Source organism: Cupressus sempervirens, chromosome 8 (assembly GCF_028749045.1).
Source record: "Cupressus sempervirens isolate cs-2001-9-10 chromosome 8, ASM2874904v1, whole genome shotgun sequence".
NCBI lineage: Eukaryota > Viridiplantae > Streptophyta > Pinopsida > Cupressales > Cupressaceae > Cupressus > Cupressus sempervirens.
In genome coordinates this window covers 229,768,325-229,912,503 of record NC_143125.1, presented here as the reverse complement: position 1 = coordinate 229,912,503, position 144,179 = coordinate 229,768,325, and the positions used below count along the sequence as shown (strand labels likewise).

Here is a 144,179-nt window from a genome sequence, read left to right as displayed (position 1 = left end):
GTGGCTCTCGTAATACCCAAAAATTGGCACATTGCCATATTAACCAACTTTGGTTTATTCAGTTATTCCTAAGTCCTATTTTACTAGGCAATTCTAATTATGATAATTGCTACTTGACCTAGGTGTCAAATGTAGAAAACCCTAATCTGCATTAATCACATTATTTATTTAATCCCTAAGTATTGACTCAAATTAACTACATAAACCCATTAATTTAATTATAAGTGCTCTACTTTAATTAAATTAAAATTACCTCTTTAGCTAAAGTACAAAGGAATTAAATACATTTAATTTAATAAGATATCTCCTCTTTTCAATTATTGAATTTAATTATTCAATTAATTAAAGTTATCTATTGATGAGGTCATATTCTATTTTATTAAACTAAATATTCTTGAAAAGGGATTAACTCCTTTTATCATTCAAAAGGCAACCAATTAATTCCTTTTGTCACTCAAGGGCTACCATTCAACTCTCTTTTCATGAGGAATTTTCCTTTATGACTAGGTCTCATCTTCAATCTTGATCGTCCATTCTGATTAATCTCGATCATTGATCACCTCATGGATTCCATTTAATAAGCTCTCCATTCCTCATTATAGAGGAAGAAAATTGGAATTTGTGTCAAACTTATGCTGAAATATCTACTCAATTTACTCTTGCATTCTTATCTTAATTCTTGGATATCAATTTAATATTAGCTTGATATGCATCTACTTTAGCATAATACGTTTCTTCATTAACAATGCATTCTCATCTAGATTAATCTTTCATATCTCATTTAAGCTTAAAATCCTTTGTTCTAGAGGTCTGGTAGCCTGCTTCTCATTCTGAAAGCAAAGGAAAAATCCTTCTAGTTATAAGGCAATAGGTTGATTTGTCAAACTATTTCAGATAAATAATCTGATTTCCCTTTTGGGATGGTTTCACATGTAAAGACTATGTTGAAGGGTGTGTGAGGATCTCAGGCTTGCATTTCATGTACACAGCTCTCAAATTTGGATACTCCAGGATTTGTTCTAATATTATTCCATAATTATAGACAATTATTTTTTTGTTTGAAGCATTTGTGCAAACTATTTCTTCTAATTATTATTGGAAGGGCCAAAACATATAAATAACATTTATCTCTTATAGTAAACTCGATGATTTCATATCCAATGTAGAGAGTAGAGTTATGCCAGGAGGATTTTGTTAACAATTTTCTTGCAATGAGTAAAGTAGAATTTACTATGAATAAAATTATGGATCAGTAGCTTTCTACTTAAAATGAGTTGGGGGTCATCCCCAGAATACTGCCATATTTTATATAAAATTATTATGAAGCTAGGAAACTACTAACTACTTATGATAGCTACAATGTTATTAGCTACAATTGGGATTAGATCTAAAGAATAAGCTTGTCTATTTGCTATAATCTTTAGAAACATGTACATAGACTAACAAATATAAGGTGATGTTCTAGGTGTATAGAATAGAGTGTGCTTCTTGTGTAGTGGCAACCGATAGAGATTCTTGGAATTAAGGATTTTACTTGATTTTTGGAGGTATGACATATTATTTTGTTCTACTTGATTTTTCTTTACTATTCATATTTCAAGTGATACACAAAAATTTCAGCTTCAGTTGAACCATTTTTTCTTGTACTTAAGAGTCACATAGCTTTACATGTTTCTTTTTCTATAGTGAAGGAAATTTAATAGAGAAACATCACATTAACTTATGTTGAATAACTACTATTTGTTTTGTCATAAAAAAAGAGAAACCAAATTCTTGTAAAATATATCTTTCATACATTAGTTTTGTCATGGTCAACCTCTTAGTATTGTAGTTTGAGAACTATCGCAATGTTTAGGTGCCTAAGTGAAACATATATATGAATATATGTTCTATTTGTGGTCTAAATTTGAATCACAGTAGGGTCTAGAGTAGGGTTTGGTGTAGTCCACTTGCCAACCATTGCACAATATTGGCTAAAGACCTCATTTTTTTCTGCATTTTCTCTCACATTCTTAAAGGTCACCCCATGCTTCAAATTTTTCCCCAGGCAGTTTGGCAATAATGGTTGGTTTAAATACATCAAATATCTATTTACATCATTATTTCATTACAACCATATACTCACATTTTAAATTTGGTATATACATTTTAGTGTTCCACTCAACTTTTCATTACAAGTTTTCATAGAACTTATTAAATGTAGTAATCAATCCTAACATAAATAATGAAATATCAATTTCTTTCTACTCTTTCCATTGTATATTCTAGTAATGTTGTTTCTGATTGAAAATGTGTCTATTGAGGCTATTTCAATTTCCAAAGCATCTTTTCAGCCCTAGGCAGTTTTCTACCATGACAATATTTATTGTTAATGAGGTTTCAAGTCTAGTTGTGTTTTCTCAGGATTGAAGAGATATAAATAAAAATTACATATAAATATAACTAATATTAGAAATACATTAAGCACATAGAAGAGAACATGAAACACAAAGATTTAACATGGCTCACCTAATCCTTGGGTTATGTCCACCAAAGAGCGAGTCTGATATTCTTATTATCAAGTGATTCAAGTGATTACAATCTATAATCCCTTATGGATACAAGAAGCTACTATCTAATAATACATTAATAAAATCTCTAGCTCTAAACCATTTTATACAAGTTTTTTGTTGCTTATAAAATCAAAATACTCAATTTCACTATTGAAGCTAACCCCTAGTTCTATCTAGATTGGATTGTCTAAATAGAACTATGCTCTCTTCATCTTTCAAGGGTGTTGTAGAGTGGCTTATTGCCTCTTGAGATTGAGGACTTGGAGATTGAAAGGCGTAAAATAAGAGCTCAAGTAGGGATTGTTTCTATTTTGTTATGCAATGTGAGTGTAGCTCAAAATAGTTGACTTTGCAAGCAAGCCTATTTTGTAACATACATAAGAGTGCCATTGCATTATGGGATGGATCCCCCATGCTTAGATTCATGCCCCAAGTTGTTCTTTTGATGTTTCTCTATATGAGCAACTTTTGTCAACAAATTTGTTAGTCAAGATTCATCATAAAAGAGCTGACATATAAAGAAATATGAAAATGTTTGAATATTGTACTTTTTAGTACATTATATACATTAAATTTTCTTCATCCATTCATTTGAACTTCAAACTTTAAACTTTACCTGCTTGAACTCTGTAAAATATTGATGCTATAGAGCTTTCATGCAATTAAATCAAAACTACAACAACAACCACATGAATTGTGAAAATCTAATAACATCAATTTATCTACCTCTTAAATTTTTTATGTTCCAGTTGTGTAGATATAGCTAAAATCTTTGCATCTCTTATTCTCTTTGCATTGCTCTAAGAAAAACTTGAAATGAAACTAGATCATTCTAGAAACCATATTTTCTTGAATCTCTAGTTTCCACATAATTTTCACAATTGAAGTCATGTTGATCTAAACCTTTTTGTTTTTTTACTTGAAGTCATCTAGTTTTACATGTTCCTTTTTAAAATTTGTTCTCTAGGTAAATGTAACTGTGGTCAAAATGTAAAATTGAATTCTTTTAAAAGACGTATAACTTTCATACATTAGTCTTGTAAAGTTAAATACCTTAGTTGAGCATTAGAAAGTCTTGAGATCTGGGCTAGTCCACTTGCCAATCTCGAGTAGTCAACCCAGTATTTGATGTTCATGAAATTTCATGCCTAGTTTTATTTTCCTCTTCTCTTGTTGTACAACCCTTTTTCATGATAGTTTCTATGCTTAGATAGCAATAAATGACATATTAAATGATAATTTCTATGCTTAGATAGCAATAGACAACATGTTTCTTTAAATGAAAACTTCAATTTTTTTAAAAATAAATTAAAGATAGAAATGACAACTATATAATATATATATATATATTTTTTTTTTATGTCTAAGTTATCTTTTGAAGTTTTATTTAATATAATTTTTTAAATTTTAATAATATTGCTTCTCAAGATTTTAATATGTATTAATAGTTTTTAATTTACAAAGGCTTTTATGTTTTTCCATGATTGACCACAATTCTAGAGTACTCTTAAATAATTCAAATTTCTTATTTTGGATAATTTAGTGATTTATAGTGCCCATAAATAGGCTTAAGGGTGGGAGAACATGACATTTCTTGTGAGTCACTTAAAATTATTATTTCATGGTTATAAGTAATTACAAAATATTTCTTTTATAAGAAGAGGTTGGAATACCCTTCCATAAACTCTTTAAAAGACCACAAACAACTTTTAAGAGTTGTTTCTTGTTTTTTATACCATTTTCCCTTTTATCACTTTACAATCTTAAAATTTATGTTAATCACATTAATCTTTTAAAATTTAATTAATTATTTGTTGTTAATTAAAGGTATAAATATTTAGGTATGATTAGTGAAAATATTTAGCAAGGAATGTGTAATTTAGTTCCTCTATTATTTACTAATTACTCATTTTTATTTTTTATGGCATTTATTTGAATATAATATATATATAAATATGGAATGTGTAATCAGTAAATATAGCTTGAAAAAATGAGTAATTAGTAAATAACAGAGGAGCTATATTATATATTATGCATATATTTAATACTTGGTTATCTTGTGGAGCTAAATTGTATATTATGTATATTTAATAGTTGGCATTCTTGTGGATTAGAACTAATTATATTGATTTTAAGGCTTATGTATGTAAATTATTCTTATGGTGTTCAATGATAATGGTTGAGTGACCAACTCCTAGCATGTGATAATTCTAATTGGACATGGCATATTTGTGTGTACATTAGGGTTGAATTACTTAGTTTTATGCTATGAGTTGCATGGCTTTTGAGTGAAGTGTGTCAGAAGTAATGTGCATCAAACTCCTTACTATGCTTGAATGGGTAACATGTGCTTAGTGAAGTGTACGGATTTTTTTTTTAGTTCTAATAATACATATGTCACTGAGGTTAGTTGTTTGGGTTTGTTTGGATGTTGCATCAAACTTTTGTTCTATTCTAAGTGCAATTGTTTATTCATTATGGCTGAGTGACATTTACTCCCATACATGATAATAATATGAATTTGCCAACAAGGTTATAATGCCACATGTCATTGAGTTCTATGGGTTCTATTTAAAGGTTTTGGTTGCATATATCTCATCAACTTGAATAATTGTTACTTGAAGTGTATTTGTGCATGCACCATAGTTTAGTGATATTGAATGTTAAGTATGATTAGTGTATGATTTTTTTATGATGGCTCTAATGACGTATTTCGTTAACTTTAAGAGATTTTGTTTTAAAGTTGAATCAAATTCCTATAGTGTTCTTACTTTTCTTGTTCATGCACCATGGTTGAATGATGTGTGAAATTAATATGCATGTCAGTTTTGTTTTTAGACTGAATCAAATTCCTATAGTGTACAAGAATGCTATAATCATTTTTTGTAAATTAGCTAAATACCATTATTGGTGTGCTTATTTGTGAACCATGGCTAGTGATATTCACTAATTTTTTACTATTACTATATAGTTTTTTTTAATGGCTATACTAATTTTATAAGTTCAATGGAATCTCATATAATATGCTTATTGTGTTTATGAATGGTGACTACATATGAAGGATTTGAATCCTATCAACTTTGTATGAAATTTGTGTAACTAATCTATTTATAACCATTATAGAGTGTTTAGTGTTTATATGTATTAAGGTTGATGATGCTAACTAATAGTGACAAATTATATAGGTCCAAGGACATGCATTTCATTAAGATTTACAATGAATTTTGGTGTGCATGTTTAATAAGGTTTAAAGGATTTTGATTAAATCATTGCATGATGCTTAATGCGTATGTTTATGACTCATGGTTGAGTGACACCAACTCTTATGTTTGATGATTCTAATAGAATATATGCATGATGTGCATCATGGTAGAAAAATATATATGAAATAGCATAGTACAATTTAGTTCTATTCTATGAGTTGCATGGCTTTTGAGTGAAGTGCATAAGAAGTAGTGTACATCAAACTTTTGTTCTATTCTTAGTGCAATTGTTGATTCATTATGGTTGAGTGACATTTACTCTTATACATGATAATAATATGAATGTGTCAACAAGGTTGTAATGCCACATGCCATTGAGTTCTATGGGTTCTATTTAAAGGTTTTGATGGCATATATCTCATCAACTTAAATAATTATTACTTGAAGTGTATTTGTGCATGCACCGTACTTGAGTGATATTGAATGTTAGGTATGATTAGTGTATGATTTTTCCATGATGGGTCTAATGACATATTTCATTAACATTAAGAGGTTTTGTTTAAAGGTTGAATCAAATTCCTATAGTGTTCTTACTTTTCTTGTTCATGCTCCATGGTTGAATGATGTGTGATAATCATATGCATGCCACTTTTTTTTTATAGATTGAATCAAATTCCTATAGTGTAAAAGAACATTAAACACTCTATAGTCATTTGTTGTAGATTAAAGGGAACAATGAGCTTGAGAGAAGATGAGAAAATAGCCGAAAGAATTAAATGACCAGCTAGAGGAAGAGATCTAACTTGCATCAAAAATTTCTAGCTAATGGAAACCCTGATCATGTTGTCTATGGATCTAAGCAAGCAATTCCATGTGTCAGGTTTTACTATTCCTCATAAAGCCATAGTTCAGACTTTAGAGGCATGATATAGACAAATGTTAGTATCCATGAAGACACCCACCCTAGAAAAATTTAGATGCAATGGGGGAAAATGCAGAGAGGAGGGGACCTAGCTCACATTTATAGAAAAATAGTAGAGTCAGGAAGGATCTAGAAAAATTTGGGTGATGATACAATCATAATATAACTGGGTAATTATTCATACAACTTAGAATCATAATAAAAGAAATGCCAAAGATCACAAGATCTTAGAATTATGTAACCACATTAGCTGAAAAAAGTGAGTTGAATTTGCACCAATTGGGATAATCATGGGACTTTGTGCCATGGGGGATTTCAATAGAGAACTAAAAGTCATGATTACCATTGCTAACTAAATATGATTAATCAATTGAATATTTTATCCATTAGATCCTTTATTTGTTAATAGACCTACTTTTATGTTACCTTCTTTGAATATATGTGTAAACCGTACTTTTTCAAACTTATCCAAAAGTCTGATAGTTTTTTCTAGTCTACAATTTTTGTATCTAGTTAGGAGTCCTTCCTTTTCTAAGCACATTAAGGATGATCTATGAATCTCCTTTGACTATAATTTTCTTGATTTTTAAGCTTATGCTCTATTTTAGACCTTCATGTACTGCTTCTAATTCTTCAATATTTTTAGAGACTATTCTCAAGGGCTTAGCTTGTTTCATGAGCCAATTTCCATATTCCTCCCTAATTATACACCTTATTCCTACTACTCCTAGATTACCTCTAGAGGCTCCATCAAAATTAAGTTTCTTCCATCCTTTAGATGGGGGTTCCCATTTGCATTCTTTTCTAGCGGTGTTATTTTTAATTTTGTAGATGAGGGGTGGATTAATTAGATGTTTCTAATTGTTTTTAATTTCAACATCCCAATCTAAGAAGAAATCTTCTTCTTTTGATATTTTCCTGATGTCGCAATCTATGACTTCTATAGTACTAACTTCAATCTTTTTGAGGAGAGATGTTAGATTGAGTTCTTCATTACTATGTTTCTTTCCTTTTATATCTCCCATGCTAGGATTGCTAGAGTGATATTCTAGAGGTTTTTGTATACTTTATTATTTAATTTTTTTGGGCACCCTAAAAGGTGATCTTGCCATTTTTTCGAGAGGGGGGCTATCTAGTTTAATTTGAATTTTAGCCATTCCCAGCATTACTTAACATATCTACATTGGCATAGGAGATGCTCTATAGTTTTTTATTCTTCTTTTCAAAAAATGCATCTTGATGGGCCTTTAAATCCCATTTTCTTGATTCTATCTTCTATTAGGATTCAATTTTGGGAGGTTGCCCAAAGAAAGATACCTAGTTTGGGTAGACCTACTAGATCCCAACAAATATTTACAGGAATATTTATTGCTTCCCATCTTTGTAAATCTATAGTTTGATTGTATCCCTCCTTTACTTTGTAAATTCCATCTTTAGTAGTAGCCTAGATAAGCTTATCCTAGCTATTGTAATAGTTGATTGGATGCTCTCTAAGAATAGTTTCTAAGATCTCCTAGTCTATTGGGTTGAGACCTCTATTTTCTAAGAATTTCCATTTCCAAGGGGTTTTCTAATTAGATGGATCAAGTTGGATATAATCTTCTACCTCGGTTCCCCATATTCTTCTTAATCAAATTTTTACATTGTTGGTTATGTCAGATTGATCAAGAGGGGGAATACATGTTCCAAGAATCTTCCTAGAATAGGGCTTTATCTCCTCTACCTATATCCCATGTAGTATATTTTGTAATTAAGGAGTGACATCCTAGCATAAAATTCCATCCTGCAGAGCCTTTGGAAGGGGTTCCTAGTTCTTAATAATGATGTTCTATTTGATGTACTTAGATATTTATTATACAAAATTCTAGCCTGTTTGTTGTCTTTATCTTGATACATTCTCCAGACTTGTTTTGTGCCTAATGCTTCATTCTGCCAATCTCAATTTTTTATTCCTAGTCCCCCTTCTTCTTTAGGCCTACCAATTTTTTCCCATCTTATTAGAGTTTCCTTCTTCTTATCCTTTATACCTTTCCAAAAGAAATTTCTTAATTTCTTTTCTATTTTCTGGTTGGCATTCTTTGGTAATTCTGAACATGTTAGTTGATAAGTAGGTATAGCTGATAAGATTACTTTGATTTTTGTTGCTTCCCAGTTTTGGTTAACCATTTTCCTTTCCATGCTTCTCTCTGATTATCTATTCTTTTCAATATTTTCTCCCAACATTGATTCTTTTTAGCCCCTTTATCCAGCTCTATTCCTAAATATTTACAAGGCAAACGTATCTGTTCTTATATCCTAATTCATTATAGATGTATTCTTCTCTATCTAATGTTGTATTAAAGAAAAAGGTTTTATATTTTTTTGCATTAATTTTTTGTCCTGATGCTTTTTTGTAGTTGTTTAAGATCATTTTAATGTAGTTAGTTTCTCTTTTAGTGTTGGCTATAGCTAGTATTGTGTCAGCAACAAATTTTTAATGTGTGGTATTAGCCACATTTTCAATGACCTTAATTCCTTTAATTTTGTTTTGAGTTTGTTCTATCTTAATTGATCTTCCAAAGGTTTCATCCATTATATGAATAGTAAGGGAGAGATAGGGTCACCTTGTCGGACCCCGTAGATATACTGAAGAATCCTTCTGGAGTTCCATTTATAAGGAGCAAGATTTTTGGGGTAGATATACATAAAAAAATGATGTTGACCCATTAATGTGAAAATCTAAATGCTTTGAATGTTTTACATAGGAATCTCCAGTCTACTTTATCATATGCTTTTTGTATATCTAGTTTTAGCAACATGCATGCTTCTTTATTCTTTTTTGTTGAATGTATTGTTTCTAGAATGATTGAGATGCCATCTAGAATAGATCTCCTAGGTACAAAGCTTTTATGTTCTTCTAATATTAATTTAGGGAGATATTCTTTTAGTCAATTTGCTAAGGCTTTTGAGAAAATTTTTATAGATAGTATTGCAGAGCATGATAGGTATAAAGTCTCCTAGTTCTTTAGCCTTACTTTTATTTGGAATTAGAGTTAGGAAAGTGTGATTAATTTTTGGTAGAAGATCCCCCCCATTTCTTGATGCTTCTGTTGCTTTCCACAAATCTACTCTTATGATTTCCCAACATTTTTGGAAGAAGAAAGCTTGGAATCCATCTAGTCCTAGTGATTTATCCAGATTTATTTTAAAGAGAGTTGTTTTAATCTCTTGTAGTGTGAAAGGTTTATTGAGGGATTTATTATCTTTTTTTGTGATAACCTTAGGAATTTCTTTCAACATTTCTTCTTGTTCTACTCGATTAGAAGTTTCATAATTATTAAAGATAGCTTTGAAGTAATCAACAAAATTTCCTACTATTTCAGTTGGGTTTTCTATTGAATTATCTTGTGAATCTTTTATTTTTAATATATTATTAGAAGCTCTATGTTGTAGGGTACTTGTGTGGAAGTATTTAGTATTGTGATCTCCTTCCACCAGCCATTTCTCTCTAGACTTTTGTTTCCAAAACACCTCTTCTTTAGCTAAAATTTCTTCTTGTTTTAATAGGAATTCTTTTTCTTGCAAATAAGTTTTGTTATTCATTCCCTTTTTGATACCTTCATTATTTAATTTTTCCAATTTTTCTTCTATATCTAATTTTTCTTTAAACATATTTTTGAATTTTACTTTATTTCATTTTAGAATTTTTTCCTTTATCATATTTAGTTTAGATACAAAGTAGAACATTTTTGAGCCATGTACTTGTCCTTGCCACAAATTTTTTATATTATTCACAAAGTTTTTGTCAATAAACCACATTTTTTCACATTTAAATGGGTTTCTAGTAGGTTTGGTTGGTTCCTTGATTTCTATTTTTACAAGAAAATGATCTAAACCTACCATTAGTAGGATTTGTGCCATGATTTCTCTTTCTAGGTTGCTTAAGTCTCCTTTAAAAAAGAATCTATCTAACCTTTCTGATACGTAGCTAAAAATTTTTCTTCTATTAGTCCATGTATATATTCCATTTCTTGTTGGAATATCTATGAATGAATTATTTTCTACCCATTATCTAAAATCCTCTATTGCTCATGGGATTGTCTAAATCCCCCCATATTTTTCTTCCCTTTTTAATATTGTGTATCACCTCCAATGATAATATTCTCATTCTGTAGATTATTTAAGAATGTGTTGATCTCATTCCATACTACTAATTTTTCTATTGTTAGGGTAGGCCCATAGACATTTATAACTATGATTTGGAGATTATTTTTTGTACTTGAAATTCTGCATCCCATCCAATTAGGATTAGTAGTTATTATTTCTAGATTGATTTTTTGATGATTCCATACTATTCCCAATCTACCTGAAGCTCCATATGATTCTTTGAATTCAGATTTCCAAATTCCTAACTTCTATCCTACATTTGTTCCTTCTTCTTTTTTTAATTTTGTTTCTTGAATTAATAGAATGTAAGGTTACACTTCAGCAAGTGTTACTTGCTAGGGGAATTTAGACCCCTAGCATTCCATGTTGTTATTTTCATTTAACCTTGGGAAGGTTCTTCCTCTTCCTACCTTGTAATCTTTCTCTTATGTTAGTTTGTTCTTTTACTTGCCTTGATGCCTTCCTAAGCTCTTTAAGTGATTTATGTCCTTGTTTTAGTTTTTTTTTTCCACAAATAGGTTTTTTCAACCCTTCCTGATTAAAGGATATTCCTAGATTTTCCAAATTTAATTAATTTTTGACCTTTGCTCCAGTTTCTGATTCTTTTGCTTCATGTTCATCCTTTTATAAAATTTCTTTAATAAATTGATCATTTAATGGGTTTTCTTCTACTTTTATAGCCCTACCCTCCCCCTCGATTCTACATTTTTCTAGTCCTTCCCTGAGGGTTTTTTCAGCCAAGAGTCCAAATTCTTTCTAGGGTGAATTGTCTTCTTTTTGGTATTCCTATTCTTCTCATGATTTTCATATTTGACTACTACTCTATTCTGCTTCTTTAATTATAGTTTCTATCTCCATTGGTATCAATAGCTCTGTCTCTCTCTTATCCTTTGTCTTGTTTATCTCTTCCTTATCCAGATCAAACATATCCATCCTACTATTAGGTGTCTGCCATAACTTATAACATTTTTTCTTTGATTTTTTCCCTAATGGTAACATTACTCCATTGTGTTGATTTATTTGGCAGGATGCAAGGGCTCTAATATTCTTTTTCCATTGATACTTCTCCCTTTTTTGTAGGGCTCTATTCTTGATTAATATTTTCCTCAATTCCCATTTTTATGTTGTTATCTATTGTTGTCTCTCTATTGCTATCCATTGCATTCTAATTAGTATTTGTCTCTTCTTCTAATAATTTTGTCTTTGTATTGCTTTCTCTTTCTATATTCTTTTCTGCTTCATACCTCATGACTGCCTTCCCTTTATGTTCTATGTGGTTACTATCTACTATGGTAAATTGATGTTCTAGATCACTATGTAGGAGCAACACCTCATGGGAAAGCATGTTCAATTTTTTCATATTAAGCTCTATTTCTTTTAATGTTTCCTTTTTCATTATGTAGCATTTGCAGTTTCTATATTTGTCCATTGAAATTTGATAATCCATGTTTTTCTTCCTTCTATACTCTGTATCTTCTACATTTCTTATGTTTTCCCTTTGACCTTCTTTCTTTACCTCTTTTTCCTTTAGATCTTGATTTTTTATGTTCTCTTTATCCTCTAATTTTCCTTTTTCCTTGATTTCTTGTGTTTTTTTCCCCTTTTTCTTATTATCCTTAATGCTTCCTTCAGATTATTCTTTATGTTTATATTTTTAAAGTTTACTCCAATAATTTCATTTATTTCTCCTACATTTTTAGTAAAGGTTAATTTATATATTGATCTGTTCATTATGATTTTTTTACTTATAGATTCACTTTGTTGCATTTTTATTGAGACTAAGAATCTTATCTTACTTATTTTATAATAATTTACTTTGAATCCTATTAGATATCTTAAAGATTTCCTTATTCTTTCTATTATGTTAATGTCATTTAGTTATAATGGAGTATTTTCACATTCCAACCATTTAATTATCTGTATCTTCTGATTATTGTTTTCATTAAATTTGGGTTGCCATGTTTTAAATTTAATAGGATGCCCTTTGTAAAAATAGCTTGATATTTCTATTAGTTTGTTCCTATTTTTACAATCCTCACATTGCAAATACCAATAGTAATTATCATGAAGAGTTATGTTACTTACCTTTGCTCCATAGATTTTTATTAGGTTCCATTCCAGATTAGCTCTGCATTTTGCTAGGCCATTCCATATCGCATAGATTCCTAGATCAGAGCATTCATGTCATTTTGATTCACTGTGTTTGTTTCTAACGATAATAGTTTCAATGTTTTCAACATTGTTTGTTTTTCTTTGAGAAGGGTTTGCAAATTCAATCTACTTGTTTGCTTCAAGCTGCTTTTTCTTATGTCAGGAATACAAACAGATGATTGGGGTGTCTTTATTGTATTCTTAGTTGATCTATCTATAGGATTTTTTGGTAAGGATGGAAGAGTTGTTTGCTTCTTTGCTAGGGCTTTAGAATGGGTTAGATAGAGTTTAGTGGTTCATATAGGTATATTATTAGGTTATGAAATCTTTATGGGTCAAGATAACATATAAGTGCTCAAATTATTAAAACTAGGGGAAGAGGTTTCTTGTTTACCTCTGTTGTTGATATATTTGGTTTTCTTGAAAAAGGCTTCTTGGTTCTTCAGTCATAGATCCAAGATGTATATACTAGTGCTAGGTTTTGAGACTAGCTTTTCATAGCCATGCTTTATTTATTTTCAATTTTTAACTAGCTTCCAGCCATCTTCTTTGTTTCTCTTCTAGTTTTTTATAATAACTACACTCTGATTTGCATGAAGCCTAATTAGGGTTTCAAAACCATTAATCCTTTTAGATGTTTTGCAACTTTTTTGTTCTTCTTGGATAGCAGAGAGAACATCAAAATGATTTTTAATTGGTAGAGAGCTCCCCCCCCACTATCTAATGTTGATTTGATGAGTTTTTTTGGAAGAATCCCGAGTCTAGAAATATTCAATAGTGCACTTTTTGTTTTTCTTTATATCAATGAAATTTATCGGTTGTCCTACTTTTTTCGATGCTTTCATCATTTTCGTTGGGCAAAGACAACTAATGTTGTTATTATCATGTATATGTATAATTCCTATTTACAAGATTATATTCTAATATTTAGGAGTTTTATTCTAATAATAAACTCTAAATAAATGTATTTTTTTGATCGGTAAGTGATTGGAGCCAAGTTGTGATTAATTATTATTATTTATTAAGTGTGAGTAGATTCAAACTCAAGACCTCTTTGATAATAGGTTCAAGGTTTACCCTTGTGTTGTAGGTTCTTTCCTAACACTAAATAATATTATTAGTTAAATTAATAAATATTATATTAAATGTGTCTCATGATTTAATTACAAAGAAAGAAAAATATTTAATAAAGATATTTTTTAGTTAAATTGCATAAAGTTGGTGCATGAAAACTAAAATATAATATTAGTTAAAGATCAATGAGTCTTCTCATGTGATTACACAATTGAAGCCCTAAATTTAAGGGAGAACTCTTTATCAAAGATCTACAACTCATTTTGCAATTACCAAGATTTGGAAGAGCCAATTTTTGAGAGGAGGGTCTTTTGAAAGGAAGGAAATTCTTGCATGTTTTGTGCATTCATTTTTTAGCATTAGATCTCGATAGGATCTTGTGGGTTTGTGCAATAGTTGCTCATTCTTGATTTCTCTATCTTCTCTATGTTTGTGAACCTATTTTCAAAATTGAATGAAATTTGAATCCCTTGTACGTGATTTTATCATTCTTTGTTTGAGAAACCTCTATATATGGAAAGGAAACCCTTGTTTGAGGAAATTGATTTATGTTATAGAATTATCCATGGTTAAATATGAAACCTCATTGTGAATTCATTGTTCTTTGTTTTGAAAACATCTATGAATCGTTATAGTTTTGGAACCTTTGATTGTTTTCTTCGGAATTAGGAATTGGGGGTTTGGAAAAGCAAGTTAGGATTTTATTATATGAAATCACTTAGTTGTATTTATCTTCCCTATTGATCTATGCTCAAAAGGTTATAAATAAAATAAGTAAACATGTTAATAAAAATTAACATAGTAAGTAATTACTATGATAATTTTTATCATAAAACATAAATGTATGATGACAGTAAATCAAAATTTGCATATGATATGAGAGGGGATACTAGTTTTTATTTTAATTTTGGCTGCTATTCTTATTTAAAAATATATATATTATCTTCATTTTGAATGAGAGGGGGGTATGGTTGTGTTTTCTTTTTTACATATTAAAACAAAATATATATAATAAATTGAGAGAGGAGTGGTAAACTCCCCCCCCCCCCCCCCCCCCCCAAGCTGCGATGGTAGATCGCTGCTATAACAACAGACACTGCCAAGGCAGTAAGCGTTACTAAGGCAATGGATGTTGCTAGGGTAGTGGGTTGCCAAAGCAATCAGCCTTTAAAAGGTCTCCCCATAGTTGGGGTCAGCAATATTATATTGCTCTTCAAAAAAAAAAATAGTTTTCTTTTAATGTTATTAAATTTTTTTATTAAAATTTATTAATAAATTTTAATTTATGTTGAGTTAAATTTATGTTATTTAAATATACTAAATGTTATTTAATATTAAAAATTACTAATATTAATATTATTAATAAGATTGTTATTATTATTATATTAATATTATTATAATTGTTAATTTAATAATAAGAAAAATAATTATATTAATAATTATTATAATTATTAATTTAATAATTATTATTATTAATAAATAATATATTATTTTATTATTAATAAAATAATTATTAGTATTAATAATTTAACAATAGTTAATACAATTATAATAATAATATGTAATTATGAAGTTGCTATAAGTATATTTGGAAAGTAATTTTGAAAATGGTAATTGGTGAAATGATTATTTTAAGTAAATTTAGACTAATAGGACACTTAAGGAAAAAAAAACTAAAACCCTTCTTGCATATCGAATTCTTATGTCTTGAACATGAAAATGAAAACTGAAACCTTGTAGTGTAATCGAAAACTTATCAAACTATATTACTTGGAAATGGATACTGAAAACCTAATTGCATATTGAATATTGTATTTTCTTTCAAAAATAAATCAACCTATGAAACAATGTTCAAACAAATATATATGAATTTTGAACCGTCTGAGATTCTAGTGAACTTGGAAACCTTAGTGAATCTAGCAACTAGAGAAATGACAACTGAAACCCCGATTGAGATCGGAAACATTATCAACTATAACATTTGGAAACAAAAACAAAAATGAAAACTTGAGAACCTATAAGTGAAAATTAAACTTTTCTATTTCCAAAACCTAATGAATTATGAAACTTACCATTCAATGTACTTTATTTAATGTGTGGTTTATTGTTATGGGTTTCAAGGTTGACTTAGCTTTGACTAAATCAGGTTGTATTACTAGAGGCTTAGGAGTTTGTTTCTGTGATGTCATTATGATGTTTTGATTTAGATCTTTTATACCCAACCATGGTGATGTGTCATGTGTGTGCTATGATAAGTTTGATCAAATATTTTGATGTGCTTTCCAATTCTTGTGTATAAATGAGGTGGATGATGTGTCTTTCCTGATACAACCTTTGAGTCTTCTATCAATTATCCTTGATTGCTTCCTAGTTGCTTGTGTAGGACTAAGGTGATTTAAAAATGATTTATTTTTTGTGATGTCATGTCATGACATGGATTTGATTTATATCTACTTGATTTTGGATCAATCCTATTAGGATAATTGTAGTAGTGGAATCTTTGATTATGATCAGTAATGTTTTAGTATGTTCCAATTGCTTGTTAAGAACTGATGTATGGTTTATGGTTGTTTGTGATCTTTTACTTTTTCTAAACTTAGGGTAGGTTATCTATATGTCATGTTGGGAAGTGGCTTGCAGTAGGGATCGAGGCCCTAAAAAGGTTGGTAGGTAACCCATTGTAGGTTATTTTAATAAGTGATAACATTTCATTAAATGGTTTTAAAATAAATTAATAAGGTATTGGTACCACAAAAAGTCACTAGGGGGTCTAGAGTATTAAAAGACTACTAGAGTAACCTTAGAGTTGACTTGTTAGTATGCCTTATCTGTACGAAAGGATATTGATGTTGCATAGAGACACTAGGGGGTCTAGAGTCCATAGTGTCTACTAGGGTAACCTTAGAGTTGGCTTATGCAATGATACTTACTCACTTGCACAGTAGATTCCCTATGTGTCAGTGTTGGCTCTAGGATTAGTTGACATGTGTGTCTTGGTACCCTTGAATTAGATTTCTTTTAGGTTTTCCTTGACCTAGATGTTGATTTTCACTTTTGGGATTTTCATCCTATTTGCGACTTGAGACTATCTACTTAGCATGGTGGGAGTGGACCCTCTTTGGGTTACCACAAGGTCGGGCGGTAGTGCTTTTCTTACTTTTACCATTGAGATCTGATAGTTTGATGTCGTGGTTAGAGTTCCCTACTCTGCATTTCCTTTCATTTTATTCCTGTGTACTATGATGGATGATTATACCTATTATATATATATTTTTTTCATGGATCTTAAAAGATGATGTGATCTATTTTATGATGTATATTCTTTCAGCCTTTCATACCCTATGACCTGTACAATAGATGGTTGTGCATTTTGATTATTGCCAAGTGGCATTTGGGATAATTATATATTATTTAAATGGATTTGTTCTTGTAGTTATTCTTTAATGTGGATGAGTTATATTTTGGTTTTAGTATTAATTAAACTTAAATGTGATTCAACATCATGGGATCCTTAAGAATTATTATATGTTTTATGGTATGTGCTTATGTGTATGTTATTGCTTCTACTATATTTATATCTATTGTTGTTAAGTTTATTATCTTAAAAAAAAAGTTTGACAAACTTAGTGAAACTTTAGGTTAATTTATTTTGGGTTCCCTGGCAGGAAGTTACATCTATCATTGCACTTTCTATAGAAGCTGGAGATCCATAGTTTTTAAAGAGAAAAAAAATCTTGATTTTGCATATTTCAAGATAATTTGATGCTCTTCATCTTATATCGTATCATAAACCTATTTCCATATTTTGATTAGGTTGATTGTGTACATATTTCTTGAAGATCTATCTACCTTTGTTGTTCAATCAATTGGTTCAATTTACATTCACATCACACATCTTAAAGTTAATTAACATTACCTGAAAGAGGACATCATTGCATATTTTCTTGGTATAATTTGAGTTTAATATTGGCATCCCTTAATCTAACTTGGGTTATATTGAGAGTTATGTTTGAAATTCTCTCTTTCTTTTGTATTGAATGGCTTAGTGCAAAATTGTGTTATTAAATAATTTATCTCATATAGTTTACATTGTTAAATTCACTGATTTCATTTTCCCCCTAAAATATTTCTCATAAAATGATCTTTTAAATATTGAATAAATGAAAGTAAAGTGTTTTTATCAATAAATATTATGCAACCATACATAAAGTTTGGAAAAAATAAGATCCACTATGAATCAGTTAATATATTTTTTCATGTATATAACCTAATACATACAATTATAATCATGGAAGTAAGAAATATGAGGTTTCTTAATGCATAAAATGTAACACAAATCAGATTTAGACATAAATTAGAATAATAATTTAGGGTCATTGTGCTCACCAAAATGTGATGGTTTAAATTAGATGAGATGTGCATTCACTAGGATGGATGATCAAACTAGGAAGCTCACACCCAAAAAAATTCACACATTTGAAGGAAAGTTGATCCACTAAGCTCAAGGAAGCCCAATCTCTAAGAGAATGTAAACATTACTTCATGCTAGAGCTAAAAGTGACTATGTAAAAGAAAGATACAATAATATATAAAAAGAATGGGAAAGTGAAGTATACAAACAAGTCAAAAAATGAAAACCCAGTTTTGGTACCAAATTTAGAAATATGAAATATAAATTTTCTTATTATCTAAATTTCAATTCAAAATGGAAGGAATGGGAAAGAATGGAAGGTATAGGTAAAGTAGTTTGATTAAGGCTTTAGGAGGTGCCCATAACCTAGAAAAAATTGATGAAATTTATGTTAACTATAACTCTTTGTTAAAACTACATGTAGCTTAATTTGCAACAATTCTACTTTCATGAAAAATGATGGCACTCACATTTGCTCCCACTTCTATTTTTGTTCCTATTTCTGGTGCCATTTCAACTTTTGCTCTAGCTGCTTCCTTTGGCAAAGAGGTTGTTGGAGGTTTTCGTAGGCCTTCTCCTACCCTTTCTTGGGTGGATTTTGGGGCAGGGTTTCACCCTTTGCCCTTGGCGGGGGATGGCCCTTTTGTCACATTTTGGGCTATGGCTTCTCCTATGGTCTCTAGTGTGCTAGCTATTTATTCCCTAGGTGTTGTGGGTGGTTCTACCATTTCCTATGCTAATGTTGCATCCTACAAGTCTGGTCTTGGTGGTTAGGCTATGCTTCCAGGGCTCTATGCTGCTAAGCCTGTTGTTGTAAGTAACCCCATTATGATCAATCTAGATTCTAATATTTTCAATGAGATTTCTATTTATGTGGAGGACTTCTCCTCTATAGATGCCATTTTCCATTTTAAGGGTTTTTGGCCCTCTTTATCAGAACTGCATGCTTGGATTTCCAAATTTTTGGAGTCTATCATTTCATATTTAGTCAAGATTTTCCTTGTGGCAAAAGGCTTTTGGTGAAATTTTTCACTACTAATGATTGAAATGCCATCCTTCAGTGTGGTTTCTCTTGGAAGGAGAGGTTCCCCTTGATGGCCAAACCTTGGTATGTGGATTTTGATCTACTAATTGAATCCTTTAACAAGATTCCTCTATTGGTAAGGTTTCCTAATCTTCCCCTTCACTTATGGCTAGATTATGTCCTAGAGGTTGTGGGGGAGGCCCTTGGGGATTTTTTACTGATCGATACAACATCTTGCAATGTGTTTTGGATGACATATTCTCACATTCTTATGGAGATAGACATCTCTAAGGGGCTCCCAAAAATGATTATGTTGGCCTCTCCTAATGGCTCTTGGATCTAGCTTCTTGATTATGAGGGTATCCCCTTCAAATGTAGGAAATTCCATAAGACCGGCAACCTCACTATGCATTACTCCTTTGGAAAGGTTAGATCAAATAATTTACCTTCTTGGTGGATGGGGGCTTCAAATGATCACTACACTATGTTGAAAGCTCCCTTTGTTGGGGATGGGTTGGTTGATTCTTCTTAGGATTCTTTGGTCGCAGATTCTGTTGTTGTTCCCCATGATTTAAATGTTTCCCCTATGATGGTGATCAATTCAAATGTCCCTCCTTCAAATGTTGAAATTTTTGATTCAATTGTTTCCCTCATGTGGCTCTATCTCTAGAGGGATTTATTGCCCCTCTTTCATGTGGTGGTGGTATTTCTTCTTCGGCTAAGAGGGTTTTGTGGGTTTTTTTGTTGTGTGGATGGCAGTGCTTGGAAAAGGCTATTGGGAATAGTAAAAGGAGAAAAAGATCAAGCCCTCCAATCCATCTTTTGATATGTCTTTAAATTCTCAAAAAATGGGACCGAAATGTAAATCTTGAGGCTTAAATTTCTTATCCTACTACATGCCTGGTCTTTTTGAGGTTGTCCCATTTTGTTTTGGCTCTCTTGGTCTTTTTGGCCTATTGTCTTGTAGTTTGACATGGTTATGGTTTAAATCTCTTCTTTTGCAACCATGGGGTTTTAGGATCCTATATAAAACTTTTTTAGATGGTAGTCGAGCACTGTGTTATCTATGAGGCCACCATGGTCACCTTGTTTTGGTGGGTGGCCTATTTCACCTTAGGATTGTTATTTTTATGTTTGGACTTCATTGAAAATTATTTGATCTATAAAGAGTTTTGGGCACCCTTCAAAATCTGTTTTCCTTAATAAAAAACAATTCTACCAATCATGTACACACACAAAATAGAAAATATTGGGAGAAATAGATTTTCTTGGCCAACCCCCTATTTAGTAATTAAACTTAAATCACATGAAACGGAAAAGTATTTTGTTTGTAGTAGAGGATTGATAATAAAGTATACCTTCATCAATATTGAAATATTCATGAAAATGATGCAAGAGTTATAAATGTTGTCTTCACATTGGATCTAGGATATGGAGATCATGGATGTCTTCACTAGTGCTTTGATCTAGATCTTTATTTTTCCACATTGGATGCTTGAATGAATATTAATTTAATATATTTCCTAGATGTCTTGATTGATAACTTGAGCACTTGAGTTCTTGGATATGATTCTCATTTTGAATTATTAAATGACAAAATGAAAGAGATGATATTACCTTTATACATTTATGTGGAACAAGGTGCCTCCTAAGGGATGAGGTGATCTATCTCATTGTATAACTTACAAGGTTATATTTTCTAGTAATTTGGGACTAAAATATAGATCAAAAATCAATTAGAGTATGTGTATACCAAAAATATTCACAAAATCAAGGTAGATTTGAAAAATTAAAGGCCATCCATAATGAAATAGACCTTATGTATGAAATAGGTGATAGATAAATAAAATAATTAAAGGGAGCACCTAGAATTAAGGGGTCTCGTGTAAATTAATAAACAATAGAGAATAAATTTTTATATATTTATTAAATTAATATGCAAGAAAAATTCCAATAGTGCACAATAGTCTTTGACTTTAAAATGGGCCCTTAGTAAGGACCTGAATTGCACTACTTACAATATAGGATGCTAGGACATTACACTAAATAAGAGTTGAACATTGTAATGGTTTTGAGCCTAAAGATTTTAGGGGATTTGATAAAAGGTCTTTATTGATCCTCCTCTCTCACCCAAGAAATGCCAAATAATTGAGTTGATGGGTTTATTATTCAAATAACCTAAGACCATCTACACAACATAAGACAAAATAAAGTGTTGCCAACCTCCATGTGCAATGAGACACATTTTCTCCAAGATTACACATTTCCTTTGAGTATGTCTAATACCTCCTCAATTTCTACACTTGAGATAAAATTCATCCAAAAATCTACATCTTCTCTAAGTGTGGCTAACACCTCCTATAGTTCTATAGAAACAATCTATCTTGTGCAACACAAATCACCAATCAAATATTTTCACATGAAACATTTTTACTTCAAAATTCCCCAACTCCTCTGAGTGTATCTTATATCTCCTCAATTGTTCAACAAATCACCAACTAAACATTAATACACTAAGGTGCACCCACAAGAAATTGTGCCCCCTTTCTCTTTGAAGGGGCACATAATATGCCAAGCCCCCTCTTTTTCTCAAGGACACAAATGGGGTGCTTCTCATGCAATAAAGAATCCCTAAGTGACAAGTTGGCTTGGGATGATAAAAATCCCCTACCTTCATTGCCTCAAACCTCTAGTATATTGTCTTGTGTACACTCTAAAGAATAACTATTTCATCATTTTTTGCATTGTGAGGTGAGTTTTCAAGATTGGGTGAATGATTGAAATGTACCACAAAACTACAAAATTGTGTTTCACCTTTAGTCATAATGAAAATATTATTTTTTCTTCAACTCTATTGGCATATCAGTCAAGTTTTTTATTAGTGACACACACTTATTTAGATTGTGTATAGCTTACAGTGTTTTCCAAGCATTTCAGTTGTTACCAAGTTCTATAGTTGCTACTATATCCTTTGGACAAATTCCAGTGGGTACCAAGTAGATTCAGTCAATGTGAAGACCAGTAGTATAAACTAAGCATTTTAGTGTATGTCAAGTTTATCAGTGGTTACCGAGCATTGCTATACTTATCGAGTTCATAGTTCATGTGATGTGAACCCAGTGTTAACCGAGCTACTCTATGCTAACCAAGTGATTCAGTTTACAATGAGCTCGTAAAGAAAGCTTTGATTGATTCACTCTATATGAATCAAGTGATTCAGTTTATATGCCAAGTTGTACAATATCTACTAAGTCACCAGTGCAAATTGAGTTCTAGACTACTTGAAAGTTATTAGTATGGACCGAGCTTCTACTTCTATTGAGTGCATGATGATGTCAAGCATTGACAGTGGATGTCATGTATTAGAAACTCACCAAGTCAATCTTCAAAACCTGAGTGTCTTCATATGGACTGACTTTGTAATATTTGTGTTAACTTGTATCATGGCCAACTTTGTAATTATGTAATTTGGATTGATATATATATATGTAATGTATTGTACCATATTAAGGAGTATGTATATGTATATGTATGTGAAAGTGAATGTGCAAGTTATGAATGCAATTTGAATATAGCAAAAGAAGGGTGAATTGTAAAGGTCATAAAAGCATTAAGGAGCAATAGAGACATATCTACCATAGAAAGGTGATCAATACACAAGGAATCTCATTCAACAAATCAAGTTGCAAAGATTAGAGATCTACTACTGCTTCAGCCTAACAGGTGATTCAGTCAAAATCCTCTAATAAGGTAGACCTAATAGTCTTTCACAAATCTCTTTATCGAGTGCATAATTCATTGTATTTTTTGTAAATCCTCTCACAAGGTGGACCTAGCCATCCTAATTGCTCCTAGTAGGGAAGATCATCAAAAGTGATCAAATAAACCTTAACATGCCAACTTTATGCTATAGTACTAAAGTTTGTGGGTATCATCCCCACCCCATTTTTACTTTCTATTTGGAAGGTTTTTGGGTCACCAAATCTTTGTGTTAATGTGTTATGGATAATTTCATAGTTTTAGTTTCTCAAGCATGCAATTAGATCATATATGATAATTGGATTATTGGATTAAGAATTGAAATTGTTAAAGTTTTAGAAGTTATTGATTCACCCCTCCCCTCTTAGTAACTTAGCATAGTCTTGAATGTTTCCAATAATTAGTATTAGAGCTTTGTGGTTCTCAAGAGAAAGTTTAACAGCTTGAGCAAAGATCAAGGATATGGAGATATTCAGACTTGACAAAGCTATTGGAAATAAAAAGTTGGATTTGGAATGGCCATTGCCCAACTCAAGAAAGAAAAAAAGAAACTCTCCCAATACCTAAAAAGAAGAAAGAAACTTGCAAATCAAATGAATGATCATTAGTACATTGAAGAAAGAATTGAAGACTTTCATCCTTCAAGTAGCTCAAATGAAGCAAATGATACAATCAAAAAACTCCTAGAGAAGAATGGTTCCCTACAAGAAGAAGTGAGAAAACTAAGAAGAGAACAATAAATCCACTCAATGATGCTATGTGAAATCATGGAAGAGAAAAAAAAAACAAAACCATAAATGGAAAGAAAAGATAATGAGATTCAACATCTATCCCTCCAGCAGACTGACTTCATCAATTAGCTCACCAGTGCAAATGAAGAAATCATGAACCTGAGATCAGAGAATCAAAGATTGTAGAATGATCTAAATTCTAAATGGAAACTCAATGAAAGGGTGATGAAATCCCAAGCAGACATGAATTAATTGAATGAGCAGAATCTCTTTAGATAAAAAGGGAAAGTAGGAATTGGATACTAAGAAGAAGGTGAAATTTCCAAACAAGGTGCTCAAAAGAATCAAAAACCTAATTGCAATCATTGTGGTAAGATAGGTCATACATCAAATAAATGGTGGAAAAATGGGAAAGCAAAATTTAATGGAAAATGCTATAATTGCAATCAACATGGTCATAGGGCTAATGAAAGCAAAGAGAAACCAAGATTTGAAGGCAATTGTCACAAATGTAAGAAACATGAACAAAAGGCATCAGAATGCAAAACCAAGTCATTCAATCTAGTAGAACAAATTATGAAAGAAATATTTGGTTGGGATTACAATACCTAGTGTAGATGTCATTACTGTGAAGAATTTGGACACATTGGTATGAACTGTGTTAAACATAATACGAGGAAAAGAGATACCACCAAAAGATGTTTCATTTATATAGAACTTGGTCATCCTGCCAAGAATTGCATGAATACTGGTAGAATTGAAGATGAAAAGAAGGCAAAGGCTAATAACATTTGAAAGTAGATGAGACAATAATGGATTCCTAAGTCTACCAAGGATACTAGTCCAGGAAATGATGTTCAAGTCACTCAAGAATTGGGTGACTCTACCATTTCAAATTAAGTTCTCAAGGGAGATCTAGAACCAAACTATCAAAGAAGACATCTAAATTAGTTCTAGTTGAAAGGTGACAAGATCCAAATCTATATACAAGATATAAAGGGATCATAGAGTGATACAAGTACTAATGTCTACTAAGTTACCTTCTCTACCAAGTAAGGATGGGTCATAGATTTTATGGAGCAAGTTTGGAAGTAATAAAGACACCTATTATTACCGAATCAGGAAGAATTTGCTGAGTGATCAATACAGAGTAGTGGTTGATAGTCTGCCAAGCATGATGTCAACTCATCTACCTTCATACTAAGCATTAATGGAAAAATTTTATCAAAAGGCATGGAATCAAATTCATTTCTTACTGTGAATTTTCAAGTGCTATTGCGAAGAGTGATTTTCCATGTGATCAAAGCGATTTGAGAAAATTTCCAATGAAAGTCTTTCGAAGTTCTCTCAAACTACTAAGAAAAAATGGCATCTAGTAGTAGCAAGGTTAAGTGAGGGTCTGACATATTGATTCATGGAGTCAAATGGAAAGTCCCAGATTTCAAACTCACTTTTGCAATTGTTGAAAACCTAGATCCAAGTAGAGATCAATCCCAAATTCCTCCTAAGGTACTTCTTGTTAATGATATTTTTCTCATTTCAAATGTGTTATTCAAGAAATTGGTACTCTAGAAATGGATGATGCCCTAGGTCATTTATGTGTGAATGGAGCCTTAAAACCTGAACATCAACATTTGGAAACCAAAAGGTTGACACATATCCCTCATATGCCCTGAGAATTACAAATCAAATGGATTAGGTTTATCCTCGTCTAGGTGCATAATGGGCAGCTATGGCTAGAACAACCAATTTTAATATAAAAAAAAAGATGATTCATCAAATCACTAGCCTCCCTATGCTAGCCAAAGCCAAAATGACAAAAACCCTAGTTTGGGTAGAGTTGAAAAAGAAAACCCTAGCTGAATGGGATGACAAAGGAATGAAAATCAGTAGTGTCACTATTGTAGAACTAAAGTTTGGAATTCATGTTATTGCCCACAAGATATACAGTTCAAGCTAACTAAATAGTGTGTCATGTGAAGCCATGGATTTGGCATACAAGGTGGTTAAGAACAACTTATCATATGATCTTACTGGCATATTGTTGAAACAATTCAACAAAAACATGGAAAGCATAAGAACATCAAAGAACAACCTGTGCAAGTTTGGTTCATTGTTAACCTACCTATTCTTTTATGTACATAAGTTTTTCCCTTCTAAAGACACTATAGTCTTGAGAAAAGATGTTCCAGTACTCTACCAAATAAATTAGTATATTGCCAAAGTGGGTGAAAACTACAACATCATGGACAACTACTTCGATGCATTCAAGGAGAAAATGAACAATAGGTTTAGAATTATGAAGAATTTAGTTGAGTACTATAAGGATGATGCATGTTTCATGGTGGATAGTGACAAGGTATATATTGAGGCAATTAGGCCTTGAATTGCATGGGTGAAACCTCTTGCTTATGAGGTTAACATCAATGAGACAAAGGACATCATTAAAGCCCTTGTTAATGAGCCAGTTGATCCTAAAGCCACTTACTTTGGAATGTATGATGAAGCCAAGGCTAGGATTGAACTTGAGATAAAGCTCCCATAGGCAGTTAGCAAAGGAAAAAGAAGGATAGAAAAGCTGAAATCAAGTTCATCTCTCTTGTTAACCAAAGGAAAAGGTGAGGACATGGAGGAAGTAGAGGATGAGGAAGAATCTAAGAAAGAAGAAGCTTTGAAGAATAAGGGCAAGGTGATCATCACCAAGCTAGCAAAGACATCTACTATAGTCTTCACAAGGAGGTCAAGGAAGAAGGTTGACAAAGAAGGAGGAGATATCATATTCAATAGACCCACCTCCTAGGACATGATGAAGGAATTCAAAGATGGATTCAGTATAACAAACTTCAAGGCATTGAAATATGAGACTAGGACTGAGGCAAAGTAGAAACAAATAGAAGATTTGGTCATGGATAAAGTGGGATGATGGAAGTACTCCCTTGACCAACTAGCTTCTCAAATTCCTAGTTCTTATTGGACAAAATCAGGCCAAGATGGGGACATGGCAATCAAATAGTCAAAGACATATATGCACAAACCTTGAGGTGGTTATTACCAAGCACATCAGATGCTAAGATAAAAGAGTCACTAGAGAAAAATGAAGATAAGATGACTCTCAAATTTAATACTTGTTTGATTTTAGTGAAAGATATTGAGTATGTTGTGAAGAATGCAACCAACACTTGGAAATATATTTATCATCTTCAAAAACCAAGTGAATTTCCCATTCAAGTAAAGGATGATGATGATATGACAAAGAAAAGGATGAAGAGGATGATGAAGGATCAACTCATTTTATTATAGTTGACTATGAAGAATACAAAGAGCAAGAAGCTACCGGGGAAGAAAAGCAAGATGATGAGGAGACTAACCCTATCAAGATAGCTGCAATAGTCATTGCCTCTCTTCCTCACTCTCTAAGAAAATCATTGACTACATCAAGTATGGAGACAACTTCAGCAAGTTTGATTGTGACCATTAGTGATACATCAAATGTCCAATCACTCTTTGCCCCCACTCATCTTAGCACATTATTGATAGAAGTAACCTCTACTTCATCTACTGAGCTATAGACTCCTTCTTCATCAATCGAGTTGGTATCATCAACTATGGATACATTGGCTACTTTAGTTTTCGGTACATCAGTGGTAAGAAATCCAATTTTGACTACTTTAGTTTTGGGCACTACAATTTTGACTTCATCAATTTTGGATTCTTCAAATGTTTCTGTAAGTATTCCATTAGTTAGTATAGTATTAATTGTTATTGCAAGTCCAAGTATGTCTACCATTGTTTCCATTCCAGACATAAAAGCAATATGTGTAAGGATAGTTGAGCCTCAGGTTCGACCGAGCACAAAATTTTTGGGAAAATGAAAAGAGATAGAGGAAGACATAAAAGCAAGTATAGTATTCCATTAGTTAGTATAGTATTAATTGTTAATGCAAGTCCAAGTATGTCTACCATTGTTTCCATTCCAGACATAAAAGCAATATGTGTAAGGATAGTTGAGCCTAAGGTTCGACCGAGCACAAAATTTTTGGGAAAATGAAAAGAGATAGAGGAAATAGTAATCCCCAATTGGGATATTTACAAGCTTTCTCCAAACCAAATGCAGAAATTTGATGAGCTCCTCTAGAAAAAGGCTAAACAACAAAGACTAAGAGAGGAGAGAGATAAAGAGTATAAGATAATTGAAGATGCCAAAAACATTTTGACAGAGGCAATAGGAATTGAGATTGATTCTTCTCAACCTATTTTGTATCAACTAGTAGAAGCAGTCCAAAAATTCAATGAAGACACTGATGGAAAAGATAAGCTGGTTGAAAAGGCTGAAAAGAAATTTGATAATAAAGTGTTGGAGCACATTTCTCAACAAATAGCCATTCATCAAGTAGAGATTTTTACAATTTTTGATAATTTAGAAACATCCTATTCAAATGTGTCATCACTTTTTGGGAAATTATGTGATGTCTCTGAGTTTACAAAAGAAATAAAGGACAAATTGTCCAAAATAGATATAGATCTAAAGGCTAGTGCTCAGCAGTTGCAACTTGACCCTAGTTCAAGCTCTGTACATTTAAAGAAAATCATATTTTTGTTAGACATGCAGGCTGAATTGCTAAGAGAAGAAGCAAGGATCAGATCAACATTGATTGACATATAGAATATGATCCTTCCAAACATGGATGCAATTCAAAAACATATTGTATATCCAAAAACTCTAATCCATGATAATAAATTCTCTATTGCAGACCATATGATAGAACTATCTGCAGAGGTTCAAATTACACTTCATAGAAAATTGGGATAAAACCTTAGCAATCACTCTCAAGATACATTCTAAATTCTTATCCCATTTTAGTGTTTCTATGTAATTAAGTTACAATAAATATTTGGCATTACTGTCAACAAGGGGGAGAAACACATAATATGAGGAGAAAGATAGAACACAGTATAGGGTAGAAATATGCTATGGTGGAGAACTTGCAGACATGTTATGTATAGAAAAAGATATATAGTATACTATATATACCCTACAAAATCAATTTCAAAAAATCTCAAAATAAGTATACTCTACTAAGCCAGCATCATGAGGTAATGGATATAAGGTATTCAGTTTTGGTTGATAAGTGTTTTTTTCACTAATGCCAAAGGGGGAGATTGTTGACATATTAGTCAAGTTTGTTATTAGTGACACACACATATTTAGACTGTGTATAGCTATCGAGCTTATTATACAACTTTTTGTGTTTTCCAAGCATTTCAGTTGTTACTGAGTCCTTTGGACAAATTCCAATGGTTACCAAGAAAATTCAATTAGTGTGAAGACTAGTAGTATAAATCAAGCATTTTAGTGTATGCCAAGTTTATTAGTGGTTACAAAGCATTGTTATGCTTACCAATTTCATAGTTCATGTGATGCAAAACCAGTGTCACCTGAGCTACTCTATGCTAACCAAGTGATTTAGTTTATATTGGGCTCGTAAAGAAAGCTAAGAAAGCTTTGAAGTTTATAAGCCTAGCTACACAATATCTACTAAGTCACTAGTGCAGACCAAGTTCCATACTACTTAAAAGTGATCAGTATGGATCAAGCTTCTATGTCTACCAAGTGCATGATGATGCCAAGCATTGACAGTGGATGTTGTGTATCAAAATGATGGGGACACAACCCAAGAATAGAATGGACACAACAGAAAAGGGAAATTGTATTAACTGAGAAAATAAGCTAGTACAAACAGTACAGAGAAAATAAACTTCAAAACATGCCCTAAGGGCTTACAATAGCATAAATCTGGAGATAATTTCTCCTTTCAGTACCTCCTCTCAAACTCCACTCCAAACTGCCTTTTACAATGCCATAAATCTCCTTAAATAGACCCCGGAGGGTTAAGGACTAGGAGTACATTCTAGAAAGTGCTAGTAGGCATCCACCGACTAAATAGAAGGTTCCAGAAGCTGCGTTAGAAGTCGGTGCAAATCTAGAAGAATCCAGAAATGGTAATCAAACTTTCGAGAGGCATAACTTTTGAACTGTAGCTCCGATTGATGAACCGTTTACATTTTTGGAAAGCTCTCGAAGTGCTCTATAGCCCTATGGACTAGCTTAGATCATCCCCCATTTTTTGGCCCTTTTCAAGGTCATTTAATGCCCCTAACTTGACTTTGAAGCATTCTTAGGATGTCTCCAAAACTCGAAAAATTGCATTAACTTTCAAACCATGGGGCCTTTTGACCTGATTCTTTTTCTGGAATGCTCTAAATTACAATTACATTCATCTAGCCAATTTACACCTCCTAGTTCACCAAAATGATGGCCAAATTGCATGCTCCTATTTTTTCAAGATTTTCTAGCACACTGATAGTTGAACTGTGAGAGTTGGAACCTTTATTTGACCCAAATGGGTGTCCAAAAATGAAAACACATGAAACAGAAACTAAGTCTAAGTACATTTTTTTGGGTGACACCCAGGGTAGATTGAAAAGTGACCTTGTCACTTTATGAATGGTAGAGGAAATTCCAAATGGGAAACCCCAGCTGCTGAAATCCAAGTTGAGTCCTCGATCGATCATCCTTTCCATTTGACCAAATACTCTTCATACTGCCTGTTTCTGGTACTCCTACCCACACGATGATCTAGAATGTCTTCTATCTCCTCCTTCTTAGAAGCAGGAATTGGACATGGCTCTAACACCAGCTCCTCATCTGTACCATCATCATGATACTCTATTAAATCTGCAATGTTGAAAATGGGAGAAATGTGAATATCGTCTGGTAGCTCCACTTCATATGCATTTCCTGAATCATATTTCTTCAAAATTTTGCAGGGGCCAAATTTCTTCATTTTCAGCTTGTTGTAAGTACCAGCTGGAAATCTTTCTTTTTGTAAGTGTACCATGACTAGATCCCCTACTTGGAATTCCTTGTGTCTTCTCCTTTGATTAGCCCTAGCTTTATACTCTTGATTCATCTTGGTAATGTGTGCTTGAACCTCCTCATGTAGACACTTGATATGTTCAGCAAATTCCTTAGCTTCAGCACTTGTCCTCTCCCCTTGTTCTATCTTCCTCAATTCTGGTGCAATCCTTGGGCTATTCCCATATACAATTTTAAATGGTGATTTTCTAGTACTCCTATTTATAGAGTTATTGTAAGAAAACTCTTCTTGTGGTAGAATCAAATCCCATCCCTTGGGCTTATCCCCAACTAAACATCTTAGCAAATTGCCCAGACTTCTATTTACCACTTCTGTTTGGCCGTTCGTTTGTGGGTGATGCGTGGAACTGAATTTCAAGTCTGTTCTCAACTTTTTCCACAATGTCCTCCAGAAATACCCCACAAATTTAGTATCTCTATCAGAAACTATACTCCTTGGAAGACCATGTAGTCTTACCACCTCTTTGGAAAAAAAGTCTGCAATATGCACAGCATCATGAGTTTTGTGGCATGGAATGAAATGTGCCATTTTGGAGAACCTATCAACCACCACAAATACTGAGTCATTACCCCTTTGTGTCCTCGGAAATCCAAGAACAAAATCCATACTTATGTCCTCCCATGGCCTTGATGGAAAAGGAAATGGCTAATATAGGCCAGTATTGTGACTAAACCCCTTGGTAACTTGACAAACTTGGCAACTCTATACAAACTTCTTCACATCTTGTGAAATTTGAGGCCAAAAATAATGTTCTCTAAGAATGGGAATGGTCTTATCTCAACCAAAATGTCCTGCCATCCCTCCACTGTGTTTCTCCTTAATTAGATTTTCCCTCATGGAACTCCTTGGAATGCACAATCAACTACCTTTGAACAACATACCATCCTAAATCATATAGTCTAACCACTTGGTTCTATCTATAGCAACAGGTTCTTTACAAGCTTTCCATGCTTCAGCAAAATTAGGATCCTCGGGGTACAAATTCTTGAGTTCATCAAACCCAACTACTTCAACCTACATTACTGTAAGCAATGACTATCTCCTACTTAGTGCATCTACAACCCTATTAGATTTTCCACTTCTATGCTTCAACACAAATGCATAACTCTGCAAGAACTCTACCCACTTCATATGCCTCTGATTCAATTTACCTTGGCTATTTAGGTACTGTAATGCCTAATGATCAGTATACAAAAAAAATTCCTTTGGCAATAAATAATTCCTCCATTTCTTTAAGGCCTGAACTATTGCATAGAACTCTTGATCATAAACAAAATACTTCTTCTTTGCATCATTCAATTTTTCACTAAAATATGCAATAGGCTTACCTTCTTGGCTTAATACAGCCCCAATAGTGCTACCACTAGCATCACAATCCACCTAGAAAAATTTTCTAAAATCTGGAAGTGCCAACACAAGTTGTTCTGTTACCTTCTTCTTCAGCAATTCAAAACTTCTTGCAGCTGTTGCAGTCCATTTGAACTCTTTTCTATCCCCTCTTATTGTATCAGTTAGGGGTGCACATATGCCACTCAAATTCCTAATAAACTTCCTGTAAAAACTAACCAGACCATGAAATGATCTTACCTTAGTAGCAAACCTTGGAGTAGGCCATTCCAAGATGGCTTTTACCTTCTCCGGATCCATTTTGAGATGTTCAGGTGATATAACAAACCCCAAATAGACTAACTCCCTTTTTGCAAAGTTACACTTCTTCAGATTAATTAATAGTTTCTCTTCCCTTAGCCTTTCAAGGACACTACGAATATGCAATAAATTTTCTTCCAAAGTCTTGCTGAAAATTAAAATATCATCCAAATAAACAATAACAAATTTTCCCAAGAACTTCTTAAGTACCTCATTCATGAGCTGCATGAAGGTGCTTGGGGCGTTCGTCAATCCAAAGGGCATGACTAACCACTCATAAAGACCCTCCTTGGTCTTGAAGGTTATTTTCCACTCATCTCCTTCTCGAATCCATATCTAGTGATAACCACTCTTCAGATCTATCTTTGTGAAGTACTAAACTCCACTCAAGCAGTCCATAATATCATCCATCCTTGGCAAAGGAAACTGGTACTTGATGGTGATCCTATTTATAGCTCAAGAATCTGTACACATCCTCCACTCTTCATTCTTCTTTGGTGTGAGTACTGTATATACTGCACATGGACTCAAGCTCTCTCGAATCAAGCCCTTCCTTAACAACTCCTGAACCTGTCTATTTAGCTCCTCTGTTTTAGTAGGAGTCATCTTGTGAGTAGCCTTGTTAGGCAAACTAGCTCCTGGAATCAGATCTATCTGATGACTTATTTGCCTTACTGGTGGCAATCCATCTGGAACATTATCAAAGATAATATCTCCAAACTCCCCTAGTAAATCTGAAACTTAAACTGGTATTTCACTACTACCTTCTTTATCTTTCCTAGGAATCAAAGCATAGCACATATGCTGATGTTTCATGCTATCTAAAAACTTCCTTTCATCAACAAGACAAATTCTAGCACTGCTACATACCTTTTCACCTTCCTTTTTCATGTGCTTCAATTTGTGGTGAACTCCATCCTTTGTCAGAGAGTATGTGTTTGCATATCCATCATGTACTGCATGTCTATCAAACTGCCATGGTCTACCCAACAATAGATGGCAAACATCCATCGAAATAACATCACAGACAACTTCATCATGGTAACTCCCAATTTTGAATTTTACTAAACATTGTTCACTTACCAGGACCTTATGATCATCTTTTACCCAAGCAATCTGATAGGGCTGGGGATGTTTCTCCCTCTTGAGCTTCAGTTTAGATACCATCTCTTATGATACCAAGTTATCAGTGCTACCACCATCAATGATCACATCACAACATTTATCCTCACACTTGCATTTGGTACAGAATAGACTCCTCCATTGTCTTGGTTCAATCTCACCACTTAGTAGGTCTCTTTCATTTACCAAGGTCTCTCCTCTTTCTGCATCCTCTGAATGTGATGATTGTGCATCCTCATCCACGTGAGAAACCCTAGCTTGGCCCTCAGCTCTCCTATCTATCCTTCCTTGTCATTGAGGGCATTCAAAGGCACGATGACCTTCTTCATTGCAATGGAAACAGGTACCATGGAAGCCTCCTCTTCCTTGTCCACGTCCTCTACCTCTTCCTCTTTGATTTCCAAAGTCTTGATCATGGGAGCAGTTGAAACCCTCATTCCTCTAGTTCCTGCTAGTACCCACATCTTCATTTTTCTTTTGGGTTTCATTACGGCCTCTAGATGATCTACCGCTTCCCCTTCCTCCTTGACTGCACCCTCTTTGTCTTCCTTCAAACCTTTTATTGAGCTTCTCTTCAACTCGTAGGGAAAACTGGTATGCCTCTTCAATGCTGGTCATTCTTACCAGACTTAATTCCTCCTGGATGCTAGGTCGCAACCCACTGATATAACGAACAACCTTCTCCTTATTTTCTTCTACATGTCCCACTCTAATCAAGAGTCGGTAAAATTCCTCTGTATATTCTTGGACTGATCTTCCTACTTGCTTTAACCCATGCATCTTCTTAAACAAATCAAGCTCATAGTCCACAGGAATGAATTGCTTCTTCAATTTGTCCACCATGTGATCCCATCTTGTGATCTTCTCCTTTCCTCTTCTGTTTCTTTCCAATTGGACCTCTTGCCACCAGATTTTGGCATGGCCTTTTAGTTTGGCCTTTGCAAACTTAACCCTATCTGGGTCCCTGATATCGTCATACTCAAAGTATTCTTCCAGTTCATTGATCCAATCGATCAACTCATTTGGTTTCAGATTTCCTGAAAATACACCCACTTCAATTATGGGTCTTTTCCCAAACTTAGTAATGGCCCTAAAAAGCCTTTCCTCTGCATGATTTAGAACTTCCCCATAAAATTCCCCTTTTGGTCCCATTACTTCTTCTTCATTTTCATCCTCACTATCGTCACCTGCGGCAACATTTTCTCCTCTACGAAGCTCCTCTTGCAATTTCTGCACCTGCCTTTGGAGGGCTCTAACCTCCTTAGGATTAATAGCTCTGGCCCTTCCACCATGCTCTCTTCATGGAGGCATCTTCTAACTCGATCCCACAACCACACAGTTGGCGCTCTATCTACACACTTAGGAAAACCAGCTCTGATACCACTTGATGGGGACACAACCCAAGAACAGAATGGACACAACAAAAAAGGGAAATTGTATTAACTAAGAAAATAAGCTAGTACATATAGTACAGATAAAATAAACTTCAAAACATGCCCTAAGGGCTTACAATAGCATAAATCTAGAGATAATTTCTCCTTTCAGTACCTCCTCTCAAACTCCACTCCGAACTGCTTTTTACAATGTCATAAATCTCCTTAAATAGACCCTGGAGGGTTAAGGACTAGGAGTAAATTCTAGAAAGTGCTAGTGGGCATCCACCGACCAAATAGAAGGTTCCAGAAGCTGCATTAGAAGTCAGTGCAAATCTAAAAGAATTTAGAAATGGTAACCGAACTTCCGAGAGGCATAACTTTTGAACCATAGCTCTGATTGATGAACCATTTACATTTTTGGAAAGCTCTCGAAGCGCTCTATAGCCCTATGGACCAGCTTAGCTTGTCTCCCATTTTTTGGCCCTTTTCAAGGTCATTTAATGCCCCTAACCTAACTTTGAAGCATTCTTAGGAGGTCTCCAAAACTCGAAAAACTGCAATAACTTTCAAACCGTGGGGCCTTTTGACCTAATTCTTTTTTTGGAATGCTCTAAATTACAATTACATTCATCTAGCTAATTTACGCCCCCTAGTTCACCAAAATGATGGCCAAATTACATGCTCCTATTTTTTCGGGATTTTATAGCACACTGATAGTTGAACTGTGAGAGTTGGAACCTTTATTTGACCCAAATGGGTGTCCAAAAATGAAAACACATGAAACGGAAACTAAGTCTAAGTACTTTTTTTGGGTGACATAGGATTGCCCTTATACCTTTGGATGCTCCTGCATCACAAAACCTCACCAAGTCAATCTTCAGAACTCGAGTGTCTTCATGTGGGCCGACTTTGTAATACTTGTGTTAACATGTATCATGGCCAATTTTGTAACTATGTAATTTGGATTGGTATATATGTAATGTATTATACCATATCAAGGAGTATGTATATGTATATGTATGTGAAAGTGAATGTGCAAGTTATGAATGCAATTTGAATATAGTAGTATAAGAGTGAATTCTAAAGGCCATAACAACATTAAGGAGAAATAAAGACATATCTATCACAGAAAGGTGATCAATAAACAATGAATCTCATTTAGCAAATCAAGTTGCAAATATCAAAGATCTTCTACTGCTTCATCCTAATAGGTGATCCAGTCAAAATCCTCTAACAAGGTCGACCTAATAGTCTTTCATAAATCTCTTTACCGAGTGCATACTTCATTGTATGTTTTGTAAATCCTCTCATAAGGTGGACCTAGCCATCCTGATTGCTCCTAATAGGGCAGATCATCATAAGTGATCAATGTAAGCCTTAACAAGCCAACTTTATGTTGTAGTACTAAAGTTTGTGGGTATCACCCCCACCCTAGTTTTACTTTATATTTGGAAGGTTTCTAGGTCACCAAATCTTTGTGTCAATGTGTTATGGATGATTTCATGTTTTTAGTTTCTCATGCATGCAATTAGATCAAATATGATAATTGGATTATTGGATTAAGTATTGAAATTGTTAAAGTTTTAGAAGTTACCGATTCACCCCTCCCCTCTTAGTAACTTAGCATAGTCTTGAATATTTCCAACAAAATCATCATTGATGAGTTATTTATCCTATTTAATATAATTAATTGATACATATCCATTTTTTTTCTAAAAAGAAGTGATTTTCCATAAAACACATGCATTATAGAAGGTGACAATATTGGTTGATTTGAAGAGTCTCATAAGTTTATCTATAACATATTATTAAATTTTTTTTGTCATTTTTTATGTAGCCCATTTAGGTTATGATTATGAATGGATTCTTAACTAGTTGTTTATATTGTTAAACTCATAAAATGGTCTACATCTAATATTATGTGTTTACTATCCTAATAGTTTGAGTAGACAATACATTGGAAGTCCCATTGTATTGAACTCAAAGAAAGATAAAGGTATGAATTAAAACTCCTAAGACTTTTTTTCATCCCTCCATTTTATGGAATAGAGACTTGAGAAGGTAGCACCATTTCTTGGTTAGTATATACATCCCTACATAAACAAATGTTTTCCCAAAGCTAGATATTGGGTCAAATACAAGTAGGTAGTTGAAGGTACCAAAACTTCCCTTCAACAACTATTCATCCTAGATTTCCATAGGAAGCTCTTATAACCTAACCATTCTGAGTGTTTTATTGATATTTCTTGCATTGAGTTGAACTAGTTTTTCATATTTTAAGAGATGGAGAATATTTTTATAGTAACTAAGGACCCCTTGAAAGAACATTAATTAGATCTTATTTGAAAGAGAATTAGAAAGAAAGAGAACTTTTGAGATAGCTACAACATCCAGCTTCCATTTAGCATACCACTTGTTAGAGATTCAAAATCAAACTATCTTAGTTTTTGGAGAATGTCAAATAAATTATTCAATCATATATATTTCTATTTTAGAGGCCAATTTGTAGATGATATTTTTAGGAACATTAATGGAGAGATCACCTCAATTTTATCCAAGAACAATTATTACAAGATAATATCCCAATATTTTTTTCTCTCTAAGGCGGCTCCTCACAAGTGTTAATCTATATGCCTATGTGGTATCATGTCAAAGTTGGTCCTTGAAAATTAATCTTGTTGTTTATCTTTGTCTAGATTAGTTGTTACTCACTCTACTAAACCAATCTAATTACTATTTCAATAATTCCATTGCAAAACACAAACTACTCCATAGGACCACACCAATTATCAAGTTCCTTAGTTCTCTACCTATCCACCTTTGAAGAATGTAAACCCACACTCTTATGTAGTACTTCTTCAAGTGATATATTCATCAATATTCTCCCTATACTCAAAAGGTTCAAACTCACACATCCCATGTATAGAAATAACTTCCAAATCTTCACCTTTGCACCCTTTTTTTTTCACACCTATTATTTATATAATATGATATTTTTGGTTACTTCAAACTTGATGTAAAAGATTACTATTTAGAGAATCCATCTTAATAAAACATTATTAAAACATTTGGTTTCTTTGATATTCATTCAATATTACTTGCGATATGAACACTATTAGTTAACTTTAACACAAAATTTAATAGACAAATAGGTAGCTCGTGGCTTAATTTATTTAACATTGAGATAGAGAGAAATGTTGATTGGTGGTTGCTTGCATTTCATTTGAAGTGGTTTATTGATACTTTTGTTGGTTATTTATATACAACATTTTACTTTATCAAGTTAAGTTTTTAATCTAATTTTTCAAACTTAATATGAATTACAATTTAATATGACTAAAGGAAAATGAAGAATTATAACCAATTTTCTTTGTATGCAATTACAATTTGTATGCACTTACTAATTTATCTTATAGTGATTTTTTCTTCTTTTGAGAGGGATGGCATCCCATTTGGAGGATAATTGTATTTTGAATTTAGAGGTATTTCACTCTCATGTTACTTGCAATACATGGTCTCACTCATTGTTTGGCTATGAATTAGCATTTTGTGGTGTATGTAAGATAATAATAAAGATGGTCACTTATAAAAAACTATATAATGCATAAGAGCATAGAAAAATGGAGATATAATATAATATTGACCAATGTTATGATAGATTTGAACACTTTTCATGGATTATCTTTGAGTAGATTGGATGAGGACAAATTAGGGTTTCAAATGTTATGTGGTCAAATATGATGGTTTATAACAATATGCAATAAATATTGTTTTTGATAATTGAAGGATTTGAGCAATACAAATCCACAAAACCTGAAGATCACCTCCATGCAAAAACCTAAACAAAGAAGAAAAGAAAAAGAAGAGGAAAGGGTTTGAATCTGAAAAAATGGAAAATATAGTATCAGACTGAAAGAATGAATAAAATTACAATTGATTAATCCTTATAGAAGGAGATTGTAAAACCTAAAAGTGAAACCCTAAGAGGTAAATGAAATTTAATAATTAATATTTAATTATTAAATGGAAATGCATGTGTGTTAGAATTCTTTAGAATAACTGAGAGGAGGGGTGAATCAGTTATACAAGGTTTAAATGCCCTAATAATACTTTTTCTCAAATTATAGTGAGCCCATAAAATTTTCATCCATCCAAACTTAAATCAATCATCTTAGCAAATTACAGTAAATCAAAATGCAGGGATAAAACATGCAAGATCAACACATGACACAGTGATTTTACATGGAAACCCAATTTGGGAAAAACCACCAATAACATGCTACTTAATTCTCACTCTTCTAAAGTGATGCCTTGTTAAAAGCTTTCCCTGTTAAAGGCTTACAACACACTGTTAAATGTGACCTTGTTAGAGGATTTCATGATACTATTAGGAATGGGCCTGGTCAAAGGACTTTAGAACATTCACTTGGAATGTCACCCTATTAAAGGATTTATAACATGGCTATTAAACCAACCTAAGTCCATAGGATTTAAACTATCTATTACAATTGCTAGAGAGTAACAATAATGGCTTTTTGATCTGATACAACTTACAACATATTTTGCAGATTTCATATCACACTTCAGTTTAGTCCTTTTGTTTGGCTTTAATCACAGCTTTGACAGCTTGTCATCTCAAGCTTCATCTCCTTGAGTCTTCTTACTCATCATACCAATGCAACCATATTTTTGGTCATTTGTTGAAGTAGAGTAACTATTCTCTCTTACTCCTTAGCACCTCCTTCAACACTTTATACTTTCATGCTTGACCTCCTCTCACTTTTTTGCTTCGTGACCTTATGACTCCTTAAATATAAATTTGGAGTCCCTTTCCCGCTCGATTCTTCCTCTCCAATTTTAGGGTTTCAGGTAGATTAGGTAGGGTACAATGTATCTACCCCATATCTTGCTCTTATCTAGAAACTTTGTCTAAAGTCCAATTGTTTTCTCCAAAAACATTTTACATGATGTTCTGTGCCACTAGCTCATCACTCTTATCTTCTATTTAATTCACAAAATTCTAGATAACAACCTTTTCGGCTCAGATCTGGCAAATCTTTGGTCTTTGAAATAATGCAGCAACTCGAAATTATTGGTTTACTGATGCTTGGCACCTCTGTGTTACTCAACACTTGTATCCTATGCGGCACCTACATCTGCTCGGCACCTATATCTGCTTGGCACTTTTTTCTTGACTCAGTACTTGTATGTTCTCGGTACTTGAAGATCACTTGACACTTAAAGATCACTCGACACTTACTGATGTTGAACTTGCTTGACTTCAACTAAGAATCTATTTGGCACTGACTAGCTTGCTCGACTCCTTCTCTAATAGACTTAGTTAGGCTTTACAAATGACTTAGCTAAAACTTTACATCTTTGATATGTTTCAGTGTGCCCATTCTCTATGTCTTAGAGTATGTCATCAATACAATTTTTCATCAATGGCTTAGCTGATCCTTGTACTTCATTACAACATCATAACTTCAACCTTTCTCTAGGTGCTCTAGTTACATCTTATTGATTGCCTCCTCCTTGTCAATCAACCAATTGATAGTATTTGGATCACTAAAGCAATTTTCATTCCTCCAAGTAGCAAGTTTGACATCAATAAAAAAATAATGATTGACAACATTCTTTACTATTTCCATTACTTTTTATGTATGATCTTTTCAATCATTTTCAACAATCTCCCTCTTTGGCATTGATGGCAAACCAAACTGATCAATTGATCAACTTTGTTACCACCAAAATTATATACGTTTTCTACTTCTTTCTATGTCTTCCTCTTGACTGTTGCATCCTTACTACTAATCTCATATATCTCCCTCTTTCATATATATCTCCCTCTTGCTTTGTATTGATTAGTTTTCTGCATATTTCTCCCTCTTGGATATAAATGCCAAAGATGTAGCATCTTTAACATGCACAATATAAGCTTTGGCTCTGATGTCTTCTCCCTCTGTCACCATGCTTGTGACTAATTTGGAGTTTCTACTCTTGCTATCATCCTCTGCATCATTCTTCAGATATTTCAATGATTTATTCCTATTGATGCAGAGCAGCTTCCTTGTTGCTTTACACTACTTGAGTTAGGGGCATTACCCCCAACTTGCCTCTAAGATATTTATAAGCATCCTTGGGAAATGGTTTGGTGAAGATATCTATAGTTTGTTCCTTTGTGTGAATGTACTCCAACTCACTTGTTTTTCTTCTACCAATTCTCTGACATAGTGATACTTGATTGCAATATGCTTGGTTTTTGCATGCATTACTGGATTTTTGGATATGTTTATAGCACTTGTATTATCACAATACAATATCATAGGTTTGGTTACCTCTTCTTTCATCCCTTTCAATAGATGTGTGAGCCACACAATGTTTGTGCAATTGACTGCTGTTGCCACATATTCTGATTCTACAGTGGACTAGGATGTGCATGTTTGTTTCTTGCTAGTCCAAGTAACTAGCCTTTTACCTAAAAATAATGCACCTCCACTTGTGCTTTTTCTATCATCAATGTTGCCTCCCCAATCTACATCTGTATATGCATTGAGCTCAAACTTCTCATTCTTTTTGTAATATAGACCAAAGTTATCAGTTCCTTTGAGATACCTCATTATTCTTTTTACTGCTATGAGATGTTTTTCTTTGGGATTAGCAAAGAATCTAGCCACTATTCCAACTGCTAATGCTATGTCTGGTCTACTATGTACAACATACTATAGTTTTCCAATCATGGATATGGACATTGTTTGATTGACTTCAGCTGATACATCATTTTTGGATAGCTTATTTCCTATTGCCATTGGTGTGCTGACTGGTTTGGATTCTTCCAATCCAAACATTTTAAGTATCTCTTTGATATACTTTGATTGTGTCACAAATATACCATTTTTTAGTTGATGTACTTGCAATCCAACAAAAAATTTGATTTCTCCAAACATAGACATCTCAAAACCATGTTTCATTTTGTCAGCAAAGCCTTTGCAAAGCATTTCCTTTCCTCTAGAAACTATATCATCCACAAAGATTTCAGATATAATAATATCCTTACCTTCTTCTAATTTGATGTACATGTTGCTATTATCATCAGTTCTTTCAAATCCTATTTGCACTAGATAATTGTGAAGTCTCTCATACCATGCTCTGGGTACTTGTTTCAGACCATAGAGTGCTTTATGTAATTTACAAACCATATCCCTATTGTTCTCATCAAAAAATCCCTCTGGTTGTTCAATATAGACTTCCTCTTCCAATATACTATTTAAAAAAATAGACTTTACATCCATCTGATAGACTTTAAAACCTTTATATGCAACATATGCAACTAAAGTTCTTACTCCTTTCATTCTAGCAATAGGGGTGAATGTTTCCCCATAGTCTAATCCTTCTTCTTGAGACTAGCCCTTGCATACTAGTCTAGCTTTGTTTCTATTAATCTCTCCATTCTCATCTAACTTGTTTCTGAATACCCACTTGGTGCCAATCACATTCTTGTCAACTGATTTGGGAACCAAACTCCAAGTTTTGTTCTTCTTTATTTGATCAATCTCTTCTTCCATAGCTTTATACTAGTCATCATCTTGTAATGCACCATATACTATCTTAGGTTCAAGTTTGTTGATTAGACACGATTCATGTCTTAGTATATTCCTTGTTATTGGTCTTGCATCTTTGTCACCAATTATCTGTTCAGTAGGGTGATGTCTTTTTACATATTTGGATAATCTTGGTTTGGTCCTTGCTTCCATGTTTGATCTTTCAGATTTAGGGTCGCTATGCACTGAGTTGTCAGGTTGTTCTTCATCTCTTTCATTTGTACTATTTTTAGGATCAGATTGTGCATTTCTTTCATTTTTCAACTTGGCTTTTGAATGTAACTCGGCATTCACTGGTTGTGACAGGCTGAAACTAAAATTTGTTGTTGAATCCCAATTTGATTGATAGCATCCTCGTCAACAGGAATTCCTTCATAAGAATATACAAAGGTTCTGTATTCGTCCATTCTCTTTGGTTCTTTAGCTTGGACTTCTGTATGCTCATCAAAGTTTACATTTGCACTTTTCACAATTTTGTTAGTGTTAGTATCCAAACACTTATATGCCTTACTTCTAGTGGAGTAACCAAGGAATATGCCTTCACTTTTTGCATCAAATTTTCCATTCCTAGCATCTTTAAGGATAAAGCATTTGCAACCAAATATTTTGAAATATTTTACATTGGGTGAGTGACCATACCATAATTCAAAAGGTGTTGTAGTTGTACCTTTCTTGACTTGTACATGATTCAGTGTATGAACAGCTACACTTACGGCTTCTCTCCAGTATTTTAGAGCAACAGTCTTTTCCATCATTAATGTTCTGGCACAGTCAATCATAGATCTATTTCTTCTCTCAGCAATTCCATTTTGTGGGGGAGTTCTAGGAGCTGATATTTGTCTTTTGATTCCTTTTTCATTACAAAATATCTCGAATTCATTTGATGTGAATTCACCACCTCTGTCTAATCTCGGGCATTTCAAACTCTTTCCTATTTCCTTTTCAACTCTAGCCACATACCACTTAAACATTTGAAAAGCATCAAATTTTTTCTTTTAAGAACATAATAGTCACCAACAAACAACATTATGTATTTATCTCCTTTATAGCTTTGTACTTCTATTGGACCACATAAGTCAGTATGGACTAATCAAGTACTTCTTTAGATGTATAGTTTTTACTTTTGAAACTTGACTTTGTCATATTTCCTAGTTGACATTGTTTGCACATGATATTATTAGGCTTTTTCAATTTAGGTAAACTTCTGACTTTCTTCATTTTACTGATATTGACCAAATTGTCAAAGTTGACATGAAATAGCCTTCTATGCCATAACCATTCATCATCAAATTTTGCAACAAAACAAGAAACATCATCCATATCAAGGTAAAATAGATTACTTCTTGTTTGATCTCCTTTTCCTATCAATTTATCATCAGTACCATAGATTTTTGCAATTTTGTTTCCAAATTCTACCTTGCATCCTACATTGCCTAATTGTAAGACACTCAGCAAATTGTACTTTAATCCTTCAACATAGTATGCATTATCACATGAAATTTGTTCTATAAGCTTAATGGAGCCTTTTCTTTTTATTTGACATGGAGCATCATTACCAAATCTAACACTATTTCCATCATACTGAGTAAAGTTAACAAACTTACTTTTGTCTCCTATCATGTGATGTGAGCATCCATTGTCTATGATCCATCTATCATTTTTGTTCATACATGTTACTAGTGCTATAGGTTCTTCTTCATCAGATTGGTCCTTCATGGCTACATAAACAACTTCATCATCATGATCATCAGAATTCTCTTCAACAATATAACACTTCTTGCCTTTGTCTTTGTAATCTCTCTTATCATCTTCTCTTCTATATTTATACTTGTTGCCTTCCTTATAATCCTTTTTCTATGTACACCTTGCACCAATATGTCCTACTTCATTGCAATTGAAACAAATGATAGGCATCTTACCTTTGAATTTTCCTTTGCCTCTGTGAAATCTTCTAGTGAGCAATGATTCCAATTGTTCCACATCTTCCTCATCAGTGCTACTATCACTGGATACATATTTCATTTTTCTTCATTTCTTTGATTTCACTTGTTCAGCATCTTTCAGTGATAGCTTGGCCTTGAAAGAAAATTCAACATTCTCAGGTCTGTAGTTGTCAAAGTTAGATAACTCAAATGCAGTGAATCTACCTACTATTCCTTCAAAACTTAGATTGTTTCTTGGTACACATCTTAGTTCTTGTATTGCTGATACTCTAATAGCATAGATAGGGAGCAAGGTTCTTAAGAACTTACTATTAATAGTATCTTCATCCAATTGACCACTCAAACATCTTATTGCACTTACCACTTCTTTTATTCTAACACCATACTGAGCAACATTCTCACTTTCCTCCATTTTCATATCATCAAACTTTCCTCTAAGGCTTTTTGTTTTTGCTCTTTGGACATTCTGATCTCCTCCATAGATGTCTGATAGGGCTTTCCACATTTTGAATGTAGTTTCACATCCTTTGATATCATTGAATTTAACATAGTTGAGTGCTGAAGCAATCTCCAGCATTGTCTGATTGTGTTCCTGTTTGTTTTTCAAATCTTCTACAGTAAGAGTACCAGTTGGATCAACATGTTCAATAACAATTGAATTTTGGGCATAATCTCCTATGGATCTAAGATGTAGCTTCATAAAACTTTGACATGAAACAAAGTTGTCTTTGTTGAGCTTGGAGACTTCTCTCTTAGGCATTTTGATCTTTTCTCCTTCTAGTCCCTTTAAACTAAATCAGCAGTTTGGCTCTGATACCAATTGTTAGAATTCTTTAGAATAACTAAGAGGGGGGGTGAATCAGTTATTCAAGGTCTAAATGCCCTAATAATACTTTTTCTCAAATTATAGTGAGCCCATAAACTTTTCATTCATCCAAACTTAAATCAATCATCTTATCAAATTATAGTAAATCAATATGCAGGGATAAAACATGCAAGATCAACACATGACATAGTGATTTATGTGGAAACCCAATTTGGGAAAAACCACCAATAACATGCTACTTAATTCTCACTCTTCTAAAGTGATGTCTTGTTAAAAGCTTTCCTTGTTAAAGGCTTACAACACATTTTTAAATGTGACCTTGTTAGAGGATTTCACCATACTGTTAGGAATGGGCCTGGTCAAAGGACTTTAGAACATTCACTTGGAATGCCACCCTGTTAAAGGATTTATAACATGGCTATTAAACCAACCTAAGTCCATAGGATTTAAACTATTTGTTACAATTGCTAGAGAGTAACAATAATGGCTTTTTGATCTGATACGACTTACAACATATTTTGCAGATTTTAGATCACACTTTAGTTCAATCCTTTTGCTTGGCTTTAATCACAGCTTTGATAGCTTGTCATCTCAAGCTTCATCTCCTTGAGTCTTCTTACTCATCATACCAATGCAACCATATCTGTGGTCATTTGTTGAAGCAAAGTAACTATGCTCTCTTACTCCTTAACATCTCCTTCAACACTTTATGCTTTCATGCTTGACCTCCTCTCACTTTTTTGCTTCATGACCTTATGACTCCTTAAATAGAAATCTAGAGTCCCTTTCCCGCTCAATTCTTCCTCTCCAATTTTAGAGTTTCAGGTAGATTAGGTAGGGTATAATGTATCTACCCCATATCTTGCTCTTATCTAGAAACTTCATCTAAAGTCCAGTTGTATTCTCCAAAAAGAAAATTACATGATGTTCTGTGCCACCAGCTCATCACTCTTATCTTCTATTTAATTCACAAAATTCTAGATAACAACCTTGTCGGCTCAGATCTGGTGAATCTTCAATCTTTGAAATAATGCAGCAACTTGGCATTATTGGTTTACTAATGCTCGGCACCTCTGTGTTACTTAGCACTTGTATCCTACTCGGCACCTATATCTGTTCGACACCTGTATCTACTCGGCACTTGAAGATCACTCAGCACTTAAAGATCACTTGGCACTTACTAAAGTTGAACTTGCTTGGCTTCAACTAGGAATCTATTCGGCACTGACTAGCTTGCTTGGCTCCCTCTCTAATAGACTTAGTTAGGCTTTACAAATGACTTAGCTAAAACCTTACATCTTTGATATGTTTCAGTGTGCCCATTCTTTGTGTCTTAGAGTATGTCATCAATACACTTTTTCATCAATGGCTTAGCTAATCCTTGTACTTCATTACAACATCATAACTTCAACCTTTCTCTAGGTGTTCTAGTTACATCTTATTGATTGCCTCCTCCTTGTCAATCAACCAATTGATAGTATTTGGATCACTAAAGCAATTGTCATTTTTGCAAGTAGCAAGTTTGACATCAATGACAAAACAATGATTGAGAACATTCTTTACTATTTCCATTACTTTTTTATGTATGATCTTTTCAATCATTTCCAACAATCTCCCTCATGATCTTTTCAATCATTTCCAACAATCTCATGATCTTTTCAATCATTTCCAACAATGTGCATAAAGTAAAATCTTGAGAAGGGAGTAAAGGTAATTTAATAAATTAAATTAAATTAAATTAACCATTTACTCTAGCACCCCTCCTTAAAATGAGAAACAATGCAGTTACAAAGAATATATGAAAAGAATGGAAACTACAATGCTAAAAGAAAACTTGGGTCCTGATAACAAGGTCTAATGAGGTACCCAATTAGAACCAAATCTCTTTGAAATGGAGAAATAGGGGGAACCATGTAGGAAAAAATCTACTCCAAAAAGAGATAGAAGAAGCTAAAAAGAAAGAAAAGAAGGATGGAAGGACTTATCACTGAGACCCCCAAAGGACAACTTCCTTCACCCCAACTAGGGAAGACAACTGAAGATACCATGGGGATGGAAAAGGTTAAGTGAAGATGTCTACAACTTTCAAAAGTAGGAATTATTCCAAGCTAAGGGAGCCATCCTTAATCAGATGCTTGATGAAGTACATGTGAAGCCCAATGTGCTTGGTCCTCTGATGCTCAACTGGGTTGCTAAAAATGTGTATAACACTCTAATTGTCACACCAAAGAAAGGTGGAACTATCAGAATGAAATTCAAATTCAGTCATTAATTATCAAATCCTAAAACCTCCTGACTAGTTAGCACATATACCCTCTATTCTTCCTTTATAGATGAAAATGCATTCACATGCTGCTTCTTACAAGACCATGTGATAGGAATAGAACCAAGATAGAAAAAATAAATCTAGAAGTAGACTTGTGATTGTTAGTATCACCAACCCAATCTAAGTCTGTATAACCAACAATGTGAGGATCCCCTAATGTGTAGTGAATTCCATAACATATAGTACCCTGGATATACCTCAAGATACATTTGGAAGCTTCTTAATGACTCAAATGCGGATCAAGTGAGAATCTAGAGACAAATCCAACTATAAACAAAATATAAGGATGTGTGTGTCAGGTACAACAAACTACCCACAAGTTCTCTGTATAAAGTGGAATCCACTGTAGGAGTAGTGCAAGTGATAGATAAAACTACACCGAACTAAAAAGGTGTGGGAGAAGGCTTTCAATCAAGCATTTTGAATCTCTTAAGAATGTCAAGAGCATACTTTTTTTGTAGTATGGTTATCACATTCAAAGACTGAACAACCTATGGGCCCAAAAAATAGTGTAGAAGTCCAAGGTATGTCATCTCAAACTATACTCTCAAATCTTGTTGAACACTCTAAATCATGGAGGATGAGCTAGTTGTAATGATGAGATCATCTACATAAAGCACAAGTATTAATAAGTTAGCCCAATGACACTAAATATATATTGTAGGATTGGAATGACACAGAGTGAACTATGAAGGAAGAAAGAAGGAACCATCTTCTCATACCAAGCCTGAGGGACTTGTCTAAGACCATTTAAAGACATCTAAATCCTTCATACCAAAGAAGATTCCTACACAAAACTATGTGGCTGCTCCATATAGATCTCCTCATGTAGGTCTCCTTGCAAAAAGGCACTCTTTACTTCCATCTGAAAAACTTTTCATCCCTGAGAAGTTGCAAGAGAGAGTACATAGCGAATAGAATTCAACTTGGAAATAGGAGAAAAGGTCTTGGAGTAGTCAATACCCTCAACATGCAATTATCCCTTTGCAACATGATGTGCCTTGTACTTGTCAATAGAACCATCTACAACATACTTGGTACAATATACCCACTGACACCAAACCAACTATCTTCCTTTCAGAAGAGAACAAAGATCTCATGTGTGGCTCTTCATCAAAGAAGAGTACTCCTCATCCATAGCCCTATCCCACTCTAAGTGTCTTGTAACCTATGAAAAACTCTTTGGATCATTTGAAATGGCATGACTCAATAGTCCAATACTAAAAGTCTAAGCATGAGTACAATGATAATTTGAAGGATCACCTACCATAGGTCCTGCTGCATCAACAATATCATAGTTCACTTGGGCACTCCTCAAAAAAATGGTGGGGGTGGTCAAGGGGGTTAAACATCAAGATCTTACTCAAAGGATACATAATCCTATGGAGTAGAGGATGTACTAGGTAGAGGGAGAAGCTAGTAATGTAGGCTCCATTTGAGGATAACACTCATCAAACTAGACATCTCACCAAAACCAAATATCTTTGGAATTAGTCCTCAAACAACCTTTATCCCTTGACTTCCTCATAGTAGCCAAAAAAGATGAGCGGTCAACTCTTCCTCTCGATGGCTTCTCATTGAGTATCTGGAATAAATGCCCAAGCCTCACTACCAAAAATGTGATATGTAGAAAGATTGGGCTTGACATTTTTCAAAGCCTCCTTAGGAGTCAAATTTCACAATTTCTTTTGAGGCATTTGATTATGAATATAGTTGGCACAATTGATAGTCTAAACCCAAAATGAAGAACTCATAGCTTAAGATTATATCATACAATTGGTCATCTCCTGTAATGTCTTATTCTTTCTCTCTAAAACCCCATCCTACTAAGGGGTATGGGGAGCTATGAACTGATGTCAGAAGTCATGCTCAGTGAAAAAATCTTTGAAAGACTAATTCACATATTCCTTGCCATTGTCAATGCATATACATCTGATAGAAAGACTAGACTACTTCTGCCAAAATGTATTAAATATTTGAAATGAATCAAAGACATTAGACTTGTACTTCAAAAAGTACACCCATGTGCATCTAAAGAATTCATCTATGAAGGTAAGAAAACATCAAGCACCTGAAAAGGATGGAGTGGGGAATTACATAAGATCATTGTCTATCAACTCCAATGGTGCCTTAGCAAGTGTGGATCTACCTGCTAGAAATGGATCCCTATGATGTTTTCCAAGATCACAACCTTGAAAAACACCATTAGTACAAGAGATCTAAGGTAGTCCAATCACTAGCTCATATGTACTCATCTATTGTAGATGTTTGTCGTTGACATGGCCAAAATTCTCATGCTAAAGCTTGCTCACTATGTCTGCATGAGAAATAAGAGAAACACTTGTAGAATCAGAGCTCTCAAAGCCATCAAACTAATAGAAGTGAGATTGAAGATCAAAAATCCTAGTAGAAACAATCAAGTTAGGATTATAAAGGTCTAAAATAACCACATCATGTGGTGAGAACTCAACTTTCTTATTAGAGCCAAAATGACCAATCTAAAAGATAGATAGGAGGTTCGTAGAAATGGTCAAAAGCAAAAGAAGATCCTCTAGTGAACCATCCTTGAAAGAGATAGTACCTAAACCTAAAACTAAAAGCTATTTGGAGTCACCAACTACAATCTATGTAGTAACACTCTGAGCAAGTGCGGTAACCAGATCAAGTGAGTGTGTCACATGGTAGGAAGCACCTAAATCAAGAATCCAAGTAGTTATAGAGGATAATGCTCATGTAGAAAAAGAATGTCCTTTCCCTAAAGGAGGAGATGGTGGCTTCAGACAAGTAGTATATGTTGTTGCATGACCTCCCCTAAAGCCTCAAGACATTTCCAACACCTAGAAACTAGATGCCCTTCCTTTCCACAAAAACTACATGGATTACCTATAAACTTCTTCGTCTTATAGGAAGACTCACTAGACTTAGAATATTTTCCCTTTAGAGTGGATTTCCAAGTGTCTAATATAGGAGTAGGCTTGGAGGAACTCTCATTGTCTATTGAATCTGACTTGGGCTTTAGTTTCTACTTTGGCTTCCCTATAGATGCCTAAGAAACCAATGCCTGGGCCTTTGATCCTATGAGGGTATCCAACTGTATAAGCTTAGACTACTCTCTAGTTAATTAGTCATAGAAAAAATCAAAAGTGGGCATGGTAAATCTAAGACCCAAAGCATCCATAGTGGAATGGAAGGTAGAAGAGAAAATCTGAAAGTTTCCTTGAAGCTTTGACAAAATCATATAGATGCACTCCTTAGCTGTCTTCGCTTTCCTACACCTGTGTAACAAAGTTGTCTAATGTTTGAACCTCATCAAAAAGTCCTCAATAGAGGATAAAGTATCCAATACCAGTGAAGTAAGCTTTGCCTCAATTTGGAGTGCTCTGAACTCGTTGATGGTACCAACCAAGTACTTGAAATTGTCCCACATTTTTTAAGGAGTGGTACACTCATCAAGATGAAATTGTAAGTTGTTTGAAACACTGAAAGAAATAAAACCCATGGCTTTGTCCATCTTATTCCTATGTTGTAAAGTCTGATATTAATTCTAAAAATTTAGCTATAGTGTATCCTAACAAGACCAAAAACCCTTTGAATGGAGAATTCATTTCATAGTAAATGTCCATGTGTGATAGTTATGTGGGTTCAGAAGAACTAGACAAGAAGAGGTCTCGGCCATTGTTTTAAGAAAGTCTTTTATTTTATTTTTTTTACTGATATTGTAATAGAAAATAATGGAGAAAACACTCCCCATAATGCAAAAAACTAAACCCTAGCTACTAGAAGGAATGTGAATACAAGAAAAGAGAAAAAAAATATTTAGTCGAGTATCACAAATACCTAGTAAAAAATACTAGTCAAATAATAGAGAATCTGGAAAGTGCTCAAGAAGAGATTTTTGACCCTTTTTTTGGATTAGAAAATAGAGCTAAAATGAGCAAGTCATGCCCCTTGGAAGATAGAAAGCATCATTTCACTTTGAGCAAAAAAATAGGTACAAAACTAGAAAAAAAAATCCAAAACATACCTTCACCATCATATATGTCTCAGAATCAGCTTTCCAATGATATTTTGTTTTCTACAAAAATGCCTCTGTATTCTCAAGCTAGAGCCCAAAAATTGACATGGCCTCTAGAAGCGCAATCAAAAAATTTGAAACCCACCAAAAATTGAAGGGGCTTAATTTTTTTTGGCTCTTGGTCTCCTATGTGACCATAGGTTGGGCGATCTAGTGGGCCAACAGTTGTGCACTAGTGGAGCTAAGTGGTGGTGGTTGGCTAGTTGTGCTCAAGAAGAGGTGGCAATTCGGTCAAGTGGTCAGTGGAGGGCGGCAAATGGTGGAGGGTGGTGGTTTGAAAATCATCGATAGGTTTGAACTAATCATAAGCAATTAGGTTAACCACTGCAGTGGTAGTTTAATCGACACACAATTTTAATAATCTTTGCAATATAAAATACCATTTTTTAATTTTTATTTTAAAAATGTATGCTCCTCATAATGTGTGCCAGTGGTCGTATGACATTGGTAGGGAAAAAAATTGCCTCAGAATGAAAAGTTCGCTAAAATAGATGTATTTTATATGGAACAAGGGGTTTTGATGTCCTTTAAATCTAATTGTGAGGTCTATTTGGCCTCAAAGTGCTCTAAAATTTAGAGATCCCCCTATTTTCACAAAAAATACCTGAAAATAGCTAGATTTGTTTTGTCAAACCATTCTTCTTTCTCTCCAAATAAGAACAAGCTATAGTATATCTAACTCTAATACCATGAAGGATTTGAGAAATACAAATCCACAAAACCCAAAGAACACCTACATGCAAGAATCGGTCATAGAGAAGAAAAGACAAAGAAGAGGCTAGGGTTTGGCTCTAAAATAAATGGAAACATATATTATCAGATTGGAAGAATGAATGAAGTTTGCAATTGTCGATCCTTATAGAAGGAGATCGTAAAACCTAAAAGGTAAACCCTAAGAGTTAAATGACATTTAATATTTAATTATTAAATCAAAATTCATGTGCATAAAGTGAGATCTTAAGAAGGGAGTAAAGATAATTTAATAAATTAAATTAAATTAACCATTTACTCTAAAAATAATTAAGAAACCAATAAGGGGGTTGGCCCTTTACAACAAGAATCCAGCAAAGCCATATTAAACATGACTAGGAGAAAAATCCAAATCTTTGTACTTCTGAACCTTGAACAACCTTGAGGAGAGAAAAGGCCTTCGATGGTAAAAGAAAACATCTCCAAAGATATTTGCCTCCTAGATGCACAACCCCTTTCCACCTCAATAAAAAATATGCCCACCTCAATAGGAATATTAAGAATGTACACCAAAGGAAGAAGATGAGACACTAGACTCCCTTCCTAGCCATCTGAGCACTAGGATTAACCAAAAGGTTAGGAAAAACCCCAAAACTAGCTGCCCATATTTCCCAAAAAGTTCAATCTAGAACAAGCCCTTGAAAACTAGAAAAAATTGTTTGGAATCCAGCAAAAATAAAACAACTCTCTCATATAAGAATAAGGGAGAGGCCACTCAACATGAAAGTTAGAGATGAGCCTTTCAACCACACTTGCACTCTAGAAAGGAGAGTCATCACCTTCTAACAACACATTACAGTAACATGGGTAGAACCACAATATCTTACATCCAAGTAGCATTAGCCCCATAGAGTCGCTTCTAGATCCATCCAAAATGGTTCACATCAACAACAAAAGGGAAAAAAAATATTTTTTTGGAAATTGCCTACTTTTCCCACAAATAGGGTAACAACCATATGAAGAGGCAATGACCCATTGAATAACATGGTGTTGAACTGACCCCACAAGTGTACAACTAAATAACACATTTTGAGCAACTAACATTGGGGAACCGAAACAAAAGCCCCAAATATTTCCTCTAGGAACAATGCTTGGACAACTAATAACCATCCATTCAACCAAAATGGTCTTCAACAAGTAGATAGTACCCCAAGCTATCTCTAAGACTCGATAAAAAATATGGGTCAAAACCCCATCACATTCACTAAGTGTAATGTTTGTCATCCTACACTAGAGAAAGTTGTAAAACCAAGCCTGAGACCTGGAAAACTCCACATAACTAGACTACTTATCCTAATATAGAAAGTCCATAAAATTTTGGTTCCTCCAAGTCCCTATAGTAGCTCGAATCATTACAGCAACAACACCACACTATTGCCACCAACTCCTTGGAAGAAAGTGAAACCCAAAACAATTCACCTCAACAATAGAGGGAGAAAACCCTTTGGCAGGAAAGCCTTGCGCAAAGAGTGAAGTGACCTTCCATAGAACAAGAAACTATTGAAGTTGATGAAAGATCAACCCCATAGCTCCCAAGAATCACCTGTATGCAAACACCTGTCATAGAAAGAGAGAAGCAAACACTATGGAGGCTAGAATTCCTAGATCCACAGATGAGACATTCCTGTTGTGTAAAAATGAAATTGCAATTATCAAAAGTGAATGAATGTTTACAATGAGAGATCATCCTTATAAATGAGATTGAAACCCTAATAGGTAACTAACTTATGTTGCATGATAATAATTAATAAAAGAATTAATTTTTATAAGCCCAAAGTTTAGCTTAAGTAAACTAGAGATAATAAGTGACTTAATAATTATATCAAAATGATTTAATTAATAAGGAAATATTGTATTACACTATCACCCCCCGCCCCCCAAAAGATAAACTTAGGGAGTAGCTAAAAACCTAGAAAACACTAGTAAAAGTAAATTTTGGTCTTTGTAACAAGGCCTAATGAGGTACCCAAGCATAACCAAATCTCTGAAAAGAGGAGAAATATAGAAAACCACATGGGAAAAACCCTACTCCAAAAAGAGATAGAAATAATGTTGAAAAGGACTAGTGAAGGACTGAAGAAGCTTCCAAACTAGGGAATGTACCAAAAGATAGAAAAAAAGATGATCATGAAGAACACCACTACAACATGAAGCTGAAAAAACTACTAAATTGTTGATCTGAAACCTCCACTATATAGAACATGACTAGGTAGGGAAGACTAAGTCTGAAGAGATGATCAATCGAAGATGGAAGGTATCTTCATGGTCTCCAAAAATAGGAATGAAAGAATGTCTATATGGTAAATGACCCATCTCACTGAAATGCATAGGTATCTAGCCACTGTAATTTCCTAGTACATAGGAGCAAATATTGAATACATAGCTCACTCCATCAAACCAATAAATTAATAGAACTAACATAACCCCCCTATAATGCTGAGAGGTAAGAAATGAACACTAAAACTGAATGTAATATCTCTTGCAGAAAGAAGAACCAGGAACATCAACAATGCAAAAGAAGTACAAACACCTATAATGGCACCTATCATCGACACATCGTGAGGCTAATGTCATGGAAGGAACACTCACTTGAAAAAGGAAGATGGTGAATATGGCCAACATGAAACTCCTCAAGGCACTTTATAATGTAGTGCGATTACAACAAAGCACAAATATGAGCAAGATCTTGAAATGCAATAGAGTGACACTTTATCTCAGTGTGTTTGCAAAAATACTACAAAAGGATGTGAACAAAGAGCAAAAGAGACATCAGGCCAGTACAATAGATAGTACAAGCCATGATGAATCATCTGAAGCAATGAAATCAATCCTTAGACCTCAAACAACCAAGATATCCACCAAAATGCAAAAATGCAAAAGACTGAATAGAATGTGTTTGGAGTAGTATCTAGAAAAAAAACCAACATCACTAGAAAGATCCTAGAATGGTCGTTTCAACACTATAAATAACTCCCAAATTGGAGATCAGATGTTTAAGATATGTCTCCTAGAGTGCAAAATTGTACCCCTGACTTTGACAGCAGAAAAAAACTATCAAAAAATCATCAAAATTGAAAAATACCTACATCACTGTGATAGGCTCAAAATCAACTTCTCGATGATATCTTATTTGCAAACAATGGAGTCCATATGAGAAAATTATGACTGAAAAACCACATGTAGGTCAAAAGGGCCAAAAATGCATTGAAGAACATGAAATGATCACATCATCAATTTTGGATGCCTAAATTTGACAACTGTACTGACATCACAGGCACAACCAAATGACCTAGTGATGTGTCACCAACATGGCATGTTGACCCCCTACTCACTATACATGATGATATGTCACTAATGTAACTATTGACTAGGTGTATTGACTGAGCGTGTTGACTGGGCACAACTAGCAGGGCACAATAATGTGATAAGGGTGTTGATGTCGAGGTTTATAGGCACTAACATGTGTGGCCTACATGTCGGGGCGTCGTCTATGGTGCAACATATATGCACCATTGTTTAAGAAAAATATAAAATACTTTTACTATTTAACATTGGCTACATGTGCATATAAGTTACCTCGTAGCCACTAGCGCATGTTAGACCTGCATGCATGTACTTCCAAGGTCAATGTTTTAACTTTAGTACTTTAAATGGAGCACTTTTTACCAAAAAATACTTTTAAAACATTACTTTTTTTCCAAAAAAAAATCATGCATTTTTAACTAAAAAGTCATTTCCTTTTTTTTGAATAAAGTGTTACTTTTTAATAAAATTTTTGGAATTTAATTTTTTGAAAAAAGAAAAAAAAATCATCACCTCAGGATTTGTGCCCAGGTTGTATGGCATGTGCCAAAAAAAATTTCCACTGATTCCAACAACATTCAAATTGGATGTATTTTATATGGAAATGGGGGATTTTGGGCACTACGAATCCAACAGTGATGCCCATTTTGGCTCAAAGTGCACCAAAAAGTGACCCCCAAACCCCACCTCCACTAAATACAAAAAACCTTGAAAAATAATAGACCTGAAAAACTAAAACTAACCCTCTCATGAAGGGAACAAGGGCATGAAGATCTGAAGCTCTAATGCCATGTTGAAGTTGATGAAAGATCAACCCCACGACTCCCAAGAATTGCCTACATGCAAACACCTATCACATAAATAAAGAAGCAAAAGCTATGGACATTGGAATTCCTAGATCCACAAATGAGACATTCTTGATGTGCAAAAAGAAATTGCAATTATAAAAAGTGAATGAATGTTTACAATGAGAGACCTAACAAGTAACCAACCTAGGTTGCATGATAATAATCAATAAAAGAATTAATTATTATATGCCCAAAGTTCAGCTTAAGTAAACTAGAGATAATAAGTGACTTAATAATTAAATCAAAATGATTTAATAAATAAGGCAATATCTTATTACTTCAACAGAAACCACCCAATTCCAAATAGAAAATAGTCAAACATCATAGCTTGAGCACTGATCATTGGGGTGCTTAAGTCTAAGACCTCAAATTTCCACCCAACATAGCCACTAAGCAACTGAGCATAACACTCTTGATAACTCATTGTAAATAAACACTACCCCAGGGCCAAAAATAGCCATAGGTAATATTCTACAACAAATCCCTAACACACAACAAGAGAAGAAATCATTGACAATGAACCACTACAGAAAATGTGATAGTAATAATCATTGATAGCATCCATAGGGAACGAGTAAGCACCAACAAAGGTCGTGAGCACATAAAAACTGTGCACACCCCCCAATAAAAGCACTCCACAATAGCCACAACTACAAGGGAGGACAATAGTTAGCATCACTTGTGAGAACTTGCACACTATAGTATCAAAATAGATCAAGGTCATGGCAATAGGAGAACGAGAGATGCCTCTAAAACCCTCATCATGAACCTTGCATGTTGCTTGCCATGATCCCACCAAATAGATTTGTTGAAATCGTATGTGGGAAGTAGAAAAACCCACTTCAATGGGACCCCAACCACTAAAAATCCCAACCGTATGTGGGGAGTAGAAAAACCCACTTCAATGGGACCCCAACCACTGAAAATCCCAAGGAGCCACCAATGACTTGATGCTCCCATTATATCATCGAAAGGAGGCATAATAAAGGTACCAAACCCTTCTAAAAGAAAGTCTGGGCACTTGGAAGAAGTCTCTATATGGGTCCAAATAGAAGGAGAACCCATAATGAAGGGCACACAACTAGAGAACTCTACCAAGACAAGAGACCAAGCATTTAGACAAGGATGAAAGTACCCCAAAAATGCCAGAAGATCAATGATCCACCCCCAGGAAGCCTTAGCAGCCAAAAGGACCTCAAAAACAAAAACTACACTTGAAACCTCCAAATGCAACAAAGAAGGGGTAGAACAAGTCCCCCATTGCACAAAATCCTTCCCAAATAATCATCTACATATTCCTCATAAAAGAGCTTAGAATTTGAAAACCCACCCTCGCTCCTCTTCCCACTCATAGCCATTTTCTTCCTGATTGATTATGTAAGAAAGATTGTTCAAAATAAGTAAGGATTTAACTATTGAATATGTCTTAAGTGAAGATTTGAATGCTTGTAACCAATTGTTTCTATAGCAAAAAAATATTATGATAGGTTTGAACACTTTTCATATACCACTTTTGAGTTGGTTGGACGAGGATAAATTAAGGTTGGAGAATTTGAGTGGTCAAATATTATAGTTTATGACAATGTATAGGAAATAATGCTAAAAATAATTGGGACCTAAGTGAAGATTTGAAGGATTATAACCAATTTTGTCCATTACAAAAAATAATTAAAATAATATATAATTTAAATATAGATTACAAACATGGATTAGTTTTTTCCTAATTACAAAGATAATTGATGACTTATTAATTATAGCTCAAAAGGATTCTACACATGTAAGAGAAGTTATTCAACAAATGATGCTTGAGTCTTGGGTAAGTTTGAATATGAGGTCATGCACTTGCATTGTGGGTGTGCTCATGCATCTCTGAACAAATAGTTTTGCCCAATTGGGTTGTTGGACACAATACCCTTACATCACTAAAAAAAATTCATTACTGCATATAAAAGAAGAATAGTATATGAAATCCTTCTCCATTAAAAAAAAGTTTTTTTCATTACCCATATGGAAGAATAATATGAAACCCTTGCCCATTTTTTAAAAAATCAAAATGTTTTAACCCAATTTAACAAATCATGATCTAATTGAGGGGAGCGCGCCCCGACGGCGTATTTTAAATTGTTTGGAAAAATAGATCTCAATTTAGAAAAAGGAGAGGTCAATTTGAAAAGGCAGAATTCTAATTTGAGCGTTGGAAAAAAGCAGACTTCAAATTTCAAAAAGTAGAATCCAGATTTGACCGTTGGAAAAAAGAGATCAAATTTTACCTCTTCTATATATGAACAGTTTGATTGAGAAGCCAGCAGACACTTCGCTGTTTTCATTTTGATTTTGTTTCCCTTTGACATGGCCATGCCTCCTTTTTTTCCTTTTCCCTTCGTCTGAGTTTTAGATTATAAATTTTTGTCATCTGTTTTTCTTTGTGTTCTTATTTTTATTTTATTTGTTCCTGCTTGTGGATTTTTTATTTCAGTTTTTATAGTACTGTGCATGTTTTGTGTGTGGATGGTAACATTGAGGAAGGCAGCGTTAAGGAGAATTATACAGCCTAGCGAGTGACTGAATGAAGATGTAGCAAGGAAAATACTGTAAGTACATCATTATTCTCCACTTGATTTCAAATTATAATAAGTCTTCTGAATCTAATTTTGAGCAATCTATAACCTAATTATTTTGGGCACAATGTTTAGATCATAGAAATTTCTTGCATAATTTACATAGGTGGTTAAAAATTAATGGTATTTTAAAGATTGCAGTGCGTCTCCATTCTTAGCAGTGTACATAAGAGGTCTTGGTTTGTTTCTTGGTTTATTCAAGTTGTGCATCCTTCCTTGCATGGTTTGTGTCCTCAATATCGATAATAAAGAATATTGGAAGGTATTTTATACTTTAATTCAATTTTCTTTCCATGCATTTTTTTTATAACAAGGGCATTCACGGGTCCCTTCTTGAGTTTACTCTGTGCACTGGTGCTTAATGCTGCTGTTTGTATGTTCGTGGTCTGTTAATGAATGCTCTTTTTCCTTAAAGAATTCCATGTTCATTCCTGTTTGTATGTTCGTGATCACATTATGATTTCATTTATTGGTCTATTAATGGATGCTCTTTTTCCTTGAAGAATTCCTTTTTCATTGGTGTCTTAATTTAGAGCGTGGGTTCACACTATAAGTTGGTTTGACATGTACTCTGTACCCATATATTCAAGTAGAGCCTCCCACAAGAAAACGATCATATGCTTCTTTATTGACTGTTGCTTTTAAATTGTGTCAATCATTAAGACTGTTGCAAGTATGCTGCAAATTTGAAAGGATCCAATGACATTGTTTTGAAATTATGTAAACTACACTGTATGACTTTCCAGTTAAAAATTGTTTTTATGTCATTTTTTCTGGTTAGTAAATACTGTTTGTTGCATGTGGGATGGATCCACCATTTGGGCCAATTTTTGCAACCAGAAGGTGATCCAGGGTTTTCTTCGAAGCATTTGCCAAACCTCTTTCCTCTAATTTTAATTGGATGTATTTGGATGTATGCACAAATAACCTCAATTATGGTTGTTATTGCTTGACTGCAAATTATTGATTGTTGCCCTGCTTATAACTCCACCATAAATTCTAAACTATTAAGTTCTTATTACTCATTTAATAGAAATTGGACTCTTACTATGTGATAAGGCAATCCGGTGTTTCTTTTCTGTCTAACAGTAAACCAGATGTATATAAAGATTATCAACCGGCTAAAAGATTTACACTCTGAGTTGTGGAATTTCATAACATTTAGTTTGGAATTCACAGAAAAATTAATTACGTAAGAACAAGCATGGATGGATTATGCATATATTGCATCAATGAAAAGTCTGTATAGTTCAGAATTCAGATTTATCATAGAGAGAGTCTATATAATTGCATCACCCTTTGATGGATGAGTCCTTCACAGCCTGCATGTTTATAATATGGTAGATCTAGTGCAGAAATATACTACATAACAGAACGAGTCAATATTACCTTCACTAGATTGAATTCTTCTAGACATATCTCAAACAGGTATGTTGCTAGAAAGTCTTGTATTGAAGATTTACCATAAATCCAGAATGGAAGAAATTATGATTCTCAGTTTATCAATTAGATTAGAACCATTAGAAATGAAAACTCAAAATCTATTGTTCCTTGATTACCAATTTATGCTTGCATGCTTTTCTCTTTCAAAAGCTTCTTTCGTGTTCTTTAAAGATTACTCGATTGCTTGCATTGACCTTGGTATGAACCGTCTCTTTGGTCATGCAACCTCCAGCAATAGATTATGAAATTGTTTATAGCCATAGGAGAAGACACTGCAAAGATTCAGAAAGTAGATTTTAAAAGAAACTGAATGAGATAAGGAACATAAAATGGAAACAAAATTTTCCTTTCTCCCCATCACTTAAAACCATTGTCTCATATGCTTAGCAAAGCAAATGCAGATACAATATGCTGACCAAAGCCACAGAAGCCTTTAATGTTGGATCTTGAAAATGTTGTCTTTTGGAGCCTCAGGTTTGACATCAGCCATTCCTCTAATGCCTAGGCACCATGAACATTGTTCTATATTGACAGGGCTACCACGAATATTGAAGCTTTTCATGTTGTCTATTTCTTTGTCTTTGACATGAGTTTTCTGTCATGAAGAAAACCCCTTGATAGACATATAAGATTATAGTTGACTTTTAAGATTATTCTAAGATTGATGCTTTTTTTACTATGCTACTGAAATACACTGCATGAGAGAAAAATTCAATTGATAAAAATGGAAGATGCAGATAAATAGATGTATAGAAAAGTAAAAGTCAACCTGGGGTTATGGGAATAAGTATTCCAGATGCTTAGGCATCTTTCTACTTCATTGGCAACTTCTTCATACTAATACGAAGCCAAAACAGTTTGAAGATTTGGTTGTGCTGAATATGAATCCAATGGGAAACCCACTTTTACTTTTATTTCTTTGTGCCAATACACCACACTACTGAGGTTCTCCATCCTTTCATGCTATTCATTATAATAAACTATAAAACTTTTAGATAGTAAAAGGCTATTCCTGCTATTCCTTCATTATTTTAAAAGGCATAACAGTATTGGAGGCACTAGAATCAATCATACAGTTCTTTAATGTTTTACCATTCACTAGGATACTCAAAAAAAATGGCTCAACACTTCCTAAACATTCATTCACAGAGCTATCCAAAAACATTTGAGAGATTTGAGACACAACTACTTTAGCTTCTTTGTCTTTTACTTTTTCTTTGTCCTCTTCCTTGGGATCATGAATTTCATTGCAATCTTGTCTTACCCTTACATCAGTATTTCCCAACCATGCTATGGCTTATTTTAGATGTTCAGGGATCCTTAATAATTCAGACAAAGGAACCTTAATAATGATCTGAGATAAAACAACAAGCATATATATAGAAGAATCAGATGGGCTATCAATAACAATGCTCCTTTTGTCATGATGTTTATCTAGCATGTTTACAACACCTTGGTGATTTTTGTCACTTATAGTGATTGCTTTTGGTATCTTCTCATCTAACTTCTTTGGAGCATTATTTGGGGACTCACAAACCTTGGGATTATCCACCTTCTTTGGTTCCCATTTTTTATTGGTAATTTTAACCTTCTTAGCAGGGATTTCTTTAAGCTTCATAGCTTCCCCTTTTTTAAGATTAACTCCCTTTATAAACATACTAGCCACCTTGTCACTACCCTCTTTTTTAGCCATGTTTCTAGTCTACACTTGAGCTATCATGTTAGCAGTAATTTGATCAATCTATTCCCTAGAGGGCTTCCTCAATGTCACCTCTTCTTGGGCATTTGCCATATTACACACATCATCTTTACCATCACTCTCATCAAAGAAGACTTGTTGTTGCATGCCATTTTGAAACTGTCTTTTCTCATTGACATCTCTTTCATAATCATCACAATTAGAATAATCACAGTATGACTCAAACATATTACATCCTACATCATCATTTTTTTCTTCATGTTCTTGACTTTTTCTACTATAGTCTAATTTCTAGGGAAGGAAAAGGCTACTACACAAGATTCAAGGGCATGGGGTAATTGACACACAAAGCACCATGTAGGTTCAACAGTGAATTTAGGATCATCCACTAAATTTACAAAGTTTTTGGATAAGGGATCAAGGGTGACCTTGTTGTTGGTATTCTTGGGGGAAGGTACATTAGGCTGACCATCTTTCCAGGAGGTATTATAAGGAAAATTTTGCAACCTATTCTGTCTATTGAAATTTGATTGGTAAGGGACCCTATTCTCAATGGGATTCCTATCATTTTTGACCTGAGGGATATTTAGATTCTTTATGGCATTTAGAACTTGACTTATCTCACTAGGCTCTTGCTTTTTCCACCTCCAGTTTCATGATCTTCCTTTCTATTTCCCTCATTCCTAAACAACCTAGGATCATCTCTTTTACTTTCCAATCTCCCTAAAACTCTCAAGTTATTCTATATATTTATAGCGATTTTGAAAGCATCTCTTAAAGTCCTAGGTTCCTTATCCCTAAACTAGTATGCCATTTTACCATCAAAAGCATTCAAATAAGTAATTAGGCATACCTTTTCATCTACTCACATGGCCTACATTAGCTTGTACATTCTTTTCTAAAATTTAATGTTAATTTTGGTGATAGACTCATTAGGTAACCTCTTAATGTTATTGAATTCACTCAAAATGTAGCTATGATTTTGCTTGTCACCATATTGGTCTTTGAAACAATACTCAATATCTTTCCAATCAAAAATACATAGTTCAAGAAGTCTTTTGAACCATTCTCTAGCATCTTCAATCAATGACTAAAAAAACAACTTCATAATAACATCTTCAACTTCAACCTCATAATCACTCATCATATCCAGAAAACTCCTTAAATGGTCCTCACAAGAGATAGTGTTGTTCCGAGAAAATTTAGGCAATCTTTTTCTCATTTATTGTGGAATAGGATTAGGGTAACTAGGGATTCCATCAAAACATATTTTCCTATAACCCTCTAACTGGATAGGTCTTCGTTGTAAATCAATCTTATAATGATGAGCATTGTTTCTCTTAGTATTATCCATAGTATTACTAGTGCTAGCATCACCAACAGATTTGTTAAGATCTACTTTATGTGAAAATGAAGATAAGAAAGAAACAGGTGCCTTAGTAGTATTTTGATTTGCATCATTAGATTCATCATCATCTTTACAAATAACTACAAACTATCTCCTAGCATTTTCCAAGAACTCAATCTTGTTGTTTATCTCAGCTATAACTGCTTCATTTTTTGCAATTTCCAACCTCTTAACCAAAGCATCCTTTTCTTTTCGTTTCTTCTCCAACTTGACCTATAATCTTTGGTTGCCATGCATTGGCTACTATTTCATTTTTCTTCTTTAGGGAAGCAGTTCTCCTAAGTGATGTCTACTTTTTTTTGAAAGCTTTCATAATCTTTTCTTCCCTCTCCTTTTGAAATTTTTTATTTATGGCTTCTTGCTCAGCAAGTTGCATTCTCAAGACCTCAATCTCATCAGGATTAGGGATAGTAAACTCAGAACTAGCAATTTTTTCATCATTAAAACTCTCGGGATCTAGATGTTTTGGTATTACTTCTTCTTGAGAATAATTAGATAGGAAAGGGTTCGTAATTGATTGAAAAAGATTATTTCTATTTATTTTTTCTCAACTGGGTGTATTGTGCAGCCCTATAATTTCTTGACATATCACTTTGGGTGTGCTAAAAAAGTCATCACCAGATAATCTAGGATGGGACCTAGAACTTTGGCAAGATGATTTCCTTTCCACAGCAGAAAAATGAACATTCTCTCCCCTTATTACTTGCTCTTGGAGATGGTCTTCTCTATGCATCTAAGATCTTTTCATGGCCCAATTCTATCTTCCCCTAGGAGGGAGATCAATTTATAATTTGATTCCTAGGTTTTTCTTCACATTTTCTCGTGTGTTCTTTTTGTTCTCCATGATTTGAGACAACAAACTTCTAAGTATTGACACTGGTTAAAACATTTTGAGTCACCACCCACCCTATCAAAATGGGAAAATTTCTAAATAGATCACAATTACTTCACTAATGATCATAGACAAAATGAGAATAACCCTCAAAACCATAGAAAAGTTCATGTGAAAATGCCTACCTCAGACTCTACCCAAGGCAAACATAGATCTTAAATGATAGACTAGTTTTTGACACATAAATTGTTATTTCCCTAGTAGAGTCGCCATTTGTTGGTGTTTGAAACTATTGAACAAAAAAATGTCCAATACTAGAGTGATAATACCCAAATAATCTAAGGATTAGCTATGTCCCATTGACAATTACATGTGCAAACCACTTTGGCCCAACTTCAACAAAACAAAGGATGGTTTTCTACTCTTTAGGTCCTATAAAACCAAGGTGGGTATAACTAGGGGATGATTCACAAGGATATTGTTGTATGAGACTTAATTTAGTTTCATTCTGATTCTTATCCTCTATCTCAGACATATGCACAATTTATCCATTTCTTGATATTCTCTGATTCATACACATCCCTCATAAGCATATTTGGTCACAATTCTCCTTGAGTTTACAATTATTCCTAGAAATAACAGCCACCTAAGACTCAAAAATAAAATATAAATGAGTGCTGACCAGCATTATAACCTTGAACAAAATAGAATGAAAATGACTTTGAATTTATAATTGTTTTGATATGTAGAAGCAGAATTTACTCTCAACCATTTCTGATTTATGTGACCAGGGCCTTATCCATGGGAGAAAAGTGTCAACTATTTCCAGGAGATCTTGTTCAATTAACTTGTAATTGAATTTATTAACTGTAATCACCTATTTCTATTCTTATGAAATATCCTTTTCATAAACTCATGAATTCTACTGATTTACTGAAGCATTTACATAATCCATTGAATTAAAAGCAACAATATAACCAATATAAAACCCATCCAAACTACATTCAATCAATTGAACCTTATTTAAATGATCTCAAAATTAACAAACTCATGAAATGGAGACAGAAATTGGTGACATAAATCTAGTGTAAATACCCTTTTGCATTATCTTGTTTGATGACTAATACAATAAGCAATAGAAACTTAATGAAAAGCCCAAAATATCTTGCTGACTCTATCACTTCTTTTTATCATTAGAGAGTACATAATTGGAAGCAAACTCAAAAAAAAACTAGTACACATGACTGGACCAACTGAACTTTCCTTGAAAAATTAAAAATATACAAGCATTTAGACCATCACAATGCCTTGAAAACTCATTTATATAAGCATGAGTTGCAACAAGCAAAGGGAAAATGTGATGGATAGGTGTCCTTTTACAACAAGAAATATAAAAAGCTTTTTCAAAATATCGATGACACCTTAATTCAAAAAGAAACAACAAAAATAGTTGTAGATGATAGCTAGGGCATCAAATCTTTAATTTTGTCTTTTTCTCTAACTGCCCCCTATTGGTAAAGCCTTTATTTCTGTGATTGCTTCCCATAAAATGACTTCTCTTTTGGTGGGCCACTCACATGTTTTTGTTGTTGCTAATTCTCCAATAGACTTCTGCAATTTGGCATCTATAATCACTTTCCCCTCTGTGATAAACCTATTCATCTCAGTTTCAATTTTGAATAGAGTATCAACAAGTTCATAAAAAGCAATTTCATCATTATCACCCTCAAAATAGATGCCACCTATGGCAAGTCTACAATATGGTCAAAAGAATTAGACCATTCATTTTAATCCTTTACTTGGTTGTTAGAATCTAGGATAGAAATAATTAAAGAATAAAAACCACTTGTAAGCACTTTCATCTTGTTTTGAATTGATACCAATTTTCCTATGAAGAACTATAGTAGATCCTTTACTTTTTCCATGCCCTCTTTAACAGCAATAACCTTATCATGAAGGTCTGGCTTCTTAGCTAGCAATGGTATTATCCTATCAAAGAATTGCATGTAGGGTCCCCATTGTTGAAAAATTGGATGAAGCCATCCAACTGCTTCTTTGCACATTAGTTCTGTAGATTGTAAATTAATGAATGCATTATATACATCTTGAGAGATTCTCTTCAAGATGCTTATCCTATGACTTAGCACATTCATCATAACACTCTTCTTTGTTGTATTTTTAGATTAAGGAACCTCTTCTTTCACATTAACCACAGGCACTAGCACTATCACCCCTATATGTATATCTTCGATTTGGGCTTCTACTTCCATAGTGTGCCTTTCCTCTTCGACTTGTCTAGGTGTATGTTTTGCCTCCACTACAATATTGAGTTGGTCTCTCAGGGATGCCAACTCTGCTTCTAGGATCTAAATTCTCTCTTCCAACTCCTCTATCCTTTGCTTTTGCACATAGCTCATCTTGAGTTCCTCCTCATACAACTTTCTAACATCTAGAAATTCAGTGTATGCAGTAGCTAACTTATCCTCAATTTGATCTACCTTTGCCACATTCATGAGTGCAAAGTGTTTGACTAGGCTAGATATCTCCTTTCTACCTTGTTTAGTCTCCTGTATGTCCATCATTTTAGGCTTTTTGGTGTCACGGGCAACACTCCACACTGCTAGGGTCTTTGTGTTTATATTGAATCATGACCCCCTCTTTAGTCCTTCATTACTACTGGCTTCATAGCTAATTTCTTTCTCTTGTCTCTTCATTTGATCAAGAACAAAAGCTCTCTCAATATCCCAATTTGTTATCAAAATCATACCACTCATGTGCACTAACTCCCTGGCTTCTACAGGGGTCATTGTTTCAATATTTGGATCACAAGCCAGTAATTTATCAATCGATTCTTTATTTTTCTCAGGATCCTCTCTTGGCATGAGGATCAATGTGAGCTCATTTTGCTTTATTTTATATAAAAAAAACTTTTAAATTTTGATGATTTAATGAAATCATCATCCTCCATGAATTTTTCAAATTGGATGAATTTATCATCCAATCTAGAAGTTGTGATTTGTAGATCACGGGAGGCTTTTCCTTCCTGTATTGCCCTTTGATGCAAGTAATTTTGCCTAATGTTAGAAAAATATTCATCACTTCTAGGCATTACTCGCAAGGCCCTACTAACCACCCTCTCTAGGATGTGCATTATTTTTTGCCTCTTGTTTCCTTTTGGCACCCAAGTTGAAGATGATGGTTGCTTCTCCTCAATATCAACCTCCAATTACACATCTGGCTCAAGGGATTCTCTGTTCACAGTGGCCTCCTCTCCCTCTAGCTCATTTGGCATTTGAGACATGATATAATCAAATTTTTCTACCATCTTTCTCAGGTTAACAGGGTATGCAATTTATGTATAGAAACCTTTGAAATTAGGGTTGGTCCTTTTTAAGGCCTTCTCCACCTTCCTTATTTCCCCATATTTTTCTAATAGCTCATCAGCTTCCCCTATTGCTACTATGTTAACAATTAAATCTTCTATAGGGATTAGTTTGCTAGGAGGTAGAATGTAACCCCTAATGGATTTAACCTTATTTGTGATGTAGTTCTCTTGGTCATACATCCTATAAGGCCTAGCAGCAAACTTGTATTGACCTAGGTACTCACTTAGCTCTTCATATGCATTTTTCCCAATTTCAAAATCTTCTACCTTGAAACTTCTACAAACAAATGTGGGTTTGTGCAAAGAGGGAGGAATCATCTCTTTGTTCATTAATAGAAATTTCCAAAAGAATTCAATAATAGCTATCCTAGGGGGTAAATATTTAGGCAATATGTGAGGAGTCTATGGGAATGCATACACTCTCATAAATGTGAACTCCTTAAACAAAAATATCCCCCCTCAATTATGATCCAATTTAGTTTTCTCATCCAAAAAGGAGGGTCTAAGAAAAAATTTCAAAACATTTGGGGCCCTAAAGAAAGTATGGTCCAATTGCCTCATTATCATAGAACTAAAAAAATTAAAGAACACAGGTGCATTTGAATAATGGAAATTTATATCCAAGATACAAGTCCATAGTTGCACAGGTAACTCACCAAATTCATCATAAGTTTGATCGATGAAGTCTTGGCTGATGTAACCAATGTTGTAATACAAGATCGGGTGCATTAGTAATGAGTAATGATGGAACTTGAAATCCTTCAATTCTCCTTTCTTTGCATTAACAATTGGATGGTGCATGCTCTACATGATGAATCCCACATAGTCATATTTTCTATTATGGAAAGGTTTCTGTATGTCACGTGCCATTAAAAACAAGGACCCATATACATAGTCCTCTACACCATCACTTCCCAAAACTTTGTGCAATCCATAAACAATATTTTTGAAGTAATTCTTAAACCTACTCAAGGGAAAATGATCTTCTACCTTCTTTGGTATCTACCCTACTTTTTTGACATTGTAAGGAATATGGGGCAGCATCACATTATTCAAATAATGGGTCTTATTCCTCCCAAATTTCCCTTGTAAATGTTCAATGTCAATAGGCACATCCATTTTTCCTTCTAATCCAAAAGCTTCTATGAAAGAAGTTCTATCCAGTGTGTACAAAAAGCTTTTTTTATGCCTTTGGAATGTCTTGGTGACTAGATTGTAAGAATTTATCAGTGCCTTTAACAAGTCCACATCAACAAATACCTCTGGGAAGATTAATTTTTCCATGTTCCTATTCCATGGGTTGTAGACTCATATGTTTTCAATTCTGTTCTGGTAGAAATACAAAAATAGATTAAAACCATCAATCCTAGGGCATTTTGCATCTCTGACCATGAAGTAAGGGTCTTTTAAAATATGGTCATTTTCCAAAATGGCGTTGGATGACCCTTGAAGAATTTTTAGCCAATCATTTGCATGCTTTTTTGGCTTCCTAACCCTTGACTTCTTCTCTATTTTTACAACAACTTTCTTCCTTTTTCCTTTGGCTGTAACCTCTACAACATTGTCACCCTCATCTTCAACCTCTACTTCTTCTGCAAGAACCTCTTCAACTTCCTTGTTAGCCATTTTCTCTACAAATTATATCTCAAACTCTTACAACAGTAACATAGAAATCATGAAGCTATAGATACTTTTGAATTTCAGAACAGAAACATAAGCTCTTCAAAATGGAAAATATTCTGACCTTCAATCAAATCTTTATGTTTAATCATGCAATCTTGCAGCCTTTTAATAAATTCTCCATGCATGAGTTTTGAATACCACCTTCATAGGCTATTAGCAAGGAATATCAACTGTGAAATTTGATCCTGATGTACTTTTTAGTGTTTTATTTTACTTGGCCATTTTGAATTTATCCTTTTCTCTAAATTGGCATGACACCTCAGCTACTTTCTATTCCAATTTTGGTCTTCTATTTACATGCTAGGTTAAAACCTTTCAATCTTCGTAACCCCAAAGATACACTTAGCAAGACTTTATGTTTGTTCGGTGATACTTTAGAATTCTCCAAGCATAGAAGCACTAAGGTTTCTTAAGTATTGCATTGAAATTCCTTTTATGCTCTTATGCACCCCTTTATATCGTAGAATCTCAAACCTTCCTATCAGATCCTTACGTGCTTACACCTCAACACTGTCCTCATACTAATGTAAAGCCTTTGTTACAACTTTCACTTTACCCTTTATGCTCATATGCACATGTACCACCAGAGCCTCTAAAAACATTCTTTACTCTATTACGATTGTTTCAACATTCAGAGCATCATAACACTTTACACATCCATCCTCTGTTCGTATACTTAGGTCTCTACTTGTGGCAACGTAATGCTTTTTACTACTCTTTTATTCTCCTTTATGCCTCTCCGGGTTACCTCATACTCATAACATCAGAAAAATTTTATAATTTGCATCTTGTTCTTATGCTTCACTCTTCTTGTATTAGCGTAAAGCCTTATTTTCATCTCCCCATCTATCTTTTATGCTTATATGCTTAGACTTAACTTGTAACCATAGAGATAAGGATGAAACAACTCTTTTTTCCTATGGTGACCATGCAATTGTAAGGACATAATGAGGATTTTTTATTTTCACTTATCAATGACCTAGATCAGATCTCAGGGAAATAGAAAAGAACATCGTTGTTGATTTTAGGCACATGAAAATTGAAAAACTTAAGTTTTCTACCATGTGGGCTGGGCCCATCTGACATGTATGATGTGTCACCATTTGATTTTTTCTCATTAGGGGCCATCTAAAAACTCAATAGGTCTGACACAACATGCTTCTTTTTAAAAAATTGCTTTACGGTTACCTGCAAGTCAAAGCAGCGAAGGCATGTAAACAAAATTAAAATTTACTTTTCTCTTATGAGTCCCTCTCACATGTAGAACTATAAAACCTCTTTATGTCTTCTCATGAGCCATCCTTTATGCCATCCCGAGACATTACACCTTTACACCATTCAATGTAACATGAGTGCATAGATCAAACCACAAGACATCTCTGCCCATCTTCTCAATGCTTTACTCATATTCTCATAAAACCATCTGGCATGGTCACTTTTAAACCTGTTATGCTCATATTCTTAACAAAACAATGTATGATCAAAAATACTTAAATGAAATCCTTTCACTCTTCTGCTTGACTTATCACTGTGGAACCGTAAGCTCATCTCTGAAGCCATAAAAACCTTTCTGCCCGATGACCAATTGTAAGGCCAGAGGATGCCAAAGTGGATCGTTCCACTATTATGGAATACACAACCGTATCCCTGTGAAGCATGAATTCCCTAATACCTTTATGCCACTTGGTGAAGCGTGGCCATAGAAACATGAGCAAGAAAGCATTTTGTTCTTATAGGAAACCCTAACACCATAAGATTGCAAAAGGAGGAACTTAGGCACTTTGCAAACCCTTTCAAAATTTGAAAAATAACCTAGGGTTCCAATAGACTTAGGGCATTTTAATGATTGTGTTGATGACAAACTTTAAAATTTAATAAAATTCAAATGACACAAAAACTAGGGCATGACCAAGGTAACACAAAATTTGAAAATTATAAGGAAAGAAACCCTAATCTATAGGATACAATGACTTAAATTATTTTTTCACCAAAATTTTAGAACTTCTTTGCACTGTGAAAAATCAAACCAACACAACTAACTATCACTTTGTAAAGAGATGAAAAATTAATTGTCATCATAGAGCATTTAATAAAAAGTGAATAAGTACAATCACCACTAGCTTAGCTATGATGATATGAATACTCTGTCATGCTTAGGAGTATTAAAAAACATGAACATTGTATATGAAAAATGTGACAATTATTAAAAAACAAAGTTATATCTATAGAAGCATAAAAACAAGCATGCAAATAGTCACATGTCAAAGTGAAAACCAATAAAATATCATGATTTCATCCTAGTACTTCTAGTAAAACACATCATTGAGGCACTAGAAGTACATAATAGTGAAAAAATATATATATTTGTGGACCAAGTGTGCTGCCAATTGTCTATAATAGTGCTGAGTTTGTTCAGTTCTGCTTGGGAGCAACTAGTGTACTAGCTGAATAAGAAAGTTTGGGATGTTTCAGTAGTAATTTAGCAATGAATTCTTTCTAGCATTGTGCATTGGTAGGAATTAGGGTGTCTAAGTTTTAGAATCAAGGGTCAAGTGTACCTAGTACCAATGTAGTGAGATGTAGAGACTGGACACATGGTGAGACTAGTGGAAAACAAGTCTTAGGTGAGTGACAACTATAAGTAAGCAGTTATTGTGGGAATGGAACAAGGCAAGGTGCAGAGTAGAATGTGTCTAGTGGATATATTCAGAAGTTGCAAGAAGTGTACAAGTGGAAGTATGTTAGGCTCACTAGATCAGTCACAAGAGGAGGATTATGCTAGCTAGGGAATGTGGACGAGGCAAGGGTGAAGAGTGAAGTGCGTTTGGCGAACCTTCAAGGAATTGGTGTATCAGTCAAAACTACAAGTGGTACTTCCAGAGCTAGGGGAAGAAATTCATGTGGGACAAGGGTTAGCGCAACCCAAATAGGTGGGGATCAAGATCAAAGAAATGCCCTTGTTGGCATTAATGATGTTGTTAGGGGCTGCATCACAATAGGTGTTGTAGGTGGTATTGGATGACAAGCCAAGGATGCCGGTGGAAAATAGTCCATCTACGACAACAAAGAGTATGTCGGGAGTAAAGGAGGATATGGGGGAGATAAAATCTCTTGAAAATTCTAGGGGAGGAACCCCAAAGGATGTAGAAGGTGTTAGCAGGGTGAAGCATGGATTACATCAGTTACTTAGCCTTGGGATTCTAAGAAAAGGGTCAACAAAAGGGGAGGCAAGTGGTGTAAATGTGGAAGAGCCCTGGCTAGAAGTGGGAGGTGGAGATCAAGCATCAAGTGATGTGGAGGAATTACAAAGAATATTGGCCATAGAGAGAGTCTGAGTGGAGAATGCGGAACAAGAAGTCACATTTTTGTTGTGATTGATGGAAAAGGCAAGGGAAGATGGAGTGCAATAGGAGACAAGATGACTATAAGTAGTTGTAGATGTAGAATGGGAGTGGGTGCAATCACTAGAAGTGGAGCAATTGCAAGTGGAGGGAAATGGTGTAGGAATGTGGGTGGAGTGGTTGCGGGCTTAGAGATCGTAGGAATCTCTAAAGATAGCACAAGTGAGTTTAGAAAGTGCATAGAATGAGCTAGTGTTGTTGTAGTCATAGTTTGATTCGTTTAGGGAGGCAATTGCAAAAGAAAACTCCCTATCATTGAAGCTATAGAAGCAGTTAACATTAAGTGAGGGGAAGATTAGACAATTGTAGTAGCGTTTGGGTGAGGCAAAAGTAGATGTGGAGTGCTGGTGAATGGTGACTGATTAGATGCAACAGGAGCAGGATGTGGCCCACCGAGTGATCACTATACCAAGAGTAAACAAGCTAGTGGAGAATGTGTTTGTGGAAATGCACTAGATGAAAAAAGTACACCAGGAAGTTGCTTATTATATGGGACATTTCCATCAAGCATTCCTAAATGATGACTAGTGAGAGATGCAGTTCATGGATAGGGAATTTAAACAATTGTTAAATGGCAATTACATGGTGGGAGGTTTCCAATTCCCATAGATGCAGTATGGGTGCGTAGAGGACTCACGCCAAGAGCTTCCTCTTCTTGAGATGGGTCAGAAGAAACACCATTGGTTGGACACCCTGTCTTGCCACCTCCTCCAAGGAGGCCAGAATAAATAATCTACCAAACGTTTATTGAATGTAAAGTTGTCGTTGCTGTCATAGTAGAATGAAAGTTTGTGCTTGTTGTTATGGAAGGCAAAGGGACAACTAATGTTGATTGTAATGTATTGTCATGTTTGTTTTTGGTATTTTCAAAATATATTTGGATATTTTTAGTATTTTGAGGAATATGTGAATTTTTTTGGGATTTTCGATGGATATTTGAATGTTTTTGTATTTTTGGAAAATGTTAGAAAGGTTTTAATCTCTATAAAAGTGGGAACAATATGATCCGTAGAGGAAGGAAAACCTTTACTTATTTGTGGAGAATTGGATGTCCATGTGGGCTCATGATTAAAGATGAGTAGAGATTTGCATAACATTTGGAGAGCCATGATATGTAAGGCAAATTTTGTGTATGTTAATAGTCGTTACTGATGATTACAAAGCCAACATTTGGGATATCCAAAAAAATTAAAAATTTAAAACTTAACAAAAAAATTCAAAAATTATCAAAAAATTCAAAATTTGTCAAAAATATCAAAAAAAAGTGGACAATTTTTTTATTTTTTTTGATAATTTTTGACAATTTTTGAATTTTTTTGATAAGTTTTGACAAATTTTTAATTTTTTTGATAATTTTTTACAATTTTTGACATTTTTGATAATTTTTGATAATTTTTGAATTTTTTTGATAATTGTTGACAATTTTTGAATTTTTTGATAATTTTTGACTTTTTTTGATAATTTTTTACAATTTTTGAATTTTTTTGATAATTTTTTTTTATCAGTAAACGGCCAAGGCCTTGATAGATTTTATTAATAAAAATGGTAATTACAACAACATTACTCTTTTTTTGATAATTTTTGATAACTTTTGATTTTTTTAATATAATTTTGGATGATTTTTGGGTCTATTGGGGTGGAACGGAGGATGCGAGTGAGATTTGTTGGAATACGAGGGTAACTAGGACCATGTGAGGTACCTAAAGAGGCAATGAAGGGATTTTGGGACATCAAATGGGTCGACTAAGGGCTAAAATAAACATTGGAGATTGTTGGTCAAGGTGGATAGCTAAGATGTGCATTGATTTTCTTGCAATTCATGTCTATGGTATCTCAATACATAATTTGATTCCCTATTTCTCCCAATTTGTGGTTCTTCCCTTTGCTGCTATCATACTAGCTATCTCCATTGCTACAAGCTGCACTAGGTGCTAAGGGACGACTGAATTGTAACCCACAAGTGTTTCTCAATTGGGTATGTGTGAAATTAACTTGACTGTGCTAGATAAGCCTCAAACAAGCAAAATTTGTCACAGAGATAGTTGGTCGAGTACTGTCTTGATTTTGTTTAGCATTGAATGACTTGTGTTGTTTTAGGGAAGTCCAAAGGTGCTATCTCTCACTCCTTTTCGAACCAAATGTGGCATTGTCACTTCTATTGTACCAATTTTATTTTTGAATTTTTTGGTGTTTTTGATGTGTTTCTCAAGGCTCTAGACATAAAATCTCTTGAGATGTATGCTATTGATGGGTTCTACTAAGTCTGTGCCATCACAATCTAAAAGTCTGTAAGTACTAGTCCCAAAGAACTCTGTGATAATGTAAGGACCCATCCAATTGGCTTCTCACTTTCCTTTCTTTTCTCTAACCGCTTGGTTCTTAGGGTTTTCTCGGAGCACTAGGTCACCAATCTGAAAAACACAAGGTTTGACATTTTTGTTGTAATGTATTGACAACCTATTCTATTACACTTTGAGATGTTCATATGCTACATGCTGATGTTCTTCTAAAAACTCTAGTTGTTCTAGACGGGCCACTCTGTAATCCTCATCTGATAGGATGTCTCGAACAATAACTTTCAAGGATGGAATCTCCACTTCTAAAGGAAGAATAGCTTCACAACCATAAACCAAGGAGATGGGTGTTGTGCCTGTAGGTGTCCTAACACTCATCCTATAGGCCTAGAGGACAAGGTTCAACTATAAATGCCAATCTCTACCAAGATCATTAACAGTTCTTTTGAGGATGTTGATAATGGTTTTGTTGGTGGCCTCTACTTGGCCATTGCCTTAGGGATAATAAATTGAAAAGGAATGGTGTATAATGTGAAAATTTTCACATAGTTCATCAATTATTTGATTTTTGAAGTACAAGGCATTATTCATGAGAATGTCATGTGGTATGCCAAACTAACAAATGATATGGTTGAGAATGAAGGAAGAGATTTGTTTTCCCATAGAGTTAGCAAGTGACACTACTTTGGCCCACTTAGTGATGTATTATGTGGCAGTGATAATCCATTTATGTCCATTGGAGGAAAGTGGATGGCTAACTCCAATCAAATAAATGCCCCACTGATAAAAGGCCATGGTGTGGCCAAAGGGTTGAGCTCTTGGGCTAGCACATAAAAAAGGTTACCATAGATTTTGCATTTTTTGTAAGTTTTGACATAGTTGATAGAATCCTTTTCAATGGTTCACCAAAAATAACCCATCCTAAGAATCTTCTTTGCTAACGTGAACCCACTAGAGTGTGACCCACAAATCCCTACATGGACTTCCTGCAGAGTGACTCTAGACTTGTCCTTATGAAGACATCTAAACAAAGTACTATCAAGACCCTTCCTATATATTGTATTTTCCACCAAAGTGTAACATGAGGTTTGTTGTATGAAATTTTGTTTTTTGGTTACATGAGAGGTAAGAAGGAATGGTGTTATCATTGAGGTAAGTGATGATGGGGTTATAACAAAGAGAATCAGGAGTGTCTAAGTGGAAAATGATAAGGGAATTAGGTTGAATGAATGTAGGTTAAACCATCTCTTCTACTAAGAACTCATACCGCTCGTCCTGCTCTGGGAGCTAGAGTAAGGAGGCCAAGGTGGCCATAGCATTTGCTACTCTATTTTTATCTCTAAATTTTTTTTCAAAATTAATATGAACAAAACATGCTTTGAGGGTGTCAACCATATGTTTGTAAAGCAATAACTTTTCATCCTTGGTCTAATAAGTGTTAGTGACTTGATTGATGATCACTTGGGAGTCTCTATAAACCTCTAGTGCTATCAATTTCCATTCTAAAGCTAGTTTGAGACCCAAGACCAAAGCTTCATATTTTACCATGTTGTTGGTGCAAGGGAAAAGTAGTTTGTAAGACTTAGGGATGGTATCACCCAATGGTGTGATGAACAAAATATTGGCGCCTAATCCATGATGTGTGTAGGAGCCATCAAAATAGAATTTCCATGTTACTGGCTCTATCCGAAGAATGTACATGTCTGGGAAATCAGCTAAGATAGGATTTGAACTCTCTATAGACACCTTTGCCAATTGATCAGCAATGGCCTATCCTTTGATTTCTTTCCTATCAATGTACTCAATGTCAAATTCACTTAGGATCATCACCCATTTGGCCAATCTATCTGTTAATGTTGTTTTGTTGAGAAGATATTTGAGGGGGTCAATTTTGGAGATGATCTTGACCTTGTGCATTAGAAGATAATGACGTAGCTTTTGGGAAGCAAAAACTATGACTAGACATGCCTTTTCAATAAAAGATTAATTGAGCTCATAAGTGACCAAGGTATGACTAATGTAATAGATGATGTGTTCCTTTCCTTGGTCATTTTCTTATGCTAGGAGGGCTTTAATTGATTTATCTATTAGAGAAATGTACAGTAACAAAGGTTTGTGTGATACTAGAGGTACCAACATGTGTGGATTCATCAGGTAGGTATTGAGTAAGTTAAAATATTTCTACCACTAGTCATCCCACTAAAAAATTATATCTTTGAGTAGTAAGTGGGTGAAAGCTACACACTCTTCTACAAACTGAGAAATGAATCAACGAACAGATTGAAGCCTACCTTCAATAAAGCATAACTAACTCAAGTTCTTCAAAGGTTGAAAACTAATTATGGCTTGGACCTTTTCAAGTTCAACTTCTATCACTTTGGCTAAGACAATGTCCCAGAAGCTTGCCTAATTTGGCACCAAAAATGCATTTCTTAGGGTTGAGCCTAACTTTGAACGTTTCTAGGCAGGTCAATATCTTGGCCAGTATGGGGAGATGTTCTTCTTGACTATAGGATTTATTAAGTATGTCATCCACATAATCTTCCATAAAGATATGCATCATATAGTGAAAGATAGTAGTCATGGCATGTTGATAGGTGGACCCAATGTTCTTTGGCCCAAAGGGCATCACATGCCAACAGAACGTGCCCCACACACAAGTAAAGGTTATTTTCTCTTGATCTTCTGGTGCTATTCTAATCTAATTATACCCTTAAAACTCGTCCATGAGTGAAAACATGGAATTCCCTGTTGTCAGGTCTACAATGGTGTCAATGTTGGGAAGAGGGAAGTCATCTTTGGGATATGCTTTTTTTAAATCATGAAAATCAATCTAAATGTGTATGCTACCATTCTTCTTTGATATGGAAACAATGTTGGATATCCATGATGTGTATGCCAAGGGCTAGATGAAATTGGTGCTAATTAACTTATCTAACTCTACTTTTTCTAGTAGAGCTATATGGGGATGCATCATTTGAAGCTTTTTTTTTACTAGCTTGACCTCTAGAGAAATGTTGAGATGGAGGAGGATTAAGGTTGGGTCTAATCCAGGCATGTCTATGTAAGACCACACAAAGTTTATCTGTCTTTCTTCAAAGAAGTGAACAAATGCATTTCTTTCCTCTATGCTTAGGGACTATGCTAAATAAATGCCCTCAATTCTTGTTCTATGGTAATATTGACCTATTATGTTGATTCAATCAAAATAGAAGATCTTTCCTTGGAGTGTTCGAGTAACATATCAATCATCCCATCCGTGGGTGCCATAGGTGGGTTTTCACTTTGGGATGCATCACTTCTATTTGTTTCCATTTTTTCTCAAGACTAGCTACAACATGGTAGTGTTAATTAAGGCCATGAAATGCCTAACCTATTATAGTGTAATTGAGGTGATTGATATCAAACCCAACTATATGCATCTCTTTCATTCTTTATTGACAAGATGGTTCAACCATGTTAAGGTAGATGAAAACATGATGGTTAGTGTCAAAATGATGAATGTGGTGAGGCTCAGTTGTATCCCAGCTAATAAGTTTGAGATGGACTAGGGACATCAGTTCACAATATGGAAAGGTTTCAGTGAGGTTTAAAGACATGACTTCATTGGATGGCTCATATTTTGTATCTATTAGATCTATGACATGAGCTTCTTCTAAAGTATTAGGAAAAGTAGAGCTTGTGACAGGCTTGTAGTAGTCATCTTCAACTTCTATTGGAAATAAATCAAGAAATAGGGTTTGAAACTAAAAACCTTCAACATGTCCATCATCTCCTAAGCTACTCTATTGTACACTGACTCTTAGTGAAGTGGGTTTGTTCCTTGTATAGCTAAACTATCAGATGTGGTCATGTGAAAAACATCACATTCTTTGTCATGGAGGGACTCGTTAGATAATTATTCAAATTCCCATTTAGTGGAATCATCATCATCTTGGTTTTGGGTGGAATGTCAACCTAAGAGGGATAGATTTACATTTACAATGTCATTTGTTGCCTGGCTATTATCATCCCTTTGTTTAGGTACCCACATCAAGGTGGGAGATGAGGAATCACTATGCTTAGGACAAGCCTCAAAAGAGATTTGTGTCTTGTCTTGTTCACCATACCCTACCCCTATTTTGGACTTGTTGGACTTGAATTTTTCTATCAAAGGCTCGACGATGCCTATCCCTATCCCTAAGGGACCATCTCCCATATATTCCATTTTTTCATGAGATCAAAACCATTTCCATGTAGGTGGAGGGAGATGTCAATGTTTCTTTGGTTGGTTTCTTCTACTAAATTTGGAGGTGTTCCACTTGCTTTGATAAAATGTGCGTGATAAGGCTTAGTGGTGGATGATGGTTTCCCATGAGATTTTGGAGAAAGTGGGGGATTGAATAGGGAGATTGAGTACTCACCCACCCCTTTGCATTGCAATTTACACTTTCTATTAAATTCTTTCATCAATATATCCATTTCTTCATAGTGTGACTATTTAGGGTCTTTGGATGATGATGGTGAAGGAAAGGAAGGACTCGAAAAACCAACTTTCTCTTTTCCTTTAGTTGAAGTTGATGAGTGGTTGTTATTTCAACTAGTAGATCATGAAGCATCTGTAGCTATGGATTGGTTGATGTTATGTATCTGTGTGCTAGTTTCTTCCTTGTTATGAGGGGCAAGGAAATTACAATATTGGGAAAAATGTTGATCTCTAGGTATGGTCACCTCTTGACCCATGTAAGGAAATTTAAGACACTGATGGTAAGCAGAGGGAATGGTCTGCATTTCATGAATCCATGGTCTTCCTAATAGGATATTATAAGTTAATTGTGGGTCCAAGACCTGACAAAAAATTTCTTTCACAACTGGTCCTACTCTGATTGGTAGAATTACCATGCCTTTGGAGGATCTCTCCTCATCATCATAGGCTTTGATGGTGATTTTCTTTCTTGGGTCAATAGAATCTTTTGTATACCTTAGAGCTTTTACTAAATTGAGTGTGCAAATATTGAGACCCACCCCACCATTGACCAATGCTCTTTTAACTCTGTCTTTATGGATAAAGACTTCAATATGCAATGGAGAGTTTTGTGGTTGAATGATAGACATGTCAGCTTGGGATGAAAAAGGTAGACAGTGAGGGGAAACTAGATTTCTAACCATGTTTTGAAACTTGCTCACATCTGGTTCATTTGGCACTAAGGCTTTGGTGAGTATTTCTTTATGCTCTGGGGAGATCTGCAATAGTCCAAAGATGGAGATATGGGCCATAGTCTTAAGTAATTGGTTGACTAGGTTGTACTTGGGCAAGGAGGAACTTGCAACTGTATGATCAAGATTTGTCATAGGTCTTGGTATGATAACATTAGAGACTTGGCCTTAGGTAACGATGTTTGAGGATTTTTCTTTTTTTTGTCCTTAACTATGATAACATTCATGACATCAATGAAACTGGAGGTCATGTTAATGGTTTTTTCATAATGATGCACGTAATTAACCTTAGTCTAATTAGCTTCAGAGGATTCCCCCTTTTCATGGCTCATGAAGGGGTTGCTAAAGGTTGGATGGTCTTCATTATTGGTAAGATTGTTCACTTCGATGGTTTTGCCATTGATTAATTGTTGTATTGCTCCCTTAATGGAAAAACAATTTTTTGTTAGGTGCCCCCTATTTTGATGGTAGGCATAAATGTGCTTGTCATTCCACCACGTTAGCTTGACTTGGGGTTCATAGGGTTTGGCCTTAGGAAGTATAATGAGCTCATCAACCAAGAGGGTTTGCAAGGCACTCTCATAAGACACCCCGATAGGAGTATATTACTCGGGTATATCATAGGATTCATATCTATGGGAAGGAGGAGCTTGATTGTAAGAAACTTGTTGATTGGATGTCAAGGGAGTTTCCACATTACGTCGATAGAATGGGAAGGCATTGTCTTATTGGGGTGTGTTGGAGTTGGTATTATTGATGACGAGATATGACTAACTTAGATTGGTTTGATGTTTGACATGGTTATCTTCAACCATCCTATCATTAATAGTGTTCTTCTTGTTGTTCCTCCACCATGACTTTTATTTATTGGTTTCTCGATCAAAGGAGTTATGAGTCTATGTGGAGTTGTTTAAAATCCCTTATCATCTTTTGATAGTTTAATGATGTCATTATTTAGTAAGGTCTCTTCTACCTTAGCAACATTCTCTAAGGTAGTTTTGAAATCTTTAAGCCATTGGAGTTGGAGCTAGTAATTCATTAGTTTGGAGAGACTATTATTGAAGATGTCAGTCTTCTCTTTGTCTAGTATGTCTTTATGATACTTTGTAAATGTGTGTCTCCACTATTGTAGGAAGGTCTTAAATGACTCATTGGGGAGTTGTTTTATGTTGCATAAGTCAATCATTGTGACTTCCCTTTCAATATTATAGAAATATTGGGAGATGAATATAGAAGCCAATTGGTCAAAGGTTTTGATATTGGAGGGTAGCTTGGAGAACCAATCCATGGATTTCCCTCCAAGGCTACTAGGAAATAGGTGCATTAGGTATTTTGTGTCATGGAAAAATTTCATACTCAAGGTATAGAATTGTCTAAAGTGATCTTGTAGATTTGATGTACCAAAATACTTATCATATTTTGGTATTTGTACATTTTGTGGAAAAGGTGTGAAGGTAATGTTCTTATCAAAGGGGAGAGGACACACCTTTTTGAGGCTAAATTATGCAAGTTGTGTTTTTCCTCTCTTCATTCTTTCCATTTCCATTTGTAGATCTTGTAACTCTTGCATGACAGCATCTAGGGGTGACTCTTCTTCATCTTGTTTCAAGTTGGTCACATCAAAATTGGATGGCAATTTTGCACCTTGTTGTGCCAATGCTAGTATATAATGTTCCTTATGTTTCTTGAGTATATTATCCATGATGTTGACAAGTTTAGGATTTTGTTGAAATAATTCAATTTTAGTTTCAATACTCCTGTCATCCCATATGTTAGATGAACCCATTGTGGCTAAGGATTTTATATTTTGATTAAATGAGGGTGACTTGTGAATAATTGCATTTTGTGAAAAATTTGTTGATGTAGTAGGTTCAAGGAGATTTAGAGGTTTTGTGTGTTTGATGGTTCTACTTGCTATTCTAGCAGGTGATCATTTTAGTTTTGTAGCTATGCTGGTTTTATGTGGTGGCATGAAATGTGAATTGGATTCCTTAAGTTCTTAGGCATTTTTGAAATGTGAGGGTTTTTGTTGACCATGATTTTCTTGTAGTAACAAGCTAAGTTGGACAAGGTGTTTGACAATGTTGATGAGACAAGTTCTCTCACTAAGTTAGGTAGGGGAAAAATGTATGTTTTTGAACATTTCTGGCTTGATGTGTAAAATGAAGCAATGATAATTTTTGGGTTGATAATGATGTTTGTCACTCTACTTGTTTCAAAAAGATGTTTTCAATCAAATATGAAATTTCTCAGACTTTGTAACATACCGGTGAGCAAAAGGGTACCCAAATCTGTTATTTGTTCGCAATTATCACACATGTAGATGGCCTCTATTTATGTTCTTTTCTTAGATGCATTATAGGATTGATCAAATGTGTTGTTTAACTGATCCTATGCACCTTTTAAATTCAAAGATGCACTATTCTAATTGTCATATGTGTTGTTTAAAGGCTCAAATGCATTGTTTTGTAGGAACATGCATTATAACAGAGATCAAAAGCATCATAGGAGTGTTTGAATGTGTTGTTTCATGTAGTATATGTGCTATTTCAAGACTATTCAGCAATGTTCTTGTTTTGGACTTTGTTTCTCAATATTCAACTTGAAGTTGCATCTTTTGAAAGGACAGTTATCTACACTAGTGTTCATTATTAAATTTTTAAGACACACCCAAGAAAAATAGTAATATAAACCAAAGTAAAATATAAAACCACAAACACCTATAAAGTGAAAGGAAAGAGATTCCTAACAAGGTTATCTAAAGCCAGTGACTAGTGGGTCTTAGTGTTTAACCAACTATGTTTGGATTTACCTCTCTTTTGATAGAGAGCTTCCCACCAACACTAAGGAGGTTTGGTGCAATCCCTTATGGGACTACTGGAGGAAAGCTATACTCTGAACATGGGTGGCTTGCATTCAATTGGGAATACAAGATTGGGAGGCAATCCCTCTCATCGGCCCTACTAAGGCAACTTGGGAGGTAGCCTTTCCATGGCTAGATAATCCTACCTAATGAAAAGCAGGAAGTGGAAATCACAAATAGGTTTGAGAATTTGATCACTCAAGAATAGTAAGAGCATATCCCTATTTTTTTAGCTTCCCAAACACAATAGACACAAAGGTTTAATCACCAGCCCTTATACTACTAAAGACAGAGGGGCTCCTAGTTAAGCTATGTATGGATTCTTTCCTCATTCAATTGTAACTGATCTTTATAGAAGGTCAAACATTCTAATCAACTTGAAGGAGTTAAGAGAATAGGCCTACTTCCATTTTGGATCAACAAGATTGAATGCTTCTATTAAGCTATGTTTGGAACTTTGAAATGTTGCACTTTATATTAATAAGAGCTGAGGTCCACTTATCTGACTCAAAGCTAGCAAAGGCTGGGCACATTTAGGAGGGTCTTCATTCTTGTCGCATGTTGTCTACAATCTAAGAGCTTTTTGTTAACTCGAAAGGGACCTATAAAAAAATGATATTTGGATCTAGAAGTTAGATTTAGAAGACTATAATTTTTACTAGATGCACTAGAGAAATACTCATGTGCATTATAGAAATCTTTATATGCACTATTTAATCTATCAAATGTGCTATAGTAAAATAAAATTTGCTGTAAAACACTTTATATGCACTTCAAAAGTGATCAAATGCATTACAGAACTATTCAAAAGTACTACAAAAAGATGTAAATGCATTACAAAACTATTCAAATGTGCTTTAGAAAGATTAAATGCATTGAAACAAAGTTCAAAAGTGATAGAATGTCTCTTCAAAGAGTTAATACAGAGCTCAAAAGTGTCAAAAAATTTAGATCCAACCCTTATGTATTTGGGGAAGACTTTAGGATGTTGTTCTCACTGATATGAGGCCTCTAGAATGTCGTAGAACCTCTAAGTGATCAGATCTACACAAGAAAATATAAAGAAATATAGATCTATACTAAAAATGAAAGATTAGACTGAATGATTTGAAGATAGAGAGGCTTTGAGCTCAAGCCCCATGGTGGTTGCCAGTTTGTACACAATATAATTGCATATTCATGAAACTTTAATGTAGAATGTAGATAGAATGACAACCACCTAGACTAAACCCAAGAAATCATTATCAAAATATAAATTCTATGATCATCTCATGTTTCCCTAACTACAACTATGAAGAAAGCTCTCAAACTAGCATCTCAGTGATAGCTCTAGAATGAGAGTATGCTTAAACTGCAGATCTAAAAGAATGCATGCAAGATCTATGACTATAATGTAGATTATGTGAAGATAACCACTCCTAGATTGCTATGAAAATGGACACACAATGAGCTAACATGTAATAAATGATGCTAAATGACATAAGAACAATGCTAATATGTGACGAATTTGCTAGAATGATAACTCAGAGTGTGCCTATAGTGCAAATGCTTAAAACTTGGGTCCTTTGGCTCTTGGATTTTCCTCCTATTTATAAGATTTCAGAAGGGATTGGGGTAAGAATTAGGATTTTCACCTTTGACTAGTGGATAAACTTGAAACTGAAAATATCTCATAAGAGACTAGGAGAAAGAATCCAATAGACTTGGTTTTGAGGAAAAATGGGGATATTTCTAATTCTTTTAAATGAAAAAGGGAGATTTTCTCTTTTGTGAGGATAATTGATTTAATAAATGTTTATTTATTTCCAACACTTTTTCTTTTTCTTCCTCCCTTTTTGAATTTTATTTTATGAATTTGAATTTTTTTTCTCCTCTTTTAAAATTGATTTAGGTTTTGTCAATTTGATAGATAATTAATGACCTGATGTGATTTTGATTTGAAAGTCTATTGTGTACTTTTAATTTTCTCCTTGATTTGTATTGATTGATTGGAATTGTGTAATTCAAGTATTTTCCAATTTTTGGGTGTCTACAAATAGTATCTACTAAGTTCACTCAGGTACCAAAGAAAAGTTTTGAAAGATGAGCATTAATTGAGCTCACTCAATTAATAAAGGAAGTATTGGATGGAACCAGTGTTAACTGAGCTCACTTGGTTACCAAAGGAACTTTTTGACTATGTAGTGTTAACCAAGTTCACTTGGTTAACAAAAGAAAATCATTTCTAAGTTAGTGTCTACTGAGCAAGGTCGACTAACAATGGATTTTCTTGTTTTGGCATATTAAGTTCAATTAAATTGTCTGTTGATTGTAGCTGACTAAGGAGATGAATATTAATTATTCTAAGTTATATTCCAGCTGACTTGACAATATGAAAGATATAAATATAAGGTCAATTTGAGATTTAGATAGTGTGTGGATGGAAGATAATTGAAGATTTAGTGATGCCAAGAGAAGTCAAATCAGAAGGATAAGAAAAATATTCTTGTGAAGTTGAAAAGATACATTTGATCAAGAAGGATCAAGTATGCAAGCCAGAATTGAGATCTATAAGTAGAAATTTGCTTGCATCTAAAATTGAGTCAACTCATTATTACTCTCTAACCATTGTAGCAATGATTTGAATCTATTAATAGAGTTGGTTTAATAGTTATTTGTAAATCCTCTAGCAAGGTGACATTTCTATTGACTTGTCCAAAGACCTCTAAAAAGGCCACTCCTAATAGAGTGATTAAATCCTCTAACATGGTCACACCTAGAAATTTTTTTTGTAACCTTTAACAAGGTTGGATCCTAATAGGGCTCACTTCAAAAGAGTGAAAATCAGTAACTAGTTGCAATTGGTGGTTTTTCTCAAATTGGGTTTCCACCTTAAATCTTGGTGTCAAATGTGTTCATGTTATTTCTCTTATGTGTTTACATCTAAGTTAAAATAATAATTAATCACAGATAATATCTTAGGATTTTCATGTTAAGTATTTTCCAAGCATTTTAATTGTTGACCAAGTTACATCATTTTTCTGTGTGCTTGCCAAGCATCAACAAAGTTCAAATTTTAATATTTATTTTGTACTGACATCTAAGTGATCTAGGATATATTTTTGTGGTAACTAATTCACTGCTCCTCTCTCAATTACTTCTCTTATATTTCTAACACCCCCCTTCCCATCTCTTAGTATACTTATCTACATGTAGACCAAAAACTTCCACATCTTGTTAATAAGCTAACTAATCATGTGAAGGAAGAAATTTCACAATTTTGGCACTCTAGATCAAGAGTCTCACCAAATCTAAAGGATATGTTAAAGTTGAAAATTGGCATTAGAGACCATGGCCCAGATCTTAACCATTATTTGACAATAATTCAAATAATTTTATTCAAACAACTTTGTGAGACACACCCAACTTTGCATATATCATAAGGGGCTTTTGAATCCTTAAAGCCATTTGATTGTGTTGGAAACAATTGATTAATTGTGTATTGTCTTTGATGTTACACAAAATGTCATATCATTTCTAGTCAGTGTATGTTAAGCTCACTTGGGCACTGATGACAATTTCTTGTGTTTACTAAGCATTCCAAAGTTTGCCTAGTTTAAAAGATAGTGCCTACTGAGTTCACTCAAGTGATAAAAGAAAGTTTACAAAAGTTGAGTGTTAACCAAGCTCACTCAGTTAATGAAGGAAATGTTTGATGGAACCAGTGTTGATTGAGCTCAATTGGTTACAAAAGGAATTTTTTAAATATTTAGTGTTAACTGAGTTCACTTGATTAACATAGGAAAATTAGTTTGAGTTAGTATCTACCAAGCAGGGTTGGCTAAAGAAGGATTTTTTTGTTTTGGCATATTAAGTCCAATTGAGTTGTTTGTTGGTTATAGTTGATTGAGAAGATGAATATTAATTATTCTAAAGTTATGTTCAAGCTAGCTTGAAAATGTGTAATATATAAATATAAGGTCAAATTGAGGATTGAATGTGTAGTAGAAGATAATTGAAGATTTGATGATGCTTAGAGGAAGCAAATAAAAAGGATAAGCAAAATATCCTTGTTGAGTTCCAAAGATACAGTTGATAGGAAAGGATCAAGTATACAAGCCAAAATTGAGATCTATAATCAGCAATTTAGTTGTATCATAAATCAAGTCATCTCATTGTTACTCTCTAACCATTGTCCCAATGATCTAAATCTCTTAACATAGTTGGCTTAATAGCTATTTGTAAATCCTCTAACAAGGTGGCATTTCTATTGAATTGTCTAAATATCTATAACAAGGCCACTCCTAACAAGGTGATTAAATCCTCTAATAGGCTCACACCTAATAGTGTGTTTTGTAACCCTTAATAGGGTTGGCTCCTAATAGGGCTCACTTTAGAAGAGTAAAAATCAATAACTAGTTGCAATTAGTGGTTTTTCCCAAATTGGGTTTCCATGTTAAATATTGGTGTCAAATGTGTTCATGCTATTTATTTTATATGTTTGCAACTAATTTCAAGTAATCATAGATAATATCTTAAGTATTTCATGATAAGCTTTTACCGAGTTATTTTAGTGTTTTTCGAGCTTCAATATTTGTTAATGAAAACTAAGTGCCATTGTATTTACTGAGTTACAACAAAGTTGTGTTTTCCCTTATTTTTGATTTGTATTGAATCTAAGGGATATAGGATTTATTTTTGTATTAATTGATTGATTGCTCCCCTCTTAGTTACTTCTCATTTATTTCCATCAATTGGTATCAGAGTGTTTGGTGTTTGCAAAGAAGGTTTTAAGGACCAAAACTAAATATCAGGATCTCTTACAGGAGAGAGATTTCCAAGTTGAATCAAGATAACTTTGCAACATGGTAGGGACTTATGAGGCTACATTTGGAAACTATCAATGTTTCAGGATGCAAATATCTTGATAGTGAATACAAGACTCCTACTGAAACTTTACCAATTGAAGATACTATCGAAAAGAAAAATCATAACATCATGATGATTAACATTGATTCTACTCTTAATTATGTTGAATTTGATGAAGTCAAAAATTGCACTATAGCTCATGACATGTGGATCAAATTAAAAGCCATCTATGGAGGAGATGATAATGTGAGAAGAGCTAAAGTCAAAATTCTTCAAGGACAATTTGATCAGATGCAAATGAGAGAAGATGAAAATATTGCAAAATATTTTGAGTGAATTAAAGCAAGTGTGAGCATAATCAAAACATCTAGAGGAGACATTGATGAAAAAATAGTTGTAAGCCAGGTACTCAAAACCCTTCTTCCTATCTATGCAATTAGAGTATCCACTATTCAAGAAATGAGATGTGATCCAAATAGAAATATAACTTTGGATGCTTTAGTTGGAAGATTAGCAGCCTTTGAGTTGGATGACTATGATAATTGTGTTCCTAGTTCCAAAGAAATTGAGTTTGCATTTGAAGCCAAGCTTTCACTCAAGAAAAGGGGCAAGAGATCAAAAAATAATCAATCAAAAAGTGAAGAAGAATAAAGTTCACATAGTGATCTTGGAATTCTTGAAGCCCTACTTGCAAAGAAATATTCCAAAGGTAGAGGAAAGTACAAAGGTAAAATTCCTCTAATCCATTTTTTTTGTGAAGAAGTTGGACACACTACTGTGAGGTGCCCAAATAGAGAAGACAAGGATGAAAAAAAAAGAAATAAGTACAAAGTCAAGAAGGAATTCAAAAACTTCAAGGACTACAAGGACAAGGGTAAGAAATCTTGTTGTATGGCTAAATATTCTAATAACAGTGAAGATGAAATGGTATATATTGCTATAAAAAATGATATACTATAAAAAATGAATTTGATGATGAAGAAGATAAAATGGTAGTTATCTCTCATGTTAGCAAGAATGATACATGGATTATTGATAGTGGTTTCTCACATCATATGACTAGAGACAAAATAAATTTTGAGCACATGGAACATTATGATGGTGATAGTGTGAGGTTTGGAAACAATGAACCTTTTTGTATAAGGGAAAATGATGTATCTCAATAATCAATGAACTTAGATGTGATAATGCTTATTAGGTTGAAGGACTAAAGCATAATATACTGAGTGTGACATAGTTGAATAATATTGGATTCAAGGTGGAATTCATGAATGATAAAACAAAACTATTAGATGGAAAAAGAAATCTAGTTCAGTCTAGAAAATAAACAAAAGGTAATATATTCTACCTAGAGCTCAGTGAAAGTTCATGTTTTATTGCTCAAGTAGAAGAAATTTGGTTATGGCATAAAAGGTTATGTCATGTAAACTTTGATAACCTAGTCAAGATAAGAAAAAATAGAAGAGTAAGAGGTATTCCTAGCTTAAGGAAACCTAATATGGGTCTATGCAGAAATTGTCAAATTGGTAAGATGGGAAAAACTAGTTTCAAAACAAAAAAACTATAATTTTGAAGAATTCTTAGAGCTTGTACATACAAACTTATGTGGACCTATTGGAATAGAGAGTTACAGTGTAGATTTTTTTTCATTTTGTTTATTGATGATTATTCGAAAATGATGACTATAATGTATCTAAAAGAATAATCTGAAGCTTTTCAAAAATTTATGTGGTATCTAGCAAGAGTAGAAAAAGAAACTAGAAAGAAGCTGAAATATTTGAGATTAGATAGAGGTGGTCAATTCATTTCCAATGAATTCAATGAATTCTACATTAAAAAGGGGATTAAGAGATAGGTATTAGCCGCTGGTACACCTCAGTAGAATGGTATAGCTGAAAAAAGGAACATATCCATCATGGATTGTGCAAGAACACTGATGATAGAAAAGAATATTGCAATCAAATACTGGAAGGAAGCAATTAGTATTGTAGTGCATACCTTGAATAGAGTACAGCTAAAGAAAGACTTAAATCAAACTCCTTATGAACTATGGTATGGCTACAAACCTAATGTAAGTTAAGTGAAAGTATTTGCCAACAAGTATTATATCTTAAAAGAATCTAGGAAAGGTAAATAAAGGTGATGAAGGCATATTCCTCAGATAATCCTATAGAAGTAAAGCATACAAATGTTTGAATTTGTCTACTCATAAAATTATAGAAAGTGCACATGTGAGAATTGATGAGTTTATAGAAAAGAGTGAAGAAGAAAGCAACAAAGAATCTAAAGAGTATAGAAGATTTATTTACTATGAACCTAAAAATTTACCAAATCTATTTAGAAATTAGGAGGTCTCACCTCTCAACTCCCCAAAATCTCTAAAAGCTACTAAGTTGCAATCAGTGCAACCTAAGTTATAATTTGAAGGACCCGAGTCATAGTCAGAGGCTACTAAGTTGCTGCTAGAGAAAACCAAATCTGATGGACACAAGTCACAAAAAATGGGAATCAAGATTAATACAAAAGATCATGAAAAGATCAATGAACCAAACTCCAAATCCAAAGAACCTATGTTCTCAAAATATGTTAGAAGGCATCATGCACCTAATCAGATCATTGAAGACAAGTCAAATGGAACAAAGACAAGAAAAAAATTGAAAGGTAAATGTTTACTTACTGAATTTGAAACTAGAAATGTTAAAGATTCTTTGGATAATGAGAGTTGGATTTAAGCAATGAACGAGGAAATAGAATAGATAGAGAAGAACAAAACTTGGATTCTTGTTCCTAGACCAAAGGATAAAAATGTAATTGGAACAAAGTGGGTATTAAAAAATAAGCTAAATGAAGATGGAGAAGTTTCTAGAAACAAAGCAAGGTTAGTATGTAAATACTATTCTCAAGAAGAAGATATTGATTTTGGTTAAAAAAATTCTCATGTTGCAAGATTAGAAGGTGTTAGAACTTTACTAGCATATGTAGCACACAAAGGATTTCAAATATATCAAATGGATGTAAAATTTTCATTTTTGAATGGAATTCTTGATGAGGAAGTCTACATTGAACAACCTAAAGGTTTTGTAGATCCTAGCAAAAGATATATGGTCTGCAAATTACATAAATCTTTGTATAGTCTCAAGCAAGCTCCCAAAGCTTGTTATGAAAGACTTCATAACTACTTGATAAAGATTGGTTTTCAAAGAACAATGATTACATCAGTCTATATATCAAAGAAGGACTAGACAAGAAGATTGTGTTGGCAAAAATATTCATGGATGACACTTTATTTATAGAAAATGATGACTTGTGCAAGGCATTTTCAGAAGAAATGAGTAAAGAATTTGAGATGTATTTGTTGGATTGTAGATCTAGAAGAAGAAAGATGGTATCTACATTACTCAATCTAAATATATCCAGGAGATACTAAAGAAATTTGGAATGGAAGATTCAAGACCAGTTGGAACTCCTATGTCTACTAGACATAAGCTTTCCAAAAATGATGATCCCAAGGATGTGGATCAGACCACATATAGATAAATAATTGGAAAATTGTAGTATGTAGTGCATGCAAGGCTTGATATTGCATTATCAATCGATATGGTGGCAAGATTCTAAACAAATCCTAAAGAAAATCACATGATGGCAATCAAAAGAATCATGAGATATCTAAAAGGTACTAAAGACTATGGTTTATGTTACAAGAAAAGAGGCAATTTGGATTTAAAGGTATTCACAAATGTTGATTGGGAAGGAACTATTGATGACAGAAAGAGCACTAGTGGTGGAGCATTCTTTCTTGATAAAAGACTAGTGTCTTGGACAAGAAAGAAACATAATTGTATGTCTCAATCCACAGTAGAGGTAGAATATGTGGAAGCAACAACTAATTATTCTAATATTATTTGGTTTAAACAATTGTTGGTAGGTATAAAAATTGAGATCAAGGATCCAATGGTTATATACTATGATAATACTAGTTTAATTAATATATCAAAGAATCCTATAATGCATACCAAAACTAAGCACATTGCTATAAAATATCATTTTTTTAGAGAATTGGTTCAAGATAAAGAGGTAATATTGGAATATGTAAATACAAAAGAGAAAATTATAGACATATTCACTAAGCCATTACCTAAGGATGCATTTTTGTATCTAAGAGTAAGCTAGGGGTCATTCCCCTATCTGAAGCTCACTAAATGAAGTCTAGTGATGCATCAACTAGAGCATGTTGAAGATCAATTAGTTGATGCAATATTGACAAAGGCACATTACAAATGAATCATTACATGAGGCACATTTATGTACATTGATATTGTCTTTGGTATAAGATGTCATAGAGGGAGAAGTTTGCTATCATATCCCACAAAAATTTTATCACTTCAAGAGTTGACAAAGAAGGAGATATCAAAGGTAGAAGTTTGTTGACAGAGGAAGAAACTAAATGTAGAGGGAGTTCATATTGATAGAGGGAGTTCTCATGGATGAGAATTAGAATGAAACTAAGGATATTCTCCTTACTTTATTCTAGCTCTAAAATTTTGTTGCATTATGACATGTTATGTTCCCATCAATGCCAACAAGGGAGATTGTTGGAAACAATTGATCAATTGTGTATTGTCTTTGATCTTACAAAACATGTCATAACATTGCCAATCAATGTATGTTGCACTCACTTGGGCACTAAAGATAGTTTCTTGTGTCTATCAAGCATTCCAGAGTTTTCCTATTTCAAAAGACAATGTCTATCAAGTTCACACGGGTGACAAAGGAAAGTTTATAAAAGTTGAATGTTAACTAATCTCACTTAGTTAATGAAGGAAATGTTGGATGGAACCAATGTAAACCAACATCACTTAGTTACCAAAGGAACTTTTTGAATATGCAATGTCAACTAGTTCACTTGGTTAACAAAGAAAAATTGATTTGAGTAAGTATCTACCAAGTAGGGTTGAGTAATGAAGGATTTTTTTTTTTTTTGCATATTAAGTACAATTTAGTTGTCTATTGGTTCTAGCCGACTAAGAAGATGAATATTAATTATTCTAAATTTGTGTTCAAGCCAACTTGATAATGTATAAGATATAAATATAAGGTCAAGTTGAGGATGCAATGTGTAGTGGAAAAGAATTGAATATTTGATGATGCTTGAAGAAAGCGGATTAGAAGGATAAGAAAAATATCCTTGTTGAGCTGCAAAGATACATTCAATTAGGAAGAATCAAGTATACAAGTCAAAATTGAGATTTATAATCAGAAATTTAGTTGCATCAAAAGTTAGGTCATCTCATTATTACTCTCTAACCATTGTAGTAGTAATCTAAATCTCTTAACAAGGTTGGATTAACAGCTATTTGTAAATCCTCTAATAGGTGAGATTGCTATCTAATTGTCTAAAGACTTCTAACAAGGCCACTACTAACAAGGTGATTAAATCCTCTAATAGGGTCACACCTAATAGTGTGTTTTGTAACCTTTAATAGGGTTGGCTCCTAACAGGGCTCACTTTAGAAGAGTGAAAATCAGTAACTAGTTACAATTGGTGGTTTTTCCCAAATTGGGTTTCTATGTTAAATCTTGGTGCCAAATGTGTTCATGCTATTTCCTTTATATTTTTTCAACTAAGTTAAAGTAATCATATATAATATCTTAAGTTTTTCATGATAATATTTTACCAAGTTATTTTAGTGTTTATCGAGCTTTAGCATTTGTTAATGAAAACTAAGTGCCTGTGTATTTGCCAAGTTACATCAGAGTTCTATTTTCCTCGAGTTTTGATTTGTATTGACATCTAAGGGATCTGGGATTTATTTTTGGAGTAACTAATTCACCCCTTCCCTCTTGGCTACTTTTCATTTATTTCCATCAGATTGTGTGATACTTAAGATTCAAAATACATTTTATTGCAAATATCACATGGATTTTTATATTCACCATGAACTACTACACTCCATGCTTTCTACATTTCATAGTAATGAAATATTGAAGAATTGTGGTGCTAATGGGTTTCTAGAATTACCAAGAGACTTACTATAATACCCCAAAATTAGCACATTGCCATATCAACCAACTTTGTCTTATTCAACTATTCCTAAGTCCTATTTTACTAGGTAATTATAATTATGATAATCGCTACTCTACCTAGGTGTCAAATGTAGAAAACCCTAATTTGCATTAATCACACTATTTATTTAATTCTTAAGTATTGACTCAAATTAGCTACATAAACCTATTGATTTAATTTAATTTAATTATAAGTATTCTACTTTAATTAAATTATAATTACATCTTTAGCTAATGTACAAAGGAATTAAATACATTTAATTTAATAAAATATCTCCTCTTTTTAATAATTGAATTTAATTATTCAGTTAATTAAAGTTATTCATTTATGAGGTCATATTCTATTTCATTAAATTAAATATTCTCAAAAAGGGATTAACTCCTTTTATCACTAAAAAATGAATCAATTAACTCCTTTTATCACTCAAAAAGAATCGTTATCTCCTTTATCACTTAAAAAGGAATTAGTTAACTCCTTTTATCACTCAAAAGGTAGGCAGTTAACTCCATTTATCACTCAAAGGTAACCAGTTAACTCCCTTTTCATGAGGAAGTTCCCTTTATGACTAGCTTTCCTCTTCAATCTTGATCGTCCATTCTGATTAATCTTGACTATCGATCACATCTTAGATTATATAAAAGAAGCTCTCCATTCCTCATTACATAGTTAGAAAATTGGAATTTGCATCGAACTTATGCTGAAATATGTACTCATTTGCTCTTGCATTCTTAGCTTAATATTCTTTCATATCAATTTCATACTAGTTTAAAATGCATCCATTTAGTATAATATGTTTCTTCATTTCTTAGTTTAACAATGCATTCTCATCTAGATTAATCTTGCATATCTCATATAGCTTAGAATCCTTCATTCTAGAGGTTTGTTTGCCCACTTCTTGTTCTAAGAGCAAAGGAAAAATCTTTCTAGTTAGAAGGCAATAGGTCAAATTGTTGAATTTACTCAAATGAATAATCCAATATTCATTCTAGGATGATCTTTCAGATAATGACCATGTTGAAGTGTATGTGAGGATCTAAGGCCCACATTCCGCACACCCATTTTTGTCACCCGCAATGGGGCCCAAAAAAACTAATTTTTCTAGCCTTATTTTCTCTATTTTCTACATTTTTTATTATTCTATCACTTTTGTCCATACATGTTTCTAGATTTTCATGTGGGAAATATCATGTTCACATGAAGACCTAAAGATTTTGTGTCCTCCTCTACACTTTCTCACATGAAAACGTACATAAACACACAATTTCTCGTATGATGCATACTATTTCTTTGCATGGTTATGTGCAAGATTTTGCACAAAATTCTACAATAGCATATTTTTCAAGATTATAATTATTAATGATGTTTGGATAACATTTTTTTTCTGAAGCATTTTCTTTTAACAAGTTAAATTTTATTTTACCATAGATAGCTTCCATTTCACTAATAGTATTTTCTAAAGCATTTTATTTCTGATTTCTATTTTTCTACAACATAATTGTGGTTTTTAGGATGCTTGACGAAGACATCTTTTATCCAAACATTTCAAACTCATACTGATTGTGTGAATGCAGGACACTTGTCAAAGATACACATGACGAAGACTTATTTCAAACCCACTTAAACTGTGTGTCTTCTTTTATTTCTTTTCACACATAGTACAAATACGGCTTGTGAACTTTGTAGGGTGCAAGATAGGGGAATAGGGGAGTATGCTCTTTACCACTTGGAGGTCATGACAAAGGGTAAATCAAAACCCTAGAAGCCTCTTAAAGATGACATCCAAGGGAGGCAAGAAAGTTAGTGGTTCTCCCAAATGAAGCCTTTAATGAAGAGATGATGATTTCCTTTTAGGGGAACAAAGTCTTGGAATAGGCCATGGTAGGATCGATTAAGCTAACTTGGTGATTAACATGTCTTGCATGTTTGGGCAAGGAAATGAGGTAGAGCAGTATGTGCTTTCACCTTGAGAGAAACTAGAAACTTGGACCCTTAGATCTAAACCACCAGTTTGAGTCATCCTTTAGAGGGCCTACCAGAGTGATCAAACCTCCAGGAATGACCCAAGTGAGCACAATCCTTTCACTGGAGATTCCACCTCACTCTGATAAAGAAGCTTTGTTGAGAAAAATACTCCAAATACATTAATTTCCTCTTCTTCATTCTAATATCACATATCAAGAAGAGGCTTTGTAAACTACACTAGCCTATGTTAGCCCTAGTCTTGCTAGTCAAGTGTGTACACTTATAGATGTTGGTGTAGGTTTTGGGCCTCAACTTCACTTGTAAAGCCATTGGGGATTAATATGAATAGAAGCCAAGTAAAAACCTCTTAGATAGTTGCTACCTAGTCCACCTTCAAAAGGGGGCATAATCTTCTTGCAAGGAGGGGGAAGAATCTCTCCTGTAAAACTCTCCATAGGCATGAACCTAGGCATTGGAAGGAAATATACACACTTGACCCCTGCCATAAGGATGTTCATTTAGTGTATATGTTATTGAGCCCTTATAATACACCAAAAAAATGGGCACCCTCTAGTGGGGTGACACAACTGTGTGAGATGAATGCATGCACATAAGGTTTGGGACAAAGGTTATTCCTTTACCAATTTTTGTTTTAGGGATAAAAGTGTGTTTGTTATTGAGTCTTTAAACATTGTCCAAACCTATCAAACAAACTAAAGCTCAAGACTCCCCTACCCCTCTAAGTTGCTTTTCCCTCTGTTGGATTTTTTGTGACTACTGCTTGCTTCCCATGTTATCTAAAAATAAAGTGTCTTTTTGAAACCAAAATGCTGTCCAAAACTTGAAAATGGTCTTACTGCTTGTCTAAAATTTGTCAAAACAACCAATAATCTATCTAAAATTGTCTAAAACTTGCAAAATCTCTACTTTTTCTATTAGAGTTACCTATACTCTAAATCTAGTCTATTATTTGTAACATTGTAACTCTACTTTGTCTACAAATAGTGTCAAACAGTGGCTTCTTACTTAGCTAATGACTTATGACCTACACACAAACTATTCTTGTCTCTTGTTTATTTTGTCCTTGGTCTTTTGTGCTTGTCATACTTTGTGTTATGATAGTCATAATCTTTGGCTATTCTAGCCATTACTCAGATGACTTATACCTTAGTACACAATACACTTATCTTGCTTTTTGAGACTACATTCTAGTGTGGTCCCTGGTTAAGCTTTTTCTTTTTGTCCTTGTCTATGATTGTGGCAACAAGAAGTGGAAATGTTTTTTATCCCCAGAGACCTAGACAAGGTAGAGCTAGTAGTACTACCTATAACAGAGGTCTCTCTTCAATTCATACAAAATCTATCTCTAGTTCATCTAGTGAGGAATCTTCACAATCCCCCTTGCCTATCATATCATCTCATGTTCAAAGAATGTTCTCTATAAACATACAACAAACCAATAACCCTTGAATCAAGAGGATCTTGAAACTAGAAAAGGTCATATGTCTTCAAATTGTATAGCTAAAATATTATTTAGGAAACCTTTTCAACTAAAACACATTGAAACTTGTTACATTCCTACAATGGTTGATCAAGAAACTAAACAAGGAGAACAAAGTAGAGACCAAGATCAAAATAGGAATGAATGATATAAGGAACCTCTCTTTACTGATGAGAATGAAGAATAGGTAGAAGTACTCCCTGATCATATCAAGTAATGTCATAAGGACAAAAACTTCCAAAAGGTCATGGAAATATTTCTTAACAAAGAGAAAGAGAAATACTTTCTCAAACTTTCCTAAGAGGGAGCCAAGCTACCTCATCACTTTAACATTGAAACCATCAACACACATGAAGAGGAAACTAAGAGTTCCAAATTGAAAAAGTAATTGAAAATAATACAAGAATAGTTAGCCATAATCATGTGTGATAAAGACAAACCTACAAAAATGTACACCTTAGATGCTCTGTGTCCATTTCCTTTTGACAAGATTATAGGCATGCGTCCTTTTCCAAGAGGAGTTGAGTTACCTAAGTATGATAAATACTTTGGAAACACTAATCCCCAAGATCATTTGTAGGAATTTGGTGCCTTGTTTATGGAATTTATGCATAATTAGACATATCTCATGTGTCATTTTCCAAGAATTCTAGGTGGTCATGCTAGGGAGTGGTTCTCACACTTGCCTATTGGTATCAAAACATTCAATGAGATTGCTAACTTGTTTTTCCAACATTATTCTCACAACATACAACACCTAGTTAATATTCAAGACTTGTGCAACCTTAAACAAAGAGTTGGGGAACCTTTCCTCACATTCCTTTAGAGATGGAGACAACTTTACACCAAATACTCATGCAAAATCCCAGTAACAAAGAAACTTGACATCTTTATGGATAACCTCCTACCTGATTTTGGGTATAGAGTTCAACTTCAAGGTCCATGTACCTTCGAAGAGATGGTCACACAAGCTATATAGATAGAGGAATTCATTGTCAAAAAGGGTGAAATAACCCTTCAAAAGGACACTAAACAAGGGTCAACCTCCAATAAATAAAAGTCAAAATATGTGAACAAAAACTAAGAGGTTTTACATGATGGAGTTATTGTCAAAATTACTCCTAACCTACTAAGGCATTGTTCAATCTTATAGATAATCTTAGAGCATCCAAGAATGTTGAGAAACCTTCTATTGAGAATAAGACATTTGAGAACAAACCAAGGAACTCATGGGCTACACACCCTAAACAAGATTTTACACCTCTTGGTGAACCTTTGGATGTGGTTTACAAGACCTTTTTACAAAAAAAACTTGTCTCTCCTTTAGACAATTCTTGTCCTTAAGATCTGCAACCATGACCACCTTGGTAGAATGAAAGTTCATTTTGCAAATACCACCAAAACAAAGGTCACAAAACTAGTAGCTATATCAACTTGAATCACAAAATCCAAGACCTAATCGATGATGGCGACATTGTTGTGGATGGATATAACAAGAACTCAGATCACAAAGCTTTCAAGGATTCATTCCCTCACTATGAAAAAGGAGAAAAATCAAAACCAAAACCTAACAACAAGGTTAACTATACATACTCTACCAATGATGATGAGATAGCCCATATAGTTGAACTAGTTGGTGTTGAGTATTGTGATGTTATCACCATCAAGGGTAAACAAGAGAAAACTAAACCTAAGATACCATTTGTCTTAAGGGTTCCTACTCCAACACATCTAATAGCAAGTCATCAAAAACTTGTGCCAACACTGTTACACATTCTTGTGCCAAGTTACTACTCAAAGGCCCCACACCTTCTACTCCTGAGATAGAACAACACAAAGACAAACCTCTTGCTAGTCCATCTAAAAAAGGAACAAAACTTGTTAGTTACAGTATACTTGATCAGTTATAATGAATAAATGCTCAATTCATGATCTTTGAACTACTCAAAGTCTTGCCTACTTATAGGTAGATTCTTGATAAAGCCCTCACTAAGGCAAGTGTCCCTCAAGATCTTGATCTTGAGAGGTTCCAATCTATGGTAGATCATCTAAATTAACCTTACTATATGTCCTCTGAGGAGGGTGATAATTCACTAAATCATCTGCATAATCAACCTCTACACATTAGGGTCATGATACACTAGAAATGTGCCTAACATGTGCTTATCAATAATGGAGTTGGTTTAAATATTGTCTTTGCTACTCTACTCAGACAATTAGAATATTCTAAAGTGTCTATTGACCCTTGTCATAAGATAACTATCAAAGTGTATGATGAAGTCGAGCACAAATCTTTGGGTCTTGTTGTGTTACCTCTTCAGGTTGGTCCTATCAAAAGGGATGTCACTTGTCAAGTAAACATTCCCTTAGCTTACAATATTCTTCTAGGAAGACCATGGATACATGAGATGTGGGTTGTACCTTCCACTTATCATCAATGTGTAAATTTCACATTTCATGTTTCTAAAGTCACTATACCTGCAACTATTAGCTATACATGTAGCATGCTGAAATTTACTACAAAATTTGTACCTACTAATAAAGAGTCTATAGATTATCATGATAACAAGCTAAATAAAATCAAGTAGTCACTCAAGTTGAAAGAAACTAGAATAGGTGAATATCACATTGAACTAATTCTATCTTTAACATCTCTTCCTGAGTCTCCTCATCATTATGGGAGACCCTTTGAAGTGAAGATACCATTTCTATTAACACCTCAAACTAAGTACAATGGTACCTTTATCAAATCTATTGTACCACTCAAGGAGGAATCTAAAAATAGAGCTATTGCTAAATGGATCTACAAAGAAGAAACTCTAGTTGACCTCACAGAACAGGATCATGAAATTACTCCTAAAAAATATGGTCCCGGTCTTAGACTCATGAAACATTTTGGATACAAGGGGATTGGTCCTATTGAATGCACCAAAAATGGTTTGGTTGACCCCATCAAGACGATAGGTAGAAGGAATTGAGACACATCTACTCTAGGCTTCAAGAAGATTCCCTTCCATTTAGGGATCAACAAATTTGTACTAGAACCTAAAAATTCATCTAAAAATGAGTCACAAGCTGAGTTTGATGACCTTTAAGATAATTTTAACAATGAGTATCCTTATCTTTCTCCCATTCCTGATGATCTTGCTAAATTCTTTGCTGAACTTGATGATTTTGTACCACATGTTAGCACCATGGATGGTGATAATGTTTCTTCTGATGATACTACTAATTCACATCATACCCAACAAGAACAAGGAGAGTCTAGTCATGCTTTATGCATTGAGTATCTTTGTAAAAATCTAGATGATGAAGGAGAGTTTGTACCTATCACTGTTGGGGAATTTTATAGTCTGTCACCATGTAGCACAAATTCTTGGGAATATGAATTTGACTCTCTCTTAGAAGCAGCTATAGACAAAGAATAGATCAAGTTCATGTCTATGAAAACCTCCTTAAAGTAGGTGAAGTCTAGGGTTAGGCTAGATGAGTCTTATCCAACTCGTATCATTGAATCTTCAATTAATGACATTAGAACTCAAAGGCATTCAAACACACTTGTGGATGAAGTCACTCTAGGTCTCAAATTGTTTGTCCAGGCATTTGATGGTTATATTGTGAACACTATTGAACCCATCACTTCTCTTTCACTCACCTATCTCAAGCTCATATATTGGAATTCTAATGCATCTAGTGATGTCCCTACATTCTTGAATGACTATGCTCTTGCATGTTACTTAAACAATGTCAAACCTATGACACCTTCCACCAGTGAACAAAGTGTCAACATGATTGAAGTTGACATTAAATATCTCAATCATACTACCAAAAAAAAGAAATAAAAGTTTTTATGGTGAAAACCACATTGTGGTACTATCAAAACCTAAAAAAGTAAAAATAAAAGACATATCCAAGGGTGAAAACCTCTTTGAGGTGACTATGGATGAGATATTTGATGCACTTCCTAGTCATTTCCAAGAAAGGTCATCAATGTTGATAGAGCCAATGCAACTGATCAACTTGGGAATAGAAGAACATCCTCACATGATACATCTTGCATAGTCACTATCTCTAGAAGAAAAGGAAGAATCCATTGCCTTCTTCTAAGAGAAAGAGATCAACTTTGCATCAACATACTCAAACATGCCAGGATTAGATCTTGACCTCATAATGCATCACTTGTCCATTGCACCAGGAGTTAAACCAGTCAAACAAAAACTTAGAAAAATGCATCCTCATGTTGCATTTCTTGTCAAAGCTAAATTGGAAAAGCTTTTGAAAGTCAATTTCATTTGAGCTATTGATTACGTTGAATGGATATCAAACATCCTTCTTGTCTCCGAGCATGACAAATATATTAGAGTTTGTACAGATTTCCAAGATCTAAACTTAGCATGTCCAAAGGATGATTTTCCACTCCCCAACATTGATATGATAGTGGATATGATGGCAAGATATAAAATGTACTTACTCATCGATGGATTTCCTGGTTATAATTAGATCAAAATTGTGCTAGAAGATCAGTAAAAGACTACTTTCATTTGCACACGGGGAACTTTCTACTAGAATGTGATGCCATTTGGATTGAAAAATTATGGTCCTACATATCAGAGGGAAGTTACTACAATTTTTCATGACATGATGCATACAATAATGGAGGAATATGTTGATGATACACTAGTTAAGAGCATAAAACATAACACTCACCTTCAAGATTTGGGACCTATCCTGGATCGCATGGAAAAATTTAGTTTGAGATTTAACCCCAAGAAGTCTACATTCAGTGTAACATCTAGGAAACTACTTGACTACATTGTGTTTGCAAAAGGAATTGAGGTTGATCCAGATAAAGTTCAAGCAATCATGGATATGCCTCTACCTCATAATATTAGTCAGATGAGGGGCTTACAAAGAAGACTTCAATCCATTCATAGATTCATCTCGCAACTCGTAGAAGGTCACAACCTTTTACCAAGACACTCTATAAAGGTGTAAAATATAATTTGAGTCAAGATTGCAATCAGAGCTTAACACAAATAAAATAATACCTTGCTAATCCACCAATCTCAATACCTCCTATTCATGGGAAGCCTCTCATCCTGTACATTTTAGTAATAGAATCATCTTTGAGTATCTTACTAGCATAAGAAGACAATGATAACAAGGAAAGAGCTATCTTCTATCTAAGTTGCACACTAAGCTCTTATGAAATAAATTATAGTATCATTGAGAAGGATTTCTTGGAAGTTGTCTTTGCTTCTCAAAACTTGAGACACTACATGCTCGCTCATACTATGCAACTCATTACTAAAATTGATCCAATGAAGTACTTACTTAGTAAAGAAACTCTAACAAGAAGATTGGCTAAGTGGGTCATGATACTAAGGGAGATTGACATTTAAGATGTTGAATGAAAGGCTATCAAAGGACAAGAAATTGCTAATCAATTAGTAGAAGCACCAATGGAGAGTCTTCTTCCACTCAACATTGATTTTCCTAATGAATAAATTATAATGATTATACATCAAACTTGGGTGATATTCTTTGATGGTTCCTTCACATAATAGGGATCAGGTGTCAGACTCTTGTTCATCACACCATAGACATACTCACTACCTAAGGTATACAAGATTTTGTTTCCTTGTACAAATAATATTGCAGAGTATGAAGCTCTCATTAATGGCATGAAGATTGCAGTTGAATGGAAAGTGGATCAATTGAATGTCTTTGGTGATTTATAGCTTATAATCAACCAAGTCAATGATGTATATCAAACAAAGGATCAGAAATTGATTCCTTAGAAGTGCATGGTGAATGACTTGAAGAAATACTTTTCTTATATAACTTTCCAATAGATTCGTCGGGTAGACAACAAAGTGGTTGATGCCATAGCTACTTTGGCTTCCTTGCTAGAAAATTATCTTCAACATGAGTTCCTAGTGGAAATGTTACTCTACCTTGCCTATAACTCTCCCAAATCCAGGATGATCTATTCTATTGTAGGACACAATTCATCCCGCTACCACCACATATACTCTTACTTGTGTGACCAAATCATTCTAGACAATCTAACTCAAAATAAAAAATGTCACCTTATATATAATGGTTTATGATATGTTATTATTGTTGATGACTTATTTAGGAGAGGTCTTGATGGAACACCCCTTAGGTGTCTAGAACCTGATGAATCCAAAGACACATTAACAGATGTACATGAGGGCATTTGTAGATCTCACTCAAATGGCATGACACTAGCTTGTAAGCTTATTAGAGGTAGTTACCATTGGCTAAATATGGAGTACGAGGCAATCAAATATGCTAAATCCTATAAGCAATGTCAGATCTATGAGAATCTAATTCATTCTCTAGCTAGATATTTAATTCCATTTTTTACACTATGGCCATTTCAACAATGGGCCTTTGATCTCATGGGTCAGATTCACCCATCCTCTTCAAATGGACATAAGTTTATCATTCTTACTATAGACTACTTCACTAAGTGGTAGAGGTAGTCCCTCTTTTCATAGAAAATGGCAAAACTGTAGCTTTTTTCATTATGAATTACATCATATGTAGGTATGGTGTATCTTTCTCTATTATTACTGATAATGGCACACAACTTAAAAAAAAGGATCTTAAGGAGTTGTATAAAAAGTTCATAATCATGCAAATTGGTCTTCTATTTATTATGCCCTTGGTAATGGTCAAGAAAAAGCATCCAATAAGGTGATCCTTAAGATTTTGCATCACAAAGTTAGTAAATCTAGAAAGGACTGGCACCTTCAAATTAATCTGGCTTTATGCACTTACTAAACAAGTATCAAAACTCCAATGGGTATAATGCCCTTTGTTTTAGTATATGAAGCAAATGTTGTGCTTCTAATTAAGGTTGAGATTCCTACTTTCAGAATCTCCATGAAGGGCCTCATTACTAGCAATAACTATAGAATATCTTGGCTTCAAGAGCTAGTATTATTAGATGTGTTGGAAATATTTAGGATAAGATAGGTTACTGAGAGGGGAGGGGTGAATCAGTAACTTATAAAAATTTTAAGCAATTCAGCATTTTAACCATTCATCATTCATTCATCAGAACTAATGATGATACACTTGGTAATGCAATATCTGAACAAACTGGATTTGAAGTAGATGTAGATAATGCTGAAAAAATTGTAGAACAAGCTAGAACTAACAAAATTGTAGAGCATACCATTATACCAACTGAAGATGATGGAGCTAAGGAGGTTGGCTCAGTAGTTGAAGAAGAGGGCTGCAACTCAGTAGATGAAGTGGTAGACACTTCCATTGATGATACCTAGAGCTATGATGTGGCAGGTGTAGATGATAAATCTGATGTAGATGTTATCCAACATGTTGAAGCTGACTCCAACCTTGATGATGTCATATTTTTAGGTGGAGAGTGAGGAAGGGATGCAATAACTATTGTTGCAATTTTTACTAGATCATCTTCCTCCTTATCTTTCTCTTCAGCTTCTTCCTCCTTGTCTACTTCCATTAATGCATGCAGCTCTCCTGGTGAGACTATAATGGATGGAGTGTTATCAAAATCATCACCATCACTGCTATCATCATCCTTGATTTCTATTGGGTCTTCACTGGGCTTATGCAGATGATAGATATTTTTCCACATGTTTGTTTCATCATTTACAACATGCTCAATGTCTTTGATTAAAATCAAATAGGTGTGGAATCTGATCATCATTATACTTTCATGGTTTTTCATTGCAGTCTTTATTTATGCTCCAGTGAGACTTGGTTGAAGATTCTTTAGAGATTGCTCATAAAATTCTTTTACCATTTGGGTGGCTAACTCCCATCTTGGTTGTAATCTCTCCAATAGTTCTTTTGAGATTTGGGAGGCAAGCTGGTCTGGGGAGTATTTCCATTTACCCATCTTGTTGAGTACTAGTTCCTCAATCTGCATTTTCTCAACATCTGTTCTTGTTTCAAATTTCAATGCCTTGAAATTTTTTATGCCAACTTCTTCTTCCAATTGTTTGAGTCTTTCCTCAAATATAGGTGGAGGCCTAACCAGTATAGGTTCTTGCTAGCCTTTTCTGGTTCTTATTGTGAATACTACAGTAGGCTTCTTCTTAGGTTTGGTAATTATTGCCTTACCTTTCTTCTTTGGAGGTTCTTCTTCAAATTTTTGTTTTTCTTTTTCTTCTTCTTCTCCTTGTTCTTCATCATCTTCTTCGTCCTCGCCTTTTCCTTCTATTAGCATGAGAGGACCAGTTGCAGTTTTTAATTTAGCTATCTTCCTCTCACCTTTGCTTATGGCCTATGGTAGCTTGATTTCAAGCTCAATTCTAGCCTTAGCTTCCTCATAAGTTCCAAAGGCAGGAATGTTAGGAATAGCTGGTTCATTCACCAATGCCTCAATGATGTCTCTTGGTTCATCAATATTTAATTCATAAGACAATGGTTTTGCCCATGCCACTCGGGGTATGACTTTCTATATGTACACTTTATCACAGTCAACCATGAAGCATACATCATCTTTATAATCCTCAAAAAGATTAGGAGGAATCTTGAACCTATTATTCATCCTCTCCTTGAAGTCTTCAAAATAGTTATCCATGACTTTCTCAAAATTTTCACCCATTTCTGCTATAAACTCATTAATCTGATATAGAATAGGAATGTCTTTTCCCCATACTACTATTCCTTTTGATGGAAAGAATTTTTGCACATAGAAGAATAAGAAAATTAACAAAGAGCCAAATTTACAAGGGTCATTCTTTGAATTCCTAATACTTTCCATATTCTTGTTTAACTTTTTCAACAGTAAGTCTTCCAAGTCATATTCCAGATTTTTCTTTACTATCTTGAATGCTAAATCCATAGCCTCACATGGTACACTATTCAATCTACTAAAACTATATAGTTTATATGCAATAACATAAATTCCAAATCTGAGTTCCATGTCAGATATATTGTTAAGCTTTAGTCCTCTTCCATCCCATTCTATTAGGGTTTTCTTTTGCAACTCATCTTGACCTAGGGTTTTAGTGGTTTTGGCTTTGCTAAGCATAGGCAAACCTGTGATCTTATGAATCATCTTCTTGGTTATCAATTCAGGTTGCTCCAACCACAACTGACCATTATGTATATGACTCAAAACATATTTCACCCATTTAACTTGGAAGTTCCTTGGTAGGTGTGTAATGTGGGTCAAGCATGTTTCTTCTAAGTGTTTATGCTCAGATTTTAGAGCTCCATCAACACATAATTGACCTAGGGCATTGTCCATATCTAATGTACCAATTTATTGAATAGTGCATTTGAAATGAGCTTGAATATCATTAATAAGAAGTACCTTAGGTGGTATTTGCGATTGAGCTCTGAGTGGATCAAGTGATTCAGCAATTGCAGGCACAAGTTTGAATTTTGGGGCTTTCCATTCGACTCCTTTCACGAGCATTTTAGAATTGCTCTTCGCCTTGCTGCTACTAGTGCTTGTGGATGCCATTGCTGCTCAGTGGATGATAAATTCTTTAAACAAATTCTTCATAGGAACTTTGCTTCAAATTTCTTGGAATCACTGGCATGCAACTAGAAATCTTTTAGCTCTGAGTATTCTTAAGTTGCAGTGAAAAATGAAATCAAATTCTTCCCTTTTGATGGAAATATTGTCATTAATGTGGTATGAAGGTAGCTGAGATGACATAGTGCTTTCCAGTCTATCATTGATTTACTCAGTAAAACCTTGCAACTTGGTGGTCAAACAAAATCTTTGATATTCTCGACCTAGCTCGATAAGGTCTTTAACCAACCTTGCTCAGTAGATGCAACAAGGTGAATGATAACTTTTCTTTGGTCCTTGTATCTGAGATACTGATTTGATCATTTGCACTCTTTCACTCTAGAACTACTTAAGATATGGCTAGAAGATGCAGTTCTTGATTCTTCTTAAATCTAATTGGAATTGGTGGAGTCACCCACTTCATGAGTGACATTGCCATCACTTGAACTATCTTGCTCGATAGATTTAGGAATCCACTATTGTCTCATCTGCTTCTGAATATTATCAGCTTTAGCTTTCTTTTTATCTTCAATTCTTCCAATATTCATGCAATTCTTGGCTATATGGCCATGTTCAGTACATGTGTAACATCTTATGGTTGTATCCTTCTTTCTTAGGTGATGTCTTGCACAGTTTATCCCAATGTGTCCATATTCTCCACAATAGTGACACCTGCACCAAGTATTGTAGTCCCAACCAAATATTGCTTTGATCATTTGTTCTACTAGATTGTATGTTTTTTATTTACATTTAGATGCTTTGTGACCTTTTTTCTTGCATTTGTGACATTTGCCTTCAAATTTTGGTTTCTCTTTGCATTCATTAGCTTTGTGACCATGCTGATTGCAGTTGAAGCATTTACCATTGAATTTTTCCTTTCCACTACTCCAAAATTTGTTTGATGTATGAACTATCTTGCCACAATGATTGCAAGTGGGTCTTTGATTTCTTTGAGCACCTTGTTTGGAGGATTCACCTTCTTCCTTGTATCCAAGACTAGTTTTAGCTTTTTGTCTATGAAGATTATGCTCATTTTGTTGATTCAATTGGTTTATGTCTATTTGAGATTTCATCATTCTTCCATTGACTTTCCTTTCAGTGATCAAGTCATTTTCCAAACTTTCATTGATTTGTCTTTCAGATCTCAGATCACTTTGTAAGCTTGCATTGATTTGTCTTTTAGTGATTAAATCATTTCTCAAACTTTCATTCTCAAATCTTAGATTCATAATTTCTTCATTTGCATTAGATAGTTGACCTACAAGATCTTCATGCTGAAGGGATTGAATATTTCTTACCTCTAAGTCTTCATTTTCTTTGTTTCTCTATTCAAAAACTTCACATAGCCTAATGGATTAGATTTCTTGTTCTCTTTTAAGCTTTCTTACTTCTTCCTGTAGAGAACCATTCTTTGCTAGGAGTTCCTTGATTACTTCATTAGTTTCATTTGAACTGCTTGATGGTAAAAGGTCTTCAATCTTTTCTTCAAAATACTGATGATCATTCATTTGTCTTGCAAGTTCCTTTCTTCTTTTTAGAGATTGAGAAAGATGCTCCTTTGCTTCTTTGAGTTGAGCCATGGCCATTTGAAGATCTATCTTTTCATTTTCAATAGATTTGTCAAGTCTGAATATCTCCATTGTCCTTGATCTTTGCTCAAGTTGTCAAACTTTATCCTGAGAACCACAAAGCTCTGATACCAATTGTTGGAAATATTTAGGATAAGATAGGTTACTGAGAGGGGAGGGGTGAATCAGTAACTTATAAAAATTTTAAGCAATTCAGAATTTTAACCATTCATCATTCATTCATCTAATCTACTGTATAAATGAAAGATTAAACATTTATTGCACATATACACAGAGATTTGGTGACCCAGAAACCTTCCAAATAGAAAGTAAAACTGGGGTGAGGATGATGTCCACAAAACTTCAATACTACAGTATAAAGTTGGCTTGTTAAGGCTTACAATAATCACTTCTAGTGATCTACCCTATTAGGAGCAAGTAGGACTGCTAGATCCACCTTGTTAGAGGATTTCCAAGCATACAGTAAAGTATGCACTCTGTTAGGAGATTTACAAAAAGACTATTAAGTCTACCCTATTAAAGGATTTATAAACTGATTCACCTATTAGGATGAAGTAGTGGATCTACTTACAACTATTTGCTGATAAGATTCATTTTGCATTGATCACTTGATGTGATAGATATAACTATTCTGCTCCTATGTTGACCTTGTTGTATTCCTTTTAATCTACTACTGATTTGTGTTCACTTTTCTCAAAATATAGCAATACCTTCTTTACATGTGAACATCAATACCCTTTCTTTTCACACACACATGTCATATTGCAAATGATATCATATAATATACTATTCCAATATTTACAATTGCAAGGTTGGCCAAAACACAAGTGAACAAAACATTACTGAGTCGGCCAAATAGTAGAAAACTCGGGTTCCTCAAGCTAACTCGGTGACCTTCTGATACTCGACATCCACTATGTTACTCGGCATCATCATGCACTTGGTAGAAGTAGAGGTTCAATTCATACTAGCCACACAACATCACTTAGAACTCGATAGCCATTGGTGACTCAGTAGATATAGTGTCACTTGGTAGAAACTAACTTCTTCATTTACCTTGCTTTGCTTGGTGAACATTGAGTCCTTCATTTACCTTTTTCACTCGGTAAAAACTGATTCCTTTGTTTACCTTTTTCACTCAGTAAACATCGAGTCCTTTGTTTACCTTTTTCACTAGGTAAACACTATTGAACTTCTCATTCACTCAATATCCTCTAGAATGCTCGGTGAGAACTATTTAACTACTAAACTTATAAGGTAACCATTGAATGCTCAGTATAAACTATAGGCTAAGTAAAGAGCTAGATAAGCATTCAGAATTGAATAAGTGTTTGCACTAATGACAAATATATCATAATTCCAAGAAGATGAACTTCAGCAAGTCGTGTGTGATCATCTTTGAGCTTATCAACAACATATGTCAAGAAGTTACAATAAGAAAGTTAAGCCACAGAACTTCCAACTAGGTGATCTTGTTCTCAGAGAAAACCCTAAGAATTAGAAATAAAGGGTACAAAAGGGGAAGTTCAAACCCAACTGGCTTGGTCCCTACATAGTCACTAAAGTTTTTGGATCTAGTGCTTACAACTTTCTATAGCCAAGGGAGAGGTGCTCAAGGAGCCCATCAAAACTCTTCACCTGAAGCGGTTCTATAGCTAATCTAATTTTAAAAGCTCTTTTTATATATCTAAATGTCCTGAAAATAATCTAAAAATTTAAAAAAGTCCTAAAAAAATTTGTTACCTTGGTGAAAACCTAGCAATAGGTGCCTTGGTGATACCAAAAAATGGAAAATTCAAAAAATCACAAAAAAATAAAAAAAAGTGAAAAATACAAAAGAAAAATTGAAAAAGGAAAAAGTGTCATTGATGGAAACTTGGAAATGGACATCATGGTAGCAAAAATAGAATCTTTTCCAAGAAGGTGAAAACATGGTAAATAGGTGTCTCTTGTTTCCAATTCTATATCTCGTAGTGCATCTTCTTGCTCATGTATAGTTGCTTTCCTACTTTAGTTTGCTACTTTTATTCATGTATCCATGGATTGAATCTTGTCATAACTCAAGGGCAACACCCTATAGTGTCATAGGAATCTCTTAAGCGTCAGTCACTAGTTGTTGTAACTTGCATCTACCTACTATTGCTAGTGTCACTTTTTGAGATTCCTCTCATGGATAATCTCTTCCAACAGTCACTAGTTGTTCTAATTGTGTCTGCCCACTATCACTAGTGTCACTTTTTGAGATTCCTCTCATGGAAGATCTCTCTTGAATCAGTCACCAGTTGTTCTAACTGCATTTTCCTACTATCACTTCTATCACTTTTTGAGATTCCTCTCATGGAAGATCTCTCTCACATCAATCGCCAATTGTTCTAATTGTGTCTATCTACTATCACTCAGTTCCTACCAAGATTCTTCTTACTAAAGATTCCTCTTTGACTTTAGTCACTAGTTTCTCTAACTATGTCTATCGATTATTGTCACCCTACTAAAGAGATTTCTTTCAAACATGTTCTAAACATTGACACTTGACATCAATCCTATAACACAGAAATTGAACTCGAAATGATGAAATTATTTGGAATATGTTGAGCTTTTCTTTGTTTGTTTTACTTTTTTCTTTATCGTGTCTCTTTGAGCATGTTGATGATGTCACTTTCAACTAGAGAAGTGAGGAAAAGGGTCATGATCTTTTCTTTGCTTTCTATTTTGGTCTAGTTCCAATGATATGAAGCAACCATATAAAGAGGGGTGTCCACTATAAGAGTCTCCATCTTGTATTGGATGGCTGCATGTACCTCAACTCCTTTTATATGGATAAATTAGTAAGGTTGGTTCTTGTCATTAATTTTTTGAGTTAATTCTCTATGCTACAGTAAATACTAATACTCATCCTACTAAGTGAACATATAGGTCATTGCAAGTATACTTAGCACACTTTTGTCTCAAGTTTCGAACATAAGGGTTGTTGTGGACAGAATAATTACTGATTACTTAGCATGAGAAGAATCTCTCATGTGTCTTGTGTGTCTACATGTAAGAAACATTTTGGTCGTCCTAGCATTTATACCTTGATTCTTATCTTAACTTGCTACATTAAAAGGGAAAAATGTTCTAGTCATTTTGGCTTCTTGTGCCTCAAATGCTTACAGTTAATCCTAAAAAAAACTAGAACAGATGTCCCATTCATATTCCTATGATTGTAATTTTAGTGGGGATTATATGACATCAGGGATTCGCTAGATGCTCAATGATGATAATTATTGAAGCTTGGTAACTAAACCTAGGCTTGCATCAAGTTTAAGGTTACATCTAGCATAGGATTGCATTGCATAAGCACATGGTTTGATTGCAAATATACTTACATCCTTTGTGATGAGGAATTGTTGACTTCTTCAAAGTAACACATTTCTTCACAACTGCACAAATGACTGATTCATCATCCCCTAGCTAATTTGGCTATGAATCCATTTTTGGGATTGAATTCTAAATCTGACACACTTAAATAGCTCAAAATCATATTTTAAAATTTTGGGACCGATGTGATCAAATGCTTGTGCAGTCTATCTTTTTTATACTTTTTGAATGTTGGAATCTTTTCAAATCACATTTTCTTCAAAAAAATTCAATTTTTTGGAAAAAATCAACCCAAGTCAACTCTAGTCAAACTTGGTCTTTTGGACCTCAAAATCCCTTCGGATTGACTCCAATTTTTCTTTAGATCATTCTAATCTTTTCTTTATTCCTTAGAATCTCATATTTATTCTATATGTCTTGATATATTGCTCTACATCATATTTATAATGTGTTCTACTTCAATTTCACTCCTAAGAGGGCAGGATGATTACATCATTGAATTTGAATTTCAACTCAATCTAAATCTTATTTCCTCACCACTCGAGGCATCTCATCACTCAAGGCATCTTGTCCCCTCTACCTAGCATCATTTTCCATCTATCTTATCTTTTGATCAGCTGATCAATCTTATAACAGTTCTTGTCAGAGTTCAATGGATTGGTATCAGGATAGTTTGAACCCTGACTCCTGAGGATCAAGCCTCATTTTTGGGATGATTCTACAACTCATGATAGGTCTTGTTAGCTCTTTTATTGATCTAGGTATGTGGCTGCTCTATCTAGATTCCTTAAGGTTAAGCTTCATTCTAGAGATATCTTTAAAAGCTTATCAATCTAGGTATCTAAGTGTTCTATCTAGATTCCTTAAGATTAACCTCCATTCTGGAGATAATCTTTAAAAGCTTGTTAATCTAGGTATTTAGGTGTTCTGTCTAAATTCCTTAAGATTAAGCTTTGTTCTAGAGATAACCTTTAAAAGCCTATCAATTGGTCTTCATAGCATCAATTTTGGAACCAATCTCATTTCTTAATGTTTGCATCATACTTCTAATTTCTTTGAGTCAAACATGCTGCTCACACATTCATTCAAAGAGGGGCAAATATAATACCCCAAAATTGGCACATTTCCATATCAACCAACTTTGGTTTATTCAACTATTCCCAAGTCATATTTTACTAGGCAATTCTAATTCTTATGATTGCTAATTGACCTAGGTGTCAAATGCTATAAAAACCCTAATTTGCATTAATCACAATATTTATTTAATTCTTAAATATCAACTCAAATTAGCTACATAAACCTATTGATTTAAGTTAATATAATTATAACTATTTTATTTTAATTTAATTAAAATTACCTCTTTAGCTAATGTACAAAGGAATTAAATACATTTAATTTAATAAGATATCTCTCCTTTTAATTATTGAATTTAATTATTCAATTAATTAAAGTTATTCATTTATGAGGTCATATTCTGTTTTATTAAATTAAATATTCTTGAAAAGGGATTAACTCCTTTTATCACTCAAAAAGGAATCAATTAACTCCTTTTATCACTCAAAAAGGAATCAGTTAACTCCTTTTATCACTTAAAAAGAAATCAGTCAACTCCTTTTATCACTCAAAAAAGAATCAATTGACTCCTTTTATCACTGAAAAGGTAGGAAATTAACTCTTTTTATCACTCAAAGGCAACTGGTTAATTCCCTTTTCATGAGGAAGTTTCCTTTACGACTAACTCTCCTCTTCAATCTTGATCGTCCATTCTGATTAATCTTGATTATCGATCACCTCTTGGATTCTATAAAAGAAGCTCTCTATTCCTCATTATGTAGGTAGAAAATTAGAAATTGTGTCAAACTTATGTTGAAATATCTACTCATTTTCTCTTGTATTCTTAGCTTAATATTCTTGCATATCAATTTCATACTAGTTTAAAATGCATCCATTTAGCATAATATGTTTCTTCATTTTTTAGCTTAACAATGCATTCTCATCTAGATTAATCTTGCATATCTCATATAGGTTAAAATCCTTCCTTCTAAAGGCCTGATTGCCTGCTTTTTGTTCTAAGAGAAAAGGAAAAATCCTTCTAGTTAGAAGGCAACAGGTCAAACTATTGGATTTACTCGAATGAATAATCTCATATTCATTCCAAGATAATTTTGTAGATAATGACCATGTTGAAGTGTAAGTGAGGATCTAAGGCCTGCATTTTGTCAGGCCTCATGTAATGCCCCGCCAAGGGGTCCAAAGAATTAACCTAGAATTTCACTAAGTTTGGTAACTTTTTTTTTTTTTTAAAGTAAATACCACATAAAACTTATTCACATTAACGGAAGCAACAACAATGTCCATCTAAAGAGTAAACATGATATGCACAATAGGTTACATTCTTTAAGATCCCTTAACGTGAATTACATACATGCTTACAATATCCACATGTAATAATAATGATGAGTCCAATGTTCAACTACTACATATTCAACTGCTCATTCATCCACTGTACATGTCACAGGGTATGAAGGCTTAAAAAAATATACATATGTAGAATAAGGTACATCATCCTATTCTAATCCATGATACATCAAAGTAAAGATAATCACATGATACTCATGATACCTCATCATAAAAGTCATAAATATCAAAAAAAATAAACTAAGTGCATGGTTCCTCCCAACCGTTAATAGCATCATTAGACCATCGTGGGCCCTAGCCATCCCTCCGTGCATAACATCCCAAATCACCGAAGAGATCATCGGTATTAACATAGTAGGAATGTCACTCCTAATAAATACAACATCATATGTAGAAAGTAATCTAACATGCAGATATAAGCATAATATAACATCATCTAACATATACTAATCATCAATGAAAGGATATATATCCACCATCACGAAGCATGCATCAGCCACGATATCTCAATGAATCTCAAATGATAAGAGTGAAAAATACACTACCACCCGACCACGTGGTACCTAAGTGGTCCACTCCCACCGTGCTAAGGAGATAATCTCAAGTCCCAAACAGGCTATCAAAACCACATAGCACAAGTCTCTAAAGTCCAGGAATCCTAAGAGTATACTAACTCAAAGGTTCCAATCACGAAACAGACATCTACTTCCCAGAGGCACACAATGACATGTAGGAACCTACTATGCAAGCGGGAAAGTGTCATCGCATTTATCTCGTACAAGTTACCTTGGCAGTTAGCTAAACTCCATGGGTCCATACAGATCTCATGTCGCCACTAGTATCCTTTCATACTGACAAGGCATACTATGGAATACAAGGTCCCAACCATGTGTTCTCTCTACTCCCATCCTAAACTATACAAGCACTCAAGGCATGGGCGAGAACCAAAACTCTTATCTTTTTAGGTTCATTCAGTTAGTATTAAGTGTGAATGTTATCACTTATTAATCCAACTTACAATGAGTTACCCTGGTAGCCTCTTAGGGCCCCGACCCCCATTGCAAGCCACTTCCCGACACTACATGCAGATATCCTACCCTAATGCTCATGGTATCATAATCATAAAGAAAGTCCATAAAAATCATCAAATATCCACAATAAAAATCATCAAATATCCATGATAAAATCATCAAATATGCATAAAAGCATCAAATCTCCATGAGCAATATCCATAGAAAATCATGACTTCAACAGCTCTCTATTGGTAACTAAAGTATCACTGATAATCAAAGTATCCATTGGTTCTTAATAACCAGAATATATCTCAAAATAGATCATCATATCCATTGGTTCTCAACAAGAAACCAAGAATATCTCAAAACATACTGATCGAAGACTCCAAAATGGTTGAGTCATACATGTCACCACATGACATCATCAAGAATAAATCCACATATTAGTCCCATCATGGCGACTAGAATATATCCAAGGATAACTGATCAATGATCAAAAATAATGGTTAAGTCAAGGGTCTCAAACATAAGATTCTCAACTATAACAATCAGTATACACAACCAATACATAGAGCATTCCATCACATAATCATGGTTGGGTTTATAAAGATTGAGAAATTAAACATCATCATGACATCACAATCACATAATCCCCCAAGCCTCTGGTAGACGTCCTATACTGGTCAACACTAGTCAACCCAAAACCCAAAACATTAACATAAGGAATACACAATGTAAACACATGTTTTGGTTTCGCTAAGTGTTCAAATTTAAATTCAAATGCCAAATTTCAGTTTATGTTTCCAAGTTTAGAGAAAGAATTTAAAGAATCCCTTATGTACATTTTTCCCCATGTACTATTTTTGAATAGATTAAAAGTTCCCTCTAAACTTCAGTTTCCAATTATAATATTTAAAAACGTTTCCACCAACTTGATTTTTTCATGTACTTTATATATTTTATAATCTTAAACTATTAATTAAATCTTAATAGTTAAAACTATAAAATTACAAAACTATTCATCATTATAAAGATGAATTCTTAAATCTTTTATCAACAAATTTAAATCTTTTAATAACATATTTATATATTACATATATACATATATATATATTTATATTTAAATATATACATACATACATATATAATATATAATATTTATTTTCGCATTTTAAAAAAACCGAATTTTATTGATTTCGATTCATATCACATAATAATAATAAAATTGAATAACAAACTTTCCTTTTAAACAAAACCGAATTGAACATGCTGTCGATTGTCATTGATGTGACTCTTGTTGCAGGTACCTTGCGACTGATACTGTCACGGGTACGCTGCGTAGTAGGTACTGCGCGACCCCTCTAAGCACGGGTACGGGGTGCGATTCCGCCCCCACCCAAACATGCATTAATATATTTTTTTTTTTAAACATACAATCGCAGCGTGATTTTATAAATTGCGAAATATGTTTATTAAAACGTTTCCGCCCATAGTAAGGGTATCCGACTTTTAATTCATATGAGCATATTGTGTGTGTGTGTGTGTGTGTGTGTGTGTGTGTGTGTATAATATACAGAATCACGGTATATTTAGAAATGATAATTTATGAATACAAGCTTTCATTTTCAGAATCTCTCTATGAAACTTGTTCTTTTAAAAAATTTCTGATAACTAACTCTAATGGGTTTGTCCATGAATTGCAACCCTAGCCTGTGCCATTTTCAGATCTAAGCATATAGAATCCTCAAATAAATTTTATTTGCCCAAATTGAAAATGCATAATGAAGACATATGGAAGACATGACGAAGACAGGGAAAAGCAAGATATAGAAGTAGCATAAGTGAAAACACAAGAATCTACCTAGATTCTAATGCTAACTCACTCTCCCTCAGATAACCCGCAGAGCAAGCTCCCCTTCTTCAGAATTCCTAAATTGTCCAATGCTTCAATTGTTCTCCATGCTATCCACACTATCCACGCTATGTCCAAGCTTCTAAGGAATGCCCAAATATAAAGAGCTCTCAGGAAAACCCTAGAATACTTCTAGAACCAGCTGGAAGATGTCACCAACTAAGCATGGGCCTTTTTCCAACCTTTTTGATAAGCCCTAGGGTTGTAGACACCATGTGCTCAATTGATGCACTAACCCCCATGTTGTTGACACATGAAAAATGGAGAACTGCATTAATTTCCAAGCAAGCTTATAATTCCAATTATTTTTAAATAATTTCCATTTAAATATTTATAACTCCCACTTTAATTTAATAACTTTTATTTTAATTTTTATAACTTTTATTATTATTATTTGTTTATTAATTTATTAGTATTTTATAATTATTATTTATTTTAATTTTCTAATTTTCTTTTTATTTAATTCTTTTCTCTCAATTAATTCTCCTTGAATTAATTATAATCAAAATATCAAAATCATGATATTTAATCTTCTCAAATAATTAATTTTATTAATTAAATCTATTTATTAAGATTTAATTAACAGAAAATTCACCATAGACCTTCATAACAAAATATGAAAACCCATCATGGGTCAATTCATACAAAACCAGTCTAAAGGATTAAAAATCATGAAATATGTCATCCAACACATTCAGTGAGTGCTCAACTCTGATACTTGTCCCAACTCACTAGGACAAATGGTTTTAGGGTTTGGGATTTGGACTTGAGAATTTACCTCCCTTCTCTTATCATTGAGATAGTATAATAGGGTACGCTCATCCTGGCAATTCAGGGAAGTCGATACCCGGTACCTGCAACCTGCAGAAAAACCATGCATGTACATACAATATATATAGTGCAAAGCTAAACAGGCAATGGCAGGAAGTGGTGCATCGTGTAGATCCCGACTAAGCAAATGACTACGACTCCCTTCCTTAACCACATCAGAAATGCCATACAATAAGAAAACACGCACACCATACACATGCAAGTATGGGGTAAGTATCCATAATAAAACACATGAAATAATAACCATCTAACTAATCATCAACAATAACTGAAAACAATATAATGATCATCATACATACATGAAATGTAAAGTCTAAAAGATCTCATCATATAACAACTGAATCCATAACATAATATTAGATAGTCTCAAAACAATACCACTAATCCATCAAAGTCTGATAATAATAGCAACAAAGAGTCTAGAAAAGATGTGAACGAGGGTAGGCACTACATCCAACCCCCCTTGGATTAGGCTTACTCCTGGAAGCCTACAAACAAGTAGGGATATAACTCCCTCAATCTAGCTATATCCTCCCAAGTAGCTAAAGAATCATCAGTAGGGTCCCATTGGACCCTTACCTACTTGATGGTTCAACCCCTGAGGGTCATCTCCCACTGCTCCAGAATATGAACCGGCTCCAAAGCCAGTTGCCCGTCCTCTACCTGCAACGCATTCCAATCAAGGACATGCACAATATCAAGAATATACTGTCTAAGCACTGAAACATGGAAAACATCATGAATGCGAGCTAGGCTGGGCGGTAGAGCAAGGCGGTAAGCAACCGGGCCAATCCTCTCCAAAATCTCGAATGGTCTAACAAAATGAGGTGCTAGCTTAGAACCCTTTCCATAATGGATCGAACTCTTTCGTGATCGCACTCTCAAGAAAACCTTATCTCCCACTGCAAACTGCTTATCAGTCCTATGAGCATCAGCATACTTCTTCTCTCTATCCTGTACCGTAGTCAAATGCTCGCGGATACGCACTACCTATTGCTCCATATCACGAAGCATCTCAGGACCCAATAGAATTTGATCCTCAAGGTTGTCCCAACTCAAGGGTGTACGACAAGGACGACCATACAATGCCTGGAAAGGTGCCATGCCAATAGAACTATGATACCCATTATTATAAGCAAATTCCACTAGATAGAGATAGTCCTCCCAATATGTCTTCCTATCCATCACATTCTCCTTACCCTGAATGTACTTAACCTTAAAATCATACTCGCATAGAAACTCCATCCATCGTCTCTAGCGAGCATTCAAATTAGGCTGAGTAAAAATATACTGAAGACTGCGATGATCAGTGTGTATCTCGAATCTATGCCCCAACAAGAAATGTCTCCATCTTATCAAAGCATGAACTACTGCTGCTAACTCAAGATCATGCTTAGGATAATTTAATGCATGATCCTTGAGCTTGCGTGATTCATATGCTATCACCCGTCCATTCTACGTCAACACTACCCCAATCCCTTCAAGAGAAGCATCTGTACACACCATGAAATCTCCCTCTAGATCAGGTACTGCTAAAATCGATGCACTAGTCAAAAGCTCCTTGAGCTTCTGAAACGCTTCCTCACATTTCTCTGTCCACACAAACTTCTTTCCTTTCCTCTGAAGAGAAGTGATAGGATATGCTATCCTAGAGAAGTTTTGGACAAATCTGCGTTAATATCCTGCTAGGCCCATGAAACTACAAATCTCTGACACGTTAGTCGGTGTTGGCCAATCTATTATCGCCTAAATCTTTGTAGGATCCACTGAAATACCATCACCTGAGATGACATGCCCTAAATATGGAATCTCTGATTTGAAGAATTCACACTTGGCTGCATTAGCATAAAGCTGGTTGTCTCTCAAACACTGCAATACCAACCGTAGGTGTTCCCCATGCTCCTTCTAATTCTTAGAGTATATCAATATATCATCAAGAAACACAAGTACAAACTTGTCAAGATATGATCAAAATACACCATTCATCAAAATCATGAACATCCATGGAGCGTTAGTCAACCCAAAAGGTACCACTGTGAACTCATAATGCCCATAGTGAGTTCGAAAAGTGATCTTGTGAATATCAGCTTCCTTAATGTGAAGTTGGTGGTATCCTAACTTAAGGTCAATCTTGGAGAAAACTGTAGCCCCCTTGATCTGATTGAATAAGTCATCAATCCTAGGCAAAGGATACCTGTTCTTAATAGTCACCTTGTTCAACTGTCTATAGTCGATACAAAGGCGCAAGGAACCGTCTTTCTTCTTCACAAAGAGCACTGGAGCTCCCCATAGTGATACACTAGGTCGAATGCTCCCTTTAGCCAGAAGTTCCTCTAACTGAAGATGTAGCTCTCCCAGTTCCTATGTAGTCATGCGATAAGGAGCTTTAGAGATAGGCTCCACTCCAGGAACTAGATCAATGCTAAAGTCGATATCCCTCTTTGGAGGCATGCCTGGAATCTCACTTGGAAAAACATCTGCATACTCTTGCAAAATTGGGTGATCTAAAGTCTTCCTCACAGGATCTTCCTCATCAAGATCATTTACCCTAATAGAAAATATTTGACATCCCTTACGAAAACTTCGCTTCATTTGCATAGCAGAAATCATCCGCAGAGATATAGGCCTTGGTATCCCAACTATCTTCACATCATTCCCTTGGTCATCTTGGCACATAATAATCTTCTTCCTACAATCTATACTGGCTTTATGAGTTACAAGCCAATCCATGCCCAAAACCACATCATAGGAACCAAGGGGTATGACTCAAAGATCCACTACAGATATAAAGCTTCCTAAGCTAAGCCCACATTTATGAACTACAGAGTTCGTGGAGACCTTGATACCTGAGGCTAGTTCCACTTGCCAACCATGATCTTGCTTCACCGCATCTAGCTTACACTTAGAAACTATAGATGGTGAAATAAATGAGTCTGTAGCTCCTGAATCAAATAATACTGAAAGAGATATACCTCGAATAGAACCTGTGGTCTCAACCACTATACCCTGATGATCCGCCTGACGGTGATCAACTGCTGCAAATACTCTGTGAGCTCTACCTACATCACCAACTATAGGCTCTGAAGCTATAGGCCTAGGTCCTGAAAACTAAGGTGCTCACTGTGGACAGTGAGCTGCATAATGACCAATCTGTCCACATGAAAAACATTCTGTATTCCTGCCAGATCCTCTACCCATAGGTGGTACATTTGATTGATGTCAACTATTCCTACTGACAAACGACTGACTACTCTAAGCTGGCTGACTGGGCTGATTTTGTTTATTGCGTTGAGTATTGCGGTTGTTCTTAAAGTTAGAACCTTTGCCACCACCTTGAGCCTGAGAATTTGATCCCTTTTATTGTTGCATCTGCTGAGACTGTTGTTGAAATTGTTTCCCCTTAGTAAAGAAAGGCTTCTTGTTACCACCTGAATTGAAGTTGCCTTTAGATCCTAACACTGCTGGCGCCCCTACAAAACCACCTTGACCAAGGTTGATTCTTTTCTCAACAAGAATTTCTCGATGAACCACTTCCTTGAGGGTTTTTGGCTCAAATACTTTGACACCCCCAATAATACGATTGTTCAAACCCCTAATAAAGTGTTGTGTCAACTGAGCTGAATTTTCACTGAACCCTGAAAAAGACATGAGCTCATAAAACTTACGCTCATACTCGGTCACTGACATAGTGTACTGCTTGAGATTATGAAATTCATCTGCCCTTTGCTATTTCCATTCCTCTGGTAGGAATCGTTCACGGAAACTCTCCAGAAATAGTTCCCAAGTGACACTGATCATATCGATCCCTAGCTTCTTCTCCTCAATTTTCCACCAAGTGGCCCCAAAGTTCTCTAAATTGGTGATCGCAAATCTTGCCTTAACATTGTTGTCAAAGTCTTGCATAGCAAAAATCTTGTCGAGAGAAATAAGCCACTACTCAACCACATAACCAGAACCTTGCCCATTGAAAGGCTTAACCTTGGATCTTGAAAGATCCTTCATCTGAGTGGACACAATGGACCTCTGACGATCCTTTCGAGGACTTCTAGACCTGGGTCTATGCTCTTTTTTTGTCTAATGTACTTTAGGCTATTCTTGAACAGGAGGTAGACGTTCTAGTATAGTCTACATCAATTGTCTCAGACCAACCTCTTCAAACTCAGCTTGGTCCTCTCTATGGCTCTCTTCCTGCTGTCTATTAGAGTGCTCTTCCCTGCCCTCTAAATGAGCCGATCCCTCATGGGCAAACTCATGGGTACTAACAGTTCTGCCATGACCATGACTTCTTCCATGGCCCCTACCACGGCCTCTAATAGAAGACCTAGTCCCAGATACCATCTTGCAATAGTACAAAGTACTATTACAATCAAAACACACATGTTACAATAGACTAAGTTTAGTCTATGTTTAGCTCTAAGTGAAATTTCAGTTTACCTAGTTTCAAGTTGAAGAGATATACTTATTAGTTCAAGTTCTATTTGTTCCAAAATACCCAAAGCTCCCAATGTAGAAACTCGGGCTCTAATACCAAATGTAATGCCCTGCCAAGGGATCCAAAGAATTAACCTAGAATTTCACTAAGTTTGGTAACTTTTTTTTTTTTTGAAAGTAAATACCACATAAAACTTATTCACATTAACGGAAGCAACAGCAATGTCCATCTAAAGAGTAAACATGATATGCACAACAGGTTACATTCTTTAAGATCCCTTAATGTGAATTACATACATGATTACAACATCCACATGTAATAATAATGATGAGTCCAATGTTCAATTATTACATATTCAACTGCTCATTCATCCACTGTACATGTCACAGGGTATGAAGGCTTAAAAGAATATACATATGTAGAATAAGGTACATCATCCTATTCTAATCCATGATACATCAAAGTAAAGATAATCACATGATACTCATGATACCTCATCATAAAATTCATAAAGATCAAATAAAATAAACTAAGTGCACGGTTCCTCCCAACCGTTAATAGCATCATTAGACCATCATGGGCCCTAGCCATCCCTCTGTGCGTAACATCCCAAATCACCGAAGAGATCATCGGTATTAACATAGTAGGAATGTCACTCCTAATAAATACAACATCATATGTAGAAATTAATCTAACATGGAGATATAAGCATAATATAACATCATCTAACATATACTAATCATCAATGAAAGGATACATATCCACCATCACGAAGGACGCATCAGCCATGATATCTCAATGAATCTCAAATGATAAGAGTGAAAAATACACTACCACCCGACTGTGTGGTACCTAAGTGGTCCACTCCCACCGTGCTAAGGAGATAATCTCAAGTCCCAAACAGGCTATCAAAACCACATAGCACAAGTCTCTAAAGTCTAGGAATCCTAAAAGTATACTAACTCAAAGGTTCCAATCACGAAACAGACATCTACTTCCCAGAGACACACAATGACATGTAGGAACCTGCTATGCAAGTGGGAAAGTGTCATCGCATTTATCTCATACAAGTTACCCTGGCAGTTAGCTAAACTCCACGGGTCCATACAGATCTCATGCAGCCACTAGTATCCTTTCATACTGACAAGGCATACTATGGAATGCAAGGTCGCAACCATGCGTTCTCTCTACTCCCATCCTAGCCTATACAAGAACTCAAGGCATGGGCGAGAACCAAAACTCTTATCTTTTTAGGTTCATTCAGTTAGTATTAAGTGTGAATGTTATCACTTATTAATCCAACTTACAATGAGTTACCCTGGCAGCCTCTTAGGGCCCCGACCCCCATTGCAAGCCACTTCCCGACACTACATGCAGATATCCTACCCTAATGCTCATGGTATCATAATCATAAAGAAATTCCATAAAAATCATCAAATATCCACAATAAAAATCATCAAATATCCATGATAAAATCATCAAATATGCATAAAAGCATCAAATCTCCATGAGCAATATCCATAGAAAATCATGACTACAACAACTCTCTATTAGCAACTGAAGTATCACTGATAATCAAAGTATCCATTGGTTCTTAATAACTAGAATATATCTCAAAATAGATCATCATATCCTTTGGTTCTCAACAAGCAACCAAGAATATCTCAAAACATACTGATCGAAGACTCCAAAATGGTTGAGTCATACATGTCACCACATGACACCATCAAGAATAAATCCACATATTAGTCCCATCATGGCGACTAGAATATATCCAAGGATAACTGATTGATTACCAAAAATAATGGTTAAGTCAAGGGTCTCAAACATAAGATTCTCAACTATAGCAATTAGTATACACAACCAATACATAGAGCATTCCATCACATAATCATGGTTGGGTTTATAAAGATCGAGAAATAAAACATCATCATGACATCACAATCACATAATCCCCCAAGCCTCTGGTAGACGTCCTATACTGGTCAACACTAGTCAACCTAAAACCCAAAATATTAACATAAGGAATACACAATGTAAACACATGTTTTGGTTTCGCTAAGTGTTCAAATTTAAATTCAAATGCCAAATTTCAGTTTATGTTTCCAAGTTTAGAGAATGAATTTAAAGAATCCCTTATGTACGTTTTTCCCCATGTACTATTTTTGAATAGATTAAAAGTTCCCTCTAAAATTTAGTTTCCAATTATAATATTTAAAAATGTTTCCACCAACTTGATTTTTTCATGTACTTTATATATTTTATAATCTTAAACTATTAATTAAATCTTAATAGTTAAAACTATAAAATTACAAAACTATTCATCATTATAAAGATGAATTCTTAAATCTTTTATCAACAAATTTAAATCTTTTAATAACATATTTATATATTACATATATACATATATATATATTTATATTTAAATATATACATACATACATATATAATATATAATATTTATTTTCACATTTAAAAAAAATCAAATTTTATTGATTTCGATTCATATCACATAATAATAAAAAAATCGAATAACAAACTTTCCTTTTAAACAAAACCGAATTGAACATGTCGTCGGCTATCACTGATGTGACTCTTACCGCGGGTACCCTGCGACCGATACTGTCGTGGGTACGTTGCGTAGCAGGTACCGCGCAACCCCTCTGAGCACAGGTACGGGGTGCGATTCTACCCCCACCCAACATGCATTAATATTTTTTTTTTTTAAACATACAATCGCAGCGCGATTTTATAAATTGCGAAATACGTTTATTAAAACGTTTCCACCCACAGTAAGGGTATCTGACTTTTAATTCATATGAGCATATTATATATATACCTATGTATGTATATATATATATATATAATATACAGAATCACAGTATATTTAGAAATGATAATTTATGAATACAAGCTTTCATTTTCAGAATCTCTTTATGAAACTTGTTCTTTTAAAAAATTTCTGATAACTAACTCTAATGGGTTTGTCCATGAATTGCAACCCTAGCCCGTGCCATTTTCAGATCTAATCATATAGAATCCTCAAATATATTTTATTTGCCCAAATTGAAAATGCATAATTAAGACATATGGAAGACACGATGAAGACAGGGAAAAGCAAGATGCAAAAGTAGCATAAGTGAAAACACAAGAATCTACCCGGATTCTGATGCTAACTCGCTCTCCCTCAGATAACCCGCAGAGCAAGCTCCCCTTCTTCAGAATTCTCGAATCCTCCAATGCTTCAATTGTTCTCCACCCTATGTCCAAGCTTCTAAGGAATGCCCGAATATAAAGAGCTCTCAGGAAAACCCTAGAATGCTTCTAGAACCAGCTGGAAGATGTCACCAACTAGGCATGGGCCTTTTTCCAACCTTTTTGATAAGCCCTAGGGTTGTAGACACCATGTGCTCAATTGATGCACTAACCCCCGTGTTGTTGACACATGAAAAATGGAGAACTGCATTAATTTCCAAGCAAGCTTATAATTCCAATTATTTTTAAATAATTTCCATTTAAATATTTATAACTCCCATTTTAATTTAATAACTTTTATTTTAATTTTTATAACTTTTATTATTATTATTTGTTTATTAATTTATTAGTATTTTATAATTATTATTTATTTTAATTTTCTAATTTTCTTTTTATTTAATTCTTTTCTCTCAATTAATTCTCCTTGAATTAATAATAATCAAAATATCAAAATCATGATATTTAATCTTCTCAAATAATTAATTTTATTAATTAAATCTATTTGTTAATATTTAATTAACAGAAAATTCACCATAGACCTTCATAACAAAATATGAAAACCCATCATGGGTCAATTCATACAAAACCAGTCTAAAGGATTAAAAATCATGAAATATGTCATCCGACACATTCAGTGGGTGCTCAACTCTGATACTTGTCCCAACTCACTAATACAAATGGTTTTAGGGTTTGGGATTTGGACTTGAGAATTTACCTCCCTTCTCTTATCATTGAGATAGTATAATAGGGTACGCTCATCCTGGCAATTCAGGGAAGTCGATGCCTGGTACTTGCAACCTGCAGAAAAACCATGCATGTACATACAATATATATAGTGCAAAGCTAAACAGGCAATGGCAGGAAGTGGTGCATCATGTAGATCTTGACTAAGCAGGTGACTACGACTCCCTTCCTTAACCACATTAGAAATGCCATACAATAAGAAAATACGCACACCATACACATGCAAGTATGGGGTAAGCATCCATAATAAAACACATGAAATAATAACCATCTAACTAATCATCAACAATAACTGAAAAAAATATAATGATCATCATACATACATGAAATGTAAAGTCTAAATGATCTCATCATATAAAAACTGAATCCATAACATAATGTCAGATAGTCTCAAAACAATACCACTAATCCATCAAAGTCTGATAATAATAGCAACAAAGAGTCTAGAAAAGATGTGAACGAGGGTAGGCACTACACCTCACCCCAACCCATCATAGCATAGATATTTTACTTGCATTTTGATATTTGAGACTTTGATATATTTATAGTTACTCAAGACTTAGATAGATAGTGGCTTGTTTTATCTATTGATTTTGGCATTGTAGTATTCTTTCACATTTATGATATGTACTAAGAACTTGATACTATGTATGGAATGATCTAACAAATATGGATGTAATTTTACACATGGTAGAATAGAATTAGATTATGATGGGATGTGAAATGTTAATTTGATTTTAATGTGATATGCAAACAAATGATAATTTTATAATGATGATTTATAATTTAGTGTGATATGTAGATAAATGTTAACTTGATAATGATGATTTATGATTTGATGTGATATGCAGATAAATGTCAATTTGATTATGATGATTTATGACATGCATATTTTGATATTTTAACATTTTGAAGGATTTATTTGAAATGATTAGGAAAGGAAATTTAATTGAATTATGTCAATATGGATTACGTAACATTTGAATTATATGCATGTATGATATATATTTTATATGGCCTCCTTGGACCACTAATGCTTGAGTGTAAAGTGCAGGAAGTGGAACCATGGAAATTTTGGGGGGAACAAACTCCAAACCTATGTGAACAGAGTTTAACCAAGGTGAATCTTTGGAAGATTCAAAAACCTCATTGTGAAAGTATTTTTCTTTGTAGTGTAAGTTTTCTTGTATGAGGAAATTTTTAATCATAAAGATACATTAAGGATATGTCATGGTGATGTGAAATGTGCTTTTATGTGTCACTTGACATTTGTGGATTTTGCGTGCAATGACATGTCATCTATGGTTTTGGGTCATGGTGGCATTTGACCCTAAAATAAATTATCCATACCATGCATAGCATTTATCTCATCTAAGGATCTATTAGAACTTGGAATCCAAATGAACCAATATTCATGCATATAAAATAAGCTATTAAAATATAATGATTTTCTTCCATTATCCTTAGATTCCAAGTTCTAATACAAGTATTTTATTTTATTTTATTTGTTTTTTATGTTTATTTCATGTTATGTGTAGTGGAAAGAATGTGTTTTAATTAAATGGGATTTTTATTAAAATGTTGGGGGTGTAAGATCATATGTTGGTAGTTCGTGGATGGGGAGGCTAGCATGTTAGGAATAGGATAAAGGTTCGGGGAAATGTTTTTTTAAATAATTAATTATGTTATGAATAATGTGAAGGTAATTATTATGGATAATTAAGTTGGCACTTAGGTTATTTAATTTAATTGTAAGAATGATAGATTTGCTAGTGGTTATGTAAACTGTCATGGAATTGTAAGATTTATTTAGTTAGTTGGGAAGAAACTATTATATATGGTTAAGTATATGAAATGGTAATAATTAGAGTAGTTGGTATCTAGATAATGTTTTCTAGTTAGAACATAAATTTATTAATTGGAGGTATAAACCAAGAATCATAGTTAAGAGTAATGGTTTATAGTTGATAAGGTAAGAACTAGAACCATAATTCTCAATTGGACCTTTATATTTCCTTATTTATTTTCATTAAATCATAATGGTATGACTTCTAGATAATAATAAAGGATTGGTAAATAGTAATGCATTATAGAAGTTGGATAGTGAATGAATTATAAAAAATTTAAAATACCTAGTTCTAAAACACCTTCACAAAAGCAACGATGGAACCATTATAACAACATCGATGCAAAAATTGTGTTACACAATTGCATACATAATGTCTCACCTAGAGGATAGGAAGTGAATCAGAAAAGATAACATCACCTAGTTATTATGTCATAAACTAGATTGTTAATTAATGTTAGGAAATCAATTGGCAAACCCCACCCCCCCTCACCATGGAAACTTGAAGTGCATGATGTCCAATGAAAAAAAATCCCTTTCACCAATTAACTTTATCATATCCTAACTCAATGATCGAATGGGTATCTTCTAGCACCCTCAAGAAAACAAAATTTGTTGTCTAGACACCCCATAGTTTGATGGAATGTTCATATCAAGTATAGATCTACGTATATTATCTTTGGTCCACCTTTCAAAAAATAATTTTTGGTTTTTTTTTGCCTTGTTAAATTTAGGGCATGACATTTTTCTATCAGAGCAATTGGTTATAACACTAGAGCTTAACCCATTACACTTAACTCATTAAAATTGAAACTTGTGTGTAGGATGCCTACCATTACCTGTAATGATCATCGAAGGGCTAAAGGCCCTAGAAGTGCATGAGTGGCATCTAGAGGGTTAGGAAATGAAATTGATGAGTCTCCACCTAAGCAACCTCAAAATTTTAATCAACTCTTTATAGTCATTTAGATCCTTATTGGAGTAGTACAAGAGAGGATGCCACCTGTAATTCCTCAACTTGAACAACAAGGAATAGGGGAACATAGAGCTAATAATAGGGAATGATATTATGGATTTGATCTTACTCAAACCACTTCTTTTTACCAGAACCATAGATGGTACATAGGTAGAGGCATAGTTGTAGAGCTTAGAGAGATGCTTCAATTTGCAGCCATATGGGAGCAATCTGAAGGCCCAACTTGCTATCCACTTATTACAAGACAATGCTTCCAATTGGTAGAAATAGGAGGAGACCATAGGTAGAGTGAGAGTAGACACTCTTACCTAGAAGGCATTTGTGGCCAGGTTTAGAGACAGGTATCTTTTAGAGCATTTCAGACAGAGTCAAATTGAGGAGTTTCATGACCTCCAGTAGAGGGGCCTTACTTTAGCATAGTACAAGAGAAAATTTCTAGAGCTCCTTCCTTATGTTGAGTACATGAAGGATGAGAAGCTATGGATCTAACAATTTACCAAGGGTCTTAACTTATCTCTACAGAATTTAGTATGCCTAGCTTTTTTTAGCACCTTTAGGGTGGTAGTTGAGACAACACTAGTTGCAAAAGATCTCGATGACAAATAGGAATCCCGAGATTAGTCACACAACCAAAATTACTCCCAGCATTGAGGACAATAGAAACCCTCATGGAAGGGTAATCAAGGTCATTTAGCAGGGTCCTCTAAGGCCCCATAGGTATAGAAAAAGTCTTAATAGGGTAATAGACAAAAGTCAGCATAGGGGTATCAGGGCTCTAAGCCCAAATAGTGGCAATCCTAGGGGTCTTGATGAGCTCAAAGTCCACAAGTTGCATATGCACAACTAGCTAGGACTCAAGATTCCTCCTATGGAGGTTATAGTAGATCCAAAAGACAAATGGTTAGTAGTAGTCTAGGCCATAGGGCCTTCAAATTCAAACTCGTGGACCATGTTACACTTGTGGTGGTATGGGTCATATAGCTAGAGAGTGTCCATAGGGACTGACAACTAGTAATCAGTACAGAGTCACTTCAAAGCCTATAGTAGGAGACATGGAAAAGTCCCACAGGGTATTTGTAGTAGTTGATAATCACCAAGCCAAGCATCAGGCTATAGTTATTGAGGTTGTAGGTATGATCAGACGTATTAAGGTTTCTATATTGTTTGATTTTGGAGCCACTAATTCTTTTGTATCTCCTTTTTTAGTAGAGCATTGTGATTTAGTGGTAGCTAGGTAGAATGATAATTGGGAAGTGGAATTGGCCTCTAAGGCTAAGGTGATAGTCAATTCCTATATACATGATTGTTAGATTCAAATTGGAGACATGAGCACAACCACAGATCTATGAGTTACCCCTAGGATCATATGATGTAGTCCTTGGTATGGATTGGCTATGTGCACATAACACTAAGATGGACTACAAACAAAAGAAGGTTGAGTGTTTTGATGATTGTGGTACTCCTGTGGTGATTTTAGGGGTGCGAAGGCCAATGTCTCTTTGTAAGATCTCCACCATGCAGCTTAAGTGGTGTCTATGAAAGGGATGTCAATTATTTATAGTATCTATCAATAAAAAAGAGGAAGGAGATGAGAGGGAACCTTCCTTAAATGACTATCTGATACTATAGGAATTCAAGGATGTGTTTCCCTTAGAGGTTTTGGATATGCCATTGCCTAGGGTAGTTGATTTCCATATAGATCTAGTGCCAGGAGCTAAGCCCATTTCTAGATCTCCATATAGGATGGCTAAACATGAACTCAATGAACTTAAGATTAAATTGGAGGAACTCTTGGAGAAGGGACATATCCATCCTAGTGTATCACCTTGGGGTGTTCTAGTGATCTTTGTAAAGAAGAAGGATGGATCACTTAGATTGTGTATTGATTATTGACAATTGAATAAGGTAACTATCAAGAATTGATACCTGCTACCTAGAATTGATGACCTATTTGATCAATTGCAAGGTGCCTAAGTATTCTCCAAGATAGATTTGAAGTCTAGGTATCATCAATTGTAGATTGTGGAAAGTGACATCCATAAAACTACATTTTGTACTAGGTATGGTCATTATGAGTTCATAATGTTACCATTTGGTCTTACAAATGACCCAATGGTATTTATGAGACTTATGAATGGGTGTTTCATAGATTTCTAGATAAATTTGTAGTACCATTCCTAGATGACATATTGATATATTCACATGATGAGAAGGAACACGAAGAGAACTTGAGACAGGTGCTATAATACTTAAGGGGAAATCAACTATATGATAGTTTGTCCAAGTGTGCCTTGTTTAGGAAGGAAGTACATTATTTAGGTCATGTGATATCAGAAGATGGAATCACTATGGATCCATCCAAGATCCAGGCCATAATGGATTGGCTAGTACTGACTAATGTTTCAAAAGTTAGAAGCTTCATGGGATTAGTAGGGTATTAAAGGTGGTTTGTGGTAGGATTTTTCAGAGTAGCTCATCCCATCACCTCCCTTTAGAGGAAAGGGAATAATTTTGAATGGATAGACAAGTGTAAGAGGGCCTTCCAAGAACTATTAAAACTCACTAGTACACCAATCCTAGCAGTACCTGATCCTTCTTTAGATTTTTTAGTATGCATAGATGCTTCACTAGATGGTATTGGAGTCATCCTCATGTAGAATAGTTGTGTCATAGCATATGAGTCTAGGAAACTTAAGACTCATGAGCTCAACTATCCCACCCATGATTTAGAGCTTGCAACAGTAGTTCATGACTTGGCAAAATGGTGCCACTTTCTTCTAGGACATCACTTTAACCTTCATTCAGATCACCAAAGTCTACAATATATTTTCACACAATTAAATCTAAATGCCCGATAGAGGAGATGGATGGAGTTTTTATGTGAATATGATTACAATGTACATTACATCAAGGGAAAAATTAATATATTCATGGATGCCTTGAGTAGGAGACATCATGGGATATCTTCTATGATTACTAAGATAGATTTGAGAGAGCACATACTACACCACCTTCCCAAAGATGTATTTTATGTAGAATTTTGTCAGGTAGTCCACTCTTAGAGACCCCTAGAGGGAAGATTTTCTAATTTCTCATTGGGTATGGATGGATTACTACACCATAAAGGGCACATTTATGTACCTTCTATAGGTGACTTACATGAGTTCATCATTTTGGAGGCTCATAGAGCACCCTATGTAGCACATCTAGGCATCAAGAAACTTCATGCAAAATTTAAGGTAGTTATATCATTGGCCAGGAATGAGAATGTAGATTGCCAACATCATAGCCAAATTCCTAGAGTGTCAGAGAGTTAAAGTAGAACATAGACATCTAGGTGGACTCTTGCAGCCACATGAGATATGTGAGGGGAAGTGGGACACTATCTCCATGGATTTTATTATTGGTCTTCCAATGTCTTCTCATCATCATAATGCCATCATGGTGATGGTGGACACTTTGACCAAAGTTTCCCACTTCTCACATGTTCACAACACTTGTAGTAGCATAAGTATTCTTGTGAGACATTGTTAGACTCCATGGAATTCCTTGTAACATAATATCCAATAGAGACTCCCTATTTACCTCCTCATTTTTTAGGTAATTGCAAACATCACTAGGTACCAATTTCAACTTTATCATAGCCTATCATCCTCAGACAGATAGGAAAACTAAGAGAGTTAACCAGATCCTAGAGGATATGTTGTGGATGTATGTGATGGACCACCAATCCAAGTGGGAAGAGTACCTCCATCTTCTAGATTTTTCCTATAAAAATGGGCACCACACTTCCATAGGCATGCCACCCTATCAAGCCTTGTATGGTAGGCCATATAAGATACCCCTAAGTTGGGATAGCATTGAAGATAGGATATCTATAGGCCCATAGTTAGTAAAGGATATGGAATAGTAGGTGGTATTGATCAGATAGTACCTTAGAGAAACCCAAGATAGATAAAAGAAATATGCAAATGCAAACAGAGTGGATAGAGAGTACATGGTTGGTGAGAGAGTATATTTGAGAGTACGATCACACAAGAGCCCAATCCATTTTGGAAAAGGCTCTAAGTTAGCACCTCACTTTCTGGGTCCCTTTGAGATTTTTGAGTGGATAGGACTAGTTTCTTATCATTTAGCCCTACCACCTAGCCTGTCATGCATCCATGATGTATTTCATGTATCTATATTAAGAGATTATATTTATGACAAGTCTTACATCATATATTATGATGCTTTATAGGTGGAGTTATATAGATAGATAGCATTGGAGACCATTCGTATTTTGGCTTGATGGACCCTCACACTTTGAGGAAGAGAGCTAGACTAGGTTAGAGTCTAGTGGGATTGTTATGATGAGGTCATGGCCTAATGGGAGGATGCAACGTAGATGATGACTTAGTACCCATATCTTTTTCATGAACTCTAGGAGGAAGTTCACGCCTAGGGGGGAGGATGTGAGGCCTAACCTTGATCCATCATAGCATAGATATTTTACTTGCATTTTGATATTCTAGACTTTGATATTTTGATAGTTATTTGAGACTTAGATGGATAGTGACTTGTTTTATCTATTGATTTTGACACTATGATAGTGTTTCACATCTATGATATGTACTAAGAACTTGATACTGTGTATGGAATGAAAGAACAAATATGGATGTAATTTTACACATGGTAGAATAGAATTAGATTATGATGGGATGCAAAATGTTAATTTTATTTCAATGTGATATGCAAACAAATGTTAATTTGATAATGATGATTTATGATTTAATGTGATATGCAAATAAACATTAATTTGATAATGATGATTTACGGTTTGATGTGATATGCAAATAAATGTCAATTTGATTATGATGATTTATTACATGTAGATTTTGATATTTTAACATTTTGAAGGATCTATTTGGAATGATTAGGAAAGGAAATATAATTGAATTATGTAAATATGGATTACGTAACATTTGAATTATATATATGTATTATATATATTATATGACCTCCTTGGACTACTGATGCTCAAGTGTAATGTGCAGGAAGTGGAACTATGAAAAATTTGGAGGGAAACAAGTTCCAAACCTATGTGAACATAGTTTAACCAAGTCAAATCTTTGGAAGATTCAAAAGCCTCATTGTGAAATTATTTTTCTTCATAATCTAAGTTTGCTTGTATGAGGAAATTTTTAACCATAAAGATGCATTAGGGACATGTCATGGTGATGTGGAATGTGCTTTTATGTGTCACTTGACACTTGTGGATTTTGTGTGCAATGACATGTCATCTAGGGTTTTGGGTCATGGTAGCATTTTTACCCTAAAACTAATTACATTGTTAATGAGTAAGTAAACACATATGGAAAAGGGGTAGGATGGGTCACAATCAAAGGAAATTTGAAATTGGACTTGGCTAAGATTTTGAGGGGTCATTAGGTGGTCCCAAAGTGTCTTTTATGTGAAAATAAGCTACCCATATGATAGTATAACATGTTAGGGACCTAATTTTGACTATACTAAGGCCTAGGTATACTATGGGGGGCCCTTTACCCATGCATTCTTCCACCAATTCTAAATTTGAGTTGTCACATGTGTTCTCTTCCATGTTCCCACTAAGTCAAATATAGAAAATTTAGAGGGAGACACGTTTGTAAGAGGGAGTGGCTTACTGACTTTGCTAAAATAGATAGTGGGGAAGACCTTATTAGAGAGTCTTGGACAAATTAGTGGGGTGTTCACCAACTCTCTAAGTTTAGAGATAGTAAGGGTTTTGGAGGGAGATTAAGGGAGCTCTACAACAACTATCATTGCCTTTAGCTTGGACCAAGGTTGGTGTTCAAACCATGTTCATTTTATTTCATTTAGTATTGCATAATGGATCTGCAAGCATGGAGTACTTTTTATGGAATCATGTATTGCATTGTGAATCTTTGTATGTTAGATTTTGGTTTTTTTTTGTGATAGTGTGTATGTGTATTGTGTTCATGTAAATTTCTTGGCTTTCTTTCTTGATTTTCTTATTTTGACTTGAATGTTGAATGTGACCATGGGTGTGAAGGCTTCACTCACCTTGGGAGGGAAATGGAGCCTTGGGTGAAGGGATTAGTTGGGCTCAACATTATAGTTCAAAAAATTTACCTCATGATGAGGAGTTCTTCTTTCTTTCATGGAGTATGGGATCCATTGAAGCCATATGCCTTTGTTATTATGGGAGGCACAAGGTGTTTTATGTGTAAGAAGGAGGAGATTTTTATGATGGTCTTGAGAGGCAAAATGCAATTGGAATGCAATGTTTTTTTTATGGATATGGCATCTCCTCTTTGAAGAGTCCACCTTCACCCAATGTTTTATTATTCCAATTGTGAATCAATGTGCAAGCCATGGGAGGGATTGTTTTTTGTTATGTGATGTGTTTCATGCATTGACAAGTGATGTGTGTGTATCTCATTTGGACCTTGTTTCTCCTACTTGGTGGGTGGCTTCATTGAAGCCTAGGATGGGAGATGAGCCTCCATAGTTCCAAGTTTTGTGTTGTTTTGCAAGTTTTGGAGAAGATGTTCTATGAAGAGATTAGGGTTTCCCTTGGCAATGTTGAAAAAAACAAGTGTGTAGAGAGAGACCAATGTTCCATGTCATCTCAAAATGTATTGTGATATCAAGTCTCCATTGTTATTTTATTATGATGTAAAAAGGAACTTGTTTATCATTATATATTGTTGAAATTGTGTAAGGAAAGATTGAGAAATTGTATATAGTTTACTTGTAAGGAAATATTCATTCTAAGTTTCCACATTATGTGATTTGATGTAATAGTGAGAAATTATGAAATGAGGCCCTCTTTCTTATGATGATCTATAAATGATTTGTTAGGAACATTTCACAGTTGATGCGTGAAACATTTCTTTTCATATAGTTGGTTTAATATCGATGATTGCATTGTAAAAATTATATGTTATGCATTCAATATAATGGAAGAAAATCATTATATTTTGATAGCTTATTTTATATGCATGAATATTAGTTCATTTGGATTGTAAGTTCTAATAGATCCTTAGATGAGATAAATTCCATAGTAGTATCAACTTAAAATTTAAAAATTGGTGGAGAAGTTGAGTAAAGTCATTGGCACTTCTTGATTGTGTTCTCCTAAAAGAAATATGAAGAATAAACTCTTGACACCAAATTTTACCTTCCTGTAGCTATACATTTTAGTCTCTAGAATTTGTATGGGATGGACAACTAAATCCATCCCTATTATAAACTAATAAAATAATAAAGGAATATGCCTTGATTCTCCTAATAGGGGCCAATAAGTTAAGGGGGTTATCATATTAATTAAAAATAGTGTGACTCCTAAATCTTTCCCCAAGAAGATTCACATGACCTTAAAGGGAATGTAGAAGATCTAATCATAGCACATACAAAGAAAAAAGTAGTAATAATAAATGAATAATCTTAATTTTAATCAAACAATGAAAAGGAGGGACTTCCTAGGTGACCTTGCCTTTTACCATCACATTGGGTGCTTTACAAGAAAAAGGTGGCTTGAGTTGACCATGGGTCTGACATAAGTCAGAACCCACCTTAGGCGCACATAGGGAAGCATGCCCAACTTTTGCACTAACATGGTTAGTAAAGAAATAAAACCAAAGTATATGCAAGGCGCCTCCATCTCTTGTACCAAGGCGAGTGCACCCACTTAGGGAGTAGGTTCCTAGGGGGTGTGGAAACATTAGGTGGAGTAGATAAGTATAGTGAAATGGATGGGATAGTAGGTAGTAGTAAAGACCTTTAAGTAATTTATTTTATTTTATTTGTTTTATTTGTTTATTTCATGTTATGTATAGTGGAAAGAATGTGTTTTAATTAAATGGGATTTTTATTAAAATGTTGAGGGTGTAAGATAATATGTTGGTAGTTAGTGGATGGGGAAGCTAGCAAGTTAGGAATAGGATAGAGGTTAGGGGCAACATTTTTTTTAAATAATTAATTATGTTATGAATAATGTGAAGGTGATTAGTATAGATAATTAAGTTGGCACTTAGGTTATTTAAATTAATCATAAGTTTGATAGATTTTCTTGTAAATAATCATAGAATTGTAAGATTTATTTAGTTAGTTAGGAAGCAACTATTATATTTATGGTTAAGTAAGTATATGTAATGGTAATAATAAGAGTAGTTGGTATGTAGATAATGTTTTCTACTTAGAACATAAATTTATTAATTGGAGGTATAAACTAAGAATCATACTTAACAGTAATGATTTATAGTTGATAAGGTAAGAAATAGAATCCTAATTCTCAATTGGACCTTTATATTTCCTTATTTATTCTCATTAAATCATAATGGTATGACTTCCAGATAATAATAAAGGATTGGTAAACAGTAATACATTACAGAATTTGGATAGTGAATAAATGATAAACAATTTAAAATACCTAGTTGTAAAATATCTTCACAAAAGAAACTATGGAACCATTATAACAACATTGATGTATAAATTGTGTTACACAATTGCATAGGTAATGTCTCACCTAGAGGATAGGATGCAAATCAGAAAAGATAACATCACCTAGCTATTATGCCATAACCTATATTATCAATTGATGTTAGGAAATAAACTGGCAACCCCCCTCCCTCATGGAAACTTGAAGTGCATGGTGTCCAATGAAAAAAAATCCCTTTCACCAATTAACTTTATCATCTCCTAACTCAATGATTGAATGGGTATCTTCTAGTATCCTTGAGGAAACAAAAGTTGTTGTCTAGACACCCCATAGTTCAATAGAATGTTCATAACAAGTATAGATTTACATATATTATCTTTGGTTGACCTTTCAAAAAAAAAATGGTTTTGTTTTTCCTTGTTAAATTTAGTGCATCATACATTCCACGCATATATTTACTAGATCAATTTTTATGTCATAAACATGATGGTTGTTTATTTTATAGAAATGATTACTCAAATGAGAAGTGCTCACAATGTGATGTCTTATCCAAGTTTATGAGATGTTTCCATGAGGGGTGAAAACAAGATCTTTGGAGGAGAATATCTTAAAAATAAAATAAAACTATATGAAATGGTCAAATACACATTGAAGATTGGAGGTGAAGACTCTAGATGTGAGTTGGTTGTAAAAGAGATTAGTATGGCTGATTTTATTTCAGATTTTAAGAAACAAATTTTTTACGCATATGCAAGGAATAATCATAGGTCTCATTGGTTGGATAATCAATTTATAATGTGTAATGACACTTTCCCTATTGGCACTATTATATTAGTTATTGACTTTGCTAAGAACTACACATTGCAACCCAAAAATGAGACATGAGTTCAATATTATAACTCCACTCAAATTGCTATTTTTGTCCAAATAACATATAGACAAACTCATGATAGTGAAAAAAATCATTTTAATATTATTAAAGAGTACCATTCTTATATAAGCAATGATAGATCTCACTCTCATGAGTTTGTCCAACATTATTGTACGAACATGATATTTCCATGGATAGGTATCTCATTTGGTTAGATAATTATACAAGTGAATTCAAGAGTGCTCACATGTTCTATTGGTTGTGTAGAATGCATGTAGAGAGAGGTGTTACTCATATTTGGAGTTTTTTTATTTTGGGCATGGGAAAGGGAAGCATGACGGAGAAGGGAAGTGTGTGAAGAGAGATCTAGTTAAGGAGCAATTGAAGATTTGAAGTGTAAAATTTTTTGATGCTTATAGAATTGTTGATTAGTGTATTTTAACATTATCATAGGGGTGACTCTTGACTCACCAGTACACACATTCTTTTGATTGGTTGAGGAGAGCTCCATAGGTGATATATTGGATTGTGTTAAAATGAGAGATTTTTTAGAACTATATTTATTTTGGAGTTTTGGTTGTAGAACATTGACCATTTGGATACAAAAACTAGCTTATTTTTGTGCAAATTATTTTTAGTGTGATTGAGATAGCTACGAGTTGAGTGAGTGGGTCTATACATAGGTTCTACATTAGTTTACACCATTTCCTCTCACACTATCTACGAAATCTTCTTCTGTCGGGACATGTATTTGTATTGGTTACATTGTAGAGCAATGATGAGAAATTGGATTATTGATTAGCATGTTGCTTAAGAGGTAAAAAAAAGCTTGTAAAATGAATGATAGATGATGATGGATTGACATATCCAACTAGTTTAGTTGTTGTTTCTAAAACATGGTTGCAAACATACATGCTTAGAAAGAATAAAATTCTCAAATTTAAAAACTATAAGGAATACAAAACCAATTTCATCTATTCAAACCTCTTTATAGAAACAATTGTCAAGTTGTTGAAGTATCAAGGAAGTAAAAATATAAAATAGCATTTTATTATTACTATTTTTTATTATCATGAATACCTATTAGAGACCCTCAAGAAAAGAGATGTCTCTTTAGAAATACTTCACTCGGTAATACTAACTCACAAAAAGGTTTCCTATATTCATTATGCTTAAATACATTTCAACTTTATGAACTTTTTCTTCATTTTTTTGATTTAAAAATATAGTTATTTATATATGGATTGTGAGCATATTTAGATACACATATGATAGATAGAAGATTCAAACACGCTTGATTGGCACAAAAAAATTGATGGTAAAGTCCACTCTGCATTTTCCCCTTACGTTCTTTGGTTCATTTGGTTTTTTATACTCAAAATTATTAGGTTTATTACTTATCCTATTAAATTATCTTATTCTTATGTCTTCCACATGCAAGGATTACAACTATGATAGATGTGTGAAATTACTCTATCGTACTTTGGAGTATATCTCACTTTTTTTTGTATCACTACTTATTTAGTATTATGCCTATAATATGCGCATTTTGTATAATATTGGAATGTAGGTGTCATTAGGAGTAGTAGTTCATGGAGCTAGATAAATTTAAGGAGAAAAATTGAGACACTTATACTAATTTTGACTCCACTTTTTGATGGTTGTGTATCTAGGGTTATTGGTAGCATTATTTTATTTGTCAAAAATATGATTGTACATCACTAATATAAAATATATTTCTAGGAAATGACATAATTATGCACAAGGATGTACATGTAGTATGCATAAGGATGTACTTTTGATCAAATTTCAAAATTGGCCTTAGCTCGTTACCAAGCCAAGGAAAAAACATTAAATTTTTCAAACCTTTACATAACACGATCACACTATAAATGAAATCACATTATTCATAAAAATATGCAATCACATTTTTAAGAACTAGCGACATTTCTTCTAGTTCTCCATAACCCCATCAAGTTATGAAGAATTGGAAGCAGTGATCCTAGTTCTCCATAACCCCATCACGTTATGAAGAATTGGAAGCATTGATTCTAGTTCTCCATAATATCATCAGGTTATGAAGAACTAGAAGAAATATGAGTGAGATACATAAAGAGAAGGGAGGTCAAGGAGATGCAAGGGAGGAGAGAGAGAGAGAGAGAGAGAGAGAGAGAGAGAGAGAGAGAGAGAGAGAGAGAGAGAGTTCATATCTCTTTATAGATAATTCTACAACACTTGTCACTTCTCTATCTAATTTTTTTTTTTGAGTGCATGTGCACTAAAGACCTTCTATCACTACTTGAGCTACTAGTAGATGGTGAGTATTCACCATCATCATCTAAGATAGGCTCACATGTATATCTTACTTCTTTCCTTTGTTAATTTCCCCTTTCTAGCTCTTCAGGTCATTATCTGTAACTTTTGTCATTGGTCTTAAAATCTCTGCCCACTCCTTTCCATTAACCAAGTAGGTTTTGTCTCTTAATCTTGAGTAATTGGTTAATAGTTTCATTCTTAATAGAATTCATAACTAGATTCTCCATAGCTAGTTTTCTTCTTGATTGTTGCAACAGTTTGTCCTCAATTGAACATGTTCTAATCAGTTGATATAGAATCACAAATTTCTCTTAGCTAATCCTTTAGGCATATAATTGAGCCTTTAGATCCACAAAATAATTGAAATCTAGATCTAGTAGAAGAATAGTTCTAAATCCCCAATTTCAAAACTTCATCACCTAGTAAATTTTCAAGTTTGAATAGCATCATTTGAGAGTTTTCATTGACACCAAGAACTTCTAAAACAATATTCATTTTAAGGCAGACATCCCCCATCATCCTCATAAGATGAAGGCTCAAAATACTTTATACTTTTTTCTTTATCCAATGGTTATGAAGGGAATAACATTCTTTCTAGAAAATTTAGTTGCTAAGCACACCTTTTCTTTTTGGTTGTGTGGATCATATTTCAGTATTAAAATTCTCTTGATGTCTTTTCCAAAATGTACATGGGAATTTACAACCACTATAATGTGCTCCACCTTATCATGTTTAGTTATTATTGTTAGAGTGTATGTAGCTACAAAGGTTTTATCATCTTCATTAGCCATAGACTCTAAAAGACCACTAACAATTTGATGTCTTCTATCTACTGATAATTTGAATGATGGTTAGGAAAGATATTCAAGGATAATCATACATGTACCTATTTTGAACATACCTTCTCCTAGTGAAAGCCTATGAAAATAGATGACAATTGAAATAGACACCTACTTTTGTTGTACTTCTTGTGATGGTTTTCAATTTCCAAGAGTCTCATACATTGAAAGGCTCTAATGATCCTTTAGATTTTCGAGACTAGGAAGACCTAGTTAACATTCACCTTTTTTGCAATTAATACATGATATGTGAGCCTAGATGTTAGATGGTGATGATGAATACTCAACATCTACTAGTAGCTCAAGTAATGATAGAATGTCATAGTGTACATAACTACAAAATCTTCTTGATGTCTTTTTCCTAATGTACATGTAAATATATAGCCACTATAATGTGCTTTATCTTATCATCCTTAGTTATTATTGTTAGAGTATACATAACTACAAAGGCTTTATTGGTTTAAAAAGCTATAGACTTCAAAAGACCATTAAAAATTTGATGTCTTCCATCTGCTAATAATCTGAATGATGGAGAGGCAAGATATCCAAGAATTATCATATACAACCATTTTTTGAACATACCTTCTCCTACTAAAAGCCTATGCAAATAGATAAGAGTTGAAACATACACCTTGTTTTTGTGTACTACATGTGATATTTATCAAGCTCCAAGATGTTGGAAACTACAATTGGAACAATTGTTATGTTGTCATTAATGTCCAATCTATTTGATGAGACATATTGGTATCTGATCTAAATGTCATGTCTATTTGATTGATGAAGAGGATTTGAGAAGTTTCTCATTAAAAAATATCAAAAGGAAAGGTTGAGTTATGAAATAGAAGTTATAATGGATATTTATTAGTTAGATTATGGAAAGATAATTATTCATGATATGAAGACATGTGAAGTCATTGACAAACATCATAAGCTTGACCAAGAAAGAGAGTAGAAGATCAAGGAATTTGAAGTTTATGCCGAGGGATGCTGGTGTCAACCAAGCTACAGTACAAGTCGATTGAAACTTAGTGTTGACCAAGCATTAGAATTGACTGAGTGATAGTATTGATATCGAGCAAGAAGACTTATAGCAATGAAGAAATACAATGATGATTGAGTGTCAAAACTTAGTAATGACCGAGTGACAATATTTTGAATGTGTATAAGAAATCATGATTTCCAACTAACTTGGTTGATTTCTTGGTATATGGAAAGTATGTTAGAGATAAGGTTTGCTGCCTTGGATCATTTAATTCAAGGAAAGGATTAGGTAATATACCTAATGAATTTGATGAGAAGTTTCTAGAAAAGAGATAGAGATAAACATAGACAATAAATCTAATGGATTAGATCATAAACCCTAAGATCTATGGTGATCATGGAAAATGGAAAAGGACCAAAATTGCCTATTTAAGGAGGTACAAAGATGAACTCTTGGGGGATGCACAAGAAGAAACAACAACATTAATGACATATGTAAAGAAGAGAATAGAGAAAAGAAAATTTCCATATTTCCAATGAGATGTAACAAAGTGGTATTAAGGTTGATATGAAAATCTTAGTAGATGGCTTAAGTTTATTATGAACAGACGGATGATTGCTTGAAGGGTTGCCAAGAAAACCAAGGGTAGAAGTAACAAGGAAGGTTTATCAAGGAATCATTACATGAACTAAACATAGATCTAAAACTGCAAATTGATTTGTAATCATACAAATCAAACCCTACTATTTTCTTTTTAATCATTGTAAACAATTTCTATTGAGATCCTTTTAATCAAAGGTTGACCTAATAGTCATTGAAGGACTTAACAGTCTATGTAAACCCTTTATCAAGGTGACATTCTAATGGAATGTTCTAAAGTCTT

General features: G+C 34.1%; 1 long non-coding RNA gene across 1 annotated transcript; it reads left to right on the top strand.

The window, feature by feature from the left end:
• Positions 1-59,075: 59,075 nt before the first annotated feature.
• LOC149542336 (uncharacterized) lies at positions 59,076-128,489 on the top strand. Its single transcript, XR_016355187.1, has 2 exons — positions 59,076-59,319; positions 128,073-128,489. It is a non-coding gene; the product is annotated as an uncharacterized LOC149542336 (long non-coding RNA).
• Positions 128,490-144,179: the final 15,690 nt, after the last annotated feature.